General features: G+C 33.7%; 10 protein-coding genes and 1 non-coding gene across 19 annotated transcripts; 6 read left to right on the top strand and 5 right to left on the bottom strand.

The window, feature by feature from the left end:
* Positions 1-3,462: 3,462 nt before the first annotated feature.
* Positions 3,463-6,485, bottom strand: LOC110631843 (uncharacterized). 6 transcript variants are annotated; one of them, XM_021779824.2, is made up of 4 exons: positions 6,277-6,485; positions 5,317-5,470; positions 4,681-5,228; positions 3,463-4,038 (listed from the first exon to the last, which is right to left on the bottom strand). In XM_021779824.2, the coding sequence occupies exons 3-4, from the start codon at positions 5,200-5,202 to the stop codon at positions 3,892-3,894; spliced, it is 669 nt and encodes a 222-aa protein (XP_021635516.2). In that variant the 5' UTR covers positions 5,203-5,228; positions 5,317-5,470; positions 6,277-6,485; the 3' UTR covers positions 3,463-3,891. The 6 variants fall into 6 exon arrangements, with proteins under 6 accessions (XP_021635516.2, XP_021635520.2, XP_021635519.2 ...); XM_021779828.2 differs by lacking the exon at positions 5,317-5,470 and adding an exon at positions 4,167-4,241 and having other exon boundaries at positions 3,463-4,035; positions 6,277-6,478; XM_021779827.2 differs by lacking the exon at positions 5,317-5,470 and adding an exon at positions 4,167-4,241 and having other exon boundaries at positions 6,277-6,477.
* A 20,400-nt stretch (positions 6,486-26,885) lies between these two features.
* Positions 26,886-28,966, bottom strand: LOC110631798 (MYB-like transcription factor ODO1). Its single transcript, XM_021779763.2, has 2 exons — positions 28,543-28,966; positions 26,886-27,882 (listed from the first exon to the last, which is right to left on the bottom strand). The coding sequence occupies exons 1-2, from the start codon at positions 28,803-28,805 to the stop codon at positions 27,312-27,314; spliced, it is 834 nt and encodes a 277-aa protein (XP_021635455.1). The 5' UTR covers positions 28,806-28,966; the 3' UTR covers positions 26,886-27,311.
* A 9,203-nt stretch (positions 28,967-38,169) lies between these two features.
* Positions 38,170-44,931, bottom strand: LOC110631853 (FAM10 family protein At4g22670). The gene is made up of 11 exons (XM_021779848.1): positions 44,646-44,931; positions 44,502-44,553; positions 44,226-44,384; positions 44,018-44,105; positions 43,819-43,899; positions 43,635-43,699; positions 43,394-43,534; positions 42,560-42,676; positions 42,199-42,474; positions 39,245-39,302; positions 38,170-38,508 (listed from the first exon to the last, which is right to left on the bottom strand). Exons 1-11 carry the CDS (start codon positions 44,753-44,755, stop codon positions 38,411-38,413), a joined length of 1,245 nt encoding a protein of 414 aa, XP_021635540.1. The 5' UTR covers positions 44,756-44,931; the 3' UTR covers positions 38,170-38,410.
* A 1,653-nt stretch (positions 44,932-46,584) lies between these two features.
* Positions 46,585-48,309, bottom strand: LOC110631863 (non-specific lipid transfer protein GPI-anchored 7). 2 transcript variants are annotated; one of them, XM_021779857.2, is made up of 3 exons: positions 47,927-48,302; positions 47,479-47,523; positions 46,585-46,882 (listed from the first exon to the last, which is right to left on the bottom strand). In XM_021779857.2, exons 1-3 carry the CDS (start codon positions 48,231-48,233, stop codon positions 46,797-46,799), a joined length of 438 nt encoding a protein of 145 aa, XP_021635549.2. In that variant the 5' UTR covers positions 48,234-48,302; the 3' UTR covers positions 46,585-46,796. The 2 variants fall into 2 exon arrangements, with proteins under 2 accessions (XP_021635549.2, XP_057994173.1); XM_058138190.1 differs by having other exon boundaries at positions 46,789-47,274; positions 47,378-47,523; positions 47,927-48,309.
* Positions 48,310-56,416: 8,107 nt separating this feature from the next.
* On the top strand, positions 56,417-60,186 carry LOC110631868 (uncharacterized). Of its 2 annotated transcripts, none has more exons than XR_009144878.1 (7): positions 56,417-56,501; positions 56,535-57,002; positions 57,785-57,851; positions 57,937-57,993; positions 58,071-58,349; positions 58,629-59,451; positions 59,552-60,186. It is a non-coding gene; the product is annotated as an uncharacterized LOC110631868 (transcript). The 2 variants fall into 2 exon arrangements; XR_009144879.1 differs by having other exon boundaries at positions 58,629-58,750; positions 59,552-60,184.
* A 36-nt stretch (positions 60,187-60,222) lies between these two features.
* On the top strand, positions 60,223-61,253 carry LOC131168715 (21 kDa protein-like). Its single transcript, XM_058138133.1, has one exon. It carries the CDS (start codon positions 60,413-60,415, stop codon positions 61,019-61,021), a length of 609 nt encoding a protein of 202 aa, XP_057994116.1. The 5' UTR covers positions 60,223-60,412; the 3' UTR covers positions 61,022-61,253.
* Positions 61,254-64,613: 3,360 nt separating this feature from the next.
* LOC110631796 (21 kDa protein) lies at positions 64,614-65,749 on the top strand. Its single transcript, XM_021779762.2, has one exon. The coding sequence runs from the start codon at positions 64,799-64,801 to the stop codon at positions 65,405-65,407; it is 609 nt and encodes a 202-aa protein (XP_021635454.2). The 5' UTR covers positions 64,614-64,798; the 3' UTR covers positions 65,408-65,749.
* Positions 65,750-68,571: 2,822 nt separating this feature from the next.
* On the top strand, positions 68,572-69,439 carry LOC110631809 (21 kDa protein). The gene has a single exon (XM_021779778.2). The coding sequence runs from the start codon at positions 68,572-68,574 to the stop codon at positions 69,190-69,192; it is 621 nt and encodes a 206-aa protein (XP_021635470.2). The 3' UTR covers positions 69,193-69,439.
* A 329-nt stretch (positions 69,440-69,768) lies between these two features.
* Positions 69,769-74,290, top strand: LOC110631806 (elongation factor G-2, chloroplastic). 2 transcript variants are annotated; one of them, XM_021779774.2, is made up of 5 exons: positions 69,818-70,339; positions 71,122-72,536; positions 73,012-73,524; positions 73,604-73,652; positions 74,000-74,245. In XM_021779774.2, exons 1-4 carry the CDS (start codon positions 70,066-70,068, stop codon positions 73,625-73,627), a joined length of 2,226 nt encoding a protein of 741 aa, XP_021635466.2. In that variant the 5' UTR covers positions 69,818-70,065; the 3' UTR covers positions 73,628-73,652; positions 74,000-74,245. The 2 variants fall into 2 exon arrangements, with proteins under 2 accessions (XP_021635465.2, XP_021635466.2); XM_021779773.2 differs by lacking the exon at positions 73,604-73,652 and having other exon boundaries at positions 69,769-70,339; positions 74,000-74,290.
* A 221-nt stretch (positions 74,291-74,511) lies between these two features.
* Positions 74,512-78,331, bottom strand: LOC110631807 (hsp70-Hsp90 organizing protein 3). The gene is made up of 7 exons (XM_058137715.1): positions 77,261-78,331; positions 75,897-76,185; positions 75,540-75,625; positions 75,212-75,435; positions 75,042-75,108; positions 74,870-74,929; positions 74,512-74,743 (listed from the first exon to the last, which is right to left on the bottom strand). Exons 1-7 carry the CDS (start codon positions 78,152-78,154, stop codon positions 74,630-74,632), a joined length of 1,734 nt encoding a protein of 577 aa, XP_057993698.1. The 5' UTR covers positions 78,155-78,331; the 3' UTR covers positions 74,512-74,629.
* Positions 78,332-78,483: 152 nt separating this feature from the next.
* Positions 78,484-81,398, top strand: LOC110631808 (uncharacterized). Its single transcript, XM_021779777.2, has 2 exons — positions 78,484-78,679; positions 80,292-81,398. Exon 2 carries the CDS (start codon positions 80,314-80,316, stop codon positions 81,217-81,219), a length of 906 nt encoding a protein of 301 aa, XP_021635469.1. The 5' UTR covers positions 78,484-78,679; positions 80,292-80,313; the 3' UTR covers positions 81,220-81,398.
* The last annotated feature ends 27,295 nt before the right edge of the window (positions 81,399-108,693 follow it).

Raw genomic sequence — 108,693 nt, 5'->3', positions numbered from 1 at the left:
AGCTGATTTCCTACCAACATCACCATCCTAGCACTACTGTAACCCATAGTGTCATAACACCTCTCCATGTCATTTAGAAAATCTAAGGGATCAACTAATGCATCCTCTCCAGTGAACTCCTTTGGTTTTAGCTTGAGAAAGTCTGTAGAGTCAAGGAATCGAGCCCTATCCTGAGCTGGTGCTGAAATAGAGCCAACCACCTGTTGCTGTAATTGAGTTGTAAGGTACTCAGTTATAGTATTAACAGCATGATTCACTGCATGCAATCCCACTGCTAGATCTGCCACAGTAACTTGACCAGCTCTAGGTGCTTGAGCTGCAGTAGCTAATTGGAAATGGTTGTGCCCCAGTCTTAGCCATAGGCGTCTGTTCAGATGTCTGATTAATAGTTTGAGGTGATACCTCCCCTGTTGGATCAAGGTTTGCACCATTAAGACCCTTGGCCCTAGTTCTCCTCTTACGTCTAACAGACCCAGGCACCTATTCATTTAAATAAACAAGCATTAAATTTGAAAATGTGAGCCAAATTAAGATAGGTGAAAGGTACGAAGGAAACAGACATCTAAAGCAATGATAAATTGAAAAGATGTTAATGATCTTATGCTCCGCAAGTTTACTAGACCTCAATCGAGCTCTGATACGAACTTTGTCACGATCCAAAATTCTGAGATGTGACCGGCGTATAATTTAAGTATTCTTAAATCATGCAAGCCTTATCAGAGTATCTTGAATAAATATATTATTACTTACTAATCCCAAAAAATATACAAAATTCAAATAAATAAAATACTGAATAAACATCTTAAATATTATATAAGTAAACTGCGGAGTCTCTATAGATTTCAAATAAAAACTTAAACTGTTCAATAAACTAAACTAATTATTAGCCTGAGGAAACATGAATTCGGGCATAACATGAGAACAAATCAAAGATTGTTCCTCTCCAGAAAATGGACTGAATATTTGGATCAATCGAATTCTCTTGATCCAAATAGATATGAGAAAACGTGGTTTGAGCTAAATGCTCAGTGAATAATAATTATAACACACAACGGAATAGGAATAGACAGATGCTTAATTAATTTCACAATAAATTTCTTATTCAATAAAATCATGCTCATGCTGTCAAAATTATTAATAAAATAATTTCATAAAACATATATATAAAAGAAATTAATTCAATAAAAATTTTATGGTACAATGCACCAGGGTGATGATACCCATATCACCAAAGGCCAGATGGTAAGCGCGCTACCAGATATTAGTTACCTTTCTCCTCCTTCAAATATATTAATGCATATGATACTAATGCAAACCATAAACTGCAATGATGCATGACTCGACAATGCAACCTAATACTGTGATAGTCCATACGGTGGGGCCAGATAATAGAAACAGATACCGGGCACAGGTGCCAATTCAAAACAGAAAATAATTTGTACAATCAATCAAAATCAATAAAAAATTTCAGATAGCAAATAATAACTGATAGTGCAATTTCAATAGTTTATTTCAATAATTTCAGAGAGTCAACAAGATCAAATCAATCTCAAATCAATTTAGTGTAACACATCGATAAATTTTATAGTCAAATATCAATCAATATAAATACATTAAAGGCATGTTCTCGGAATTCTAATGGCTCTAATGTAGAGATAGTTGACAAAATCAATTATTTAATCAAAATCGAAATAAAATGCAATAATAAAATAAAACTCTAAAAAATCACATGTAAGATAATTGTTAAAATATTGATTTAAAATTTCATTTCATAACAAACTTAATGCTAAGAAATTTTAAAAGGGATTAAAATGATACCATGTACTATAATTACCACTTACCTGAAACCTCCAAAATAATAGCTAGATTTAATAAAAGAGAGATAATTTCAGCTGACATAATGAATATTTGAATCTCTTACATACCCAAAATATAAAAGAAAAATATTAAATAATAATAAAAAAATAACTTTAATATATATATATATATATATAATCTAAATTGAAGGTTGCTATCTCACAGTAATCATGATCAACCCAATTCAATACCAATAGTAAAAAAAAAAAATAAATTTCTAGAGTAGTTGTAACAAATTAAGGAAAGAAAATAAAATCAAATTCACCCATTATTGAATAAAGAATGAGAAATTTTACCTTGAAAATAGAATCAAAAGTGATGAATAGAGAAGTAAAAATTTAGGAATTCTCTGCACACATCATATTATAAATCGTAAATTTATATATATATATATATGACAATAATTTAAAAGATAATAAAAATATCTGTTGAGAGCATTTGGTAGAAAAATGAGGTGATAAACAGGTTTTAAAGGTAAAGTTCGAAAAGATGATTAAGGTATATATATATATATATATATATATATATATATATATATATATATATATATATATATATATATTTCTAGAGTTCTATTAAACGTAGAATAAGATAAGAGTTATTATTAAATTGAATTATTTATATTATAGATATATATTTAATTTTAAAATAATATATATTTAAAAATAAATAAGTAAATTATTTAATAAAAAATATATATTTTTTATAAATATATTAAATTATTATTAATTAATAAAAATAAAATAATAATAAATAATAAATATATTTGAATTTCCACGAGTACTCTTATATCAAATCTCTGCGGAGTGGAAATTTCACAGCAGTATCCAGCCCACCAATCACTGAACGATTGGCACCCAAATAACAGGTGTAAGATCTAAAGGAGAAACAATTGACCAGTTTAGCATGTCGCTCTAGATTCCCTCATCCGTGACGTTTCTTCTACCAATGACCAACGATAACATTATCCAACACTGAAAAGGATTCTCTATATCGTAAGGCTCTGGGACAGAGTGTAAGCCGTACAATTTTAAAAATTACTTAAAAAAGCAGTGGATCTAAAAGAATAGTGAGATTTTAGGAGGGTAGAGAATGGAGAGAAAAGGTGAGGGTTCAGTTGGAAAAAAAAAAGAATTTAAAAAAAATTCTCACAAAATTATACACTATATGAATTTTGAATTTTTGAAATAAAAATTTATAAATTAAAAAGAATTAAATTACACTATATGAATTTTGAATTTTTGAAATAAAAATTTATAAATTAAAAAGAATTAATTTTTTTATTTTAAATGTAAAAATTAAAAAAAAATTGAATTAAATACTTATAAAATTTTATCTCAAACGAAGGAAAAAGGATTTGGATCAATAATTTGAAATGAGGGAAGCCATAGGGAAATTAATGAAAAAAAGCGGAGATTAGTAGCTCTCGTTAGTGCCAAGCCACCATTGCTGGAATAATTAGCCTTTATTTTAATGCTAAAATTAAAAATAGTGTAAGAAATATGTGAGTTCCAATCTTACTTTTTCTTTAGAAAAATAATGTTTTAAGTGCTTTAGGTTTTAGAAAGACATATTTTTTTTTTTTTTGGAAAAAGAAAGACATAATTATTTCTATGAAAACTCTTTATTAATATTAATTCAATAACAAAATTTAAAAAAAAAATTACAACTATCTTTTTTAAAAATATATATAAAGAAAATAAAGCAAAGAGTGTGTGCCACTTGCTTATCCACTTGACTCGAATGAATTCACAGGAAGTTGTGAGCCTCACAAATCCTCAAGTGCCTTCCACTTCCGCATCAAATCAAAAGTCGATTTTCCGCACCCTCAGTGGCTACCGGCCCTGCTTAGAGGAATAAACTCAGGCCGACAATTGTTGACAAATTTAAATATTTTTGTGATTGTTCACACGTCTTTTCTATGAAGTGCTCACCCTCCAAATAATGCTTAGCTGCGCAGGATGTTTTTTATTGGACAATTTCAACCTAGCCATCATCAAGAGAAGTGAAACAAAATAACTATTCAGCTCCTTTTCAATGTAATTGGGAAAATATTCCGGTCCCAGTGGCTCTACTCCCATCCAAATTACGAACAAGAAGTTTCTTGAACCAAATCTCAAGAAGAAACAAAAGTTTACGGTTCTCGTTCAATTTCTCCCTTCTCCACAAATATAACATCTTCTGCAAAAAAATCCAAACTAAATATATTTATTGTTCGCCCAGCTGCATACTCGACCGATAATGAAACACAAATTTATCAACCATACAGGTATTTGTAAATTCAATTATTGATTAAAAAAAAAAAAAACCTCGTTGAAGTCAAATTACTTTTATGGTAACTAATGAGCATTCTCCCATGAGAGCCCATCAACTTTCTTGGATGGCTTCAATAAATAAATAAATAAACCAACAATATAACAGCATAGACAATTCTCCAAGATAAAAGAATGAGAAAAGCATCATGTATCTTATATTAATTGGAAGTACTATAAAAAGATTTCTGATTTTAACGGCACAAATCTGTGATGTGGAAGTGTGTAGACATCAAAAACTTTAACACAAGTCCAAACTCTGAGAGTTAAATTGTTGGAATCCAACTAAAACAGAGTTCGGAGTTCGGACAATAGATTTAACAAAATCCTAAATGACATCAGGAAAGAAAAACATACATTCCAATAACAGTAATGAGAACAAAGTTTGCTTTATTTGCACCTCAAAATGTACTTGAATCATCTCTCAAACTGGCAATTAGCATGGAATCATGCATATTGAAGAATTCGAAAATTTTCCCCCCATGAAAAACTATTGATCTGCCAGACTTACCTGCTGCTTAACTCTGTGAACACAATCATAATAGCTCCTAGTTAAAGGAGCACACTTCAAAATATCATTACCATGCTCCTTGTAGCATGCCCGGCAAGCTTCATAATCACCCAAACAGGGCATAGGCTTCTGATATGGAAGCTTAAATTCCTTATCATGAAGATCCTTGGCCCTTTCTGTTACTGCTTGCAGCATGCCATCTTCCTGCTTCTGCAACTTTGCCAAAACTCTTTCACTTTCTTGAAGGACAGATCTAATTGCATCCAACTCTGTGCGTGCAGAATGTGAAGATGGGGTTGCTGGCAAGAACAATGGAGGTTGTACTGGCCATGCTGGAGAAGGAACCCCTTTGTGTGTTTCAAGATCATCATGAAGTTGCTTTTCATTCACCTTATCTTGGGGATGGGCAGATTCTTGGGGTATCTTAACTTTAGTTTTCTTTGGTTTCCTCTTTAACTTCTCACCATTATTGACAAGTCTATTAACAAGGTCAGCACTAATATGAATTGAAAAATCACCCATAATTGCGATTATCCTGGAAATTGTACCTGAAGATATCCACAGAAGATATTTTGCTCATTAGAATCAAATAATTCAGAATTTTTGACTAATATAATATGCAACATGCAGACACACTTTCCTCATATCCTTAACAATAGCAAATGACTTCTTTTGACAGCAGGTGAGAGGAACTACTCAGAAATCAGAATTCCGGAAAGTAATAGTTGAAGGGCATCAAATCTGATCAATCAGAAAACAGGATACCGAGAAAAGGTTTATGGTGTCTGACCTGTTCGTTATCCGGATACAAAAAGCAATGGCAGATGAATTAATAAATCAGCAAGATTTAGATAGATTAAATGTTCAGGAACATGGTTATGCATTCAAACTGCAAGAATCTTAAATAGGAAGAAGTGAGCTTAACCACAACTCAAATCAATCAGTTCAACCATAAAACTAATCCAACAAAGCGACAAGGAACATATTTGACGATTCATTTTTAAAGCAATTCAGTCCTTCTTTTACTAATCACCTATGCTTAAATTCAAGTCGATCATGATAGTAAGTAAACAAGTTTATCAAAAGATACATTAGTGACAATAAACAATATGAAAGTTCCTAAGGAACCTTCATCAAACTCATATTTGTAATTATAAATCAACCAGTACATTGACCAGATCAATTCTCTGATCATTGAGTTAACAAAATAAATTGAACTCTCAAAACGTTTGCAGAAGGCAGAGGGGGCATTGTCTTTCGCTTGACAATTAGCATGAAAAAAAGAAAAAAGAGCAAACACAAATCCAACAAAACCCAAGTTCCAAAAAGTGACTTTACAAGTTCACAACGAAGTAGGCATCACCAAGTTTCCCATATGACAGCTATCACACTCCATATACAAAACCCCCAAATAATACCGAAATTAGCAAAAACAAAAAAAGAATTAAATTAATAAGAAAAACCTGTAAAATGTAACTTTTCTCCAAAGGAAATCGAAGATTCTAGGGTTTAGAAGAAATAATTTCATTTTTTTCTTTCTCAGTTCGAACTGAAAAGAAATTCCAGAAGATAAATCAAAAGTGAAAAATTGCATACCAGCAAGAGAAGACTCAAGACAATAATTCCAGAATCGCTCCTCGATCACTATCCACTTAGGGTTGTTCTTCCTTTCTATCTGGAAAATAGACTGTTTATTTCATTAAAAAGACTATGTCGATTGAGAAATGCAATTTTTCAGGATTTAGTGGAGTTCTGGTATGCTGAGACAGACCATATGCTAGTTACCCTGAGTTCTCTCTTGTAGCCTTTTCGCTAATGGATTTATCATGATCCGGCAGCTCTTGATGCCACGTGTTGAAAGGTAGTTTAAGATGATTCCTTTGTATGAAAGTCAAACTATCCGCTAAATATAGCTCATTGCTTTACACACGTTGAATTAAGGGGCTTTCTCTCTGTCCTTAGCTGTTCTAGAGAGAGACATTTTCTCTCGAGTACTTCCTCATTTATTAGGTTTAGCCTCTTCTTCAGTCGACTTTGGGGCTACCTTTACCCCTTTCGAGAAGGGGTGCTCTACCCTGCTCGGAAAGTGGATTTCTCTCCCACCTTCGAGCAAGGTTGTGAATAAACTTTTGGTGTGTTTTTGAGGTAGATTGGGCTTCTTGGTGAGGGGGTGATTTTGATTTGTCTTTTCTTACAACTAGGTCAAGTTGCATGCTTGTGGGTTGTGCTTCTATGTTTTTCTGTCCTTGCTGTGTTTATGGGTATAGGTGACGCGTGAAGTTCAGACCTGAGGCTCATTTTGTCGAGATTTTGAAGAGAGTGCAGAATGCATGTGTTGGTGGTTATCGTTAAGGAGCCGATAAAGTCCATTGGCCTTTTCGAAAGGCGCGAGTGAGTCGCCGAAGAGTCATATCGCCTCCACCCTCTGTCATTGCTCTGTTGATCTGTGCTTCCCTTTCCATGGTTATGCCAATTTCCTTTTTGCTAACTTTTGGGTCCTTCCTAGGCTTTGCTCTAGCTTCTGGGGTGATTGTAGCGGCGAGCCTGTTCTTGGAATGATGGTTGCATCAATGCGTCTTGCGATTTTTTGTCTTCCCTGAAAGCTTTCTGTGACAGTGGCGATGGCGTCCTCTTCTTCGGCGGATCCTTCATCTGGCAGAACCAATTTGGAGTTTCTTTTGGGCCTTGGGCCAGCTCTTTCTGTTAATCTAGGTGGGTTGAGTTTTTTGCTGGGGCCCATATCTTTATTAGACCACTATCAGGACAATGGTTTCATATTTTGAAGATGACTTCAATAAACTCATCGGTTAAGAGTCAATATTTTATAAATATAGGATAGACTATATAAATATTCTATCATATAATTCAATCTTGATAAATCCTTAAGAGTGGTGGAGTCAATTTGTGTTGAGTGGGTCAATTCAGCCCACTCAACTTTATAAAAAAAATTTCAAAAGTATATATTATATATAAATATTTTTAATAATTTTAATAAATGAATTTTATTAAAATTAATAAAAAAATATAAATAAAATTATGTAAATGAATTATATAGTTATAAAATATTTAAGTTTGAACTCTTTATATATATTTTTCATATTTAAATTTTATTAACATAAATAAGAAGAGAATTATTCTTAATGTGTAGTTATTATTTTAATATTTTGATACACTAAATTAATTGTAAAATGTCATAAGTGATTATAATTTTTTTATATTAATTTTTTATTTATAATTCACTAATTTATTTCAAATTTTAATTTGATTATAATTTAATATACTAAGTTATACGTTATTCTAAAAAAGTTATTATTATTATTATTATTATTATTATTATTATTATTATTATTATTATTATTTCTTTTTTTTATTTTCATTATGTTTTTTAGAACTATCTTCGTAGATGTAATGCTAAAAAATTTAAAGTTACATCTCTCTAATACAAGCTTGAATTATTTATATTGGTGTTAATAAGTGTGGTTGACACTAATAGTTACATCGATAGTAACATTTTAAATTTTTAAATAATTATTTTATATATAAATTTTGATATTTTAATATATTAAATATTATTATATTTAAGTTGAATTTTTTTGAATTTTTAAAATTTAATTTTTTATTTTTTAAGATAATTAAATTTAATAATTTTTAAAAATTAATTTAAAGATCACGTGATAAGTTTTAAAATATATTTAGATTTCATAAATTTTTTTGAGTTTTTGATAATTTTATCGAAATTTTCTGAAGTCGTTTTGGGTTTTAAGGTAGAGTAAAAATTAATTTTTAAGTGTCATAAATCAAATCGGTTGAATTGAACTGAATCGGATAGGCCCTTTTCTTTTCCCCTCCCTCTCCTTCCTCTCTCTCTCTCCTCTCTCACCCCTACTGCCAGCCACCACTTCCCCCTCCTTCCTCCCTCACCAGTGTACCACCGACCACCCTTCCTCGTTGCCGTCGCCGCTTCTCCCTTCGGCTAGAATTGCAACCTAAAGTTTCCCTTCCCTCACGCATGCCTTTTCGTCTTCCTTCATCGTTTTCGGCAATTTCGGCTATAAATTGGACCTGGTCTTGTCCCCATTGTGTTCTTCTCCTTGTGAGTTTTCATAGACACTAATTTTACTAATTTTCATAGAGCGGTTTGTACGAATTAAGTCTGAAAATTTTTTGTCACACCTTACCCCTCTGTAAGGCATAACATGATCCCATAGAATACCTAATGAACTACCGAACTTCACATACCGATAACTCTTATTACATTCCCACAAGATTTTAAACAATTTTTTTACTTTGACAAGATTGAGCATTTTTTTTTAATATTTAAAACATAAAATTAATTAGTGGAAAGCTAGTTAACTTTTTTTTTTTTTTTTTTTTTTTCTGCTTCTTTTTTTTTAATATTTAAAATAAAAAAGAAGTGTTGGAAATTTTGGAATTTTTTGTTTTTTTTTTTTTTTTTTTTATTTTAAAAAAATTTTGTTTTTTTTTTTTTTTTTTTTTTTCAATAATCATAATAAAAAAAAAAAAAAAGTTTTTCTCTTCTCTACTTCTTTTCAAAATCAAATCAATCAATCAATCAATCAATCAATCATTCAAATCAATCAATAAATTTCATCATCTCAAAAATCAAAAAATCAATTTCAAACATATTTCATTTTCTTATTTTATAAACAATTTATGTATACAAAATACAAACATTTACAAAAAACAAAAATAAAAATTAAATTTAAATTTTTTTTTATTTTTATTTTTAAAACAAAAAAAACCCATCTTCATCCATCATCACATATTACATACACATACAACATTAAATAAATATATAATAAATAAATATTATTATTATAAATAATTATAAATGAGATCCAAACAATCATTCTCGCTTCTCTTCTCATCTCATCTCTCTCAGCTCTCTCCTAATATCTCGTATCTCGATAGATAGATCGACTACTAGGTTAATCTTTTATGGTGCATAATCTAAAATAATAAAAATTTGACTAAATAAAAATTTAAAAAAAAAAAAAACAAAAAACAAAAATTTAACAAAAAACATGAATTTTGAAAAAAAAAAAAATTCATTTCATCATCAAAAACTCAAAATAAATTTCATAAAACAAAATCATGCACAAAAAAAATCAAAATAAAACAATAAAAAGAAATAAACATCATCAAATGCAAAAGGCTAGCTCAAAGCTATCTATAATCACATCACATCATTCTCATCACTCCACACTCTCAACACTCAAACACAAACAATTCTAATAATCACAGAAATTAAATTGGTGTAGTCATGCTCATGGGTGATTCATGTATATCTATGATCTCAAATTTTCTCTCTTTAAAAAACATTTTTTAAAACATTTTCAAATTTAATATTTAATATAAATTTCAATAAATTTCAAATATCTAATATTTCATATTAATAAAATTAATCAATAATATATTATTATTCATAAAATAATTATTATTAAAAAAAATAAATTAAATAAATAAAAAACAGAGTCGGTTCTCAAGTGTTTCCCTCTTTCTTTTTTTTTTCCTGTTTTTTTTTTTTTATTTTTTCTTTTATTTTTTATATTTTATAAATTTAATACTTTAACATAAATAAAAAAATAAATTAAAAAAATTTTTTAGCTCAAATCTTCTTTTATTTTATTTTCTCTTTCTTCTTTTTTTTTCACTTTTCACTTTTAATCTTATTCTTTCAAGTACTCAAGTTGAATTCTTGACTTTCAAATTTTGGTCACCTCCACACACCTTTTCCCACCACACTGGTTTTAAATGGTAAACTGTTTTTGTTGGTTTGGCAAATTTAATTTTTTTTTTTTTTTTGTGCATTTTGGTTTTTTTTTTTTGGAGTTTTAAGTTTGGAATTTGGATTTATTTTTTTATTTTTGTTGTTTTTTTGTTCTCTTTTTCTTTGTTTCTTTTTTGTTTCTGTGTATTCTCATTTTGGTTTTGGATCATTTGTTTCAGTTTTTTCTTTTTCATGCAAATTCTCATTTTAAGTTTTGTTTTTTGCATTTTTTTTTTTTTGGGTTTGGAATTTTTTTTTTTGGATTTTAAGTTCATTTGAATTTTTTTAAGTTAAGTTCTGAAATGTTCTACTATTTCTTTTCTCATGTTCTCTTAGTTCTACTTAGTTTTTTTCATCTCCAAAGAAACACCTAAATCCAATTTTTAAGAAATCAATCATAACTCCATTATTGTTTGTTTGTTGATAAAAATTAAGTTTAACTTTTAATTTTTCAAATAATAAAATTATATTTGAATTTGAATTATAGGTTTATGGGATGATTTGAATGAAATATTTTTTTTTCAATTCTATCCTACTAACTATGACCAAATTAACAATTTTTTCGATCTTCAGTCGAATGATGACGCTCAATGACTTTTCATTTGCAATTTTCAATTTAATCATTTCATTTTCACTTTTTTTTTCATTTGTTTGTTTTGTTTTGTTTTTTTTTTTTTTTTTTTTTTTTATTTTTTTCATGTTAATTGTGCTCTCTCTTTGGTTCTTTTTTTTTTTTTTCATTGTTGTCATTTGGCTTTATATTGGTTTGGTGGGTTTGAAATTTGGTCCTTTGAATGGGTTTCATTCATTTTTTCATTTTTTTGGTTTTCATTCAAAAAATTATTTTTTTTCATTTTTTTTTATTTCAATTCATTTTTAAATAAATTTTAAAAAATTTTATTCACATTTCAATTCATCCATCTAACAACATTAATTTAAATCATAACATTCAACTATAAACTACAACTAAATCATTTTTCACTAATAATGGTTCCAATTACTCATTTTCAACTAAGTATTCATCCAAAATTCAATTCACCCATTTTCTCTTCATTTCATTTCATTTATTCAATAATATTTTTTTTTCCTTTTTAATATTTTTCAATAATTTAATGAATCATTTAAGGAATTAAAATGAAATTTAAAGTTTTAAAGAAGAAATTGAATTGTTAAAATTGAAACCTTTTTTTTTTCTTTTTTTTTTTCTTTCAACTTCTTTTTTTTTCTTCTTTCTTTCTTTTTCTTTCTTGAAGAATTAAGTTTTTAAGAAAGATTATTTTTGAAGAGAAAAAGAAATTAAAGCTTAATTAAAGCTTAAGAAAAAAGAAAGAAAACTTTTGAGCTTTTTTAATTTTTTATTTTTTTTTATAATTTTTTTTTTTTTTTTTTAAATTTTTATTATTTTTTTTTTTTTTTTTTTTTTTTTTTATTTAAAATATCTTTTGAAGAAAAAAACATCATTTTTTAAAATTTTTTTTTTTTTTTTTTTTTATATTAAAATATTTTTTTTTTTTTTTTTTTTTTTTTTATTTTTTTTTTTTTTTTTTTTTTTTTTTTTTTTTTTTTTTTTTTTTTTATTTTTTTTTTTTTTTAATTTTTTTTTTTTTTTATTTGATTTCTCGGTTAATCGATCAAATTGTCCTTTGTAAAATTCTCAATTTTTTAAATCATTTTTTCATTTTTTTAAATTTGACTAATTTTTTTCGACTTTTTTTTTTTTTTTTTTTTTTTTTTTTTTTTGTTTTGTTCTTCTCACTTCAGGAGTTTCTTCAGGTACCGCAGCTGTCTTTTTTTAGTCATTTTTTAATTTGAGTTTAAAGTGACTTCAATATATTCTTCATTATTCATCTTACTTTTATTTTTTCTGTTATATAGTTAACCTTTTATACATTACTAATTATTATTATACTAATTATTTGTATACAATTTTAGCCATTTTCGACTTCTGGGCTAGATTTCTTCCAAACCGTGAACCACACTGAAATTCTAAGACCATCAACGCATTCTACTCGTCAAGAGCTTTCCAACGATACTAATTTGGAATTTTTTCGATACCGAAAATTTAGTGGGTTCCACGACTTTACTAGTGATTTTTCAGGTCTTAAATAAGTCTTTTTAATTAAATAAAAATTATATTATAACTCTTGATGTTGTGTGCTTCGCATAGATATTTTTGTTTCGAGGAAATTCCACTAACGACTAAGACTACAATTTCGGAGCAGATACGTGGGCTGTCGAACCCACTTTGGAAGTGAATAAATATTAAAGTGTTTCCTACCATTTTCAGATGCCTTGGACATGTTGCAGGTGTCAAAATTGGCATAGATAAATCCGAACTTTAAATGTCCCATTTTGCCTAAAGTTGGGTTTAGAATAAAAATTCATAAAATATTCGTGGGTAGCTAGAAAATCATGATTCCAATTATATTAGTATAATAACATTGCTAAGGAATACGGGGCATAATTATAGAATCTTTGGAGTTAGTTTGAATAGTTTTTGCAAAATGTTAGTTTTAAACTTAATAGCTAAATAGTGTGAACACGTGAGATTTGGTTGTTTGGGTAGGAAGTGTTAGTTTGCAAAATGTTAGTTTTAAACTTAATAGCTAAAATGTCCCATTATGATGGTGTTGTATTGTGGGCCTAAGACCTTTGGATTAGAAAGTGTTGTTTGAACTGTTTTGTAGGTTTGGTAGGTCCTAGGTGTAGGGAAAACTTTATTAGATTTTCGGCATAAAATTTAGGGTGTCTTTAACTCTTTAAGTTATTGTTTTATTTTAACATTGATAAATTAATGAATACAATTGTTTAGGTGATCCAAATTAACATTCCTCCTCCTTTAAGTCGCCTCAGTGATTTTCGGTTAATTTGTGAGTTGATATTAATTTTATTTGTAATTTCAATATTATTAATTTATATTTTAGGCATGTTCATACATTCACTTATACATATGTATATAAATAGTTAAAAGCTAGGCACGTTCTTGTGTTGCATATGTTAATAAACTTATTTGTGGATGTTGCCTTAAGGTAATTTGGAGTTTTGTGTGTGTGTTGGCATGAGTATGGTGTGTATATGGGGATGATAGGATGGATAGTCACGGTTGAAGCTTGACTCACCGGGACCCAATCCTTATATATATAAATAAGTCGGAGTGAGTACGACTTTGAGTTGATCTCGCTGACCCCGCACTTGAATTATTAAGAAAAAGTCCGGTTTAAATTAACCTTGCTGGCAGGTATTAGAATTGTAATAACCTGAAATTTTAGAATATAAATTTTATATATTTTTTTATATAATATTTAAATATTATTTTGTTATTTTAATATATTTTACAAGATTATTATGAAGTTTTGAATTTAATGTTTTGGATTTTTGAATTTAGACTATAGGATTATGTTTTAACATTTCTTTTTAAAATTTAGTATAATTACTATTATTATTAATAATATTATTATATTTAATTAATAAATTAAGCAAGAGTTTATCTTAAATATTAATAATAAATAAATATTATTTTAAATTGGGGTATAATAATGATATTTCAATAAGATATTACATATGTAAAAAAAATAATATATATATATATATATATATATATATATATGTATATTTAAGTTGATTGATGTGACCCATTTACTGCATCTTGCAGTGTGCATCAGTGTAAGAGAATTGAAAAAAAAAGAAAGGAAAAATGATTTTCGAACCAGACCATGCAAACCCCCCCCCCCCCTATTATTTTCTTCTCTCTCCCCGTCAACCCCATTTCCCTCCCCATTTTTACTCCGGCCAACCACTGTCACTGCCGGCGAGCCACCCAGACCAGACCCACAGTGACCGGTGAACTTCTAGCAGCCTTGAACGATGGCCAAAGGTGTAGCAGCGGTGTGAAAATGGAGGAGAGAGGGAGAGAAATACGCGTGAGGTAGCAACTTCCAAGCCTCGTTCCGACGCCATCCGGTGGTTGTTTCCGGCAAGGCGGTACTCATTCAACTCCTGGCACAGCAAGCTTCAAGACCCAACTAGCCTTGCCTCCAATGGTGGCTGGAGAGAGAATGTAACACCCCTATTTGCATAGCCTGGTATACTTCACTGTTACGGTGACCGGAGTCGGTCCGGACAATTAAGAGAATTAGAACCAAACTTAAGATAACTAGATAAGCCATAAACACAAATAATTAGTAATTGCCAATTAGTTAAGTATAAATAAGAAAAACATAACATAAGAAGTTAAATGAGCCGAGAGTCACAGCGATGGGTGACATTCTCGGGAACGACTGCGAAGTCGATTTAAACTCAAATTTCGAACCGTAAAATGTGACGCTGCTGTCCTTAGGACTATTACGAACACAGTGGAAAAAAGAAAATCACGAAAAAGAACTGTTAAGCCAGTCAAATAATTAGGTCAGGGAGCCAAAAGAAATATTGAATTATTTGCAAACCGGGTTGAACCAGCGAGGGGCAATTTAGTCAATTGACCCCGATAGCTGACTCCTGACCTAACTGTCAAATAAAATCGGAGAAAAGAAAATTTTGGAGTCGGGAATTAAATTAAAGAACTAATAGAAAAATAAATAGAAAAAAAAAAGAAGAAAAAAAAAAAGAAAAAGGTGTAGGGAGATGACATGATGCATGACATCATGCATGATGCCATAAGTATTTTAATTAAAATTTTATTTAATTGAAATTTATGGTCTTCCATAAGATAAAAGAAAAGAAAAAAAAAAAAAACAAAAAGCCTTCTTCCTCATCCAAGGTTGCCGCCTCACCCTCTCCCTTAAGACCACCATTACCACAACTCCATTAAAGCTTGTTTCAAGCTTTTAAATCCCCCATTAAACCCTAATTTCTTCCCCAATCACTCCATAAAACCTTATTTCCTTCTCTTGAGAAAAAAATTTAACAAGAAAGAAAGAAGAAAAGAGGAGAAAAATTAAAGATTGAATATCAAAGTTGAGGTAAGCATCTTAATTTGAAAGTTTGAGATTTAGTAGTTGTGTTTATAGCTTGAGTTACTTAGAAATAAACTTGAAATGAAATAAAAACATGTGTGGAGGACCAAACTGATTTTCAGCCAGCATGTATATGGGGGTGTTATTGCATGATTTGATTAACTTAGATGGTGATATGAACTTTAGGTAGTTAAATGGTTGTGATTAAAGGCTTTGAAGGTAGCTAAATGCAAGAGTTTGTGAATTAGGGTTTTGGACATTAGGGTTTAGAGATAAAAAATGTGAGAAACTTATAAATGATGTCTTTGACCTAATGTGAAGTGCCAAATGAAGTGTGTTAGAATGGTTGGAGTTAAGGCCAAATTCGGATTGAGTGTGATCATGCTGCTGGCAGCATGACTAAGTCAACTTTGAAGGACCAAAAATGAAATTTTACAAGTTCAATTAGTATAAAACCAATTGGGAATGAAAATAGACACTAAATGACACAATTTTCATTTAGGAATCATGCCCAAAAAGTGGCCAAAACCTAGTGAACAAATTGACCAAAGTTAAAAAATTACAGGCTGCCCTGTACAAATTGACCAAATGAACAGTGTTTGTTCATTTGGCCATAACTTGAGCTAGGTAGGTCTAAATGACCTGAAATTTTACCAGTGGACAAATGAGATATAGACCTAAAACTTTCATGAAGAACACAAACTCAAATTATGCCATTAACCAAGTCATTTGACTGCCCCAATTTGATGACCTAAAACTGCCAGAACCAAAATTGCCCAGAAAATCTGGGTTAAATCCAATCTGGTAGCCATGGTTTAAATAGCTATAACTTGAGTTACAAAACTCCAATTGAAGTGATTAAAAAAGGAGAATAAACTTAAGACAATAGAGAACATTTTCTATGAATAAAGTTTTGCCAAATTCTAACAATAAAGTGACCAATGGAATAGTGTAATTTAGGATACAAAAACTGAAAAATTGCAAATTTGCCTAAAAGACTTAGAATTTGAGAAAATGACCAAAACTAATAAGTTTGGTAACCAAAATGTGGTATGTGGGTGAAATTGAAGTTCCCATACCTATTAAGCCTTAGAAAGTCAACAAATTGACTTGAATAGTACCATGAATAGTAACTCCAAAATGAAAATTTTCAAGAATGTTAGTTTAAGTATATTTGGGCTAGAATTAAGTATTTATGAATTAATTATTGGATTTACTGTGAAATAGGTACTGAAATACTATAAATTTTGTCTTTCAGCTGAAAAAGACTCGGAAGGCCTATAGGCGATTAAGTTCAGGTTTGTGCACAATAAACTTAAAATTCCTTGTTTCTACTTGACAATTCTTGAAATAAATATTGTAAATAATTTTGATTGTTATGGCTTTGAAAATATTATTTGAAAAATAGTGTGTTGCCTACTTTGTAAATGAAAAGTTTAGAATAAAATATGATTTGTAAATTGCATAAAATATTTGAATAACTTGATTTAAATTATTTTTAATTCACACTTGGCATGACAATATTAATATGTTCCTCCTCCACTTGTGAGGTGAGTTTGATATTTGATCACTTTCCTCCTTCTCTGGCTTTCCAGTCTGAGGGGCGAGTTTGGATGAGTACTCATTAGCTAGTTAGCCACCTCCCTCATTGATTTCGATTAGTGGGGTGAGTATGCCTTGTCGTGATGTACACACGACATGTTCGGAAATTTTGTGTCATGACCTAAGATGTGTTATTGTTTGGCAACACTATGTTTATTAAATTGTTTGATCAAGTTGTGCTATATTAAGCTTGAAGATTATGATTTGTTATAAATGCGATTTGAGAAGAAAAAAAATTTGTGAAATGAGATTATGAGATTTTTGAATAATGATTTGTTCATAAATGTTTTATATTATACATTTTATAGTTTATTGTGCACCACTGAGTATTTATATACTCAGCGATAGCTTTAACTTGCTGTCGCAGATAGAGAAAAAGGACATAGCAGCAGAGCGAGCTGCTATAGTTAGAGAGGGAAAAAATTGAAGAATTTTTGTACGGGTATTTGTCTATACCCTAGTAGTTTAGTTTGATATAAATATGATAGTATGCATATGTATCTCTGTAATTTGAGCAGTTGTACAGATAAAATTGTAATAATATTATTTTTGAGATTATGTATTTGTAAATTAGTTTATGATTGTAAATTAATGATTTAAAATGCAAAATGCATGAGTTATGAAATGTTTTGAGATATTAATTCTTGATTTGAAATTTGGATTTTGAGTTGAAGTGTTGCCATTGTTGTTGATTTGAAGTTTGGTGATTGTAAATGAAGTTGTGATTGAGAAATATATTGGGAGTGTTTTTATTTTTAGGTTTTGAAGAACTGTTTTCTCAAAATATAGACGGCACTTTGCCGAAATTTTTGTAAAAATTGTGGAGATTTTAAATATCCAAAAATTTTATTTATGTTTGGACTCTAAATGAAGGTTTTTAATATTTGAAAAAAAATTTTACCCACCAATTCCAAAATGAACGAAATTGTTTTAAAATCCCTTGTAGTATATTTAATGGGTTACCGGTAGCTGAAGTACGGTAATTCATTAGGTGTACTACGGGAATATGTTACATCTTACGAGGAATAGGGTGTAACAGAGAAGATCCGACAAGGGAAAGTTGAGAGAAAATTAAATGGGTTTCGTTAGTTTCCAATCACTTTTCCAATAATCCGACTGTTGAATCAAAAATCTGAAACCACCGATGGACTCAGGGCGACGAAATCTTCGAAATGGTACCGGCTCCGTTTTGATCGGACACCGTTTGAAAAAGGTGATAATCGTACGATCCCGATCACTTAGTGAGAATTTTGAGCTTTTTCGATTCCTAAAAATTAAAAATAATTTCGTGATAATTATTAATAATTTTTGGGCATAATTTAGATGCGATCGGATTAAAGATAGCTCACCGGCACCAGGATCGCATTTTTGGCTAGATCCAGTTGTCTGATGGCTTATCTCGGAACATGTATAGTCAATCCTAGCATTTTCAGATATTCCGGGTGCATTTCAGGTATCAGATTTGACATAGGTAAACCCGAACTCTACATTGCTCAATTTTTGCCTCATACTGGGTTTAGAATAAAATTCACAAAATATTCGTGGATGATCCAAAAATTATGATTTCTTTTGCAATAGCCTTATAATATTTCTAAGGACCGCGGGACAAGGTTTTAGAATTTTTAGAGCTCATTTGGGCAGTTTTTGCAAAAAGGCTATTTGTAAGAACTAAATTGTAATTTTTCAAATTGTAGTTACTGACCGTTTGGATAGGCCCAGGAGGGGCCATGTGATGTGATTGAGATATGGTTGTGTGACTTGTAAATATAAAAGTGTATTTTGAGTCCTTTTGCAGGTTGGATAGGTCCTAGGTATAAGAGGTATTCTATTGAATTTTCGGCACGACTTAGAATGTCTTTGGTTCTTTTTAAGCTTGTATTGAGTCAATTATATTAAATAATTGTAATAAAATTATCATGTGAACCAGGACAGCTTTCCTCCTCCTCCTCCCAACTACCACAGTGACTGCGGTTTAAGTCTGTGAGTAAAATATTGATTTTACTTATAATTTCAATATTATTATATGTTTAGGCATGACCATGCATCGCTTATATATATTTATGTAGTTAAATATTAGACACGTTTTATATTACATCTTTATTTGGTGAAATGTTGTGGATGTTATTTTATGATAATTTGAAGCAGTGCACGTGTGCTGGTGTGTGATATGGGTTATGGACTGGACGGGTAGACGCAGATGGAGCTTGACTCGCTGAGACCCAATCTTTTATGAATAAGTCGGGGTAGGCAAGGCTCGAGATGATCTCGCTGGCCCCCGCATTTGGTCTATTAAGCGAAATTCCGGCTTGAGATGTACTCACTGTCAGAGGTTGGATTAAGAGAGCTGTATAGGGAATCAGCTTCCATATGTGTACTGTTTGCATATTATATGGGTGCGTGAGTGCTCCAAATTACATTTTTGCTGTTATGATGTGATTTGTATGAAAATTATGAAGGTATTGCATTCCACTCTTTAGGATGCATTAGCTTTAGATAGCTGTAGAAATTATACTTAAAATTAGTATTTTACTCTCTGAGTCGAACACTCACTCCTGTTCACCTTATTTTTCCAGAATATAAGAGATTTCTTGTTGAGTTCTAACCTGCCTCTCTTCTTCGCAGGCAATCTATTAATACCTGTTATGTTTTATATAATTTTACTAACTTCTAGAACTCCGCATATGTTAGAAGTACCTTATTTGATTTGGGTCTGTATTATAATCACTACGTTGGATCTGTAAACTTATTAAATGCATGTATGATTGGATTGAAAGAGGGAGCTGAGCTCCCATTTGATTTTATGACTTTATGAGTATGTGGAGGGTGAGCTGAGCTCCCCAAATTGATATATATATTGTGTTTACAGGTTTAGTGAGTAAAAAACTCCCCGTTGTATGGTCCATGTTATGACCAAACTTTATCCAATTGAATTCTTAAAATTTGGCTTAAAATGGGCCTTAGGATTGAATTAAGGAATAGTTAGGCTTACTATGGACCTCGGGGGTTTTAGGTTGGCCCAGGTCCTTGTGTCGATCTGGCCCATAGGTTGGGTCGTGACAAGAATTAAGAGAGCTGTTTAGGGGATCATATCTCATATATATATATATATATATATATATTGATGTGACACACGGGTGTATGAGTGCTCCAAATTATCTTTTGTGCGAATATTGTTTAAAATATTTGAAACTATGTGAATATGTTGCATTTCATAAATAAAAATGTATTAGGTTTAGATAGTTATAGAAATTATATTTAAAATCAATATCTTACTCTGTGAGTCGAACGCTCACCCCTATTCAACTATTTTTCCTCAAGTGACAGGTGGATTTATTAAGATTAACATGTTTTCTTTTCCAGCAGGTTTAACCAGAAACATTAGTTTTATTATTATCACTTTTTGTTTAATTTTAAAACTACGCATGTACCAGTAGTTGTAATATTTTTATATGGGGTTGTAATAATTTAATTTTTTGAAGTTGTAAACTTATTTATGTGAAATTGCTTGGATGCATGTGATATATATATATATATATATATATATATATATATATATAGTGGATGGAGGGAGTTGAGCTCCTAATGTTTATTTATCTATTTTTGAAGATTGTAAGAGTGAGCTGAGTTTCCCAGAATATTGATATTATGTGTTATAAGTTGGGTGAGTTAGTACTTCCGTTGATAGTCTAACTTATAGTTAGATTTTGTCCATTTATTTATGGGTTTAAGGTTTGTTTCGAGGGCCTTATACTGCCCTAAGTTCTATTGCTGATTCGGCTTAAAAATTGGGTCGTGACTTCAATAATATGTGTTATTTTGTGAAAAGAATTGCAAGTTAATTGTCAAAATTTATTATTTTTTTAAATTTTTTACAATAATATTTTCATTTCGTCGATAATTATAAATTTAAAAAAATAATGATAATTTTTATTTTATGTATTTAATTTTTCTTTTTTACTCTATTATTGTATTACATATTAAAAATTTGCATATATCATTTTTTTTCTTTGGACAGATAATATATATATATATATATATATATATATATATATATATATATATATATATATATATATATATATAAAATAAAATAAAATTGTGTACCCACTAATCCAATTTTCTGACTTCACCTGCTCCGCATAAAGGAAGACCCAACAACAGCAGTATGTCGTAAAGCCTGACACAGCTATGGCATTTTGTATGTTGGGTATGTTGGGTGTTCCTGCTAGTATGCAAAGCAATGAGCTAAAGAGCTTTGGATGATGATTTTGCCAATTAAAACACTAATAATAACAAACATAAAATAAAGCAAATTCATAACCAGAAAAAATTTCCGTTTATTCCTCAGTGTCATCATTCGGTTCATAGGCATAGTTAGGTAAATCTGAACCATTTTTGATCCCCACCATTATGTGATTATTGAAAAGAAAGTGCAGGAGTGTGTCATTTCTCTATCCACTGACTTGCCTGGAACTATTAATGCATGCTTCATTATTATGCCTTGAAGTTGAACAATGAAATCCATTGCCTAGAATTCAACTGAATCACTCACATTTCTCCAAACACTAGATTTAGCAACGTTGCTCAATTGAAATTGTCATATACAGGTTGCAGCTAGACACGAGATTTCAATAACTTTCAACTGTGGTTGTCGTCTTTAAAACTATAAAATTTTATTAATTTATGACTTTGGAAGGTCAATTCTCATATCAGCCAAACCTAATTCCAGTTGAAGTGAAGGAATATCTTATTTCGTACAAGCAGTAAAGCCGTAATTTGATTCTTTAATTTCAATTTCTTCAAGAAAGATTGATTTTTTATGCCTCTCCAAATTTCTTTAATGCTTTTTTTTTTTTATTCTTCTTATAAATCCTATTTCTCATAAATCTCCAATTGCAGGAGTCGTGGCTGTGACAAGGTTATATAAGTGAGAGGACGAGAAAGTGGAAAAGAATGCTTGCATGGTTCGGGCATTGTATTTTTATTAAAATTTTTCATCGTCTTTAGAAACGATAGGAAAATTTTCCCTCAACGATGAAAAGCTTTCCCTGGGTGAATGGAAAACTTTTCCTGTGGTTAGTGAAGGACAGATTGTGCTGGTGAAAGATTGATAGAACCTTGTTTCTCAGCTATGTCATAATCCTGTCTTGATGTTTCCAGCCTTTTGAGAGCCCTCTAAAAGGATACAGATTAATCCCGTGGCAGCAAACAAATGCAAAGGAGCAATCAATGTGGACTTCAACAGCACAGATTTCCCAAAGACTGCCAATTCAAACAAATTCCATTTGATTAAAAACAGAAATTGGAGCTGTCAAACCATCTTTAACATGAGGAATCATTTGATCCCACCAAATTGGGATGATGATGTAGTTCTTGATAATTAGTTTTCAATAAGATATTAACATTATATGTTTAATAATATTTATTATTTATATGTTAATGGCAGACTAAAAAATTCGGATCTGCAACTGGATTCAATGAAATGATCAACTCAATATAAAAAATAATTTAGCACCACACCCTTGCACAGTAGCAAAAGTGCATACTTTGATTTCAAGTGTTATTTATATGGACCGATACCAATAGACATTCACACTCTCCGGAGGAAACTTCACGATTCTTGGTAGAATTATGATTTAAAATTCTATTAAAATTTGAAGAGATATTTTCTTAATTTGAGTGGGAGAAATATTTATCAATAGAATAAATAAATATTTCCTATATAAAGTAGAACTCTTATTTTAGTGTTATTTCTAAATTAAATGGGACTCCTAATCATATTAGAATTGAGAGAATTAACACTATAAATAGGACAATGATGAAAAAAGTTATTTGACTTTCAACTCATGGAGTAAGACAGTCGCCTATTGTAGAAAGGGACCTTGCCAATTGCTGCAGATTTGGCTTTACCAACTGATGAGGGGCTTTTGCCCATTGCAGAGGAGAGAGGAATATTCATCAATAGGGAATATTTCCTATGTAAAGTAAAACTCTTATTTTAGTGTTATTTCTAAATTAAATGAGACTCCTAATCAGATTAGGATTGAGAGAATTAACACTATAAATAGGACAATGGTGAAAAAGGTTATTTGGCTTTCCACTCATAGAGTGAGGCAGTCGCCCATTGTAGAAAGGGGCCTTGCCAATTAATGCGAATTTGGCTTTGCCCACTGATAAGGGGCTTTTACCCATTGCAGAGGAAAGAGGCTTCGGTTTAAGGTGTAGAAATAACATATAATTCAAAAGGAAGAGATTCTTGGCCATTGATGAAATGGCTCTTACCCATATAGTTAAAGATACCATTTGCGGTGTAATGTTGTAATAGTAAATATATTGAGTTATATCTAGAGAAGACTAAGAAGGACTAACTAATATATTTACTATGAGCAGTTTGATGTAGCATGGATTCTTTTGGGTGTAATTGAGTTTATGGGTAGTATAGTTTTGAACTTGTAATGATGATTTATTATTATTAATAATAAAATATGGCATGTCTGTGGATGTAGCCCTATGTTGAGAGGGTGAACCATGTAAATATTGTTAGTTGGTATATTTGCTTTGTTTCTTTATAATTTATATGCTTCCGCAGTACACAACAATTATTATTAGAGCATGGGGATGATCTTGGTGAGTTTAGTTATAAGTGGAGCTATTGTGATATGTGGAAAGTTGCACATGTAATAATGGTAGAGAGCTATTGCATCACCATTATTGCATGTGCAACTTTCTACATATCACAATAGCTCCACCTTTAACCAAACTCACCAAGATCATCGCCATACTTTGATACTAATTGTTGTAAAAAATCACACCCACACAAATAAAGAATACAAAATTTAACTTGGTTCGGCGTAAGCCTACTCCACCAAATAAATCCACTATAAACGAAAAATAATTACAACCACTAATTATTTTTTTCACTCTCAAAAATCACTCAAACAAAACTCACGAAATTTAACACAACTCTCCACTTTATGGACTCTCTGCAATACATTCCGTATAATGACCAACCAACTATTTATATATATAGACTACTAAAATCTAGTCCTTTTAGGACTTTAATTATTAAATTTCATAATTTAAATTCTACTAAACTTGCTAAATTAATTATACTTGCTAAATTAATTATACTTCCTAATTCCAATTGGAATTGGACTCTAACAATTCTAAATTAATTTTATTATTATTATTATTATCTTTTGTCATAATAATCAAAGATTTCATGATGCCCAATACACAAAAGCCCATGCCAGAGTCTTTGAAATCCTGAGATGACTTAAAACTGCTTACAAATTCTTTCATTAATTATCAGAATAAACTTGAGTGAACAATGCTTTTGCAAATAATTAAATAATTAGCATCAACTTAGAACAGAAGAGACACAAAAATTAATGAGTTAATCCTTCAGATCACAAAAATACTATGGAGCCTCATGGGCATATATATGTTGCTTTAGCTTTAGATGGAACATACACATCATAAGAGATGGGCACCTTTTCCCCTCATTGTAATATGGACTCTGTCTTGATCTTTTCAAAATAACACTTGAAAGCCGAAGCATCAGCAAAACTGTATCGTTTATAAAACATGTGAAACCCAACACACCAGCACCTTATCATCATTCCACATTCCACTTTCTAATGACTCCATTTTAATTCTTGAGGCCAAGCTACCTATAGCTATTGCAACTCCACCATTAGCAATATGCTTACATGGAGCCTGCTCAGAATCTTTAGGTGTAGGGTCTCTACACATATCCATCTCTTAACCTTTGTCAGCACAATCATCATCTTTTCTTTTCCCTGAATTTTTTTTTTCCCTTCCTTTTCTTCTAAATACGTACCAATAAGTTATCTTGGTCTCCAATACAAGAAACTGTAGTACCAGTATTTCTTGATAAAAGTACCTTTCTCCTGCTCTCTGGTATATGTCTGTATCAAACTATATTTTCATAATCAAGAACATCATTTTATTTCATTTTTTTTCCTTTTTTTCTGAAATATAATATATATGCACATATATATAGGTCTAAAACTTTTAGCTTATGTGACTTAATAAATAATTTCTTTTTAATATTGAAATTGTCTGCCCTAACTTGTTTCTTAAGAAAATTCACATTGACACAGGCTTATAGATCAGATTGTGCAATTTAATAGCAAGTTCTTCTGGATTACACTTGTTAATTTATTTATTTTCTTTTTCTTGCTTAGATTATTTTGAGTATTTTTTGAGGGCTCAAAATTATATCAACTCGTTGTCAACTTTTCAATCGTGATTGATACCCATGTTGAATTTGAGGTCTATCAATCAAGTCACAATCTGAATTAATGTTATATAAAATTGAGAAGATTAACTTGTATCCCTCATTTTGTTAGGCATTATTTCACAACAAATCTTCTTCATCAAGTGATTAAGGTGGCATGTAATTAATTAGTGGTCATAGATAATCAACAGATAAACTAGTGGTTGCTAGAGATATATAGTTAATTTGGGATACATCATACATGACTTAAGCCGGCATTCCCTTGTCAAAGATTGAAAAATCAAATTCTGTGTGCTTTATGCCATTATCCTAGATTAGTATATTAGGTAGTATTCTCTTGTAAAATAAGTAGCTAGCTATAGGTAACATCTGAAATACCATGGTTTTTCCTTTGAATTAGTAATTAATTATCAAAACAATGGATTACAACATAACGCAAGAAAATTATGTAGAGTTTCTGTATAGGAGATTATTAAGAATTTAAATACTAAGTAATTGATTAATTAGCAAGTTTGTGAAGTACGGAATGAGGGAACAGCTAGCTATGGTGCTTGACAGAATTTGCTATATCATCAGCGCACTAAAAACTAAAGCTAATGGCAATGGGCATATTTGAGAGGACAATGATTGAGATTATTGCTTAAAGTGCAATTAAATTAGTGCCACCAGCCTGCTCAAAGTGCATTAGTTTTCTCCTGAACATCCCTTCAATATAATGAGGAGATAATGATAACTACTTCTTTAAACCAAACAAATTATAGAGAAATTAAGCCTAATGGAGTGGGTACATACGTGCTCACTTGAGAAGTCACCCTTAAACCTAATATTTATATTATCATCTGCACAAACTATGAAGATCTTAGATATAATGCGAAGCTTCCTTGTTCCACGTATGGCAATTCAGCAAGTGCAAAAGATCATACTGTGATACTTTGGATTATCATTTATATAGGCATATATTTTTTATATGTATCTTCATGTGCCCTTTTAAACGGCACTGTTTCAATGGCTAGTTTTTTTCTTTTTTTTTTATCAGCAAAATATATTAAGAATGAAAGAAATACAAAGGATGCAACACCCCAATGAAATAGACTGCTTCAGAACCCTAACAAGGATAAAGCAACAATAAAAAGAACTTAATATGATTCATAAAACCAACCAAAAACTAGCCACAAAAAATACAAAACAAAAGAAGTACTCAGATAAAATCATCAGAATGAAGCACTCCTTGCTTAGCCAAATTATCCGCAAAAACATTAACGTCAAAAGGGATGTGTTTAACTAGCAGAGCTGGAAGATGACTCTTGCATTCGATGTGTTTAACCTCACTTGTTTCAATGGCTAGTTAAATAGTGAATATAGCATTTGCTCAATTTAATTTGAAGCCCTGCTGATTAGGAAAGTAATTATATATATACACACAATGGCAGATAGGCATGTCCCTTTTCTTTCCTTTTGTGTGAATTTCTGAGTCCTTGCGGTCCACTCCCCCTAATCCTCCATAAAAATAAAAAGTTTTTCTTTCAGGCAAATACCAAAAGATAGAATGGATGGACGGTAAATTAGTTCCACCAAATTGGTTATATTATAACCAACGTACACAAATAATATAATTTTATCCACTTCATTATTTGCAATATCATACAACATTTATATACGAACGTTACAATTTTCTGAAAAGCCCACTAGCATTTTCTTTTTAGACAATAGTCCAAACGTGTCCCTATCTCTTACACATAAGATTACAACTTTGGTATAAAGGACCAAGAAGAATAATGTAATTTAATGATATTTTTTTTCACTGTTTTTGACTTGGTTGGTGAGAAACCTCTAAAGAAGACAGCTTTTTCTTCGACCCTTCCAACAGTAATCTGATGCATAATTGATAAAATTCAGCACTTTTAGAACCTAACTTCAGCTGCACATGCATGATGATACTTTGTTTCTTACTGTACCATTTTCTTCTTTTTTTCCCTTGCATTTGAACCTTAAAAGTTTTCTCACTACGTACCATACGTATGTTCTAGTGCTTGTCTTCCATCTCTAATGCGTTCAGCGACTTAAATTCCAGGTTGTCGAAGCTATCAAACCCAAAATCTTGGACTCCGAAATCTTGACAATCCAATAACCATGTGCAATTATCTTCCCAGGATGGATATGGATAACCCATTTCTCCATTATTAGTATTTTCCGTTGCAGGTGGATTATTATTGTTCCATGATGCGTCAACTAGAGGAGGCTCATCTATCCACAAGCTATTCAATAACGTTTCGTCGTTGCAAATACTATTTAACAAAATCGATTCATCACTACAACAATTTTCCTGCGGTGAGCTTGAATTTTCCTCCGAGTTAGCGATGCCATCATTTTCTTGCATACTACTGTTGTTGTTGTTGTTGTTGCCAGATTCCGGCAAAAGATTATCAGTCTGGGATATAGATGAACTTTCCTCGGTCTTGGCTTCTTTATGGAAGGGTTCATGTGTAACAGGATCAATCCCCATCTTAAGAAGCTTTTTCTTGATGTGGGTATTCCAGTGATTCTTGATCTCGTTGTCTGTCCTTCCGGGCAACCTAGCAGCAATCTTGGACCACCTAAGTATATAAAAAGAAATGGAAATGAATAACCAGATACCAGAAATTTGAAGAAAATGCTGAGCTATGTAAGTATTTATTACTCGAATCTTACGCACAGATATTATGGAAATTAATTATCGGAAAGCTAAAAACGAAGATGGCATCATTAATTTTGCAACTTCATACGAGCTTTCAATCTGTTTAAAAAAACTCCTATGGCTCTGCCTGCTTGTTCGTTCAAAGTACATATTATTATAAAGAATATAAGAAGAAAATGGTTTGAAATATTATTGTTAAAATACAGATATTATCACAATCATAATCAGTCACATCCTTGGCAAAATATTAGGTGCACCTTCCCCTCATATGCAGAGGCTATATATATCACCTTGTCGAACACTTCATTTCAACTGCATTATCTTCTTCATAGAAAACAAAAGTTTATTTTCACAGTAACAAACATATATATATATATATATATATATATATTGGAGACACTATATATTTTGTATATATATGGCAGAGGAAGACGTGTCCATGATGAAGCCACCACACCAAACGCCATTATTAATCAATAAAAAGTACCAAAACACTTAAAAATTTAAAAATGCTTTTGAATGCATGATATCTCTCTTTAACAACAAATCAATGACGCATGAAATAATTAAGAGATTTAACCTATTGCCAAGACGAGCATGAAGATCAATGACCAATTGCTCTTCAGCTTCATTGAGAAGGCCTCTCTTCAAGTCAGGGCGAAGATAATTAGTCCAACGAAGACGACAGCTCTTACCACATCGCCGGAGTCCGGCAAGCTTAGGAACAGCTCTCCAACAGCACTGGCCATTGGTGAGAATGAAGTTGATCAGTTTCTTGTCTTCCTCAGCTGTCCATGGCCCTTTCTTGACCCCAAGTTTATCACAGCAAGGTTGCCTGCCCATATCACACACATACACTAACTAGAGGGAAACAAGACCACTAGCTATGAACAAGTTCCACTAATGCTAAAAAGTCTCACCAACACTCCTTGTAAAGACTCAACAGCCCCACACCCACATTTATATAAAGTCCTCAACTTTGGTGTACCCTAAAATAATATGCACTGTGTGTGCATCTATATATATATATATATATATATAGAAACACTTGTATGGATGGAGAGAAGGGTCCACCATTGGTTTGCGAAAGGGACATGGGAACTAAAGTGGCTTGTTAGGGTATGTGTGGAATCACAAATTTGAGTGACAAAAGAATGATGGGTGACCAAAGGACTGAGCTATACATCTAATTAAGCATATTGAGAAATTTTTTTTAAAAGGAAAAAAAAAATCTTCCCATTTTCCTACACAACCCCACTCCTCCTGATTGCACTCTTACTCAACCATTCCATCACCCATTTCGTCATCACCACGTTTAAGTGTCCTTATTGGGATGGTCTTTTATATCTTGTGGCTGATAAGTAACTTTTCTTAATTTGCATTAGCAACATTAGCCGTTTGATTTACAGAGAAATCAATCTCTCAGACGGAGTTTTGGTATCGCTTTTATTTGTGGCAATCAACACATGTTAGATATAAAGAGAAGCAGAAAAGACTTGGCCCTGAATCCACAAACTTGAATTAATTAATTAATTACTCCAATTTTTACTAGCACAAAGCCAACGCCTGTAATGTTAAAGAAAAGCATGCATCCATGATTTCCCCAACTTTTTCGACTGTTTTTTTTTTTTCCAGTTATATAGGATGATAGAGTTGAATGAGAAATAATTTTCTGCCCTGTAATTGGAAGACATATCAAAGAATAATATGATATCAAAGAAATTGTAATCTGTAGAATTTGAAGGACTTTCACAGTGATATTTCTCTTTCCATTTGTAATTTGAGCAGTATTCTTGCAAGTGGTTTCAAACTATTATTCAATTGCCAGAATCGAGGATGGAAAAAGAAAATCCATGAAAATATATAACCAAAGGAAGAAAAAAATATGAAAAAAAAACTCCTGTTAGAGCTTAATTCTATAAAAAAATAAAAAAAATCATGTTTGAGCTCTAGACAATTTTTTAAATTTTTCTGCATTAAAGCCTTTATTTGAGTATAAAAAATTCGATGTAAGGATTTTTTTTTACCTAAATTCGATAGAAAGCCTTTTTTTTTTTTCTTAGTACAAGTGAAAATATACTGAGTTTGAAGTGCAGATAAAAATATTTACAGATTTATCTTAATTTTTAAAATTAACAATATTATTAAAAAAATGAATAAAAGTGTATATAAATCAAATTGAAAAAAATAATATCATTCTACTTTTGAAAATATTCTACATAGAATTCTTATGTAGGATATTCTACATTTCGATCTCGTATATATATATATATATATTACCATCAGTACTGAATAAGGAATGCTATTATGTTAATTGAATGAAAAATAATATCATTATACATTTGAAAAACATTGCTTACTTTTGTCTTAAGAGAAGAAAGTATCAAAGAGAAAATGGTCAAGAAACCCTAGCTGATTTCCCTTGTTTTCCTTCGAGTGAGTTGCTTCCCTATGAAAACCACAAGACTACTGATTAACAACTTGCCAAATCTCGACTTATCTTCTAAGTTCTATAATCATTCACCAAATGACGTTTTAAAAGAAAACCATGATCATTATTTATTCTTAATTTCTTTTATTAACCCTTCACATGTATATACCTTCTACCAGCTTTTCTATATCAAACAAAGTTCGTTTAGGAGTTCTTAATTATGCTTATTACAAAAAATAGTTTATGGGGTTACCATATAAAAATTAATAGTAAAATATCATTTAAAATATAATATTAATATCCTACAATCAACTCGATAAATTGTAATATCTTAAAAATTATTAAAAATTACATCATTATTAATACTTTTAAATACATTTTTCTTTATATAAATAACTGAACATTTATTCATCAATTGATCACATATGTGGTTGCACAATTTTGTGTTGACAAGGTTTATTGCCAAGAAAATTTATTCCAAGGTTGGCAAAAGGGCGAATAAGTGTAAGTTTTAAAAGTAAATAAATATATGAATATACAATATGCATATATATTATGATAAAAAGAGGGGTTAATTAATCCTTATTTTATCATCCACATCCGCTACTGTATATGGATGATGGATAAACTAGGGTTAATAAAATTGCTCTATCGCCAGATATTTATGGAACCCAGTACATGTATAATTAATTTGATCGAGGTTCTTAATTCTCTTCTAATTAAGTGTATTTAATATCACTGTCATATACATGCGTGCATATCTTGGCAAAAGAGCATAAAGAGAGAATGATTTATAGTTTCATTTGGCACGGACAATATTATACATTTATATTAACACTAATACGCACCAATACAATCTATATGCCACGTATGTCTAAGCTTCAAGAAACATTCTGGATTTTTTGGTTCAAGAACAGGGTGGTCATTTGAGGTTTCTTCATTCATGATCGAGGCACCTTTGTAAACTTATCCAGAACAAGTTTTTGTCCTGCTCTGTTCCACTTGTCTTCCCACAGAGACTTGTCCAAGAATTGATGAAAACCATGAGTTTCGTCATCTTGTTACCTAAAGATATAGGCAAGTTGGGGGTAGTTCGTGATCCGATTTCTTGGTCTTTGACTTGTATTTCTATGCTTAGGTTAGCATATAGTTCAATGTGGACCCTTAACCCCTTCAGTTTCACTTTTTTTATACTTTGTTCAATGATGAAAAATACCCTTATATATCAACCCTCATTAATTAATTCGGTTATTCAAACGCCCTCTGATGGCCTCTAAGATTAATCCAATTCGTCAAGCTAAGTAATTGGTAACCACAATTGCATAATCATAACAGATTCACTCTGAATCTTGTCCTTTAATTGCCTCTGCTATCCTCTTGCCAAGTTTTGACAATCAAATGGCAAGTTTCAAATAACTTGCAAGGCACTGCACCCTTGACATTAAAGTATTGAATTAATACGTTAGTTTCTACTAATTAATTTTGCCCATGTCTGATGATTAAGAATTAAGCATAAGGACAGGATACAAATTGTGGATAATTAAGAAGAAAAACACTTGGGATGTGCTCAAAATCTCCGACCAATAAAATTAATGCAAAATCCGCCACGTCTAAGTTTTTTCCCAGCAAGAATACACCCATCGAACTTTGCATAGTTTTTTTAAGTATACACTATTGTGTAATTTATACATTTGTAGGTAGACCTACAGACAGCTACGATCGAACCCCATACTCAATGTGGTCAGGTAGCTGAGAATGAGATTGCTTGTGTGGTTGGGTCTGTCTGGTTTAAGCTTAGCGCCGCAACTGTAGCAGCTGTGAGTTCATGATCACCCTCAACGACCATGGGGGTCCAACTCGTATTTTCATTACTTCGTTAATTTACAGTGTCTTCCATAAAAAATGTCGAAACCTTTCCTTTATTAAAATGATTAATAAAACATATACTTAATCTCTTACATTATTATAAGACATATACTTAATCAGTAGACTATTAGTCAATAATTACGTCTAAATGTTAATTAGGGAACTTCTGTGTCACGACCCAATCTATGGGCCGGACCGGTACTAGGATCTGGGCCAGCCTAAAACCCCCAAGACCCGTAGTAAGCCTAACTATTCTTCGACCAAACTCTAAGGCCCATTTGGGCCCAATTTCAAGAATTCAACCGGACAGAGTCCGGCCATAAAATGGATCTTATAACTGAGAGTTTTTTACTCACCCGACCTGTAAATACAATATATAATCAATTGGGGAGCTCAGCTCACCCTCCACATACTCAAATGTCATAAAAATAAATGGGAGCTCAGCTCCCTCATCCAGTCCAACATACATGCATAAAATAAGTTTACAGGTCCAACATGGTAATTATATTACAGACCCAAATCAAATAAATATTTCTAATACATGCAGAAATTCTAGGAGTTAATAGAATTATACAAATATTAATAAACGACCTGTGAAGAAGAAAAACAGGTTAACCACAACAAATATCCTCCTGTAGCTTGAAAAAATAATGAACAGGAGTGAGCGTTCAACTCAGAGAGTAAAATATCAATTTTAACCATAATCTCTATAGCTATCTAAAACTAATGCACAATGTAAAGTGAAATGCAACACCGTCATAAATTTCATATAAATCACATCAAAAAGGCAATTCGGAGTACTCACACACCCGATAATGTCAAACAATACATATATGAAAGCTGATCCCCTATACAACCCTCTTAATCCAACCTGTGCCAGCGAAGAACTCAAGCCGGACTTTCGCTTAATAAACCAAATCGGGGTCCCAGCGAAGAACTCAAACCGTGTCTACCCCGAAGGACCGGGTCCAAGCGAAAATCTCAAGCTGTGTCTACCCGTCCTGTCCATAGCCAACACCACACCACACGCACGCCAACTCACGCACACTGCTCCAAATTACCACAACAACATCCATGGCACTTTAACAGTTGTGAATGCAACATAAAACGTGCCTAGAGTTTAACTACATAGATATATACATATATGTGATGCATGGGCATGCTTGAACATATAATAATATCGAAATTACAATTAAAATTGATATTTTACTCACAGACTCAACCGAAGTCACTGTGGTGGCTAGGCAGAGGAGGAAGGTTGTCCTGGCTCACGTGACAATTTTATTACAATCATTTAATAAATTTGACTCAATACAAACTAAGAAAAAGACCAAAGATGTCCTAAGTCGTGCCGAAAATCCGGCAGAGTCTCCCCTATACCTAGGACCTACCTAACCTGCAAATGGGTTTAAAACGCACTTCTATATCCACAAACTATACATCCACATCTCAATCACATCACACAGTCCCTCCTGGGCCCATCCAAACAGTCATCAATCACAATATGTAAAATTATAGTTTAGTCCTTATAATTGACTCTTTTTGCAAAAACTACCCACATAAGCTCTAAAAATTCTAAAACTTTGCCCCGCGGTCCTTAGCAATATTACTAAGCTAATGCAAAAAGAATCATAATTTTCTGAGCTATCACGAATATTTTATGAATTTTTAATCCAATTCAAGCACTAGAAAATTATAAAAAAGTAAGGTTCGGGTTTACCTATGCCGATTCCGATCTCGGAAACGCGCTCGGAACGTTTGACAATGGTGGGGTAGCCAAAATCTCGATCCAATTCTAAGACTTTTTCGGTAGCCGGTCTGTCTGGCCGAAAATTCACAGACCTGGGCAACCGTTGGATTTCCGTGAATTGAAGGTACCTACACAAAGCCCACAACACGGGAGTTAGTATAAAATTTTTATGAAATTTTCTATGCTCATCTAATGCTTGGAAAAATACTACGAAGTTTCGTGGGACCCACTGAAAAACGATGTCGAAAAATTTTGAAATTTATATTGCCGCGAAGCTCTCGACGAGTGGAGCGCTCTAGTACTCTCGGTTTTCTCATGGGGTTCACAGTTTGCGAGAAATCTAGCCCAAAAGTCGAAATGGGCTAAAACTTTCCGTACAAAAATTGGGCAAACCGCTCAATTGATTTTGGTATTCTTTATGTCTATGGAAAGCTCTCGAGGTGTAGATGGTATTTGACACAAGACTCGGCCCAATCGGTGGCCGGATCGGCCGGATTTCGGCCGGTAAGCCGAAACGGCGTGCTGCATGTCGCGCCTCTTCGTTCTTCGTTTTCGGCCGCCTGGAAGGCTGGCTGGCGGTGAGGGAAGGCTGGGGAGGCGGCAGCGCGGCCTGGGGAGGAGGGAGGAGAGAGAAAACGGGAGAGAGAGGAAGAGAGCTCGGGACGCGCGGGGAAGGGAAGAAGAAGAAAAGAAAAAGTCGGTCCAATTCAACCAGTCCGATCTGGTCCGGTTCGATTCGGCCGGTCCGATTCAGGATATAAAATTTTGAATTTTTACTTGCCTTGGGACAGAAAACGAGGCCCAAAAATTCTGAAAAAATTCTAGAAAACTCAGAAAAATTCGTAGACTCTAAATATATTTTTAGTTTTACCACGTGATATTTAAATTAATTTTTAAAAATCATCAAAGTTTTATATTTTCGGAAAATCGAACCCGATTTCTAAAACCCAAAAAATCTCAAATAATTTTCCAAAATTTAATTAAAATAAAATATCAATATTTACCTATAAAATAATAAATTTAAAAATTAGGGGTGTTACATTCTGATTAATCTTCCTTTACTTTTAAAATTATATATTTACCTTTAAAGTAAGAAAAAAAGATGATTAATCTCTTATTGTTACTGATCTATTGTATCTTTATTGAATAAAAAAAAATACATCTAATTAGAGTATAAATATAGCTTTATAAAATTATATTTTTGAAATTGATTCATCAATCCATTTACATAAGCAAAAATTTAGACATGTTATTTATATGTATATTAATGTATTAAACCTCAAACTCTTGAAATCTTTTATATATATATTAATGTATATTAATGTTTTATTACTAATTAAATTAATTTCTTTTACTGAATTAATTTTTACGGTTGTAATTGATTCTGATTGTAAGTTTAATGGATCAAATTTGACTCACATGAATGACCCATACTATATTTTTAATAATATCCATCGGTTTGTTAGATTAAAATATTAATTCTTGAATTAATGATAGCAATATATATTTTTTTAATTTATGATACTATTATATGAAGCTAAATGAAATAAATAAATAATATTAATGACATTTTAATGGGCTCAATTAATTTAAACAATTTAAATAATCCACTTTGCTTCAATAATGAGCATCCAAAGAGTAAATTGCATAATTATACCACAAACATCATCAAGCACACATTACAGCGACTTGTGAACTACCAAATTAAAGGGAATTCATCACACTTAACTATTTTCCGCAGAATTTGACTCCAGCATTACTGTATATATGTAGAGCTAATTATAAAAATATCATAAGATTGCCTAATTACGTAATTTTTAAATAATGTAGTCGTCATTAGCATAACCCTTATCAAATTAATTACATAAACCCATAAAAACAAATTCAAAAGAAATAAAAAATAAATAAATAAAGTAGAGAAAGATAGAAAGAAAACCCAAGCTAAAGGCTTTTGGGTGGCTGCCATGGAAGGTGAAAACAAATGCTTGGGTTGTTTTCGACATTGCAATCAACAACGGATACACTTGGGGCAATCCTGGAGCGAATGAGAGGAGGAGCATGCTCAGCCCACTGGGAGAATTAGGAAAATATTCGAGTAGAGGTAAGACCAATTGAAAGGTCCATAAAATCAACCCCACCATAAGCAAAATAATGACCGATATAGACACCAAGAGAAAAAAAATTTCCATGATGGGTCAAATAGTTGCTTTTTGTCTCAGGAAAACGAAAGACACATCAAGAAAGGTGATTGGTAGAGAAAAAGAAAAGGGAGTAAGATCTAACATGTACTTGTTAATATGTGAATTTTGGTGAAGACCCATTGAAATGATCAAGACATAGCTTGATAAGGTTTTCTCTTTTTTAGATAATGGAGATGAAAACTCTTGCAAATAAATTAAAAGAGTGTTTGTTTCTCAGAAAACAAAATTATAAAAAGAAATGGAGAAGAAAAGACTGCTTTTATTGATATTTGAACATTTTTATTTGAATTTATATTTGAAACTTACTAATTCTTCAATATTATTCCCTGCATCATATGAATTTACTTGAATTAGCTAATCTTCGTACCAAAACTTTCACGGATTCATTGACGGCAACATGAAATTTGGTGCATTCTTATGAGTTTGGTGGCTATAAGCCTGTTTAGCATTGAATTTCAGAGTTTGAAATTGATTTTTTGAAAAAAATATCATTTTAGATGCTGTTGAGAAAAGCAGTTTGAAAAAAATTATTTTATTATTTTAATATTCTTATGTCTAAAATTGATTAAATTTAATTTTTAATTATTTTTTAATACTCTCTGACTAATATATTTAAAAAATTAATTTTCTTAACAATAATTTCAATACTAACGCAAAACATTCCCTGTATTACGCAAGGGTGAGATAAGTAGGTGACCAGAGGGATTCGATTGGACAGATATCTGAATTCAAATTTTCAACATCTCTTATTGACCAATTTCTTGACGCAAAAAGGACACGTCATTGGTCGGTAATTCCCAATGGGTGACAGGTCATTTTCCTTGTCTTCCATTTGAGTGTGAATGTGAAAGTACAGAACCTACTGTGCTAAGGAGATTTTGATGCTCAACTGCTTTGGTCTTTGGTGGGGGCACCTCCGTGGATTTGGGGTGTTTCGTCGCAGGATTGTTAAAGAGGAGCTGTTTCTTTTTCAGCGAAAGAAACTAGTCTAAACTTCCATTCTTTTGTGTTCTTTTTAAAATATATTTTTTTTTTCTCAAAAGAAAATTGCCAAAAATTATAATCTCTCTTTAGTCGGTATACAAGTGTCTACAAGTACAAAAATTATATGCATTTCATAATACCCTGGATTTGAGATGGAGGTGTCCAACAACTTGACATGATTAGCTTTAGTTTTGTTAAGCGAAATTGTACTAGGGTGGCACATCTTTTGGCTTCTAAACCCTTCATGATGATTCTTTCATGTTTAATCCAATGACTCAATTGTATTTTGTAACAAATGTTCTGCCCTTTGAGGCTTCTTCTTAATGAAGTTCAAACTTTCAGAAAAAAAAAATGCATTTCATAAGATTTATTGCATAATTCACACTTGACATGCTATTATTATCCCATGTTCTATTGTTGTTTCAATGTTTTTCAACTTTCGAGCTTTGCATTTGAAAAAGTTGAGAATTGGTTTTGACCAGAGATCCAATTCGCCCAATCTCATCATCAATTGGCATAATTATCTTTGCCATTGCCATGTAGTGCACATCCAGAAACCACCAGCACCTGTGATTCTAAACTTCAGCGGTCAATTGCTGTCCTAGGAGTACTGGCAGCATCTCTCGCTTGGAAGCCCAATACATTAAATGAATTGGAAGGACAAATTTTCTTTGGAATATTGTTTTTGAATTTTTGCTCAATTCCAACCTAACGACTCATGCAATAGCTAACGGACTCCTATGCTAGTGGTAATGGATCGTCTCCTTGGATCAACGACCCAAATCATTAATTAAGGTTAGGGGAATAGAGGGGCTCGATGAAAACAAAAGAATGTGGTGGAGGCCAATTTCATAATTAACAACAATTAGCTGTTGAAACATCAAAAGTTGAAAGTTAAAAAGCTAATTTAAAAATTGTTGATCATAGTTAAAAAGCTAAAAGCTAAAAGATTGGCTTTCAGTTACACATCAAACAGACACTAAATAATCCTGCCTCAAAAACATATTATTGCTTCTGGAAATTTCAATGAAACATTTCAATCTATGAAATGAATCAGTTCGGTCTACAAAACTTAAAAATATTCCACACTTGACAATAATGTGATAGCCAAACACAGTCCACGCCGAATAAGTCAACAGCAATTGGAGAGGAAGAACTACACAAGTACTCAAGATGTGACACTAGGATGCAGACTTCTACACGCTTTGAACATCATTCACCTTGGGCCGGCAAATTTGCTCATCATCTTTGCAATTACAGGAGCTACCTTGGGATTTGCTTGGTGCTTAGCAAGATTAGCTGGGTTCTTCATTACTGCAAAACCATCACCCAAATTCAAAAGAAATTATATGCACAATAGTTTGGGATTCAATGGGGACATTCAGTAATCACGAGTGATATGATAATGTGTAGGCATGCAATCGCTCATGGTCCTCATGGATTGAGAAAACAGAACCGGTACAAGGCCTTCCCTAGTCTCTGAGCCCCATCATTGGAGGCATGCGGAAAACATAAAATTTAGAGAAATATATATGGTCCTGATAATTAGTCCAGTCTATAATGTAGATAAAAATTATAGAGGACCAAGAATTTTCTCTTATCATTATTGTACTAAATAGCTCACCCACACCATGAGATACACACGCAGCATAACATTTAGCTATCAAGCAAACAAGTACCAATATGGATTGGATCGCCACTAAAATCTAAAAAGCATAGTTTACATGCTACAGAAATTAATCCTGTAAGAAACCAGGAACATGACTAGTTTCATCTACTTCCCATTGAAGGTTGATCTAACAAGTCAAAAGCCCAAGTGAATGCAAAATGATTGTTTCCATTAAAATATAGAAGCATAAATAACTACTTCAAAGTTCAAGAGGATGTATCATTTAACATCTTACAAGGACACATGTTTTCTGTTACAATTTTATAGTCTGAATAACATAAATGCTCAACAACTTGCCTAATTGTTAGACAGTCAAGGCTAAAATATAAAATAAGAAAGAAAAACAACTAAAACAATAATGCTAAGAAGCAAAAATAGTACCATCTTGAAGGGCAGCCATTACTTCAGGATCACTAAATGCAGCCATCAGTTCTGGGTCCTGCAAAGACCGGAAAAAAAAAAAAAAAGAAGCTAAATGTAACACCTCAAAATTTTAAATTTTATTATTTTATGAGTATTATTGATATTTTAATTTTATTTAAATTTTAAGAAATTATTTGAGATTTTTCGGATTTTAAAAATTGGGTTCGATTTTCTAAAAATATAAACTTTGATGATTTTTAAAAATTTATTTAAATACCACGTGGCAAAACTAAAAATATATTTGGAGTCTACGAATTTTTCTGAGTTTTCTGAAATTTTTTTCGGAATTTTTGGACCTCGTTTTCGGTCCCGAGGCAGAGTAAAAATTCAAAAATTTGTATCCTGAATCGAACCAGACCGGATCGGTCCGGTCGAATCGGACAGGCCTTTTCTTTTTCTTCCTTCTTCCTCCCCGCGCGTCCCGACCCCTCTCCCTTTCTCTCTCTTTTTCTCTCTCCTCCCTCCTCCCCTTGCCGCGCCGCCACCTCCCTTGCCACCCCACCACCTCACCCTCCCCACGGCAGGCGGCTCTTGAAGCGACACGCACACCCGCGCGACCGCTCGTCTTCCCGGCCAAAATCTGGCCAATTCGGCCACCAATCGAACCAGGTCTTGTGTCTAAACTCATCTACTCGTCGAGAGCTTTCCATAGACACCAAGAACACCGAAATCCATCGAGCGGTTTGTCCAATTTTTGCCCGGGAAGTTTTAGCCCATTTTGACTTTTGGGCTAGATTTCTCACAAACCGTAAACCCCACGAGAAAACCAAGAGTACCAGAGCGCTCCACTCGTCGAGAGCTTTGCGGCGACATAAATTTTAAATTTTTACGACACCGTTTTTCTGTGGGTCCCACGGAACTTCGCAGTGTTTTTCCGAGCATTAAATGAGCTTAGAAAATTCCGTAAAATTTATGTACTAACCCCCGTGTTGTGGGCTTCGTGTAGGTATCCTCAATTCGCGGAAATTCGACAGTTGTCCAGGTCTGTGAATTTTCGAAAAGTCTCCAAATTGGACCGAGGTTTTGGCTACCCCCATTGTCGACGCCCCGAAAAAATCGGAATCGGCAAAGGTAAACCCGAACCTTGTTTTTTCGTAATTTTCTAGTGCTTAAATAGGATTAAAAATCCATAAAATATTCGTGGTAGCTCAGAAAATTATGATTCTTTTTGCAATAGCCTAGTAATATTGCTAAGGACCGCGGGCAAAGTTTTAGAATTTTTAGAGCTTGTTTGGGTAGTTTTTGCAAAAATGATCAATTATAAGGACTAAATTGAAATTTTACATATTGTGATGGATGACTGATGTGATAGGCCCGGGAGGGGTGTGATGTGATTGAATTGTGGATATATGAGTTGCGAATATAGAAGTGTGTTTTGAGCCCTTTGCTTGGGTAGGTCCTAGGTATAGGGAGACTGCATCGGTTTCGCGACTTAGGACGTATTTGGTCTTTTCTTGATTTGTATTGAGTCATTTGTATTAAATAATTCTAATGTAATTGTCAGGTGAGCCGGAACAGCCTTCTTCCCCTCCGCCCCACCCCACAAGAGTTGTCAAGTTGAGTAAAATATTAATTTTAATTGTAATTTCACTATTATTATATGTTCAAGCATGCCCATGCATCACTTATATGCATATATCTATGTAGATAAACTTTAGGCACGATTTATGTTGCATTTATAACTGTGAAAGTGTCAGGTATGTTGTTGTGATAATTTGGAGCAAAGTGCGCGTGCGTGTGATGTGGTGTGGACTATGGATAGGACGGGTAGGCGCTTGAGATCTTCGCTGGGACGGTAGACACGGCTTGAGTTCTTCGCTGGGACCCCGATTTGGTAATTAAGTGGAAGTCCGAAATAGTTCTTCACGCACAATTGGAATTAAGAGAGTCAGATAGGAATCACTCCCATATATATTATGATTGATATTACCGTACCGCGTGAGTGCTCCAAATTACTTTTTTGATGTTATGATGTGAATTTATTGCTGGTGTTGCATATCAGTCTAAAGGGTGCATTAGATATAGATCGTTATAGAGATTATGGTTAAAATTAATATTTTACTCTCTGTTCAATATTTTTTCAAAGCAGAGGATTTTATTGTGGTTAACCTGCTTTTCTCCATCGCAGGTTGTTTATCAATATTTGTGTAATTTTATTTACTCCTAGAATTTCCGCATGTGTTAGAAATATTAATTGATTCGGGTCTGTAACATAAATTGTTATGTGGACCTGTAAAATTACTATATGCATGTTTGATGGACTGGATGAAGGAGCTGAGCTCCCATTTATCTTTATGTGATATGAGTATGTGGAGAGTGAGCTGAGCTCCCCAATTGATGATATATTTTGTTTACAGGTCGGGTGAGTCAAAAACTCCCCGTTGAAAGGTCTACTTTATGGCCGGACTCCGTCCGGTTGATTTCTTGATATTGGGCCCAAATGGGCCTTAGAGTTGGGTTAGTGAATAGTTAGGCTTACTACGGGCCTCGGGGGCTTTAAGCTGGCCCAGGTCCTAGTGCCGGTCCGGCCCATCGGTTGGGTCGTGACACTAAATTATAGCGCACACATCAAGAATAACAATAGTATTCTGACTTAAGAATTCATTTATGCATAATAATTTAGGTTAAGACAATTTCTCCATTTGCCTCTACATCAATGTGTGTGAGCGCACATTCGCATGAGCATGTGAATATCTCAGACAGAAAGAGAAGTATATCATGATCTAAGTAAAACATGTGCTCATTAGTCAATTCACTTATAGTTGGACAAGGTAAATGAAAAGGTTCCAGGAAAGTGGGGAAAATTAAGAAATTTAAAAAGAAAAAACAACTTTTAACATTCAGCCAGAAGCAGAAGTATAGTAAATTCTTTATTGAACATAAAAAGGGAAAACAACCACAAATATACTTACGTTCAAGATTTTACTGTAATCAACATTTCCTGGCATCCCTCCTGGCATGGCACCTGGGAAACCTCCAGGCATTCCTCCTGGCATTCCACCAGGAAAACCACCAGGCATGCCTCCTGGCATTCCACCAGGAAAACCACCAGGCATTCCTCCTGGCACTCCACCTGGAAACCCACCAGGCATCCCTCCTGGCATTCCATCTGGAAACCCACCAGGCATACCACCAGGTTTTCTGCTGGAAGATGATTGCTCTTGCTTCTTTGCCTTCTCATACTCAGCCTGTGAATGATGTTAAACGCAATAAGCATCACACATAAAAAGAAAGCAATGAAATGTGTTGAACAATGAATATGATTATAGCTACCTGTGCTTTAGCACGTCGACGTTGTCTCTCACGCTCAATCTTTCTATCCTCTCTCTCTTTGTGCAGCCTTTCATACTTCCTACGATGCTCCTCGATCCTGTGTGCATTGGGTTCAACCTATATGGCAAAACGGTTGCAGTGAGAGGTCTAATAAAATTATATGCACCAAAGAAGCTCTGCTTCTCACACTATAGGTATGTCATGGACAGCCAACTGAGACAGCTAAATCCCGTGCCCCCCCACCAACCATTCCAGGGCGCTTTCTCTCCCAAGCAAAATAAATAAATAAAAACAACGCCACTGAAATTGAGAATTTTAAAATGCATTTGGAAATTATAAGTGGACCGCTTGGCTTGAGCACTGAACAACGTATTGACAAATTTTACACACACGATAATCTACAATTGGAGTAATACTAATATCCTTTTTCATACATCAAAATTAATCAAACTTGAAATTATCTTACTAAAAAATATTCAACTTTAGGCACAAAGGTTAAAAAAAGGGATTTTAACCCTGTATTTACCATTAAAATGTTGGAATGGGGATCATAATCTCCTATTGCAAGTTCTACTTCCCCAGTACACGCATACACTGAGCATATTATTTAACATGTGATTAGGATTTGCTGTTCTCGACTTCAGTATCAAGCATTTGTCAAATACAGTTTGCACTAATTCAATTTCAATCATTTTGCTGTTTCCATATGGGAAATAGTAGGTAAAAGTTTGTGCGTCTACTTCTAAGCGATGCTGCCTGACAGTCACATAAATCAGAGTGTTTGTGCTTGGGTGAGAGAGAGAGAGAGAGAGAGAGAGAGAGAGAGAGAGAGACCTTCTTGAGTACAGCACTTATTTCCTCATCATAATCTAACTTTGACGCCAGGTGAAGATCATTGGCTGCTTCTTCCCACTGACCAAGCATTGCTCGTGCCATGCCACGAGACTTGTAACCCTTAGCTGAATCTGGGTTAATCTGAAACAGGAAATTATTAGGCTTCAAACTTCCACTCAAAGCATCACATTACAGTTTACCACATAGATGAGCAGTGCAAATAAGTTGGGAAAGCAACAACCTCAAGGGCTGCATTGGCATCCTGGATGGCAGCATTGGGTTTCTTCATTTTGATGTAAACAGTAGCTGTAAAACATCACACATATATACACACACACACGCTAAATTAACAATAAAAACAAGAAAACACACAACAATCCCAATCTAAGCAAAATATAACTTTAAAACCACTAATCAACATTTACCTCTGGTCGCATACATGATTGCCGAAGTCGGATTGAGGGAAATAGCTTCTGATAAATGGTCAATAGCTTCTGGCAATTTACCTGCAGCAGTGCAAAGAAAAATCCAGATTCTGCAATCATATCCTTACCAAAGCAGAAAATCAATCCATATCACATTAACTTTACATGTAAGCATCTATCCAGGCATTCATTCTAATACCTTCAGAGATAGCCTCCATAGCTTTGGCCTTTGCCTCTTGCGAAGCCTCTCGTTTCTCCTCTGTGACTTCTACAGACGGGTCACCCATCTGCAAACAGCAATGCCATAACCAAACGCAAAAACGAAAAAAATAATAATAATAATAACTATCAGATTCCACGAATGGAATAAAATCAAAACCACGAACAATGCAATTCCCAAAAACTACCTTCTGAGGAAGATCATTATCAGGCTCCACAGTCTCTCCCTCGAGCTCAATGTCCGATTCGATTATCTCGTCCTCCTCTTCTTCTTCCTCTTGAGGCTCTCCTTGTGGATGTTCCTTATCCTCCATTTCCTCGTCGCTCTCTTCCACGACATAGCTCCTCTGCATCCCCAAAGTACACAAATATTCACACGTAAGAAATCAAAAAAACAGACACAAAACAATTCATTTGCACATAATAGAACCTGAAAACTAGTGAAAAGGAGCAAAAAAGAGTACCGATTTGGAGTCGGCGTGGTTGTAACCAGAGGTAGGGAGCTTAGCACCGAGACTGAAGGAACGATTCCGAGAAAACCAAAATGAGATAAAAGAAAACAAAGAGAGAGTGAGAGTCCAATAGATAGGAGAGTTTTTACTTTTTACCTCTCGAGGTAGTCGCGGAAGAAAGAGAGGGAAGGATCGCTGAGAATGGAGGGATTGGATTTGCATTGTTCGATGAAAAGCTTCAGTTCTTTGAGTTTAGCTGCGTCCATACTGCGAGCGATCAAAGCGATTGGTAATGGAATTGGAAACGGAGGAGACAAACTGTAGAGTAGTCTGGGACGAAGTGGACTGCCCGACCGGGTCTTCCAGTAGCTTCTATTGGATTTGGAGCTTTGGACCCTCTACGTGAGATTAATCAGTTTCACGGCAAGGTACCAGGTCCGACTGGGATTGGATTTTTACTTATTCATAACAGTCCATAGGCTACACAATTTAGCAGTGTGACAATTTTATTTTTTTCGAATGGCTAATAATAGTCCTTGATGAATCCCAAAAAATTATTGGCTTTGATGTGGTACAATTAAAAATTAATTGTTTTAATTTTTATTTTTTATAAAATTAAAAATTTATAAATTATATGTTAAAATTTTTAACATAATTAATAGTTAATTTTATAAGATATTATTAATTACAAAATTACTATTAATTGATAGGATGAAATTTTTCAAAGTTAACTATTAATAAATCCTAATTTTTAATTCCTTTAAATAGTGTCTAATTTTACAAAATAAGAATTAAAATGTATTTATGCTTTATATTATATGTTAAAATGTAAGGATGAATTTGTAATTAACAAAAATATAAAAATTTTAAAGTAATTAATTTATACTTTAATAATTATGACTATTTACAAGTTAATTTTTATATGGTAATTAATTAAAAAAAATATAATAGCTCATTTGTAAATAATTATAATATTTAGAGATATTTTGTAAATTATATGGATGATTTTGTAATTAATTAAAATTTTGAAAAACCTTAAAGTAATTAATTCATATTTTTAATAATTATAATTTATTAAAACTAATTTATAAATTTTGTTAAATTTTAGGGGCTAAATTATTTTATATAAAAAATGTAATAAAGGTCATTATTACCATTTTTATTAAATTTAATGGCGAGTTAACTATGATTTTGACGTTATAAATCAATTTATAAATTTATTAAAATGTAAAAGATTAAATAGATGAATTTTAAAATATATAAATTAATATATACATTTTATTAAATTTTAAAAATTAAATTATAATTTATTATCGGATTGTTTTGTGAAAAAATATATATATATATGTTAAAAATATTTTTCATAAAAATTTTTTATATTATTTAATTATAATGTTAAATTAATAATATATTTATTTAATATATATAAATATTTTTATATTATAATAAAATTATAAAAATTTAAAAAATAAAAAAATAATTTTCACTTTTGAAAATAACAAATTTAATATTTATTTCTCTGAATATCTTTAACACAAAAAAGTATGGGAAATATTTTTATATTCATTTCCGCTCACTGGAGAGCTTTATCAAGTGCACAGTGGCAATTCGGGTGATTAATCAATTATGAAATTTGACACGTCAATTTGGATGAAAATTCTAAAACAATATGGCCTAAATCTAACATGGGATTTTTACCTAATTTAGACACTATTTTTAAAGAGGCTAAAGTTGGAGTTTTTTATTTTGTTTGGTGCTGCTGACTGAGGAGCAGGCCATGATTGACATCAACCACCTTAGCAGTGAACTAAAGTTCATTGCTCGGCACAAGCCCATGATGAAGGAGGCAGGTCCACCAGAACAAGGCAAACTGGCCATGAATTGGACTCCTGTTCCATCGGGACCTAATCCACCCCATTTTCTAAATGAGAGTGGATTGGGGTCCCATCTCATGAAGATTAATAAACCTCTACCAATATGAGCCGAATGAGGCCCAACCCTAGTGAAGCCCGTCGGATGCCCAGCCCAATGTTCCTGATAACATTTTAATTCAATTTTCAGCAACTTCTAGTGCCAAGATAGAGATGAAATTCAATTTTCAACATAACTGTAAGTAGAATAAATAAGAGACAATGACCTACAACGGTAACTAAGTTCAAATCAACGGGATATTAAGCGAGAGTAGAACAAAATCTCCAAATGCGGAAAATACAGCTCACTCATACATGAATGATCTCAGCACCATACATATATTGCTACTACTAATCATATCTCCAAAGTCCAATGCAAGGCAGGTTCCATGGTCGCCTAATAAAATAAAGAAGAAGCCCATAATAAAAGCAAGCCGGAAAATCCTGTCCACGCCATTCTGCTGCCATCATTTCCCGGCACTCCTGTACAAACATTACAATAAATGCCATGCCATTTTTGAGTTATTATTCAAGATCAACACGAATCATTTCAGAGAAAAAGGCATGCCTAACACATTAAACTTTATCCCAGGAACACCAAAAGGGTCATTCCAATAACTAAATAATATCCACTCAATGTACCCTTTTTTTTTTTAATAGATGCATCATAAATTACTAGCTTTTTTGGGTTTTGCATGGCCCTGAGAAATCAGAACTACAGACAATTATATGGGGACAAATGTTAACTGCCTTGGTTAAAAATGTGTTTGTTGGCCATCTATTATGAAAGTCAAAAAAAATGTGGCACCGAAAGCAGCAAGGAGCCAAGGACAGGAGCACGCCAGGCAGGCATCATCCTGAACATCTTTACAACCCTGATATTGCTTCAATCATGTTAGTTGTGTCGACCAATATTCGTAAACATTTCACGGACAACGTTTGCTTCAAAAATAAAATAACAGCAGGATTCAAGTATACCTTCAGTTTACAAATGCTTTTAGGATCCAAAAACAAATGGAACAAAATGAAATTGATTCGAGAAAGAGCGTTCTTTTCAAGCCATAGGAGCAAAATTTTACCAGGGGGCGGTGGAACGGCAGCATTCGGGGCGGTAGGCGACTCAGCTGCGGTAAAATATGAAGTAGATGATTATTAGTGAACTAAACATAACTACATAATTGAGAATAATATTGTAAGGATCAAATTAGGAAATTAGACAATAAATTAAATTCAAGATCTTCATTCTCTAATTTTCCAAATATATGTTCATTAAACAATCAAACAACGTCGAGAAAAGACTTCCTGGATTAACAAGCTACAGTTTCTTTTTCTGTCTTTTTTCTTTCTTCAAATTTTCTACCCAAATGGTCAAACCGAAAACTTTACCAAACCCAACAAACAATTCCAAATCCATTAGACCATTACCCATTCCAAACCGAAAAATTACCGACCCCAATTCGCTTCACATCAGTTAAAAACGCAGACACGATTCTAATTTCTAAACGCAAATAAACTTTACCAACCTACCTTTGTTGCAAGCAGTGAGATCAGCGTTAACACCGCATCGCTTGGTGAGCGCGATGGCCTGACTGACATTGACGTTAATGCTTTGAAGCAAACCAGGAGTGTTGTAGAGGTTGCAAAGGCAGGAAAGATCGTTTTTGATGGCTTCTCTGATGGAGCCACAGCAGGTCTCTGGAGGGGTGGTTGTGGTGTTGAGGTACTCGCCGCATGGGATTAGCTTCTGGGCACAAGATGCGATGTTCTGCGCTTGTGTTGTGGTTGTGCTGATGCTCACAAGGAGGACGGCCACCATCATGACTACCGGGGACATTTTCTTTTCCGTGAAGGAGGGACAGTGGTAGAGAAGTGGTAGGGGTACTTTGCACTGCCCTGTTGTTCTGTCCACTACTTATTTATCGCGGCATAGAAAAGAGAAAAATTAAAGGCCCCACGTGGCCGCGATGGACGTTGAATCCACGCTCCGGTCGAAAAAATCATTATAATATTAACTCAAATAGTATTCATAGTCATAATGAAAAAATAAAATAAAATAAAATATTTGACAAAGAAAATTAAGTAAATAAAAATAATAAAAAAAACTATAATATGATATTTTTTAAATAAATTTAATGTTTATTGAAATCTAATTTTAATGCATTGTAGGAAGTAAAAAATGAAATTATTGAAATTTTTTAATCTCTCAATATTCATATAATAGTGTCTTAATTAGCACATTACTGTCAAATTAAGACACTAATTATTGTTAAATTTTTTTATTAATTATTATAAAAATTAGAATGACATAAATTTAAAGTGAATATAATAGAAAATTGTACAATCCAGCATTGCCCTGGCGTGAAATAATACTGACAATTTGTTAAATGAGGCACTGAGACCTTTTGGTACGATCAACTTTTGAGTTATAGCTCCCATTTTATGTATTACTTAACTTTATCAACCCTGATTTTATGGCAAAATTCCCGATCATCTTAACCTTCTTGCTTAAGCAATATAATTGGGTGGAATCATTATGAAGGTGGAGTATTGGTTTTATACAACTTGAATTTGTAAATAAATACTGTCAAAATTTACACTTTCAGACTGTTGTATTATAAATTAGTTATAATTAAATTATTAGCTTTATGATTAAATAAATTATAAAAATATATCTGAACATGTGTATATTTGAAATTAAAAAGTATTAAATATGTATAATATATTAAATTTAAACAATTACATGCAATCATAGGAATTTAAAATAATTGTATTATTTATTTTAATAATTAAGAGTCAATTGTATTATTTACATAGATTGTTGTCGTTAATTTTATTATTTTATATTTATTTAGTTTTTTTTTAGATAATTATATTTACTTGAATTAAATCTTAGTGCATCACGAGTCCTTTGTTTGAAAAGAAATTGACTGAGGTAACAAACAGACAAAAACTAGCGTGTTGACAACTCCAGTAGCGAATTGAATGCGGAGAGAGAAGTTGTTGAAGGGCCCCACAGAAGACATTAAGCATTGTAAACGGATAAATTTCGATAGCTGTTTTATGAATTTATTTAATTATAATATTATAATTTTTTAAAATTCAATTCAACTCAACTAAATTTTTTTTTCAAAAATTTAGGGACGACTATATGAATTTACTTTTTTCACTCTGAATGATTTTGGGTTAAATCCTTAGAAATGTGTAATACTTCTAAGTCATGTTGTACTACTCTCCTCCAAGTCAATTTAAGTCTACCCCTTTTTTTTTCTATCCTCTAACTTAATGTGCTCTACTTGTCTAACTGGAGCTTCCGTATGTCTACGCTTCACATGACCAAACCACCTCAATCTCCCTTCTCTCAACTTATCTTCAATTGGCACCACTCCTACGTTTTCTCTAATACTCTCATTACGGACTTTATCTAGTCTAGTATGGCCACTCATCCGCCTTAACATTCTCATCTCTGCAACTCTTATCTTAGATGCATACGACTCTTTCAGTGCCCAACACTCACTACCATATAACATAGTCGGTCGTATGGCTGTACGGTAAAATTTTCCTTTCAATTTATTGAGAATCTTACGATCACATAAAACTCCCGTGGCACGTCTCCACTTCAACCATCCGGCTTTAATCCTATTATTAACATCCTCCTCACATCCCCCATCTGCTTGAAGGACTGAGCCTAGATATTTAAAGTGATTACTTTGTAGCAGTACCACTCCATTCAAACTAACTCCTTCCCTATCACCAGTTTGGCCTTCACTGAACTTGCAATGCATGTATTCTGTCTTCGTTATACTTAACTTAAAACTATAGTACTTCTCCAAAGTTCTAGCTTTCTATTGACTCCTTCTCGTGTCTCATTTATCAGAATAATATCATCCGCAAATATCATGCACCAAGGAATACTCTCTTGTATATGTTTCGTCAGTTTATCTAAAACTAATGTAAAAAGGTAAGGGCTTATGGCTGATCCTTAGTGTAATCCAATTGAGATCGGAAAATCTCTTGTGTCCCCTCCCACTGTGCGCACAATAGTAGTTGCTCCTTCATACATATCTTTCAATACTTGTATGTACCTAATAGATACCCTCTTTTGTTCTAACACATTCCATAAGACCTCTCTTTGAACACTATCATAAGCCTTCTCCAAATCAATAAAAACCATGTGTAGATTTTTCTTCACATCTCTATATTTCTCCATCAAGCTTCTAATGAGAAAGATCGCTTCCATAGTTGAACGATCGGGCATGAAACCAAATTGATTGAGAGAGATAAAAGTATCATGACGTAGTCGATGCTCCACCACTCTCTCCCACAACTTCATAGTATGGCTCATGAGTTTAATTTTCCTATAGTTTGAGCAACTTTGTATGTCTCCCTTATTTTTAAAAATAGGTACTAAAATACTCTTCCTCCATTCATCAGGCATTTTCTTTGAGTTTAGAATCTTATTAAATAATTTAGTTAACCATGCCACTCCCATATCTCCCAAATACTTCCACACTTCAATTGGTATTTCATCGAGTCCACAGGCTTTACCCACTTTCATTCTCTTAAGTGCTTCCTTTACTTCTAAAGATCGAATCCTTCTAGTATAATTTATATTCTTTTCTATTGTTCTATAATCTATATTCACGCTATTACCATTTTGACTATTATTAAAGAGATCATTAAAATAATTTCTCCACCTTTCTTTAATGTCCTCATCTTTCACCAACATTTTTCCTCCTTTATCCTTAATGCACCTAACTTGATTGAGATTTTGACATTTCCTTTCTCTGCTCCTTGCTAATCTATAAATATCTTTCTCCCCTTCTTTAGTTCCAAGTTTCTCATATAACTTTTCAAAGGCCTGTGCTCTTGCTTGACTAACTGCCTTTTTTGCCTCTTTCTTTGCTATCTTGTACTGTTCATATGCCTCATTATTATCACATTTAGGTAATTTCTTATACCATTCCCTTTTTCTCTTCACTGTCTTTTGTACTTCCTCATTCCACCACCATCTCTCTTTTGAGGGTGGTCCATGTCCTTTAGACTCTCCAAGTACTTTTCTAGCTACTTCTCTAATCTTTGATGCCATCTGTATCCACATATCATTGGCCTCCATATCTAGCTTCCATAATTCGGACTCGAGAAGCTCATTTTTGAACTTCACTTGCTTGACTCCTTTGAACTCCCACCACTTTGTTCGAGCTACAGTATTTCTTCTGACCTTACTTGAATTGTTCCTAAACTTGACATCCAAGACCACCAACCTATGTTGACTTGTTAAAGCCTCTCCTGGAATGACCTTGCAATCCTTGCATAGAGTTCTATTTGTCTTCCTGGTTAAGAGGAAGTCGATTTGGCTTCTATGTTGCCCACTTTTGAAAGTCACTAAATGTGACTATCTTTTTATAAAGTATGTATTTGCTAGTATTAGATCGTATGCCATAGCAAAATCTAGGATGCTTTTTCTCTCCTCATTTTGACTGCCAAAACCAAAACCTCCATGAACATTCTCATAACCTTGTCTATCACTTCCTACATGTCCATTCAAATCTCCACCAATGAAAACATTCTCTTCATTTGGTATGCTTTGCATTAAATCATCCATATCTTCCAAAACATTTGTTTACTCTCACTGTCTAGTCCAATTTGTGGAGCATAAGCACTAACTATATTTATTGTTTCTCCTTCTAGTACTAGCTTTACTAGTATAATTCTATCTCCTACTCTTTTCACAGCTATTACTGCGTCTTTCAATGTCCTGTCTATGATTATGCCCACTCCGTTCTTGTTTCTCTCCTTTCCGGTAAACCACAGTTTGTACCATGAATTACCCACTTCCTTACTTTTTTTCTCCTACCCATTTAGTCTCCTGAATGCAAGCAATATTCACCCTTCTCCTTTCCAAGGTATCCACAAGCTCCATTAATTTTCCTGTAAGTGATCCAACATTCCAAGTACCAACCCTGATCCTCCTCCTATCCTGCTCCTTCCTAATTGGTCTCCTTCTATGATATCTTCTATTGTTTTCTATGTCTATCTTGTATTCTGTTCCACTATTTGTTTTACTATCTGTCCTATGGACTAGCTTCTTTACTCACACCCATCCATGATGTGGGAACCCTTGCTCACTTAACACTACACCCCGGCGCCGGCATGGCGCGTCGCTTTCGGTGAACGCTCTACACCCTTGCATATTTATCACTACACCCGGGATTCGATGTAGCGCGTCGTTAGTAGAGGACGCCCCAACGTTTATATCATTTGAATCCATATCATAGGGTGTGACGAAATTTTTACGCTGGTTGTCACCTACGCAACCCTCCTCCTTTATCCGGGCTTGGGATCGGCTAAGCGCAAACTACTTAGGCGGAGTTAATATTATAATTTTTTATTTAAAAAATATAATATAAAATTTTATTAAATTTTAAATTTTATATAATAAATTTTTTTTAATTTTTAATTATTAATTTTTTAATTAGATGTTAATTTAGATTATTTTAATATAGAGTTTAATTATTTTTTTTAATTATGTGTAAAATTAATTATTTTTTTCTTTATAGATAAAATAATTTTTTATATATAAAAAAAATAATTTTACGTTTAACATAAAAAATGAGAGAGAAATATTAATTAAGCACCATACGAGAGTTATTTATATTAATTTTTAATTAAAAAATTAATAATTAAAAATTAAAAAAATTTTAATATATGTAAAATTTAAAAATTTTATATTACATTCTAAAGTAAAAGAATTATAATATTATAATTATATAAATTTAAGAAAAGTTATTGAAATTTATCCCTTTACCAAATTGCCAACCTCTTAATTCACACAGTTACACATCAATTAACAGTAATGAAATTTTTATTAATTAAAATTAAACATAATAATTAATTATTAAAATAATAATTAAATTAAAATTATATATAATAACTTTTACCGATACCCGTAAGGGCAGAACTTCATGGGAATTAGAGAGGGGATCCTGTGCCTCACGGCTTCCACTCCCCTAATTATTTTACTTAAAAAAATTTTAAATTAATTTTAAAATATAAATATTTATATGAATCCAATCACTTAAGTATAAATCACAATTAAATATTTTTTATTATTTCATATTATTTTAGTTAATAAATATATTTAGTTCATCAATTATTTTTAATTTAAAATAGAATATTTACTTTTATTATTTTATTTTAAAATATGATTTATTAATTTTTTAGTTAATTAGTAAAAAAATTTATTTATTTATAATTTGACAAATTTATTATTTTTTTTCAATTGTAATGATTTATAATGAAAATAATTTTACACAATACATTTTAAATATATATAAATATAAAATATATTTTAAATTATAAATAAATATAAATAATTATTAATTATTTTTAATTCTATTGGGCCCCCTCAAATATTATGATCCCACAGAACATGGCCTGACTTGCTCCTATCTTTTGAATATTTTTACTTGCAAAGTCACGTTCACGGACGGAGATCCACAATTACATTTCTCACGGACAGGAATGCTTCTCCAGTCTTCTTCTTTTTCTTCTTTTATTTATTATTATTATTATTTTAAAGGATACTGTGTGGTTCGTGACCCTTTCATGTAGATTCCAGGCCATCTAGATGAACCATAAGAGATCAGCCAGTTTGTAATTGGTTGGGCCCAACCCATGGATGATGTTAGGGGAAAACATTCAGTTAGATCAGTTTCGAACTAAATTGAATATTAAAAATTAAAAAATTAAACCACTTAAAAATATAAATCGAACTAAACCAATCACTTAAAGATAATCGAATCGAATTGAACCGTCGAATCAAATCAAACTAAAAAATAACGGTTCGATTTTATTGCATTAAATAAAAAATATTAGAATTTTTATTCTTTGAGCTAGGCTTATGCATCTTGGATTAAAAAATTATTTGAGTCATTTTACTATTTGATTTTAATCGATAAAAAACCAAACCGAACCGAAAACCGAATATATTAAAAATTTTAAATTGAACCGAACAGATAAAACTAAAAGATCGAATCGATTGAAACAAAATAGCTCGATTTGATTTGATTTTTCGGTTCACACTGAAAACTGCACAAGCCTAAATGATGTGTTTAAACTATATATATATAACACATGGGTAAATCTCATCTGCTTAAGCTATTTTTTAGAGTGATATTAGATTAGAGTCAATTTTTTTTATATGATATTATAACTTATCCTGTTTTAATATTTGATCACTTGCATATATATTTGTTAGCAAATTTTATATTCTAAATGTTTATGTCTGGTCATGAAAGTAGATGTATTATTTCATATTAATTTGAGATGTGGTGTTTGATATATTTATAAAATTTGAGTAAATCTCCTCGTAAATTAATTTTTAAGGTGAAATCAAACCCAATATATTTATTATCTTATGTTAATATGAGATGAAGCATTTGAGTTATATATAAAATTTGTATAATTTTTTTTAAATAATTTTTTAGATAAAATTAAATTCTATTTATTTTCTCTGACTAAATTTGGGATCTTTGAATAGGAGAAGCAGATTTTTCTCTACACTTTCAGCCCCAAATTGCAAGCAAAACCAAGCGGATTTGACATGTTGATATAGAAAAAATCATATGCTCCGCTTAGCAATTCCGCATGTTTGGCAAAGACTGCTGTACCCGAAAACTCTCTTCGAGAATTTTTCTAGTGGCCCAAACTCCTCGCTTGTTTTTACATCAAAAAGAGGACCTGCTCTACAAGTACAGTCACCATCTTTTTCATTGCTTATCACATGCTATGGTATCATCGTATACCATAGCATTTAGACTCTTTAATAGTTATTATCGCTGCTTACATGTTCTCCAATACAATATTATGAAATTCGTATAAAGTTATCTAAGTTTGTGCACAATTAAAAGGATAAAAAATTAAAGTAAGTTTAACAGATTTTAAAATAAATATTTATATTAAAATTCATGTATTAATTATTTTAATTACATACATATTTTAATTAATTTTATATTAAATTTGGTACAAATATTTTAATATTTAATTTAAAATTATTAAATATGTTTTTAAATAATTAAAAAATATTTTAATAGAAGTTCAATCTTATATTAAAATAACTCTAATTAAAATAATATATATATAAATAAATTTTACAATAAATATTTAATTTTAAAAATTATTAAACTCATTGCTATATAAAATTAAATTTTTAATAAGCACTCGGTATTCTTATTCCATTTCCATTGTGATTTGGTGGGGGCTTAAGTTAATAATTGAGAAGCCTGCATTTCTTTGGGGGAAAAAAATAAAGCTTACATTTAATGCCAGTTCTTTTCAATGACTTCCCTTTCCATTTAAGAAAGCAGTTTAGTTTAGGAGGTTAAATTAGAGAAGATGTCAGAAAATCAAGGGGAAATACGACCAATTAATTGCTTAATCATTAATCAACTCTTCTTACTGTCCTTTTTCATCTTAAATAATAGTGATATTTCTTAATTAAATCAAATTAATTCAATTTGATTTTAAATGAAAACTGTACACAGCCTTGCTATTTGTCAATAATTTCACTTTCTTTGTCAAGCTGCCCTTAATTGTCCTTATACTGATTTGTGGCATTGGAGAAAGTGGAATAAAGTTACTCATTTCTTATTCAGCTGGGTATCCCAACCTAACAGATAAGGAGATTTTTGTTTCTTTATTCTTTCTCTTTGAAAATGCCAATAATATATATAATGTGATTGATTCTTTTTTATTAAAAAATGAAAAAAAAAAAAAGTCTGAAACCTTAACAACATTTGGAACGATTGCTATGAGATAATGTGCGTGGAAGAACCTAGAGACGACAATACGTAGATTTTTGTGAGTATTTAATTTAATTGAACATAATAAAATAAATTTAGATAATATATAATTAAATTTAAGATATATTTAAATTTATCAATAATATTAATAATGAATTTATATTTAAATTTTATATATTAAATATTTATTATCTAAATTTAAAATAAAAAATTATATGAATTACTAAGTAGGAGACGTTTTAATTTTTTTTTTATTCAAAACCAGAAAATTATAAGGGACAATGTTATACCCACAACGTTAGGTTGGGCTGTTCATTTAGCAAGCCCATCATAAGACATGGGCTGTGCTATCCACAATTTTCCGCATCAAACGGCAAAGATGAGGTCTGTAACCCTATAAACAACTGACGGTTGTAATTCCCGCCATCAGCAGAACTACCGGACTGAACCAAGCTCCCGATCATAGATAACGGACTGAGCTTCCAGAAGGGCCACCAATGGCAGCTCTTAACCTTCGCATCGCTACCTCCACCCTCTCGTCCGTACAATGCCAATAACTAGAACCACTCCCAGCATTGGTCCCCTTCCAAAATTATATATTTTCATTTTCTTTTTTTTTTTCCTCTTCCGATTTTTGTTATTTCTTTATGCGAAGGAGGATCCAGGGGGGTTATTTGGTCCTCCACAGAAGGGCCACCTCACCCGACGCGAGTTCCAAAGACTCATAGAGCTACGCCGTCGCTCGCGAAGCCCTTGAGCAACATGCCTGCGAAGAGAGAGGGCGTCGCCGAGCTCTTCGCCAAGTAACTTTATATATATCCCTACCCTTGTAACGTTCAGTTTTACGAGTTTGTGATTATGAATTTATTTGTAACGTTCAGTTTTACGAGTTTGTGATTAAGAATTTATGATTGTTCTTGTTTTTATATATATGTGTGTGTGTGTGTGTGTGTTTTGCTTACTGGGTTAGTCCCGGGTTATAACGGATACTCCGGGGAGCTTATAGAGTACTTTCTAGACACTGAGGCTCTGGGAGTCTGAGATCGCGAGGATGAGGCCCCGGTTAGTGGATTTAACTTCTAATGTACAGAATGTGTTTGTGTTTGCTTCTTACAACATAAATTGGATACATCAAGATCAAGTAAAGTTTGCTAACCCATATGGCCAAGTGGATGACTCAACTTTCTTACTCGTTTGTGTTTAAGTTTTGCTGGGATTGGAGTATCAACTACAGATAAGCAACTTTCTACTAAATACATATAACTTACAAACTTCTCTGAAATGTACAACATAAATTTGAAGCTGACCTTTAAGTTAATTCTGATTTAATTCTTTTTTTTTTTTACCCATTTTGAGGTTTTTTTTAAAAAAAAAAAAAACTCCATGGCTGCAATTTGTTATGCCAACTAACTTGCTTTGCAAAAGGAAGTAAAGGATATATAGGAAATATGATTTACAAGCGTGGTTCCCCTTCAATGTTATTTCCCCTGTAGCATTGGCATTTCATTTCACTATCAATTTATTTTTCTTGCTTAATATAAGATTCGCAGGTGAATAATGCCATTTCAACACATGTAATTTCCAGATTGAATTAGGAATTTTTTAGCATCTACAATCTGGTTCAGCTTTGGTTTGCTGTTTCAAAAACAGAGGTTTGTTCTTCAAATTACACGAGAGTTGGATCCTATTTGCATTACAAAAACAAGCGCATGTTTTCACATCTGATGGTTTTTGTAGGATATGGAGGACTGATTGAGCTGGAAGCACTACAGAAGGTTCTGATGGAAGGCACAGGTCAGTCGTCTCAACAAACTGTTTTGAAGAATACAAATTTACTAAAATGATACAACCTGGTTCCTTGTCCATTACAGAAACGTATGATAAAATGCAAGGTGAACTTTGTGAAGGAAAGGAACAGCTTAACCAAAATCTTGACATCAAAGGATGTGAAAGCAACTATATGCATTACTATTTTCACTCATGCAGCCTTCAATTTATTTACTTTACTATTTTGTGCTGCATAATTATGTTCGCTATATGGCTTCGTCTATTTATGCTAGTTGTTGGAGATGGTTGAGCAGAAGGAACTCAATAGATCCTTGTTGACACTTCTTGATGAAAATATAGCAAGCGCTCATCAAAGTAACCAGGTGTGACCTATTATATGAAATTTTCTTTCAGTAGTATGCCTCTCTTTTTCTGAGACTTTGTGGTTGTGGCTGAGGAACATCAAAAGCACATTGATATAAATTATGTAGCTAACATGTTTTTAGAACTGTAGCACTGCAAAAAATCTTAGAACAGAGAATATGTGATAGCATATTCTATAAATGCATTAGAGTTTTTCGTTTGTTGTTCAATTATAGATAAGCTAGTTAAATCAATCTAAATGCCTAAACTTTACACCAGGCTTGATCTTTACCCTGCAGAATGGAAAATCTTCGTGCAGCTATGCTCAAGTACATGACAGTTTAGCACTCAGATGGTGAATAATATTTCCCTTTCTGGTTGAATGCATTATGGAGATGAGTATTGTTTTAGTTTTCGTTGGGTAGGTTAAATTTTGAACCAAAAAGTTGAAAGAATATATGAATTATTGTATAGAGTCATGCTTATTGCTTAGTGACTACTTTTTTACATATGCTTGCATTGTAGCCCCTGACACTAGATTGAAAATGGTACTGAAATACAAATTTTTGCCACAAATGTTTTTGTGGAACATTGTTATGCTTAAGATTGATTTCATGTGAACTGAAATAGAAATGATACTCAGATGCCTGAACCATCATAGCATGTGCATGCATTCATCACGAACGGTGGAATTGAACCCTTATGACGAATAGTTATACAAAACGAGTGCATTCAGTTGGAAAGCAATTAAAAGACGATAAGTTCCAAGCAATACAGTATTGTTTAGTGAACTTCAATAATGAGTTTCTGTTATAGGCTGACTTGTTTCTAGAAAGCTGCTATAGGGGAGGGTATCTGGTTGATCTGGAGACTGATTGTGGGAAAGAGTGAAGCCTTGTCTCTCAGTTGTAAGAAACAAGAACAATTTGCAGGGCATTTTGACTTGCAAAGTGGCACCAAATTGCCAATCAGGCAGTTATTTAAAACTAGCTGCTTGCCCGTTAGCTAAAACGATAAGGTGTCAACCCTTGATTGTCCCTACAAAATGATAAAACAAAAAGATTCCTGTAGGCCCCAACCAAGGTTCAACATTACTGGACTACTATTTATGATAATCAGAAAGTGAGCCAACAGCACAACACATTAAAATAATATAACTCCGATTCTTTTCAAGTTATGAATCACTTGGGATTGCAAATTTGATATAGTTTAGATATTGCAGCTGCTCACATGGTTGATGCATTGGCATCCTCAACGGTGGAGTTCCTCCTAGCCAATTTCTTGATTACATAGTCAATATGAAAATGCATATTGCAAAGGCTGTTGCTGGATTTACTTGGAAGGCACATAAAACAAGGACATGGGTTTTGATGGTTTACTTTTGAAATGCAAGACATACACTTGGTAGACTTGGACTAAATCATCAAGTGTATGCTTGTGCATTTGTATTTATATATTAAATGCAAGAGGTTATCTGTGTACTGTACAATCGCTCCATTTTCCTCCTTGGATCCTTCATAGATTCAATGAGTAGGATCTGAAATCTGTATTAGATATTTAGCTATGTCAGTTGACTTGCATATAAGTTACAACTTGATTAGATCAAAATATTTTGGTGAGTTACTTCACGATAATTTATTTAGGCCATTGACTAGCATTTTCATCCTTCATCGTGCTTGGATGCCCAATCTTGTTTTTATGGTGTTTTTGTCCCAAACTGTACCGGTCTCTGTGTGTTTAAGTCCACTGAGTGCATTGTGGAGGTTAGGCACGTGTAGACACACACAAAGATCTTCATTAATTAGGTAGACTACAGTATTCGAAGGAAAAGTAAAAACCTGGATGCTTTCAATTCTTTGCCACAGGAAAGTGGAAAAGAATAACAGTATAAAGAGAAAAGATCAAAGGGAGCAAAGAATAATAGAGACAGAGAAAAGAAGGTATGGACACGTGACATCTTTTATTTAATTTTAGAAGAAGATAGACATCTCTAACTTTTAAACCCTCTATAAATATTACTCCCGTTCTTTCATTCATTCTATCGAAAATCGTTCCATCTGGACCATTCCTATCCTTCAAAGCCATGGCAAATTATGTCCTTTCCCTACTACTTCTCTCCTTTGCCCTGTACACGGCTGGCATGGCAGGTTCTGCCTCAAGCCCCACGGACTTCATTAAGTCCTCATGCAAGGCCACTCGGTATCCTGACTTGTGTGTCCAATGTCTCTCGGTGTATGCTCGTGCAATTCAAAAAAATGAGCACCATCTAGCTCTAAGTGCCTTGTCAGTGAGTCTATCCAGGGCCAGATCAGCTGCTGCTTTTGTAACCAAGCTAACTAAAGTAAGGGGGATAAAACCTAGAGAGTATCAAGCTGTGAAAGATTGCATAGAAAATATGGGTGATAGTGTGGATCGACTTAGTCAGTCAATCAGGGAGCTTGGTCATATGGGGCGAGCTGTTGGTCAAGACTTCGTGTGGCATATGAGCAATGTGCAGACTTGGGTTAGTGCTGCACTAACTGATGAAAGCACTTGCCTTGATGGGTTTGCTGGCCGTCCCATGGATGGAAATGTGAAGGTTGCCATCAAGCGCAGGGTTACCAATGTTGCTGAAGTCACTAGCAATGCACTTGCATTGGTTAATCACTTTGGGTCTAGACACCTCACGTCTGCATCTGGTGAAAAGCCTTAGATTTTTTCTGTGTTGGTGGTTCTTGTGTGATACGGATGTTATACTATAAGGTTGTTTTCTGCTTGGCCTACTTTGGTCTTCAAGGATCCAAGCTGGCTAGGTGATGTATTAAGTGTAACATGGACTGTACTACAGTTTGTACCAAGCCCCTGTTTGTCTTGTATAATAATTGTGCCTCTGCTTCTTGTAAAACAGTACTAAGCATGAGCAATATTTCTCTCTTTGGTATCAATTTGAGGGCTAACTTGTGTTCTGGAAATTTTTCTTTAAGAAGTTCTAGATTTCTAGTTTTCTTAAGGAAAAAAGGATAAAAACAATGGTATAGCCTATTTATCTGAATATTAAAGTTCACTTTACAAGCTTCAAACCATGTGGACATTCTCAACCTGTTTGAATTTGATTTACTAAGACAAACTTCCCAGTTGCTTGTTTTTCTCAGCTGGCACAGAGCAACCTGGTCCTGGACGAAACATTTCCACTGTTTTGTATTAGATAAGAAATAAATAAATTTTAAGATTTAGGATGTTTAATACAAGATAGCTTCTGGGAAAACTATGCAATGAAAAAGTATAATTATTCAATCTTAAAAAAAAAATCAACTGATATGTATCACAAACTGTGTTGATCTGATTTTGGATATATACAAATATTACTTGACAATGCATGTAAAAGGAAAAGATCCCATTCGCTACTATAAATCAATAAGAAAAACGCTATCTGTATCCATATTCTTGTAGCTCAAAGATGAAATTAAAGCTGATAGCAACTTTTTCTCTTAATTTTTTTTACCATAATGATAATTAATAATTTATTTTTATTTCATTTTGGTTTCGGTGGCATTGGCACTTCTACCTAAAGCTTTGTCTTCTATGGTAAAGTAGCATATATATATATTTGTCATTTTAATTTTATATATAAATTGCCTTGTGCGAACTCTCCAGACTTGCATAAAAAATGATTTATTGATCTCATGAATGACCAAAACCTAACTCTAGGATTAAGAAGAAGAGAAACAGGGGACAATCCGGCCGCAATCTGCGGCTAAAGTATACGGAACAAAGTTAAAGCAATTAAAGCTGAAGTGTCTTTATTAATGTGATTATTAAGATAATTTCCTTTTTGACTGATCTATTTGATTTTTCTCATAAAGAAAAGCAATCTAAATCTGAAGATACATCAAAAGTTGCAAACATCTTTTGGCAGTGCTTCGTCTTGTAAAGCTATTCATCCCCTCAATATATTTGTGTGAATCAGTGAAATATTATCCCCAAAACTCCTGCAATTAGGGGCAAAGTGCTGAAAAGTGACATGGCTCTATTTCTTTGGTAATATCTTGGATTCCAGCATTTCTTTTTCCTCTCCTTTTGAACGAGGGTAAATTCATTGCATAAAATAGAATCCTTGCTATAGCTTCCAGCAAGAGAAAATAGGAGAACTCTCTGTCTATATCTAACCAAGCAAATAAGCAATCAAACAGGATGAAAAACAGAGTCCAAAACTTCAAGCGCACCAAAGAACAACTCTGCATGCAGAGCCTCCAATGAATTGCAAAGTGCAAACCCTTTGGCTGCAATATATGCTAGAATGTATTGTTATCAAATATATAGATATAATGGAATACAAAAATATAATTAACTGAATGAATGAAATCAAATGAAATATATATTAATTTATTTGATGATGAAGATGGAGGTGGTGTTAGTGGTATTCGGAATATGGGGGTGGCAACAGTACCAATGATAGTGGTAATAATTGACAATAGCAATAAAGGTGGTGGTTTAGGTAGCGATAAATATAAAGTGATGATGATAAAAAATTATAATATTAGTGAAAATAAAAACAAATAAATATAGTAATAAAATTCACTGTGATTTTAGGGAGAGATCTCATATTTGATTTTTAGTATTATTAAAATTAATTTTTTATAAATCATAAAATATTTTCTATGACTCTAAAAGGGATATCTATCTTGATATCAATAAGCTCAAACTTAAAAGATTCCTTTTAAGGCAAACAATGCAAAGAAATTTAAATTTTTTTACTTAAAAAAAATACAGATGAGACTTTCAAAATCTAAAAATGAAAATGGTAGCAGGAAAGGGTATTCTAAAGGAGACTTGAGTTGTTTATTATCTCAATCAGGTATGATAGGGGAAGGAAAATTTTCTGCATGAAAGCTGACGCGACAAGCACTTAGCGGCCGCCAGTCTATAAAAGGAGAAAGTGGCGTGTGAGCATGTGTTGAGGTTCAACTGCCTTGGAATAAAAGAAAAGAAAATGGAGAAGACAAGAAACGAGACGAAGGCCACATAGGCTAAAGTGGGGAAGATACATAATTAATTGGAGTGACTGCTGACTAGCGGACGCTTAACTGGAGACTGAGACCCATTAATTTGAGATGATACTCTTTTCTCCTGCTCCCTGTTAAAATATGAATAAGATGTTTTTGTAAGCTTTAAGCTCATCTGTGAATCACTTTTACCTCCAGAAAAAAAAAAAACTTTCGCATGGGGAGCTCATCAGCTGGGTTCCTCTGAAAATATTGATTTAAAAGAAAAAATTGCATGTCTTTTAAAAAAAATATATCGCTATCACTATCAATATCTTGGCTAAAAACCAGAGTGGGTTGAATGTCACTATCAATATTTATTAGTTAATAAGACCTTAACCAACTCTAATCATTATGTTATGTAAAATAAATTAAATTTTATTTTGAATAAAAATAGAGTGCTTCTTTATCTTTATTAAATGCATATTTACAGTGCACAAGACTGTAAATTCAATTTCTGATAAGTTTTTTTTTTTTTTAAATTGCATGTCTTAAAAAAAAATGGTTATGTTCTTTCATACATTAAAAAGGTGCTTCATCATTTCAGGCAATTTGGATAGACGTGTGACCTAATTCGGCCATAGATATATAACACCTCACTTAGCCCAAGTTCTGTCATTTTTTTTGATGTCACAATGCCCGATAAAGATATAAAGAGAGAGGGCGACCCGCAATTGATGTTATGTGGCTCTTGAGATTAATTAAGTATACGATTTTTTTTGTGCATGGATTTATTTGGAGTAGCGGTCAGATGTTGATACATTCTTTTGTCTTCTTACACAGTCGGTTCTTGATTCATGAACTGTTTATCATTGTTTTCATGGATGATGAGACGATGGGTCATCCTCAAGTAAGACAACGTTGCTTACGGGACACACAATCATGACCACCTTGATACTTGGATCGAGGTGATAATTGGGTTGATTACAACCGAGGTAGGTTACATACTAATTGATCAAGTGAAGCTACGTATGACTATGCTAAATCCAAAATATGTGTCAGTTCAGTTGTGTAAGCTTGATTATGTAATAGAATTCTGGAATTTTTTCTTTCTTTTCTGATCATGGATCTGATATTGACTCCTACAATGGACACAGACAATAATATAAAAATTTCCTCATCAGGTACTGTTCAAAGTCTTATTGATAACTTGCTTTTATCAATTGATCTATGGAAAATTATATTATACACTAAGAGTATTAAAATGTATTACTTCATGTATTCGTAAAATTTAAATTTTCTTTGTTTATAAGAAAGTGGGACCATGTATTTATAAAGACAGAGCATATGCTCGGGGCACTGAAATAAGGTTTTCGATATTTCTCTTTATTCATCCTTAAAATCAGGCCTTTCCCTGCCCTTCCGTGGGAACCACAGCTTGATATTTTCTATAAATTAGCTTCTTTCTTCGTTCTCATCATGCTGGGGCAATATCCTCTGCTTAGAAAATGGAAGCAGGCTCACTTTTAGTCTGTGTTCTGATAGCTACCCTCATTCTTGAATTCTCTGCCCACATAAATTCTAGCTCAGCCACTAGACCAGTACCCAGCAACACAAATACCCAATACATCAGAACATCATGTAGCAACACAACTTATCCAAGATTGTGCTACCACTCTCTCTCAATCTATGCAAGGGAAATCAAGACCAACCCCAAACTACTAGTCAATACTGCCCTTAGCATCACCCTTAAAGCCACCAAATCAACATCAAGATTGATGAAGAGGATGTCAAGAATCCATGGATTAAAGCCTAGAGAGGCTGCAGCAGTAGTAGATTGTGTGGAGGTAGTTGGTGACTCGGTGTATGAGCTGCAAAGGTCAATTGCGGAGATGGCACATGTTAGAGGATCAAATTTTTATCAAGTAATGGCTGATGTACAGACATGGGTTAGTGCAGTCTTAACAGATGATGATACTTGTATGGATGGATTTGCTGGAGATCCCATGAATGGGAATGTGAAGACTCTTGCCAGGAGACACATAGTGAAAATTTCTCATCTCACTAGTAATGCCTTGGCTCTTATCAATAGCTATGCTTCGTCCCACACCAACTAGCAATAATGTCATGCCCTTGTACTTTATGTCTCCTTGCTGTTGTTAATTGAGTTAGGTTTAATTATTTTGGGTCATCCCCTTCTGCAATTATTGATGAAACTCCCTTTATTTTGGTTTCAATACGTGGTGTGGTTTAGGAGTGGTTTACCATACCCAAATACACGTATCATTAGTCAATAGATTTGAAAGTGAGGCTAAGGAATGGGAAATTGCTTGAGGCTTCTTTGGGTTGATTTTTAAGACTGTAAATTTTATTTCATTTATGCTTTGGAAACTGTACTTCTATGCATACTGTATCAATATGAAAATTGCTCGACTGTGAAAAAGAAAATTCCCTTTTTCCCTCTCTGGAATACTCTTTCTGTTCCCTCCATAATAGATGGTGCAAGTTTGGAACCCATGGTCCATGCCCAATTACTAGGTCACCTACCACATTCACAATCAGATTCTCCCAGTGAATCAATGCTCAAGTCAGGAAAAAAAGGTTTTACATGCCACACATCTTTTAAACAACTCTAATTATGCTGAAGAGTAAGCTTTTTAGATAATATTCTAGTTAAAATATTATTTCTCTTATTTATACTGTTTGATGATATAATATTTATATTAGTGTTTAGAATTTGTGAGAGTGTTTCATAAAAAGCTACCGCTCCTAATTTTTAAAGGTTAAGGGAACGTTTTGATTAGAGTTAATAATATTTTATTTTTTTTATATTTAATAATTAATTTAATTATTATTTTCACTAAATATTTTTACTTTGATAATTATATAAATAATTAATTATTAAAATTAATAATTAATAATTATTAAATAATTAATAACTATTAAAATAACTAGTATTACTGGACAGCCCTAAAATTTTAAGTGGCCTTGCCAAACATTTTTAAGTGAAGACTCGAGATTTTTTGAACTAAAAAGTTCACCACCTCAAGAACCCAGTTTTCAAACACATAAATTGGGTCAAGTATTTTTGCTAAGCCTTTTTTGAATTGGGCAATGGGCTTTCCTTCTATCTTCTTCTGTATAAGCTCAAACTTTGCACGCCCTGCGACTATACCCAAAGACCAATTGAAAATCCATAAAAATAATTGAAACTAGATTTATGCAAATTGATGGATTAACATTATACGTTCTCTTACTATTTTTTGAAATGAATTTGTAAAAATTAAAAAATGAGAAATTATTGAGTACACTCGTTATTACTCAGCCTCTCTCACATTACACATGGACTCACTTTCTAAAATTAAAGAAGAAAATTCTTTTTATTTCTGTACGCAGCATTATATTTTTATTTATGTAGATTTCATTTAAAAATATATATAGATAATTTTTTATTGGTTGAGTGTTTATGCATCTTGGTAAGAAGTTTCCTTTATACATCTATAATATATTTTTTTTTCATTTTCCCTTTATCATCTTGATTTATATATTTTATAATTTTTTATTGCATTTCTATTTTTTAATTTTTTTAAGGATTTATTTCTCAATTTTAATTTAAAAAACTTTAATTTACGTGATTGTAAAAACATTCTTTAAAGAAATTATAAAATTAATATATATAATTACTAACAATAAAATATCATAATGTTTGATTTTGATGATCATGATAGGTAATTTATGTTTTGATGTTTGGTAACTATAATATTTTGTCATAAAAAAATTGATAGATTTTAGAAATTTCTTGTTTATGATAATTATAATTCTCTATCTTATAAAGAGTCTATAATATTCATAGCAGGAGAGATAAAGTAAATAAGTAATTAATTATTTAAAATTTAAAAACTAAACCAATAAACGGTTTTTAATTTTTGAAAAATTAAAAATCTATAAACAAGATATTTTATCAAACATAGCATCATCTTCTTCGACTCAAATGAAAACTATTTTTCCTTGGCCAAAATTTCTCACAGTGTGAAATACTAAAACGATTAAATATTGTAGTTTTGGGCATAGACCCAATAAAAATATTGCAATGTCACCAAATTGCAATGCTAAATAAAGAAAAAAAAAATTCTTACTGTATTTGACAAGTTTTTCTTTTAATTTTATAATTATTCATCTGTATTCTATAATCAATGACAAATGCAGAAATTTAATTAAGGCGTTTAATTATTAAACATTTATTATATTTTTAAATCAATATTATTACCTTATTGACATGTCAAATTGATGTAAATAAAAATTTGTGTAATATAATTTAATGATATTGAAATTATCTCTAAAATTGTAAAATTTTGAATTAAATATTAAAAAATGAAAGCATTTTGCGAGTTAAATTAAATTTAATGATAATAAATAAATGCAGTTTTTAATTTAAATAAGTATATTTAAATTTGATTTATAAAAAACAAAAATATAAAAAGAGATCGAGGACGAAAGAGCTGACAATGCATATATGTAGAATAATTCAAAAGATACATTATGAAATGCATGTGTTGGGATATACGGCAGAAGATAGTGTTGTATGAAGTGAGATTGTATTGCTTGCATATAACAACATGGTGTTGATGAGGATTGGCAGATCACTATAATTAATCTTTTATTTAGATGAGCTTTTTTTAGATTAAAAAAAAATGGAAAATCTTTCTCTCAATAAACATGGAAGATTTTAATTAATATTGCCAAATTTTTAAAAGTAAAGGGATTATTTTATCAGGTTTTAATTTTAAATATTTAATCTATTTTATTATAATTAATTTAAACAATCAATTATTAGAATAAGTACATGACATAATTGATTGGTGATAAATAGATACTTAATTTGCAAGGAAGCATTAGAAAAGGCACATATGCATTCACAAATCATGATAAATAGTGTGAACATAATTCTATAGTGGGTCCAAAATCCTTATCATGTCTCTTATAAAATGGACCCTTTATCATCTGCTCTTCCTCTAATTTTTATCCAACGACCAAAACGTTATCTTTTATTATTTTTCTTGAACTTTAGCGAATGCATGGAACTAACCTGGTACTATTATCCAGCGCATCCACATGCACCCACCCCTGTCAATGCCTTCCCTGGATACTTCTTGTCAGGCTTTCTCCTCCATCTTTGTGGGCACCATATAGCCTTCATTAGCGCTGTATAAATTGGGTACTCTTCCATTCATTTGTCGTCAAATTAAAACCCTACCCTAGAATCCTTGATAAGAGTTAGTAAATGGAAGGTTCAATTCTAAGCCATGTAACAATAACTACTTTCATTCTCTTTTTTTCTATTCTCTTCACCTCTACCTCAGCAACCAGGCTATTGACTAGCAACACAAATGCCCAGTTCGTTAAAGCATCTTGTAGCAACACAACCTATCCTAAATTGTGCTTTGAATCCCTCGGATGCTATGCCAACAAAATTCAAAGCAACCCCAAAATGCTAGCCCATGTTGCACTCAATGTGACATTTTCCGCCACTAAATCAGCATCAGATTTGATGAGAACCCTATCTAAACTCCATGGCAAGAAGCCCAGAGAGGCTGGAGCCATCGCTGATTGCGTGGAGGTGGTTGGTGATTCAGTAGATGAGCTAGCAAGGTCTATTGGAGAGATGGGTCGAGCTAGAGGATCAAATTCTGATCCAGTAATTAATGATATACAAACTTGGGTTAGCGCATCCTTAACGAATGATGATACATGCATGGATGGATTTGCTGGTAATGCTATGAATGGAGAAGTGAAAAATATAGTTATGAAAAACATGACAAAAGCTGCACATTTGACAAGCGTTGCCTTGGCTCTCATAAATAGCTTTGCCTCTTCACAAGGAAACTCAGCCTTAATCCTTTGATGGCCAAAGAATAGGGGATGACTATAACAGCTGGGATCAAAAATCTTCTCTAAAATTATACAAAATAATAATAATAAGCTCTATCTACAATAAGAACAGCCCGTTATTTGTGTTTCTTGGCTTGAAAGTGTGTGAGTTTATAATTTTCCATGTATGGTATTTCGATAATCGAGAGTATCAAAATGTAGTTAAGTGTTTCTTATGCATTTAATAATATTGCTCAATGAAGTGCAACAAATTAAATAAACTTTGTATTTCTTTTTAATTAATGTAATATAATTATAATAATATGTATTAATGAACAGTCATAAAAAGGAGAAATATTTTCTGATTATTTAGCTCCTTAACAAAAATATATTATGTGATATCATAGTGAGCGTAGAAATTAAGACCTCTTGGGGATGGAGGGGAAATACTTTGATTCAATGTGGTAAAGAAGATGAGAACCCAAAAGATGGACGTGGGCTCTTCTAAGCTTCAAGTTTGGATAAATAGGCAATTTTGGCAAAGGCCCACTAATCTCTTATACTTGTGAGGATATAAATCCAGAGCCATGTGGCTGATTTGAAGCCATTATTATTCTTAAGGCATTAGATTATCAACAAATTTTCTTTTTTTTTTTTCTGATAAAAAAAATTTTCATTTTTCCAGCATTTAGCAGAAAATAAGCCTGCATTCGCATTCTTTTACATTCATAACCAACAAAATCGCTTCTATTCGTTCAAAAATAACGAAAATTGGATCGAATTGGGCAGTGGGCAATACGGGTATTTCAGTTGCATTCAGTTCAAAAAGACTGAGGAGTTATTCGTTATCTTTAACTCCCAACTGAACTCGGAGTGAGGGAGGGACTGGGAATTAAGAGCCAAAAAAATGGCGTTAGAGACTGCGAGATTAATGGGTTCAAGTTCTTTTTCGCTCTGCACCTTCAACGGGTCTCGAAGGGGAGCTAAGTATTCCTCTAGACCAATTCGGTTTCTGGGTCTCCCTCCTCGAGCTTCAGTTCCCCCTTCTTCAATTTCTTCATCGCTTTCTCATTTTTTGGGAAGCATGCGTTTTGACTCGCAGTCTTCCAAGGTTTGCATTTCACGTCAAAAACAACAACAGAGGAGGAGAAACTTCTCTGTCTTTGCCATGGCCACTGAAGGTCTGTATCTCTCTGTTTCAATTTTGTTTATTTGCTGCTTCCATTACTGATTTTTTTTTCTATGCCATTTCGATATGCCCTTTTGGTTAAGATTGCAGTATTTGGGTTATTTGTTGAGTTAATGAGTACATCATTCATTAACTACTTGTTTTTATTTATTCATATATATATATTTTTATGAACTTTGAGATTGGTGGTTTAATTTATTTTTTTCTTGTACATATTTTCCTTTATTGCATTTTAAAGTTTAGATTTTGTTAGCTGATGGGATAGAGGAATCAGTGGCCTATTTATCCATAGTTAGTTTTCTTATGATACAATTTCGTGTTAATTTGGCGAGATTGTAATGATGTTGAGCGGAATTATGAGGAATGGAATGCGCATTTAATTTGAGAGTTCAAACTACACTTCTCCTGCTCAAGTTCTCTGCTTTATTCTATTTTCTTCAAAGAAAAGCAGTTCATCCCAGTCCCTTATGTCTAAAATAGCCCTTCATGTCCTTAAATTAATATTCATTATCAACAATAAAAGGTGGTAATAATTTTATTGTTATCTACTTGAAAGTATTGGGCGACTGCTCCGTTGAGCATCCTTTGAGAGCTTTGTGACTTTTGATTGATTATAAAATACCTTATGGCCTATTGTTGGGAAGAACCAATTTTACATTTTCGTACTAGTGATTATATGCACAAATGCTAACATTTGTGAATTTGTTACACTATTTATAACTTTTCCATTTTTGCAGTTTTAGTTAACATGTTCTGTTTCTTCTCTTTCTCCAGAGGCAAAGCGTGCAGTACCCCTGAAAGATTACCGCAACATTGGAATTATGGCTCATATAGATGCAGGAAAGACTACTACAACTGAACGGATTCTGTACTATACAGGAAGAAACTATAAAATAGGGGAAGTACATGAAGGAACAGCTACAATGGACTGGATGGAGCAAGAACAAGAAAGAGGAATCACCATTACTTCTGCTGCAACTACCACATTTTGGAACAAACACCGCATTAACATTATTGATACTCCTGGCCATGTCGACTTCACACTTGAAGTGGAACGAGCACTAAGGGTTTTGGATGGTGCCATCTGCTTATTTGACAGTGTAGCAGGTGTGGAACCACAGTCTGAAACTGTGTGGAGGCAAGCTGATAAATATGGAGTACCAAGAATTTGCTTTGTCAATAAGATGGATCGCCTTGGAGCAAACTTTTTTCGAACAAGAGACATGATAAAAACAAACTTGGGTGCTAAACCTCTTGTTATTCAAATTCCAGTTGGTGCTGAAGATAATTTTCAAGGGGTGGTTGACCTTGTAAAGATGAAAGCTATACTTTGGTCAGGAGAAGAATTGGGTGCAAAGTTTGTATATGGGGATATTCCTGCGGATCTTGAAGAGTTGGCTCAAGAATACCGGGCGCTGTTGATAGAGAATATAGTTGAGTTGGATGACGATGCTATGGAGAAATATCTAGAAGGAGTTGAACCTGATGAGGAAAGCATAAAAAAATTAATTAGGAAGGGTACAATTGCTAGCAGTTTTGTGCCAGTCCTATGTGGATCTGCTTTTAAGAATAAGGGGGTTCAGCCATTGCTTGATGCTGTTGTTGATTACTTGCCTTCTCCTCTTGAGTTGCCATCAATGAAGGGGACTGATCCTGAGAACCCAGAAGTGACGATTGAAAGGACTGCAAGTGATGATGAACCATTTTCTGGACTAGCTTTCAAAATCATGAGTGATCCATTTGTGGGATCCCTCACATTTGTAAGAGTTTATGCAGGGAAGCTAGCTGCAGGATCTTATGTATTGAATGCAAACAAAGGAAAGAAGGAGAGAATTGGAAGACTTCTGGAAATGCATGCCAACAGTAGGGAGGATGTAAAGTTAGCTTTAACAGGTGATATTGTTGCCCTGGCAGGTCTAAAAGATACCATAACTGGTGAAACACTCTGTGATCCTGATAATCCTATTGTGCTTGAACGTATGGACTTCCCTGATCCTGTGATCAAGGTTGCAATTGAACCCAAGACTAAAGCTGATGTTGATAAGATGGCAACCGGTTTGATCAAGCTTGCTCAGGAGGACCCTTCTTTCCATTTCTCACGAGATGAAGAAATCAATCAGACTGTTATTGAAGGAATGGGGGAATTGCATCTTGAGATTATTGTAGATCGTCTGAAGAGAGAATTTAAGGTTTGTGCTCATTATGCATCTATTATCAATTTACTCTTAAATGTTCTTGCACTTAATTTTAAACGTTCTCTCACTTGTATGGTGCTTAAATCCTTAATCTTGTTGTTTAGTGTGAAGAGTTTTGATAGTTTTGCCTTTACGCACATGCATCTTTAATCTTTCTATATACAGGCATAATATGTTAGCAGTTAGCCTAAATCCTGTTTATCAGTGTGGTGCCTAAATCCTGTTTATCAGTGTGGTGCCTAAATCCTGTTTATCAGTGTGGTTTGAGGAAGAAACTGGACTTTATTTTATCTTCTAGTTTGAAAGAGAGAAATGGGTAGAAAGGGGCGGGGGTGGACAATGAGCTTTCGCCTTAGTCATTAAATTGATAAGATTTTACTGTCTTTTGACACAGGAATAAGTTTCTTCTCCATGAGAAATTTAGTAGTTGATTTGTATTGAAATGACATGGGTTGTTTTACTCAAATAGGTGGAAGCTAACGTTGGTGCACCTCAAGTAAACTACCGAGAAAGCATTTCCAAAGTTTCAGAAGTGAAGTATGTGCACAAAAAACAGTCTGGTGGACAAGGACAGTTTGCTGATGTAACAATACGATTTGAGCCTATGGAGGCAGGTAGTGGATACGAGTTCAAAAGTGAAATCAAGGGAGGTGCAGTGCCAAGAGAATATATTCCTGGGGTGATGAAAGGATTGGAAGAGTGCATGAATAATGGAGTGCTTGCAGGCTTTCCTGTTGTTGATGTACGTGCTGTATTGGTCGATGGTTCTTACCACGATGTGGATTCAAGTGTCTTGGCATTTCAACTGGCAGCTAGGGGAGCTTTCCGTGATGGCATCAAGAAAGCTGGCCCAAAGATGCTAGAGCCCATAATGAAAGTTGAAGTGGTCACACCTGAGGAACATTTGGGAGATGTCATCGGTGATCTCAACTCCAGGAGAGGTCAGATTAACAGCTTTGGTGACAAAACTGGCGGCCTTAAGGTATGTTAATGTCCAGTGATATGGTCTTTTATTTATTGGTTTAGTTACTAACCAAACCTGCGTTCAATGCATTGCCTAGGTATGGGTTCTCATTTATTTCTAGAGCAACCAAAGGAAAAGATAATGCGGTAAAGAGCTTAGGCCTTGTTTGGTTCGCAGAATGACATGGAATAAGACAGGAATATAATATCTGTTTCACAATGAATAGCTATTTCAAGATTTTGTTCAAATTTAAATGTGGAATATCATTCCATTGGCTAATAATTTTATTAAAATTGAAAATGTGTAATAAATATTATTTTAAATTTTCATGATATAAACTCAAAATATAAGTGAATATTAGCTATTATATTACTATGAATAGTTATTTCATTCATGCTCTATTCTATTCTATTCCATGCGTCAAACAAGTCCTTAAGCATCCATCTGCATTTTGTCAACAATTTTTTGATGGGAATTTTTGAAATTAATGCAGGTGGTTGATTCCCTTGTTCCACTGGCAGAGATGTTCCAATATGTTAGTACCCTTAGGGGAATGACAAAAGGTCGTGCATCCTACACCATGCAATTAGCCAAATTTGATGTTGTCCCTCAGCACATTCAAAACCAACTTGCTTCGAAGGAGCAAGAAGTTGCAGCCTGATTTCAGGGAGGAGCATTATAACTTCTTTTCAGATTGATAATTTGATACTAACGATTCAAGGAACCAGTTTTGTTTTCATGTGTACCCACATCATACATAAATGCAAACGAATTTTGTGAAGAAGCATTATTACAGCATCTAAAATTAAAAAGAAAAAGTGATTGTTGAATCTATGTGCGGATAGAGTAGATCAAATGATGTGAGAAATCTTGGAAGTCTGAAATTACAGGCTATCGGGTGGATATAAATGGCATTATGAAGGTCATATCCGTTGCTGAGGTCAACTTGAAAAATTCAGGATTATCTTCGACGACTCCTAAAATGAGCATTTTAACAAAAAGAAATATATAAAAAATTTTTCAACTTGAATTGGTTTCTTCTCAAACAATCCACACAGGAGATTACAATGCAGTGATGAAAAAAGCTGAAGGATAATGCAATTGGTTCTTTGCTTTGAAACCTCTATCTGATCTGGACTATCCCTGCATTGACAAGCTTCTGAATCTTATTCATCACCATGGGGTTCTTCATATGCTCCTGAGCTGCCTTGGGATTTTCTTGAATGTCTACCAACACCTGCAAAATTCAGCCAACAACAACATTACCACGCAAGCAAGCAACCATTTGGGATTTCACAATTCAGGAATTGATGAATGGACAATGAAAAGCCAACAAAATAAATATGAAACTTGGAATTCTTACCTGTCTCATTACAGGATCTGAGAGAATGTTCTGAATCTCTGGATCCTGCATTGCCTTGGCCTGCAAGATGGAACAAACTTTAGAGTTTAGACCATGCTCCACCACGTACTCTTTCTTCATGTTACAAAACCCACACATTATTAATGTGAACAAAAGCCTTACAAGGACTAACCTGTCTCTCTTTCAGTTCCTCAGGGCTTAGATCACCACGGCTTGCCTTGTTAACTTGCTCCACACATCTGCAGCATCATTAAGAGCATAATTTAACATTTTCAACAACCACATTTATTGAAAACAGGATCCATAAAATCAGTTTAAACATGATATATGTATATTACATACCTTCTTACACCATCAAGCAATTCCTGGTTCTGAGGATCATGTTTAAGACCTTCCTGGTATGTTTCCAAAGCCTTTTCATATTCTTTCATGAAAAATTGGATAGCACCTTTTCTTGTATAACCCTTTGAAAAAGTTGGATCAAGCTCAATACACTTCTCTGCATCCTTCAATCCCTCAGGTAAAGCCCCCAATTTAGTGTAGCATGCAGCTCTATTACTGTATGCCTGAAAGAAGCAAATAGCAAGAAGCCTTACATTTATAAGTCAACTAGCAGAATCATGACACACACTCCTCAACAAAATGAAAAGATCTAGTTGAGTGTTTTTACTTTTGGATCCTTGGGGTTCCTTCTCAAAGATTCCGTATAATGCTTCACAGCCTCTGGATACTTTTGTTGTTTGAAATATTCATTGCCTGAAGATTGGTGCCACCAGACACGGGAATTAATTGCAATCATGGAGAAAATTGTTTCGGTACAGATAAAAAGCCAAAAAATTATGTGCAAATGAGGATCTTGTATTCTTATGCATTTATGCACAAGTGATATTGTTTTTTGTCTTTTTCAGGTGGGAGGGGAATGAATGATAGGAGAGAAAAACAAGAGGGACTATTTACAAAATAATATAATATAAAAAGACATGAGTGTAAATAATAAGAACTACTAAGTTCTTATATGGAGAGGTACCTTTCTCACGCTCCTCATCAGCCAACTTTGGATCAAAGTATTCTTGTTGCTCAAGTTCCTTCTTTGCTCTCTCTGCATCGTTTAGTTTCTTCAATGTGTCAGGGTTGCGGTGCTCAGTAAGAGCTTTCTGGAATGTTTCAATGGCAGGATCATAGTCCTTTGAGCATTTTGCCACTTTCACTAAGGCAGTTCCCTTCCTTGTCAAAGCTCTTGCTATCATCTTGAAGTCTGATCTAAGTTCTCTTCCCCTCTCAACAGCTTTGTCACAGTCTTTTATACATTCCTCACACTAAAATTGTAGCAATTGGATCAAAAAAGGATTTATAGGTTGATGAATAAACATATTAACCATCAGTTTCACTCATCCAAAAACATATAAAAATAGTAGAATAGAGAAAAAGCATAACATAGAAGTTGTTGTTTACTATGTCATTTATTTCCGCCTATTTTGCTTAGAAAAAATTATTTGCTTCGGGAATACATTTTGACTTGCATATAGATTAGGGCTTTTATTTCACATAAAGTTGTTTGGATGTATTTGCAAAGAACCATAACCAACTAGCCCAAACAAATTTTGCTTCGCATTGCACTAAACAACACATTTCCATTTCTTTGAGAATTTGACAAACTGTTGTTTGGATAATAAAAGAAAAAATGATAGAATAAATGGTAATATCCAGATATTCAATGTGTTAAACGAAATATCTTGTACTCTGCATTACAAGCACAATATATTATCATCACCAATGATTTGTGGTAAGGATGGTAAAAGTAGTTCTGCTAATTGGGTGCCTCAGTTAGACTAACTTAGTAGAAAACCACTAGAGGAAACCTGGCCAAAGTTATGCACTTGTTACTAAAAACATGAATGCCACGCAGCGAACAAAAATTCCAGCACCGAAAGGCTTTGCATGATGTGTGTTAGTCCTATATGTAGAAATATATATATCCCTAGCTGATAGCAACATACAACTTTCATGGGACTCATAACACCTTAATTGAATCGAACACATATACTGATTAAGCAGGAAATTATTAGTTGGTCCACATATATTGTCCAATTTCCACGTGTAAGAGATGAAGGATTCAATCCCAGGTACACATTCCCTTTACAAAAGGGGTTCACTATTAGTTGGTCTATGCAAACTCAAAATAGCATGCAAGGGGAATTTTTCAAGAATTCACTATTGCTTAAAATCAAGCAAACCCCGCCTAAGCTCTAGATTCACATAAGAAACAAATGTTGCAGCATAAAAAGCAGGAGAATAACATGCAATTTCTAAAATTCTCTATAAACTTAACTTTCAATCAAAATAAATATAAACAATAGCAAATTAAATTAAACAAAACATTATTTAATTTACCTTGCCCATCTCAAGATACACAGCAGCTCGATTTGTGAAATATGAAATATCCTCGTCATCAAGCTCCATCGCCTTCGTGTAATGCGCTATTGCAGTCTCGAAATCCTTTGTCTTATAAGCTGCATTCCCCAACTCCTTCTCTTTCACCGCTTGAGCTTTCCTCTCCTTCGTTTCTTTCTCCTCTTCTGAGACCTCCATTGGTTCTGGCTCTGGCTCAGGAACCTTCTCCTCCTTTGCTGACTCTGGCTTTCTCTCCGGCTGAGGAGGAGGCGACTCGGCTTCCGGCACCTCCATATCTTCTCCAGCATTTGGTGCTCTGAATTTCACGTTCAATAAAACACCCAAGGCTTGCATCACTCTCTGATCTTTCAAGTACAGATTCAAATTGCTAGGATTCTTTTGAATCTCCTGCATCATCTTAACAAAATCCGGTTGCTGCAGAAACATCCTCGTAGTTGGATCCGCCGTCAATTTGGCCCACATCTCCGGCCCAGAGAAGGCATCCCCAAACGGACTCGGCGGCGGCACGGCTCGCGACCTGGAAGCTGCAGCCTGAGCATCAGCCAAACCGGATTTCAACGCTTCATTGTTGGGATCAATCTCGAGTCCCTTCTTATACGCCGCGATAGCATCCTGAATTTGGTTTAATCCCAAGTGTGCCGCGCCAAGGCGGGAATACCCTTTAGACCAGTCGGGCTTAAGCTCGACGGTCTTCTTGGCATCGGTTAACGCGTCAGCGTATTTGTGAAGAGAGGCAAGAGCCGCGGATCGGTTAGAGTAGAGGACGTGGTTAGAGGGAGCGAGTGATATTGCTTCACTGAAGTGTCTGACGGCGCCGGCATAATCGCCGGCCGAGAATGCGGCGTTACCTTTGGCTTTGGCTTCGTCAGCCATAGACGGAAAAGCTCGAGGAAAAGACAGAAGTCGCAAAAGAGTGGGCTCTGGGGGATTTCGAAGAAATTGAGATATGGGAGCAGTTACTTAAGAGAGAAGCATGGATAAAGAGAAGAGACCGGCATTATAAGAAAGAAGGTCAAGGACCAGAGAGTTCTGGTGATTCGTGAAGAGGGTGTTCTGGAATGTTCCGCGGCATAAACGAGGGCTTGGATTCGCTCGTGGGTGGTTCACAGATTGGTGGTGTTTGGATGCGCTTGTATGGAAATATTATCTAGAACGCAGCGTTTTGTAAACTGAATGCAACCCGATTTATATATGATTTTGGTGGGTTGAAAAAAAAAAAAAGAAAAAAGTATACTGCTTTCTTGGAGGCTGCAGTATGTTGAGGAAGATTCGAAACGAACTACTTTCCTTTCTTTAGATCTCTCGAGTCTTGACTTGCCATCGAGGATTGCCATTTAGATTTTGAAGCTTCAATTGGAAAATGGTTTGCACTTAACTATCCTCCATATTACTCTTTTGGTAAGCTTCAATTTCCTAATCCCCCCTTCACTTAATTTTTTGTGTTGAACCATTATTGCACTGCTTTATTTCTTCGATCTGGGCCTCTTTTTTTTTTTTTTCCCCTGAATTCACTGATTATGAGCTCTTAGTTTGTTTAATTATCAAAGACAAAGCTCATTAGAATGCGTTGTCCTTGTTTGTTTAAATGCCTATGAGAAATATGCTTTTTCTTCGTCTGTTGTAGCGCATTTTTCTTCCTGTGCTGTACTTTTTAATATAGTATTCTTTTTCAATGTGCTTGGTTGCATTGGTCTATTCTGGATAATTCATAACGAAGCTTATACTGAAGAAATTGTTCAGGTAAATGTCTCAGAATAGTTTGGGAGTTTTACAGCTAAGCTTCTGTGCTACATATAGTCTTCGTTTGAGATTAGTTAGGAATGCTAAAAAGCTAATTTGGAATTATTTTTTGGAAAACATATTTTTTAGATGCAGTTGAAAAAAGACTATGTTTTGCTGATTTGAAGTTGTTTATGTTTAAATTTAAATCAAAATTTAAATGTTTTCCTTAACAATAGCTCAAGCGACAATGTTAAATGGATTCATAAGCATACACATGTAGAGGCAGGTTGAAGATACAAGGATGTCAAACTTGTAAAACCAGCCAGCAAGTTGTTTGGGCGCCAGTTTTTCTGAAACTTTATAATTTGTGCCTCGTACCCTGTTTCAGATTTTTCCTCCCTAATAGAATGTATGTTGGTTTGATAAAAATGCAGTCTAGATACTGCATTCTTGCTTACTTTCTGTAGTGTTATAATTTTACACATATGCCATGTATGTCCTAGCAGTATTGTTCGTGGCATGGAAATAGGGGTGACAGTTAACTATTAAACATAAACTATATATTGAATAAACCATGTGCTGAAGTTTTGTAGACAAATCCTCCATCAAGAATTATCATCTTAGGACTCAAATTTTCTTGACAGTTTCTGTATTCATGGATGAGTTGCAGATAATGAGAATATTGGGCAAGCATTGGCAATGAATTGAATTGAAACTTACATTCAGTTAGAAACTCTTAAGGTAGTTACTTACACTTGGCTAGAAGTAGGAAAGGGGCATGGGACTGTGGAAGTGATGAACAGAAGTTGTTGCTCTTATCTGACACAGGATGTTTGTGTTAATTTTGTAGTACTATAGAACTTTGACAAGTCTATGAGATTAATTGTCTTGACAAGTCTTATCATGGAGATTAGTACTGAGTGCTAGTATAAGTTATAAACCACCTGTGGTTTGATGACCTCTTAGGTTCTTTTGCCAAGCTAAGATGAGTTCCTACTTCCTCCAGTTGCTTATAGGATTTGCAACTTGCAAGTCTATGAAATTAATGGTCAATCGGTTGTTTGAGTAAATCAGAATCAATTCCTTTTTTTCCCCTTTTTTGGGTGGGATTAGAAAGTAAGCTAACGGAACTATGAAAAATATATGTACTTCTTTACTTAATATAGTCACATCTTTTTCCTGTGTTTTTCATCTACATGCTTTGCTTAACGATAATGGTGCTTTTAATTTTGACTTTTTTAGACCATTATTCAGACTTGCCATCTAAATACTCGTGATGTATTTGTAGGGGGAACTACACTGGGCATTTGATGAAAGGTGTTTCTAGTAGCTTACGTGCAGCTTTCTCCTCCTGTGTACAACAAGTTCGAAATTATGATTACCATCACTATCTCTGCCTCCTCGAGCTTCCCCCTAACATGCGAAAGGCTGCATTTGCCCTTCGTGCCTTGAACGTTGAAACTGCCAGAGCCATGGATGTTGCTTCAGATCCCAGGATTGGTCTTATGCGCCTCCTCTGGTGGCAAGAAACTATAGATAAGATTTATTCCAACAAGTTGGTTGAGCACCCAACAGCGCAGGCCCTCTCATCGGTGATATCTGAAAATAGAATTACTAAGGGTTGGTTGAAACGGTCTGTTGAAGCACGCATCAATGATGCAAGGAGGGGTGTTACTGACATCCCAGAAACTTTAGAAGAGTTGGAAAAATATGCCGAAGACACTGTATCAACAATGCTATACATGACACTTCAAGCTGGTGGCATCAGGTCCACTGCAGCTGACCATGCAGCATCTCATGTTGGTAAGGCAAGTGGCCTTCTATTGCTACTTAGGTCAATTCCATATCATGCTAGTCGCAACCGACACTTTTCATATATACCAACTGATGTGGCAGCAAAACATGGGTTATTAGCCAAAGATGGCGGTCGATCAGAAGTCCACGTGGATTCACGTGAGGACTTATGTGATGCTGTCTTTGAGATGGCATCAGTAGCTAATGCCCATTTGCAGAAGGCTCGTGCATTGGCTGGAACAGTTCCTGCTGAGGCTCGCCCAGTGCTTTTGCCAGCTGTTCCTGCCCAGGTTCTCTTGGACTCCCTGAGTAGGGTGCAGTTTGACGTGTTTGATCCAAGATTAGAACGAGGAGTTCTGGGCATTCCACCTTTGTGGTACCAATTGAAATTAAAGTGGTCGTCATGGAGGGGGGAATACTGATAACTTAGTAATCCATTCAACGGGAAAGTTGGTGGGGTGGACAATGCTAGAGAATTGTCATACTTTTGGTTCCTTTACAATAAGGGGATTGTTTTTCACAAGAAACATGGTCCTATCCTCCGCTAGTGCACGTTTCGTTTTTGGAATTTCCTTGATAATGGCATTGTCTGGTTTTGAAACTCCGCATATTTGGCACATGAAATTTGTTGGGTAGTTGGTATAGGATTTTGCAAAATGCACAGGCTGGGGCTGGGCTGGGCTGGGCTGAACATCATTATTACCGGAAGATTGGAGGCTTTTGTTACTTCACAGTTCACACGATCGGGATGCTTCTTCACAGTTTGCGTTCCAGTTATAGCAAATTTCGTCTTTTTCCTTCCGGTGTGGCTTTAAATGAGAACGAGTTCGAGAAGTCGAGAACCGTTGCAAACATGGGACCGAGGAGCTCGTGGCTCGCTTAACTTAAAGCTAGGTTCAAAACTCCAAAACACAGAACCTTGTTAGGCCCAAAGCCCCATGACTCCATCACTATGGTTTACAGGCCCAGGCGAAGACCCCAACAGTAGAAGCGAAGATCCATTGCAATCGAGTTGTAACCCGGCCTTACAACCAGGGCCAAGCCAGAAAATAATAAAAAACTCAACCATGTACTCGCATCGCACGTGTGCGGATAAAATATTAAATTACGTATATAAAACTTTTTTATCGATTAAAAAATTATAATAAATGTAAGTATTAAAAATTATTGTTTAATTATTATATAATTGATTTTATAAATAATATTATTTAAAAAACACCGATATCAAAATATCATATAAAATACTTACATAATATTTAAATTAAAAAAATAATATAAACCCAAATAGTTAAAATATTAATTATTGATAAAAAATTTAACCATGTACTCGCATCGCACGTGTGCGGATAAAATATTAAATTACGGATATAAAACTTTTTTATCGATTAAAAAATTATAATAAATGTAAGTATTAAAAATTATTGTTTAATTATTATATAATTCATTTTATAAATTATATTATTTAAAAAACACCGATATCAAAATATCATATAAAATACTTACATAATATTTAAATTAAAAAAAATAATATAAACCCAAATAGTTAGATTATTAATTATTGAAATTAAATTGATATAAAAAAATTAAAGATTAATAAAATAACAAAGTAAATATATCATATAAAAATAAATAAATGTATATTTAAGTTGATCAAATTAAAATTTGCATGAGAGTTAAGATCAATAATTTTATCTAGTAAATAAAATAATTTTTAAATTTTAATAAAATAAATGAGAGAAAGAAAAATGAAAGGGATAATTAAAAAAATTATATTTACCCATAAAATGAGAGGAAGAGCAAAAAATAAAAATATAAAGTTTTTATTTGATTTTAGATTGTGTGATAAAAAAATTTATTAGGTTAACTTGTATTTAATTTTTAAATAATAATTACCAATCAAATTTTAATTTGTAAATATAAAAATTTAAATAAATAATTTTAATTAAAATTTTGCACTTTTTCTATGACAACTAAATAGTTTTATTGTTTCTATGTAAATCATAATATATAAATTATAAATTATTATAGACTAATGAAAATATGAGAGAGCCAATTAATAAAAAATAAAAATTTACAATACCAACTAAAGAATTTCTTATAAATATTTAGAGAAATTAATGAAAATTTTAAGGGATTAATCTATCTATCTATACCGCATATAAATGTGAAAAGAGAAAAACATTGGCTTTTCCCAAAAATGCTTTTCAATCTTTAAGTTAATTATAATTATATTTTTATTATTTAAATTAAATTTAATATTTATATAAATTTAAAATTCTTAACCTTATTTATATTTAATTTCAATTAAATATAAATTTTTATAAGAATTAATTAACTAAAATATGAAAGTAATAATAAAATATATATATATATATATATATATATATATATATGAAAGGGACACTAGCTTTACAAAAAATATCCTATTACTAATAAAATTATAAATTTTGATAAATATCAACTTTTATATATATGTAGAAGGGTGAATGTTGTTTTTAAAATTAGGTTTTGATATATAAATAGAATTCAAAATATTAAATGGTCTTTTATATCTAGGATTATAATTATATATATATTTTTTTCCTATGATTACAATCAATTAGGCATATATAATTTGAAAAGAAAAATAATTATTAAAGTTTGACTATTTTTTTTCTTAACATCAAATTAGATGATTTAATATGGATGCTTTCTTAAAATCAATTAGCTAATTAGTTTTTTTAATTGGATTGAAATAATATTAACTGTCCTAATATTAACTGTCCTAAATATAATAAAATTGTTTGCTTTCATATTTATGCAATTATAATTAAATGCACATGAATTATTATATAATAAATAAAATTTATATATTAAACTGTTTATATATAATAATTAATTATTTTAATTTATTAGTTTTTATTAATCGGTGACTTTAGATACTTGTAATTAGTTTTAACAATAAAAATAAAATTGTTTACACAAAAAATAATTATTTTATTTATTAATTAAATTTAGGTCATTTTGTTCATTAGCAATGAAGAGGTGTTTGATATAATTTTTTAAAATTATAAGATTACAAATTAAAATCAAAAATCAAAAATAAAATTAATAATAAAAAATTGCATTAATATTTAATTACAGTTTTATTTTTATTTTTTTAAATGATTATAGTTTTGATATTAAAATAGAATATATATATATATATATATATATATATTAATTATTACAGTCCAATTTTATTTAGATTCCTATGTCAAACGTATGGATATCTTGCCCAGTCAGCGCACCAAATTCCTCATAAGGTCGGTCCCCCAGTACTGACCCACCACGCTACGCTAGCGCGCAGACTTACAACGCAGGCATTCGAACCCGGGACTTCAAGGGCAAACCCATGCCGTTACGAGGCTCTGAAACCACTTGATCTGAAAAGGATATCCTGCCTAGTCAGCACACTAAATTCCTCATAAGGTCGGTCCCCCAGTACTGACCTGTAGAGCATACGTATCTCTGATTATAAGAGTATGATACAAGTTCAAAGGGTTTCGGAGAGAAAGAGAAAGGTTTAGAAAGCCACAAAAGAGAACTTCAGAGAATATTATTGAAAGGAAAACTGAGTCTGATTACAACTGAACAGAGCAACTCCTTATATAGACTTGGAGGCTCTTAGGTTTACAGGCAACCGGTTGAAAACTGACTACCAACACTCTTATAGTAGATAAAGAAAAGCAAAATAAAGAGGACACATCATTACATTATTGACTGACAAACTTTAACTTTTCTTATGGAGTGGTGGACAGGTTGAGGGTGTCAAAGTCGGAGTCGTCAGAGTCGATTCCAAAAAGTCCTTTGGCCACTGTCGGTGTACAGGAGATGGTGGTTCAGCGCTTTGAATGGCATCTCGTGACTCTGTGTCCATTGGGTCTTGGGAATCTTGCCACATGGGATGGGTCCAGTCAATGGGCTCATCAGTGAGAGACCGGATGGGACCAAGTGATGTGCAATTCACATGGGGAGGCACCAGACAATAATAGCTATTGATTTCACAGAGATATTCAGCTAGTTGTTTTCTTAGGGGTCCCATGGCGTCCTTTTCAGTGATTGATCCCTCATAAGTTGTAACACCCCCATTTGCATAGCCTGGTATATTTCACTGTTCCGGTGATCGGTGTCTGTCCGGATAATTAAAGGGATTAGAACCACATCTAAGATAATTAAATAAGCCATAAACACAAATAATTAGCAATTGTCAATTAGTTAAGTATAAATAAAAAAAATATAACATAAGAAGTTAAATGAGTCGAGAGTCACAGCGATGGGTGACCTTCTCAGAAACGACTGCGAAGTCGATTTAAACTCAAATTTCGAACCGTAAAATGTGACGCCGCGGTCCTTAGGACCCTTATAAACACAGTGGAAAAGAGAAAATCATGAAAAATAACTGTTAAGCCAGTCAAATAATTAGGTCAGGGAGCCAGAAGAAATATGGAATTAATTGCAAACCGAGATGAACCTGCAAGGGGCAATTTGGTCAATTGACCCCGAGAGCTGACTCCTGACCTAACTGTCAAATAGAATCGGAAAAAAAGAAAATTTCGGAATCAAAAATTAAATTAAAGAACTAATAGAAAAAAAAAGAAAAAAAAAGAAAAATGAAAAAGGTGTAGGGAAATGACATCATGCATGACATCATGCATGATGCCATAAATCCCATAATTAATAATTTGATTAAATGGATTTTTGGGTCTTCCATAAGACAAAAGACATAAAAAAAGAAAAGAAAAAAAAAATAAAATACAAAGTCTTCTTCTTCAAAACGTCACTTTCCCTCTCCCTCATATCTCCATAGTTAAACCTCCATTAAAGCTTGTCTTCAAGCTTTAAAACTCTTATCAAATCCCAACTTCTTCCATAATCACTCCATAAAACCTTATTCCCTTCCATTGAGAAAGAAATTTAACAAGAAAGAAAGAAGAAAAGAGGAGAAAAATTGAAGATTGGATATCAAAGTTGAGGTAAGCACATCAAATTGAAAGTTTGAGATTAATTGTTGTGTTTTTAGCTTGAATTACTTGTAAATAAACTTAAAATAAAAAAAAAATGTGTGAGGGACTAAACTGAAATTCGTCCAGCAGGGAGGGGAGAGTGATTTGCATGAGTTTGATTGAGTTAAACATGTTAAAATGCTTGAATGAGTTGAAAGATTGTGTTTATATGCTTTGAATTAGTTAATTACAATGAATTAGAGTGGTTAGGGTTTGAAACCTAGGGTTTTGAGGCAAAAATTTTGGAGAAATTGATAAATGATATATTTGACCTAATGTGAAGTGAAAAATGGTCATTTGTGACCAAATGAGGTGTGTTAGAAGTGTTGGAATTAAAAGCCAATTCGGATTGGATAAGGTCATATGCTGACAGCATGACCAAAATTTCCTTTGAGGGACCAAAAATGAAATTTTACAAGTCTAATGGATATGGGACCAATTGGGGATGAAAATAGGCACTAAATGACACAATTTTCATTTAGGAAGCCTGCCCAAAAAGTGACTAAAACCTAGTGAACAAAGTGACCGAAATTGAAAAATCGCAGGCTGCCCTGCATAACCTGACCAAATGAACAGTATTTGTTCATTTGCTCATAACTCGAGCTAGGCAGGTCAAAATGACTTGAAATTTTACCAGTGGTTAGATGAGATATAGACCTAAAACTTTCATGAAGAACACCAACCCAAATTATGCCATTAACCCAATCAAATTACTGAGCCAAGTTGGGTCACTGAATCTGCAGACTGCAGATTTGCCATTTGAACAGTAAAGTTTCAATGGCTATAACTCTCTCTAGAAAACTCTGATTTAGGCGATTCTTGAACCGATGGAAACCTAAGACATGGTATAACATTTCATATGAAGAAAATTAGACCAAATTATGAACTTAACTTGATCAAATTACTGAATGAAGTTGGATCAATAAATCTACAGAACCAAATTCTGCAGCATAAATAGTAAACGTAATTTGCTTATAACTTGAGCTACAAAACTCCAATTGGGGTGATTCAAAAAGGAGAATAAACTTGAGACAATAGGGAATTTTTTATGAAGAAAGTTTTGCCAAATTCCAACAGTAAACTGACCAATGAAATAGTACAATTAAGGACACCAAAACAGAAAATTTGCAATTTTGCCTAAAAGACCTAAGTTTTGAAAAAATGACCAAAATCAATAAGTTTAGTGACCAAAATGTGGTATGTGGGTGAAGTTGGAGTTCCCATACCTATTAAGCCTTAGAAAGTCAACTATTTGACTTGAATAGTGTAGTGAATAGTAACCCGAAACACAAAATTTCAAGAACGTCGAGTTAAGCGCGTTAGAGCTAGATAAAAGTGAAGCTAAATTTATTTTAGATTTATTTTAAGTTCTAGTATTGAAACACTGTAAAATTGTGTGTTTCAGTTGGAAAGAATACCAGGAAAGAACCCGAGGAACCGAGTCAAGGCCAAGAGGCGACTCGCTTGAGGTTTGCGCACAACTAACTCTTTTGTTATTTTTCAATTCCAAATTGATTTGAAATAAATTTATTGAATGATTTATGATTTTGTTGTGTTGAGAATTTTAACTTATTGAATGAAATTGTATAATTTGAATATAAATTTTCGTATGCATTTAAGGATTTATTGCATTGTTTTGAGGATTGTAAATTTTAAGTTTGATGTGTTGCCAACCTTAAGCATGAATTTATGATGATTAAATATGTTGATTTGTAAATACTTTGCAAATAAAAATTGTTTTGAATATAATTTGAAACCACAGTTGACATGACAAAATATGTTGTGAATTCTCATTAGCTTGTCTAGTGAGATAACTCCTCCACTTGATGGGGGGAGTTTCTTCCTCTCAGCTTGCGGTTGGGAATGATGTGAATGAGTACTCATATATACTAGCTAGTCTTTGTTTCTCCCTTTTAGCCTCGATTATTGGGAGAATGTGAAATGTCGTGGTGTACAACACGACATCTATTCGAATTTTGGGTCATGGGTTCGACTGTGTGTATTGTTGGCAATGCTCTTTAAATTATGCATGATTTGATAATTTGTGATTGAAATAAATAATTTGTCAATGATTCAAAAAATTTTCATTGTCTCGGAATTTAAAAGAAATGTAAATAAATAGTTACTATTTGATCAAAATGTTATTCGAATGAATAATTTGCATGAATGAAAATGTTGATTTTTGAAGGTCATGGATTTTGAAGAATTTAGAAATTTAGAAATTCTATTTGTTATGAATTGTCAATCATAAATTATATTAAGTTTTAAATTATTAGTTTGTGCACCACTGAGTTCACCACTCAGCGATAGCTTTGTATGCTGTCGCAGATATATAGACTAGAGGAGCAGCAGATTGAGCTGCTGAGGACAGGGGAGCTACCTGCTAGAAGTTATCGGGTATAATTTATACCCTGACTGTAAATATTTCTTTTGATGTATATATTGCACATATTTATGGACATGTAAAAATGGGTCTTGAGCAGTTTGTATAAAATTTGTATAAAGTTGTAATATATATTGTAGTTTGAAATTCTCTTAATGTAAATTTTGTAATGATATGTTTTATTTCTAATGAAATATGAATGGAACTATTTTATTTAATTTGAATGAAATGGATTGCTAGTATTTTGATGATCATTGGATAGTGGATTTGAAATTTGAAAGTTGATAAATGTGTTGAGAAATTGATTGAGATTGAGTATGAAATTGAAGCAGTTGTTGAGAAAAATTTTTAGAAGTGCTTTTTACAGGTATTTGAAGAACTGTTTTCTCAAAATACAAAGGGAACTCTGTCAAAATTTTTATAAAATTTGCGTAAAAATAAAATGGACCAAAAATATTAACTAATTTTAATTTTAACTAAATGTTTTAAGTACTTATTAGAAAATGTTCACCACTTATCAAAAATAAGAAAATTGTTTTAAAATCCCTTGTAGGGTACTTAATGAGTTATCGGTAGGTGAAGTTCGGTAGTTCATTAGGTATTCTACGGGATCATGTTATGCCTTACAGAGGGGTAAGGTGTGACATATTTTAGTGGTATCAGAGCAAGTTTTTGAAGTACGTTTTAAATTGTGAATTTGTGTCTTTCCTTGTTAAGTACAACTGCTCAATGTCCATAATTGTTACATACCGTGCATTACATCATGAATATGAACTAACGAGGAGAAATCTCCTTGTGTTGGGTGTACAGGAAATAGAAAAAAATCCTGTGAATAGATATGGACAAGAGGGATAAAATTGTAGAGTAGTCTGATAGAGCTAACGTACAAAGAGAGGCCCCAGTTTCACAGAGCGTTGGGGGTCCAACTGCACCAATCCCTCCTATACAAATTACTGCACAAACGGCCCAGCAGCTGGCCATGTTCTTTCAGCAAATGGTTGATAATCTGTCAGCCCAGGCCCAAGTACAAACCCAACCCCCTCAAGAGCAGAATGAAAAAGAGAAAAGTGGGAAACCCATCGGTCAAAGTTCGAGTAGTAATTTGGGAAAGAGAAAAGATTTTGAGGGACCCCGAGCTCCTAAGTATGACAGAGGTGGACCTTCAGGGCGAAAGCAATCAAGAACCATTCGTCAAAGAACCAGAAGTTCCTACCCTACCCGTCTCTGTGACGTTTGTGGGAAATTACATGGAGGTATATGCCATAGGGTCACTGGAGCCTGTTTTAATTGTGGTGGAATTGGACATTTCGCCCGAGATTGTACTAGCGCACGTCGAGTTATGCCACATACTACACCAAAGGAATCAGTCCAAGGTTCTAATTTTAGAGGCTCATTAATAGTCAGTAGGGGCAGAGGCAGAAGTAGAGACAACACTTCGGGTAATCCTCGTACAATGGACCAACCCGAGCAGAGGAATACACTAAAAAGAGGGAATGCCTTGCATCGAGGGGAAGAAGCAGAGACTTCAGATGTAGTTGCCGGTATGTCCTTAACTTGTGAAAGGAATAATTATGTACTATTTGATTCCGGCTCTACTTGTTTATATGCGAATGCTAAAATTATATGTTCAACTGCTATTCCCTTGCATGGAGATAAATTTTAATGTGTTAGTAATTAGTCTTTTAGATAAAAATTGCGATAATAAGCATGATTGGAATTAATTTTGGAAAAGTTTCTAGTGAGAGACATCTCCTAGATTACGATAAATTATAAAGTTAATTAGTAAGCCTAATTAGGTAAGGCAAGAGGACCTAAAAGTTAGTAGTAGTAATATATTTGCCCTAGATGAAAGTAAAGGTATTACTGTTGATAGATGTCAGTAAGTACCATAATCAAAATAAGTTTAAGATATTAGTGGATTTGAAAGAAATAAGACATAGGGAAGTTTGATCTATTGGGATGTATAGTAGTAACTAAGCAATATACTTGATGTTTATGCTGTAAGCTGCAGATCACAGTATTGACTTGAGATTTATTGTGTAGAGCTACGTATTACCCAATAGTACATAAGGATAAGAATAGTTATAAATGATTTTCGCTCTGGTACAATTATACCATAATAGAGTTTTATTACTAAAACTGAGTTTGCAAATCCTAATTCGGGATTTAAAACTCTATAATTAGAATATCAAAATATCATGGTTGCAAGGTAGTGAGAGTTAAAGACTCCGTTACCCTAGCATGAATTACAGTACATCAGGAATTGTTATGGGACTAGAGATTTTAGCATGGTAAAAATTTAAAAATAACACCTATAGGGCTAAGTCATCCAGTCTCCGATATGGGGTTTATAGTTGTTCTGGTATTGCAATGGATCTTTTGCTCAAAGTTTAGTAAGGAACAGTATTCTATTTGTGTAACGGTAAGACACAAAATATAATTTTGTTTCCCTAGAAGAGACAGGATGCTATGGATGACAATTATAACTTATAAAACAGTTAAGAAATGATATTCTACTGATAACAGTAATTCGATAGGAACTAGTTGGCCAGGTATTCTTTAGGAAGAGCACAATTTTATTGTGCGGATCATAAGGATTAGATTAGAATTCAAGTGGAACTTTTGAATAGCATGGGAAACAGGAGAGTCCGGTAGACTTCCTTCTTAAGATTAAAGAATTGTTTATGGTTAAAAAAAAAAAGGTAATGATCACAAACTAGCAGAAAATAAGCTATAGAATATCGGTAGATAAAAGAAAATATAGAAGTAAAAATTAGAATAGTTGGTGCAAATGTAATAAAGAAACGTTATAAATATTAGTTAAAGTGTTGACTAGAATGGTCAGAGGACCAAATCAAAGTAATATTGAAGTATAGTGGATTTATTAGGGACGATAAGAGGTACTAAATTACGACTAATGACCAAGTTAAGGAAGAAGATAAGATTGAGGAATAAAATAATTAAAGTTAAGTTGCGGAATGAAAGAAGGAAACAAATAGAACATTAAGAAATGAGAAAAACACTAAATGAGGAATTGCCACTAAGGTAAACAACTTACTTAAGATGCGTAACGATATCCCGAACTATTTTATCAAGAAGAAAATAAGTTAAATAAAAGCAAACAAGATAGTGCAAAATGGCACATAGACCGTGGTCATAAATGGAAATGGTAAGATAATGGTTATGGACCTATGGCCAAGAAAGAGATAAGCAGTTCATATACGACCAACAAGGTCATTTAAAAAAAAAGACTATAAAGAAAAATAATTGTTAAAACAATAACAAGAAAAGACTAAAATATTCTAAACTAAACTGAAGGTTGCATCAAATGATCAAGAGATTTGATAAGAAAAGAGTAAAACTAAGTTCTCACCCATAGGATCATACGAGGTCCTAGAAAGAGTGGATCCACTAGCACACAGATTTGTTTACCTCTAAAATTGAAATGAATTTGAATCTAACTTATGATAGAAGCTCATAAGAAATTTGGCACACGAGGTGAACAATCGATGAGTAAATAGTATTGGTTAAAGTGCTAAGGAACCATCATTCAGGCCAGGAAGCTACTTGGAAGCATGAATAGGATATGAGGAGACAGCACCCACAACTGTTCAGAGACTGATACCAGGTAAAATTTCGAGGACAAAATTATTTTAAGGGGGGGAGAATTGTAACACCCCCATTTGCATAGCCTAGTATATTTCATTGTTCTGGTGACCGGTGTCGGTCCCGATAATTAAGGGGATTAGAACCACATCTAAGATAATTAAATAAGCCATAAACATAAATAATTAGCAATTGTCAATTATTTAAGTGTAAATGAGAAAAACATAACATAAGAAGTTAAATGAGCCGAGAGTCATAGCGATGGGTGACCTTCTCGAAAACGACTGCGAAGTCGATTTAAACTCAAATTTTGAACTGTAAAATGTGACGCCGCGGTCCTTAGGACCCTTATAAACACAGTGGAAAAGAGAAAATCGTGAAAAATAACTGTTAAGCCAGTCAAATAATTAGGTCAGGGAGCCGGAAGAAATATGAAATTAATTGCAAACCGGGATGAACCGGCGATGGGCAATTTGGTTAATTGACCCCGAGAGCTGACTCCTGACCTAACTGTCAAATAAAATCGGAAAAAAAGAAAATTTCGGAATCGAAAATTAAATTAAAGAACTAATAGAAAAAAAAGAAATAAAAAGAAAAATGAAAAAGGTGTAGGGAAATGACATCATGCATGACATCATGCATGATGCCATAAATCCCATAATTAATAATTTGATTAAATGGATTTTTGGTTCTTCCATTAGACAAAAGACATAAAGAAAGAAAAGAAAAAAAAAATAAAACACAAAGTCTTCTTATTCAAAACGTCACTTTCCCTCTCCCTCATATCTCCATAGTTAAACCTCCATTAAAGCTTGTCTTCAAGCTTTAAAACCCTTATCAAATCCCAACTTCTTCCATAATCACTCCATAAAACCTTATTCCCTTCCCTTGAGAGAGAAATTTAATAAGAAAGAAAGAAGAAAAGAGGAGAAAAATTGAAGATTGGATATCAAAGTTGAGGTAAGCACATCAAATTGAAAGTTTGAGATTAATTGTTGTGTTTTTAGCTTGAATTACTTGTAAATAAACTTAAAATAAAAAAAAAATGTGTGAGGGACTAAACTGAAATTCATCCAGCAGAGAGGGGAGAGTGATTTGCATGAGTTTGATTGAGTTAAACATGTTAAAATGCTTGAATGAGTTGAAAGATTGTGTTTATATGCTTTGAATTAGTTAATTATAATAAATTAGTGTGGTTAGGGTTTGAAACCTAGGGTTTTGAGGCAAAAATTTTGGAGAAATTGGTAAATGATATATTTGACCTAATGTGAAGTGAAAAATGGTCATTTGTGACCAAATGAGGTATGTTAGAAGTGTTGGAATTAAAAGCCAATTCGGATTGGATAAGGTCATGTGCTGGCAGCATGACCAAAATTTCCTTTGAGGGACCAAAAACGAAATTTTACAAGTCCAATGGATATGAGACCAATTGGGGATGAAAATAGGCACTAAATGACACAATTTTCATTTAGGAAGCCTGTCCAAAAAGTGACTAAAACCTAGTGAACAAAGTAACCGAAGTTGAGAAATCGCAGGCTGCCCTGCATAACCTGACCAAATGAACAGTGTTTGTTCATTTGCTCATAACTCGAGCTAGGCAGGTCAAAATGACTTGAAATTTTACCAGTGGTTAGATGAGATATATACCTAAAACTTTTATGAAGAACACCAACCCAAATTATGCCATTAACCCAATCAAATTGCTGAGCCAAATTGGGTCACTGAATCTACAGACTGCAGATTTGCCATTTGAACAGTAAAGTTTCAATGGCTATAACTTTCTCTAGAAAACTTTGATTTAGGCAATTCTTGAACCGATGGAAACCTAAGACATGGTAGAACATTTCATATGAAGAAAAATAGACCAAATTATGAACTTAACTTGATCAAATTACTGAATGAAGTTGGATCAATAAATCTGCAGAACTAAATTCTGCAGCATGAACAGTAAACGTAATTTGCTTATAACTTGAGCTACAAAACTCCAATTGGGGTGATTCAAAAAGGAGAATAAACTTGAGACAATAAGAAACATTTTTTATGAAGAAAGTTTTGCCAAATTCCAACAGTAAACTGACCAATGAAACAGTACAATTAGGGACACCAAAACTAAAAATTTGCAATTTTGCCTAAAAGACCTAAGTTTTGAAAAAATGACCAAAACCAACAAGTTTAGTGACCAAAATGTGGTATGTGGGTGAAGTTGGAGTTCCCATACCTATTAAGCCTTAGAAAGTAAACTATTTGACTTGAATAGTGTAGTGAATAGTAACCCGAAACACAAAATTTCAAGAACGTCGAGTTAAGCGCGTTAGAGCTAGATAAAAGTGAAGCTAAATTTATTTTGGATTTATTTTAAGTTCTAGTATTGAAACACTGTAAAATTGTGTGTTTCAGTTGGAAAGAATACCAGGAAAGAACCCGAGGAACCGAGTCAAGGCCAAGAGGCGACTCGCTTGAGGTTTGCGCACAACTAACTCTTTTGTTATTTTTCAATTCCAAATTGATTTGAAATAAATTTATTGTATGATTTATGGTTTTGTTGTGTTGAGAATTTTAACTTATTGAATGAAATTGTATAATTTGAATATAAATTTTCTTATGCATTTAAGGATTTATTGCATTGTTTTGAGGATTGTAAATTTTAAGTTTGATGTGTTGCCAACCTTAAGCATGAATTTATGATGATTAAATATGTTGATTTGTAAATACTTTGCAAATAGAAATTATTTTGAATATAATTTGAAACCACAGTTGACATGACAAAATATGTTGTGAATTCTCATTAGCTTGTCTAGTGAGATAACTCCTCCACTTGATGGGGTGAGTTTCTTCCTCTCTAGCTTGCCAGTTGGGGAATGATGTGAATGAGTACTCATATATACTAGCTAGTCTTTGTTTCTCCCTTTTAGCCTCGGTTATTGGGAGAATGTGAAATGTCGTGGTGTACAACATGGCATCTATTCGAATTTTGGGTCATGGGTTCGACTGTGTGTATTGTTGGCAACGTCCTTTAAATTATGCATGATTTGATAAATTGTGATTGAAATAAATAATTTGTCAATGATTCAAAAATTTTTCACTGTCTCGGAATTTAAAAGAAATGTAAATAAATAGTTACTATTTGATCAAAATGCTATTCGAATGAATAATTTGCATGAATGAAAATGTTGATTTCTGAAGGTCATGGATTTTGAAGAATTTAGAAATTTTAAAATTCTATTTGTTATGAATTGTCAATCATAAATTGTATTAAGTTTTAAATTATTAGTTTGTGCACCACTGAGTTCACCACTCAGCGATAGCTTTGTATGCTGTCGCAGATATAGAGACTAGAGGAGCAGCAGATTGAGCTGCTGAGGACAGGGGAGCTACCTGCTAGAAGTTATCGGGTATAATTTATACCCTAACTATAAATATTTCTTTTGATGTATATATTGCACATAAATGTATGGACATGTAAAAATGGGTCTTGAGCAGTTTGTATAAAATTTGTATAAAGTTGTAATATATATTGTAGTTTGAAATTCTCTTAATGTAAATTTTGTAATAATGTGTTTTGTTTCTAATGAAATATGAATGGAACTATTTTATTTAATTTGAATGAAATGGATTGCTAGTATTTTGATGATCATTGGATAGTGGATTTGAAATTTGAAAGTTGATAAATGTGTTGAGAAATTGATTGAGATTGAGTATGAAATTGAAGCAGTTGTTGAGAAAAATTTTTAGAAGTGCTTTTTACAGGTATTTGAAGAACTGTTTTCTCAAAATACAGAGAAAACTCTGTCAAAATTTTTATAAAATTTGCGTAAAAATAAAATGGGCCAAAAATATTAACTAGTTTTAATTTTAACTAAATGTTTTAAGTACTTATTAGAAAATGCTCACCACTTATCAAAAGTAAGAAAATTGTTTTAAAATCCCTTGTAGGGTACTTAATGAGTTATCGGTAGGTAAAGTTCGGTAGTTCATTAGGTATTCTACGGGATCATGTTATGCCTTACAGAGGGGTAAGGTGTGACATAAGTTCTCCATTCGTACTCAGTATTTTGGGTCCAGAGGAGTCCATCGGGCCTTCTAGAGAAAGGCCTGTGCATTATGAACATGGTTCTGATATTGGGCTAAGCGCTGATGGGCCTTTCCTCAATTCCATGGGTGTCTATGATGCACTTCAGATTGTAGCGCCATGCTAAAATGGGCTTGAACCATTTCAGGAATCTAGACAGGAGAGTCCTGTTGGTGTTACTCATAACATACTGGTATAGGGCCATGAGTGGGAACTCTATCCCTGTGGAATAGAGAGTAACCATGCACCAGAGAAGCCATAGTTCTTCCAGGATGAGTTCTCTGTCAGGGTGGATACTGAAACAGGTGAGGAAAGGGTTATCAGGGATAAAGATAGACGAGGATGGGAGTAACCCTCTCAGAGTGTTTCTGGTGCTTAGGTAGTGGAACAGATGGTCCCTTGCAAACTTAGCCATTTTTGTGATAGGCTGGTTGGGTGAACATCCTGGGGGAAAACTGTCTGGAGTAGGAACTAGGAAATTGTGCATCGGAGAAGGAGTATATGGAGAGGATGATGATGAAGCCATAAGGATTAAAGGGAGTGTAGAGAAAGATTGAATCAGGTGGAGGGTTTTGGGCCTGGATAGAAGATCAGGAACCAAATTATGTTTCCCTTTGATATGCTGGACCGTAAATTTATACTTGGCGAACCAGTTCTTTAACCTCAGTAATTGTGGTTCAGGAAGAGACTTGTTTTTGAAGTCTAGAACCTTTGGGAAGGATGAGCTGTCCATGACCACAGTGAAATGGTGGCCAATGAGATGGAATTCGAATATCTTTATCCCATTTTTGACAGCTAATATTTCTTTGTAGACCGAATGATAATGTTTCTGAGGCTTTGGAAATTCTCCACTAGCATGTCCGCAGATATGCTTTTCTCCTTGTATTTCTTCGATGAGGACTGCACCCCAGTGGGTGTCACTAGCATCAGTCTGAAGGATGTGATGTCCAATGCTAGGAATCTTCAGAGGTGGCAAATTCAGAGCCACTTCTTTTAATGCCTTGACTGCACATATCTGTTCTTCTTTCCATGGTGGAGCATTCTTTTTAAGCATCTTTGACAGCTGGCAAGTGTGGGTGGCCACATGGGGAATAAACTTCCTGATATAATTAATAATACCAAGGAACTGTTGTATTTATTTTTCTGTCAAGTCCTTATCAGGAAACTTTAGTAATTCTTCTGCAAGGTGAGGTCCCGGTTGGTATTTTCCATCTTTGAACTTTATTCCAAGGAAGTCGATATCAGTTTGGGCCAATGAGCTCTTCTTTTCTGATAGCATAATTCTATAGGAATCCAACATTTGTTGAAATGTAGAGAGAAGGGTTCTATGGGCAGTAACATCTTTGGAGAAGAGAAGGATACCATCTATGTAAATAAGTGCACTATGAAGTATGGGCTCGAATATCCTTATCATGGCCTTTTGAAAAACTGATGGGGCCGTCTTAAGGCCGAATGGAAGGACTATCCATTAGTATTGGGCCGTGGGAATACAGAAAGCGGTTTTGGGCCTATCAGAGGGGTTAATACCCAATTGCCAAAATCCAGCTTTAAGATCAAACTTAGAGAAGACATGGGCCTAGTGGAGTTGGGTGAACAAGGTTTCAGGTTTTGGTAGTGGGAACTTGTCATCTTGAAGGAAATGATTGAGGGGCTTGTAATCAATGACAAGTCTTTTCTTTCCTCTTAATCTCTCAGATCTTTTTTCAACATAAAAGGCCTGGCAGGCCCACTGAGAGGAAGTGGGTTCTATAAGACCTTGTTGGATAAACTGTTTGCACTCTTCTTGGGCTAGAGCCAAGTCTGTAGGGTTCATCTCCGAGTGTGATGCTTTTGTTGGGTTGATATCCTCATTGAGTTTGAATGGGAGATTGACAAAGAAATCTGGGTTCTACCGCAAGGGGTGATGATGGTAAAAATGTGCATGGGAATCAGCATAGGATCTTAAGAGGAGCTCCTTGTGTTCTTGAAATTCTACTGAGGCATCAGCCAAAGAATATAACCTTGGGACAGAGGTGAATGGCTGAAAATTCCTCTTATACTTTAATCCTGTGGGGAGGATCTTTAAATGCTTCGCCTGTTAATACAAGTCAAAGCCTATTAACAGATCCTTGTCAGGAAGATCTGACCCGATGACCCTGGTTTAGAGGATACAGGTAGGGAAGAACTGAATCCCAATGGGATGCTTGGTGATGAGGTTAGTTTTGAAAACATTCCCATCTGCTGCCTCGTAGTATTCTTCATGAGGGACCCAGTATTCTGGAGGTAAGATGGCTGGGTTCATCATGCTTTTGTGAGCCCCAATATCTAGGAAACCAATGACACTAATGGGCCGTTCATATTTACTGGGAAGAATATGAAGCGGGACTAAAGGAATTGGAATAGTGTCTGGGCCATAAGTTGATTGAGAGGATTGGATATGTTGGGCCAGGTAAGACGGGTAATGGGCTTCAGTATCTGAACTAGATTCTTCTGAAGAGAAAGAGCGGTCTTGCTCTGAGCCAGTATCTGCTCCAAGAGCAAAGACTGTATCTTCATCTGGTTCATCTTGTTCAGAGAACAGGGATTCGACATCATCATGCTCCAGAGAGATGTGAGAAGCCTGCTGTATATGTTGTAGAAGCTTGATTGCCTTATTAGGGTTCTTAGGGCAGTTCTTGGCATAGTGACCTCGATTGCCACAGATGTGGCACCTGTCAGTCTTCTTTGTACATGTTCTTTTCTTTCGAAAATATCTGACTGGCCTTCTTCTTTTCTTCTGCCTGAAAGGAGGTTTGAACCCACAGGAATACTTCTTGTAATGCCCTTTTCTCTTTGGCTTGCATTCACAATTCTTTTCCTTGCATTTAATGGCAAGATGGGACTTCTGGCAGATATTCTTCAAGGCCTTGCTATTGTTAATGATGTCCTTGAACAACTTCTGTTGCTCATACATTTTATCTAAACAAGCCAAGGTCATCTGATGGATCTCTCCAATGGTGATGGCATTCATTGCTCTTCTGGTAGCAGTGATGCTCCTGTAGAGTTCAGGTTGTAATACTTCTGGAAGAGAAGCAATATATGTATGCCTGAGATTGACATCATTATATCCATTTAACAAATAATAGCGCTGAGCCATGCACTGGTAATGCCTTTCAATATCTGTTCTCTTTAAAGAGCAACAACGCATGTTAAAGAACTCCTGTCGTAGCTGTTTGCTATATAATGATGCATCACCAAGGAACTTAGCAAAAATAGCATTGACAGCTTGTATAACATTTAAGTGACAAAACTGGGCTTTATTATATTCTCCAATGGAGGAAAACCAGTCTTGTAATGTGCTAGTAGTTCGAGAGATAAATTCTCTGAGGACAGTATGAGAATCAGCATCTTCTCGAAGCATCTGAACGTCAAGCCAAGCTTTAAATTCTGCAAGACGATCTCTCCATTTTGAGGGAGGAATGTCGTCTAGTGTGAACCATGGGCCTGAGCTGGGCCTGGATTGATGTGGGGCACCTGGGAGATTAAAATCCAGGATTGGATCATCTTCTGGCATTTCCGCATGTGGGTCTTGGGCTTGAGGAGGTCTAGTGGGAGGACCTGTGGTGCCACTGGTGGAATCTGTAGTTGGAGAAGGGCCTGTTTGAGATGTAGTTGGTTTAAGATCAGCCATGAGCAATGTCGTGATATCCATTTGTCCATCTTCACTGTCATCAGACGAGTTATCAGAAGAGTCATCTTCTGGTTCAGAGGGTATAGACACCATATGCTGAGGAGGAGGATCGGGATACATTTTGTCGTTTCCCTTATCAATCTTTCTTTTAGGTGGATGGGATTCTTCCGAAGAAGATGGACTTTTTGGCTCATATTTGGTAGGTGTTGGAGTAGGTCTAAACAATGGAGATGGGTGATATGTAGTTGAAGGTGGTTCATATGCGTAGTTAAAAGGGCCGAAAGGGGAATATGCAGGTTCAAGAGTAGGAAGGAAAGGATTATGGGCCATTGGAGTAGAAAATGGGCTGTAAGAAACAGGAGCCTCTGTTGGCTTACGCAGATCCGCTTCAACTTGGGCTAACTGTTTTCTTAACCTTATGATTTCTTGTTCCTTCTGGTTAAACTCCGTGCCAAATCTCCTTTGCTGGATTGAGGATATTAAATCCTTGTTAAGCTGAGTAATTCTGCCTTGCAAGTCTTTATACATGTTCTAGGCAAATGCAGTAAAAGAATCGACCTTTTGATCAATGTGATGAGTTCTGGTGAGAACTTGATCAATCTTGGAGTCAATTCGTTGTAATGTCTTGTTCTGGACAACTACATTCTTTGTCTGCCAATTCAGAACTTCTTCAGCTTGAGTGATCGGGGTGATCCGACCTTCAATATCAACCTTAGTTGAGTGAATGAAAGGTCTGGTGGAGATCTTGGTTTGTTGGTCTGTCTGTTGTGTTAATGGGGGGAAATCTGCTTCATAAGAAGTAGGTGAGAACATCATACAGGGTTGCACTAAAGGAAGTGCAGGGGGAGGAGAAGAAACTGGTATAAGAGGGGGTAGTCTCTTTCCTTCTTTTCTGATGATCTTAAGGGCAAGCTCATAGATAGGAAGAGGCTTCTTCTGCTTGGTTTCCTCATGGATACCAATCCATGGACTATTATCTGGATAGTCTCTTCTGAGAATTTGCTGAGGTTTGCAAGAGGCTTTTCTCATGCTTTTGGTAAGCTTTCTCCAATTTTTATCAGACAATGGATGGTCATATTCATTTTCCCAGTAGTTATCACAACAGTCACAATCTTCATCACACATTCCAGATCCTGGGAGATCCCAGGGATAGTGACCATCTATCTTCTGAGGATAGATGTAATGGTTGTCAGGTGTTACTGCTCCAATGGGAAAATCTTCTTGCTCCTTTTCTAATGGCTGGACCATCATGGTATGAAATACAGGCAGGTGGCTGAAAAGTGGTCTGTACCGTACCGTCAGGATTTCTCTTGAAAGAGGATTCTGTGATCTGGATTGGTTGAGAGGTTGAATGGAGCCTTTCGTAATTGGTTAACCAATCCTTCGGGATAAGCTGTTCAAGCTCACTTCTAGGCAGTTGCCTAGGTATCTGAACAATTATTGGGGTGGTCTCAGTATCTGCTAACACGAGCAGGGCATCATTTGAGACAGATGGCTGAGATAGATCTACTGCATGATCTTGCATCCTGTAGATAATTTGATGATGTAACGTAGCCATCATGGAGGATGTAACTTGAGCTGCACCAGTGAGTTGGATTTGGAATTTTAAAGAGGTGCTGAGATGTGGATCCCTGAGTGTAAGATTGTAGTTTGGGAAGAAAGTCAGTACCACACTTCCAGCATGCAAAGTGGTAAGACATGTTCCTATCACTGCATGTTCATACTGTAAGAACCTCGTATCAAGGAGAGACACTCTTGCTGTTACTGGAAGCCCTCATCGTCCATATAGACTGAGGATAAGTCTAACAGCTCCAAAGTGGAGATGAGAAAATCCTTCTTGTCTCCATCTGGGAATGAGCTGAGAAGGGATTTCTAAGGTCACATACTGTTCAGCAGATGAGCTCTGAAGAGAGCACTGGTCCATTCTGGAGGCCTGAACATATTCTTTTGATAAAGATCTCCTGGAAGAAATGAGAGATCTTATAGATCTGGTTAGAGATCCAGATCGTCTGTAGATGTTATAGGGACTGAGAAGAGGTAAAAGAGATTCTCCAACCTGAGCATCTTCATGTAGAGTAGATATCTCCACGAGATTATCAATTCTGGAAGATAGTGTTCTTCGAAGTGGGGAAGAGAAAGAAAGAGAAGAGGTGAGATTAACAATTTCAGAGGAAGAAGGGGTCTAGAGATGAGTTTCAGCAACAGGGTTAGGTGTTTGACAAGCCATGTTTTTTGGTACGTGGCGTTGTGGCTAGAGATCGCTCTACCTTCTAGGAAGGAATCAAGCAGTTACTAGTTTCCAGCCGATATATCAAGATAAGAGAAGATGACAGAAAACAGTGATACAGAGATTAAGAGAAATATCAAAGGTTGAAAGTTTCTCCCCTACTTACCAATGAAGTATGTATAATATAAGTATAATCAGGCTCTGATACCAAGATAAGCCGAGAGCCCTTACCATACATATAATGTACTCATGTTATGCCTATTCCCTCTCCATAGGTACTCACTGGCTGTGCCTTTTTGTACATTATACATATGATAACGGGATCATCGCACCTAATATCATAACAAAGATATTTCTGATACACAGGATCCTGTTAAAGAGGCAAGTGTAGAGCATACGTATCTCTGATTATAAGAGTATGATACAAGTTCAAAGGGTTTTGGAGAGAAAGAGAAAGGTTTAGAAAGCCATAGAAGAGAACTTCAGAGAATATTATTGAAAGGAAAACTGAGTCTGATTACAACTGAAGAGAGCAACTCCTTATATAGACTTGGAGGCTCTTAGGTTTACAGGCAACCGGTTGGAAACTGGCTATCGACACTCTTATAGTAGATAAAGAAAAGCAAAATAAAGAGGACACATTATTATATTATTGACTGATAAACTTTAAATTTTCTTATGGAGTGGTGGACAAGTTGAGAGTGTCAAAGTCGGAGTCATCAGAGTCGATTCTAAAAAAGTCTGGCCACTGTCGGTGTACAGGAGATGGTGGGTCAGCGCTTTGAATGACATCTCATGACTCTGTGTCTATTGGGTCTTGGAAATCTTGCATTTAGTTAAATACCCTTTATTATTTATATTATTTATAAAAATATCATGAATATATATATAAATCCGTCGCTAATAATATAGTTCAGCGACAACAAATCTATTGCTAAAAACTTCCAGTGGTAATGTACTTGTCACTGACAGTTTTAAACTATGAGCAATAAATATGTGAGTTCGTTACTAATAAAATAATATAAATAAATTAGCTGTTTAGACATTTTAGTGACGATAAATTCGTCAAACGAAATTTATGTAATAAACTAAATTTATAAAAAAGTTTAATTTTACTATTAATATAATTAATATAAATTAAAATTATAATTTTTTAATAGTAATTCTATTGGTAAAATTTCTATTATGATTTTTAATTTTAAAATTTATAAATTTATAATTATACTCCTATAAATATTATTAACTCATTAAAATTATTTATTTTATTTATAATAAAATTAATAAACTTTAAGCATTAAATCTCACATTCACTAATTTATTTTTTAATTGTTATTAATATTTACAAACTTATATTATTAAATTTCACTTAATAAAAAAATTAATTGTATGTGCATTAAAAATTAATGAATTAAAATTAATTATTTCACAGTTAATGAATCTCAATTTTAATTTGACTATAGTTTTTATGTTAAGACTTTAAATCCTAATACCAAAAGTAATCTTTACAATAATAAATCCTAAGATAGAAAAATCTCTCAATTAATATATTTGTAAGTAGTTCACTAAAATTTTAAGGAAAAAAATTTTATATTTGTGAGTATAAACATAATTAACTTTCATAATTTTTTCCTTGGTTTTATGCATTAAGTTGTTATTAATATTTTTATACTAATTTTGATATAATATTCAAATAATCTATATAATTAAAATTTACTTGAAATGACTATAACATATATTAAGTCGTTGATTTATATACAAATTTAAATTAATTTTACCAAAAATTATCAATCAACAAGTATATATTAAAAATAATAATGTTATAAAATCTATTGAACAACTATATCTAATTTGAAAAAGTTATTAGTTATAGTTAGACATTATTAAAAAATCAATAAAATATTAATTCTAATTAATAGCTAAAAAGACAAATGAAGGAAAATAATTCTAGTTTTGTGATATTTAACTAATAATTTTTAGATTTTTGTAAATTTTATCTCTCTCTCTCTCTCTCTCTCTCTCTCTCTCTCTCTCTCTCTCTCTCTCTCTCTCTCTCTCTCTATATATATATATATATATATATATATATCAAGAGTATGAATGAGTATATTAAAAAAACTAATTAATTAAAAATTAAATTTATTATGCCAATTAAGATATTTGAAAAAATATATAGACCAAGACTTATAATATAATATAATAGTGCACTATATTTAAATTGTTATCTATTATTTTTGGTGGGATCAATAAAACTAATTAAAAATTATTAACCATATATATATATACTCAACTCAACTAAGCCTTTATTCCAAGAGTTTGGAGTTAGCTATAAGGATTCTTTTTGGGTTAAATCCATTTTAAACGATTTTGGGTTAAATCCTCGGGAATGTGTAATGCTTCTAGGTCATGTTGTACTATTTTTTTCCAAGTCAGTTTAAATCTACCCTTTTTTTTTTTTTCTATCATCTAACCTAATGTGCTCTACTTGTCTAACTGAAGCCTCCGTATGTCTACACTTCACATGACCAAACTACCTCAATCTCCCTTCTCTCAACTTATCCCCAATTGGCACCACTCATACCTTTTCTCTAATACTCTCATTACGAATTTTATCCAGTTTAGTATGGCCACTCATCTATCTTAACATTATTATCTCCGTAACTCTTATCTTAGACACATACGACTCATTCAGTGCTCAACACTCACTACCATATAACATGGCCGATCATATGGCTATACGGTAAAATTTTCCTTTTAACTTATTGGAAATTTTATGATCACATAAAACTCCTGTGACACTTTTCCACTCAACCATCCGGCTTTAATCCTATGACTTGTTTCCTCCTCACATCCCTCATCTACTTGAAGGATTGAGCCAAGATATTTAAATTGATTACTTTGGGGCAGTACCACTCCATCCAAACTAACTCCTTTTCTATGTAACACTCCAAAATTTTAAATTTTATTATTTTATGAGCATTTTTTGTATTTTAATTTTATTTAAATTTTAGGAATTTTTTTGAGATTTTTCAGATTTTAAAAATCTGGTTCGATTTTTCCGAAAATATAAACTTCGATGATTTTTAAAAATTAATTTAAAGACCACGTGGAAAACTAAAAATATATTTGGAATCTACGAATTTTTCTGAGTTTTCTGGAATTTTTTCGAAATTTTTGGACCTCGTTTTCGGTCCCGAGGCAGAGTAAAAATTCAAAAATTTTGTATCCTGAATCAAACCGGCCAAATCGAACCGGACCGGATCGGACCGGCCTTTTCTTTTTCTTTTTCCCTTCCCCGCGCGCGTCCGACCTCCTCCCCTTCTCTCTCTCTTTTCTCTCTCCTCCCTCCTCCCCTTGCCGCGCTGCCACCTCCCCCGCCTCCCCACCTCGCCGGCGCGTAGCCTCAGCCCTCCCCCACTGCCGGCCGCCGCCTGGAACGCCGGAAAACGGCTCCAGAAGCGATGCGCAGCGCGCACGCGACCGTTCACCTTCCCGGCCAAAATCCGGCCGATCCGGCCACCAATCGGACCGGGTCTTGTGTCTAAACTCATCTACTCGTAGAGAGCTTTCCATAGACACCAAGAACACCGAAATCCATCGAGCGGTTTGTCCAATTTTTGCCTGGGAAGTTTTAGCCCATTTTGACTTTCGGGCTAGATTTCTCACAAACCGTGAACCCCACGAGAAAACCGAGAGTACCAGAGCGCTCCACTCGTCGAGAGCTTCGCGGGGATATAAATTTCAAAATTTTTCGACACCGTTTTTCGGTGGGTCCCACGAAACTTCGCAGTATTTTTCCGAGCATTAAATGAGCTTAGAAAATTCTGAAAAATTTATGTACTAACCCCCGTGTTGTGGGCTTCGTGTAGGTATCCTCAATTCGAGGAAATTCGACAGTTGACCGGGTCTGTGAATTTTCGGCCAGACAGACCCGTTACCGGAAAAGTCTCCGAATTGGACCGAGGTTTTGGCTACCCCCCATTGTCAAATGTCCCGAGCGCGTCCCCGGAGTCAGAATCGGCAAAGGTAAACCTGAACCTTACTTTTTCGTAATTTTCTAGTGCTTAAATAGGATTAAAAATCCATAAGATATTCGTGGTAGCTCAGAAAATTATGATTCTTTTTGCAATAGCCTAGTAATATTGCTAGGGACCGCGGGGCAAAGTTTTAGAATTTTTAGAGCTTGTTTGGGTAGTTTTTGCAAAAATGATCAATTATAAGGACTAAATTAAAATTTTACATATTGTGATGGATGACTGATTTGATGGGCTCAGGAGGGGCTGTGTGATGTGATTGAATTGTGGATATATGGATTGTGAATATAGAAGTGTATTTTGAGCCCTTTTGTAGGTTGGGTAGGTCTAGGTATAGGGGAGACTCTGCCGGATTTTCGGCACGACTTAGGACGTATTTGGTCTTTTCTTGATTTGTATTGAGTCATTTGTATTAAATAATTGTAATGTAATTGTCAGGTGAGCGATGCCTTCTTCCTCCGCATCGCCACAAAGGATCGTTGTCAAGTCTGTGAGTAAAATATTAATTTTAATTGTAATTTCACTATTATTATATGTTTAAGCATGCCCATGCATTACTTATATGCATATATCTATGTAGATAAACTTTAGGCACGATTTATGTTGCATTCATAACTGTGAAAGTGCCATGTATGTTGTTGTGGTAATTTGGAGCAGTGTGCGTGCGTTGGCATGCATGTGATGTGGTGTGGACTATGGATAGGACGGGTAGACAAGGCTTGAGATCTTCGCTGGGACCCGATTCTTCGGGGTAGACACGGCTTGAGTTCTTCGCTGGGACCCCGATTTGGTTATTAAGTGGAAGTCCAAGCTGAGTTCTTCGCTGGCACAGTTGGAATTAAGAGAGCTGTATAGGGGATCAGCTCCCATATATATATATGGTTGATATTACTGGGTGCATGAGTGCTCCAAATTACCTTTTTGATATTATGATGTGAAATTATTGTTGGTGTTGCATTTCACTCTATAGGGTGCATTAGTTTTAGATAGTTATAGAGATTATGGTTAAAATTGATATTTTACTCTCTGAGTCGAACGCTCACTCCTGTTCAATATTTTTTCAGGCTACAGGAGGATTTTATTGTGGTTAACCTGCTTTTCTCCTTCGCAGGTTGCTTATCAATATTTGTGTAATTTTATTTACTCCTAGAATTTTCGTATGTGTTAGAAATATTTAAATGATTCGAGTCTGTAATATAAATTGTTATGTGGACCTGTAAAATTACTATATGCATGTTTGATGGACTAGATGAGGGAGCTGAGCTCCCATTTATCTTTATGTTGATGTGAGTATGTGGAGGGTGAGATGAGCTCCCAAATTGATGATATATTTTGTTTACAGGTCGGGTGAGTCAAAAATTCCTCGTTGAAAGGTCCACTTTATAGCCGGACTTTGTCCGGTTGATTTCTTGAAATTGGGCCCAAATGGGCCTTAGAGTTGGGTTGAGTGAATAGTTAGGCTTACTACGGGCCTCGGGGGCTTTAGGCTGGCCCAGGTCCTAGTGCCGGTCCGGCCTATAGATTGGGTCGTGATATTCTATTACCAGTTCGGCCCTTACTGAACTTGCAATGCATGTATTAGTATTCTCTATTCATTCTACTTAACTTAAAACCCTTTGACTCTAGAGTACTTCTCTAAAGCTCTAGCTTTTTATTGATTCCTTCTCACGTCTCATCTATCAGAACTATATCATCTGCAAACATAATGTACCAAGAGATACTCTCTTGTATATGTTTCGTCGATTTATCTAAAACTAATGTAAAAAGATAAGGGCTTACAGCTGAACCTTGATGTAATCCAATTGAGATAGGAAAATCTCTCCCACTATGCTCACAATAGTAGTTGCTCCTTCATACATATCTTTCAACACTTGTATGTACCTAATAGATACCATATTTTGTTCTAACACTCTCCATAAGATATATCTTAGAACATTATTATAAGCCTTCTTCAAATAGATAAAAACCATGTGAAGATCTTCCTTCACGTCTCTATATTTCTCCATCAAACTTTTAATGAGAAAGATCGCTTCTATAGTTGAACGACCAAGCATGAAATTAAATTGATTGAGAGAGATAGAAGTATCATGACGTGATCGATGTTCCACAACTTTCTCCTACAATTTTATAATATGACTCATGAATTTAATTCCCTGTAACTTGATTAACTCTGTATATCTCCCAACAGCCTCAAAACCCAACACGCACTTTGACTCCAGCACTACAATTATAAACCTCCTCAAAATTACACAATTATCGAAGAGTTAAAATTGCTGGACTCTTATGAATCCCAACTAGTCATTGGTACGTAACCTTTGTCACACCTGCATCATCACTTCATCAGTAAAGCATTCTTACTTTGCTGGGATTAATGAATTATTTTTACCATTTTCATTTTTCTTCCAACTCCAAATTCATCACATGTTGGTTTAACGCAAGTGCTTGTAGGATTGGCCAACACTTCCCTCTAAAAGGCCATTAATTTGTCATCCCACCATTACGAATAAATTAGGATAAATTAAGAGTTTAATACGCCAAATACCTTCATCGTCCAAAGGGCAGCATCTAGCATTTTCGAGTATGATCACAGACAAATTAATTGGATTGTTTTACTGAATCAATGGAATTTAACATGCTGGAATTCTTTCCCTAAATAGATTGCGAGGGAGATATCATGAAATTTAAACTTTTTTGATTACATTTTAATTAAAATTTAAAAATTTACCATTTTAAAAATAACTCTAATATTAGAGAATTCATTAATTTAATTTCTAATTTTCAAATCAAACAATATACAAAAAAAATATATTTTGATTGTAATAAATGGAATTTTTTTTTTCTGAGGAAATAATAAATAGAAAGTTATTACTAGATAACAGAAAGTAAATCGTTTTATGTGGATTATAT

This window comes from Hevea brasiliensis, chromosome 16, assembly GCF_030052815.1.
Source record: "Hevea brasiliensis isolate MT/VB/25A 57/8 chromosome 16, ASM3005281v1, whole genome shotgun sequence".
Classification (NCBI taxonomy): Eukaryota; Viridiplantae; Streptophyta; class Magnoliopsida; order Malpighiales; family Euphorbiaceae; genus Hevea; species Hevea brasiliensis.
Note: the sequence above shows the minus strand (reverse complement) of the source record. Positions and strands in the feature narration are given on the sequence as shown.

Bases quoted from the DNA above. Each gene is read 5' to 3' on its own strand.
- LOC110631843 (XM_021779824.2), bottom strand. From the start codon at position 5,202: ATGGGTGATTTTTCAATTCATATTAGTGCTGACCTTGTTAATAGACTT. The intron at 4,039-4,680 runs GTAAGTCTGGCA...ATTTTTTTGCAG, and splicing joins TTCACAGAGTTAAGCAGCAG to AAGATGTTATATTTGTGGAG.
- LOC110631798 (XM_021779763.2), bottom strand. From the start codon at position 28,805: ATGGGCAGGCAACCTTGCTGTGATAAACTTGGGGTCAAGAAAGGGCCA. The intron at 27,883-28,542 runs GTTAAATCTCTT...TTATATACTTAG, and splicing joins CATGCTCGTCTTGGCAATAG to GTGGTCCAAGATTGCTGCTA.
- LOC110631853 (XM_021779848.1), bottom strand. From the start codon at position 44,755: ATGGACGCAGCTAAACTCAAAGAACTGAAGCTTTTCATCGAACAATGC. The intron at 43,700-43,818 runs GTAAATGTTGAT...GATGTTTTACAG, and splicing joins AATCATGTATGCGACCAGAG to CTACTGTTTACATCAAAATG. The intron at 39,303-42,198 runs GTAAGTATATTT...CGGTCTTTGCAG, and splicing joins ATTACAGTAAAATCTTGAAC to GACCCAGAACTGATGGCTGC.
- LOC110631863 (XM_058138190.1), bottom strand. From the start codon at position 48,233: ATGTCCCCGGTAGTCATGATGGTGGCCGTCCTCCTTGTGAGCATCAGC. The intron at 47,524-47,926 runs GTAGGTTGGTAA...ATTTTACCGCAG, and splicing joins TCTCACTGCTTGCAACAAAG to CTGAGTCGCCTACCGCCCCG. The intron at 47,275-47,377 runs GTATACTTGAAT...AAGCAATATCAG, and splicing joins AAAGCATTTGTAAACTGAAG to GGTTGTAAAGATGTTCAGGA.
- LOC131168715 (XM_058138133.1), top strand. From the start codon at position 60,413: ATGGCAAATTATGTCCTTTCCCTACTACTTCTCTCCTTTGCCCTGTAC.
- LOC110631796 (XM_021779762.2), top strand. From the start codon at position 64,799: ATGGAAGCAGGCTCACTTTTAGTCTGTGTTCTGATAGCTACCCTCATT.
- LOC110631809 (XM_021779778.2), top strand. From the start codon at position 68,572: ATGGAAGGTTCAATTCTAAGCCATGTAACAATAACTACTTTCATTCTC.
- LOC110631806 (XM_021779773.2), top strand. From the start codon at position 70,066: ATGGCGTTAGAGACTGCGAGATTAATGGGTTCAAGTTCTTTTTCGCTC. The intron at 72,537-73,011 runs GTTTGTGCTCAT...TTACTCAAATAG, and splicing joins GTCTGAAGAGAGAATTTAAG to GTGGAAGCTAACGTTGGTGC. The intron at 73,525-73,999 runs GTATGTTAATGT...AAATTAATGCAG, and splicing joins ACAAAACTGGCGGCCTTAAG to GTGGTTGATTCCCTTGTTCC.
- LOC110631807 (XM_058137715.1), bottom strand. From the start codon at position 78,154: ATGGCTGACGAAGCCAAAGCCAAAGGTAACGCCGCATTCTCGGCCGGC. The intron at 75,436-75,539 runs GTAAAAACACTC...TGCTTCTTTCAG, and splicing joins GGAACCCCAAGGATCCAAAA to GCATACAGTAATAGAGCTGC. The intron at 75,109-75,211 runs GTATGTAATATA...ATGATGCTGCAG, and splicing joins TTGCTTGATGGTGTAAGAAG to ATGTGTGGAGCAAGTTAACA.
- LOC110631808 (XM_021779777.2), top strand. From the start codon at position 80,314: ATGAAAGGTGTTTCTAGTAGCTTACGTGCAGCTTTCTCCTCCTGTGTA.